Source organism: Panicum virgatum, chromosome 2K (assembly GCF_016808335.1).
Source record: "Panicum virgatum strain AP13 chromosome 2K, P.virgatum_v5, whole genome shotgun sequence".
In the NCBI taxonomy this organism is placed as follows: domain Eukaryota; kingdom Viridiplantae; phylum Streptophyta; class Magnoliopsida; order Poales; family Poaceae; genus Panicum; species Panicum virgatum.
This window is the reverse complement of record NC_053137.1, coordinates 61,926,164-62,066,139: the sequence shown is the minus strand read 5'-3', so window position 1 is coordinate 62,066,139 and position 139,976 is coordinate 61,926,164. Positions and strand designations below refer to the sequence as shown.

Sequence of the window (139,976 nt, the reverse complement as noted above, 5' to 3'; positions counted from 1 at the left end):
CTGCTCAAGCAGTCAGACACGGTTTCGTTCTCTTCCTTGCTAAGAGTATAGCTGGCAGGACTTAAGTATTGTCGTCCATTATCTCGCTGTTTGTGGATGTAAGGCATCTCGTTCTTCCATACGTTGTAATTCATGACGTGCTTCTACTGTATCTTTTGTCTTTCCGTACACTCCCAAGAATGCTATCTGGTTGACGCAAAAATTCTTCGTGAGGTGCATCACATCAATTGCATGACGAACATCTAAGACTTCCCAATATGGTAGTTCCCAAAATATAGATTTCTTCTTCCACATGGGCGCCATTCCGTTTTCGTTCGGAACAGGTTGGCTACCAGATCCCTTCCCAAAAATAACTTCTAGATCTTTTACCATGTTGAAGACGTCTTTACCACTATGGTGCATCGGTTTTGTTCGGTTGTCCGCTTGGCCTTTGAAATGCTTGCCCTTATTTCGTACCGCATGCTTGATGGGAAGAAACCGACGATGACACATGTATACAACCTTCTTACAGTGAGTCAACCATATATTATCGGTATCATCTAAATAGTGTGTGCATGCTTTGTATCCCTTGTTCGAATGTCCTGACAAGTTACTAAGAGCAGGCCAGTCATTGATCGTTACGAACGACAATGCTCGTAGGTTGAAGTTTTCCTGTTTGTATTCATCCCACATCCGTACATCTTCATTGCCCCAGAGCAATAAGAGTTCTTCGACCAATGGTCTTAGGTACACATCAATGTCATTTCCGGGCTGCTTTGGACCCGGGATAAGCACTGGCATCATGATGAACTTTCGTTTTATGCAGAGCCATGGTGGAAGATTGTACATACAAAGAGTCACAGGCCAAGTGCTATGACCACTGCTCATCTCACCAAAATGATTCATGCCATCCGTACTCAAACCGAACCTTATGTTTCTCGCATCCAAATCAAATTCAGGGTATGTTCTATCTATTTTTCTCCACTGCGACCCATCAGCGGGGTGTCTCAACATCGAGTCTTTCTTGCGTTTCTCTTTGTGCCATCGCATCAACTTAGCATTATCTTTATTTCTAAACAAACGCTTCAAACGTGGTATTATAGGCGAATACCACATGACCTTCGCAGGAACTCTCTTCCGGGGAGGCTCCCCCTCGACATCTCCAGGATCATCTTTTCTAATCTTGTAACGCAATGCACTGCATACGGGACATGCATCCAAATTCTCGTACTCGCCTCGGTAGATGATGCAATCGTTGGGGCATGCATGTATCCTTTGCACTTCCAATCCTAAAGGGCAAACAAGTTGTTTGGCTTCATACGTTGTGGTAGGCAATTCATTGTCCTTAGGAAGTATTTTTTTAACAAGTTTGAGTAATTCACCAAATCCCTTGTCGTATACACCATTTGTCGCCTTCCATTGGAGCAACTCCAAGGTGGTGCCAAGTTTCTTCAATCCATTTTGACAATCTGGGTACAACAACTTACGGTGGTCCTCTAACAACTTCTGAAACTTCAACCTCTCCGTTTCACTCTCACAGTCTACCTGCACATTGTGCAATGCCTGCCCCAGATCGTCGCTGGGATCATTTTCTCCTACATCTACTTCGGGCTCTTCCATGGGAATATCGTCATCGAATGCACCGATTCCAGCATTCCCGGAAAAGTGGTCGTCAAAATCTTCTTCTTCATTGTCTTCCATGGTAACCCCCTGTTCTCCGTGCTTCGTCCAACAAACATACTTCTCCATGAAACCATTTGCGAAAATGTGGCTGCGTAGGATTCTTGAAGATGAGTAATCCTTATTATTATTGCAATGAACACACGGGCAGCACATAAAACATTCTGCTTGTTTGCCTCAGCCACAGACAAAAAATAATGCAGGCGATCAATGAATTCTTTCGAACGTCGGTCAGCATTGTACATCCATTGCCGGTCCATCTGTATTTTAAAGAAATCGATTTGAATTCTTTACACGTATCGAATAAATAAAATATATCAAACCAAAATTAAACTAAATGTAACATAACATGAATAATTAAAAGATCTGCAATATTCATCATACATCTTGATTAATTAAAAGGAGTACTTAATCCATTACAGAACTTAACAAAGGAGTACTCAACAGGAAACTTAAAAATTCGGACAACAATATATATGTTTTCAACCGTCTTTGCGTTGGAACGCAGAATGCTCTAACGGATTTCTTGCTGGTGCAGAAGAAGATGGCGGAGCTGAAACCTCCGAGTTTGGTGGTGACGAACCGTAACGCCGCAATAAATCCTCAAGATCAAACGGAGTTTCCTCGCCCCTTGCCATGCATTCTCTATATTCTTTTTCCAAATAATGGAGCGCTGCCCTATGAAAAGCACTAGGTTTTTTGGACCGCCGACCTACTCGAGTTGTGCCCTTCTCTCCAGAAGGACAACGATCACCCCCACTGGCGCCACTCCCTACAGCTGCTGAAGCCATATTTTACTGAAAAATACCTTTATTTTTCACAAAATTATAAATTCTTACCATTACAATGCAAATATTATTTACTATTATAATTACAATGATCAGATTAATAACTCTTGCAAATAACAATGAAATCATATAAAAAATATACAAATAATCCATCACTAGAGTGTGAGCATGAACCAATGCAACACTAGAGTGTCAAAATAATCCATTCATAATACAAAAAATTCTAATATACTCATTTCATTAATTCATTCATGAATACAAAAATCAACTATCTACAATATGGTCATATATACAAGTACATCGCATGAAGTGTCTACACTCATTCTAAAAATTTCTACTATCCACATACTCATCTAAATCTAAAAGAAAATCACACCTACATATGCAATCTAAATGTCCAAGAAATGAGCTAGCTACACATTTTCTCTATTTCTAAAGTATAAAATGAGCTATACAAGCCAAGGAAGAAGAGAAAAACAAGCCACAAACCTTTAGCGCCGATGGATGGACGGGAGAATCAAAGATCTTCACAAATGTGGTGAAGAAATGAGCAAGAACTCCCCTCTCCCGAGCCAAGAACAGCAAGAACAAGTGAGCTGAATGGCTCGGGCGGTGGGAGAGGGAAGGGGATAAGGGGGCCAAGGAGTTTTGTCCCGGTTGGAGACACCAACCGGGACAAAAAGGGGGGCCTTTTATCCCGATTGGTGGCTCCAACCGGGACAAAATGCCCATGTCCCCCGCTGGCCCGGCTAGCCGTTGGATCTGGGACAAAAGCCACCTATTGTCCCGGGCCCAAAGGCTGCCGGGACAAATGGCCTGAAACAAAGGCCTGTTTTGTAGTAGTGATAATCATGTTCTTTACACACACATCTAGGCTGTTTCCAATCGAGATTAGCTAGGGGATCAGCACTAAGCTTGCACAGTTGTCTGCCTCAGATTGGGAGGAATCGGTCAGGAGAGGTAGGCAATAATACTAATCCCCATCATCATGTGCTCGATTCCCTCACATGCTCCATGATCTCCACTTGCTTTGTTAATGCTCCAGAGACGAGTAATCTAATGCAGGCGCCCTTACTCCCGGACAAGCCACGCCCCTGCTTCCCAACCTCCAACTTATCTCCTTGGATCGGCACAAAACTTGCATCACTCGTCTTAAATTGGCGGCGTCACCGAGACCTGAAGGTCAATGGATCTTAGGATAAATTTGCCAAGACAAATGGTTTTTTTTTAGTTTTGTTTCTCTAGAAGAGTTCCATGATGTTCTAGTTGTAGACTTGTGGGAATGGCAAATGCAGCAGCGTTGAACACATGGAGAAGGAAGCTTCAATCCTACTGCATGCAACAGAAAAACATGATGTATATATTGTGGCTCATTTCGTTTACCCACCACGAAGTTCTTGTGTTTCGTTTGAAAACACAAATTACTGTACGAGGTACATGAAAAACCATGTCCTAGAGACTGCTAGGCAGTACTACACAAGTTTAGAAATTGCAAATTAGCAGCCCTAATCAAGAGACCTTTGAACGGCGTCAACACTCTAGGATTTTATCTTTACTCGTACGGAACATAGGTTTGCACGCACCGTTTCAGAACTTTTACCCTTGTGCGGCACTCAACTTTACCCTAAAAATCTTTCACCTTTCCTTGAATTACGCCACTAACCATGTGATGTGACCTTTCGCCGCACTAAATTAGTCGTAGCTCCACATATTTCCAAGCCTAAGCTGAGATAGCCAGATAGGATGCGCGAGATTAGCCAGTAACCAGGTCGTACGTTGCCGATGGCACGGCGAAACGTGGCGCAGCGATGCACGCTTGCGGCTTCTCTCGCCCGTCAGCAGTGAGGTGATCGGCGACGAAGGGACCATTTGTTTTTTCATCGCCGTACATGGATGATGGTGAGTGATGTTGTGGTGGCGATTAAGCAAACGATCGAATCAGCAGCGTGATTAAGTAAATGGTCCATGCTAATCTGGTACGGTGCCAATGATAATAGGAAACGCTGCAAACAAAGCTGTGGTGGTGTACTTGCAGAATCTTTCCAAGGTATTATGTGTGTGTGAAAGCAGTATTTATTTGCAGGTGTCCAACCGGAATATAATGCACACTGCCTGAGATGCATTTGTAATGATTGAGTAATCTAATTGCAGCGGCATGAACTGGAATCTGTTTTCAGTGTCTGGGAGTAGTAACTACTCGTGAGAATCAATCAGAGAATAAATCAACAACTTTAGTAATTATTTTTTTTCTGAAAACGAGCCGTCCCAAATGCGCTTTGTATCTCTATACTGGTCCAATGGTATTGTTTTGAGAATATTTGTCACAAATTTACTCTCTCTGAGCAGAAAAAAGGAGGATCTTTTTTGAAAAGCTAAAAAAAAGAAAAGGAGGATCTTTTCATCAGACTTTTAGGTTGAATGCTACTCAATAACCCTCGATCACTGCTTGACACTCACCTGACAGCTCTGCGAAACCAGTGTCTTCACTGTTGCCTCATCACACTGCCACTGCACCAACATCCATCAGTCTATTGCATCCACCTCCCGGTTTCACCTCTCTAGATCCGCCGGGCATTACCTCAATCCTCCGTCCCAAAACCTAACATCCATCCAGGCTTCGTACCGGCCATGAGAATCATGAATTTTAGCCGCCTGATCAGCAGGAAAGTTTAGGGGCCGGGGTTAGGCATCTCCATTCTGCAGGACCACATCAAGTTGCTAGCTAATTCGTACAACCGAGCAGACGGATCAAACAACATGCAAAACTTGTGGCCATCCCGACCCGGAGCACAAAAGGCGGGCGAAAAAGATCAGCAAATCTTCCCATAAAAAAAAGGATTAGGAAATCACAAGAGCCGAGGATAACATTGATTAGCGAGGAACCTCGCTGCGGCGGCCACGAGAGCGATTCTCTTCCCACGGCCTTGCGTGGGACACCAGCCCAGCGAATCTTTCCAAATCTCACAAAGAATTACCTGAAACAGCTGCGATCTAATACAGGTGAGGTGTGTTAGTTGAGGGCTTGCGGCGTCCAGCTGATTGAATTGTGCAGCCGTTGCCTGAGCTCCGTGTTCTCTTGCAGGAAGATGACACTCTTGGCCCCTCGCCGCTCTCGGCGCTCGGCGGACGGCGGCGGCGCCCAAGGCCATGGCGGCATGCGAGCGCAGCGATCTCCCATTGTTACCGCCACTTGGAGGAGCAAGAGGATTTCTAAAAAAAATAGAAATGGAACGCACCAAGAGGAAGAGCCGTCAGAGAACCTGCATATGGTTTGGGCCGCCATTTGATGGCCGTGCGCAGCGCGCATATGGGCTGCGCGGGCCTATCCGTCAATTACTACTACCGTTTGATGACGTCCGGGCTAAAATTAGTTGGGCTATTTCATTTCCGCAAGGCCGAAATCGTCCAAAGTTGGGCCAGATTGGCAGATCTTACTGACGGCCCACGAATCCACTGCCACCTGTGGGCCTTTTGCTCAAGTTCCGCCGCCGCAGAAACAGGCCGGAGCGGCTCCCTACACTCGAACAGCGAGGCAGGGTGGTTCATGCCCAATTCTCAAAAAAAAAAAAAACCTGGTTCATGCCCGGACAGCTCGCCGCTCGGCGTTTCAAAGCTCTTGGCCCGTGTGGCCGGCGTGCGTTGCAGTTTGTCAAACGGCACGTTCCCAACGCTGCCGATCTAGCCCGCCGGCGTACCGTCACTGCTCCACTATTCCTCCCAGATCCACTGTTCCATCCATGAATGTCGTGCCTGGCCCCGGCCATTCCTCTCAGCAGAGGCCTGAGAATTTCTCCAAGCTCTTTACTCGCCCCCCTCTGTCAGGACGGGGACGGGGACGGGAAAGCTTGGCCTCGCACGCATCCGGAACCACGCACACGACGACGACGAAGTCCAGGCTGTTGCTTGAATCTCCTGAGCTCCGTAGGGCCGGCGGTGTTCGCTAGTCGTCTCTGGTACGGGCTCGAGCTGTACTCCATGCCCACTGACCACTTGCAGGACGGCCGGAGAGAACGGGGTAGATCATGATCATGGATGGCGCATGCAGCACCAGGTATTCAGCTGGATTGGAGCATCATATTGCTTTGGATGAGGCCTGTCCTCTGTCACAGCTAGCTGATCCGGCGGATTAATTGGCATAGCCAGATGTAGTATGGATTCGAGGTTGTGAGACACCCAACGGCTCTGCTAGTTCCTTTTTTTGCTCAAATTCTTGTAGCGGATCTGTGGCCTCCGGCAAGACCTACTTTGGGCAGGTAGTACAGCTGGGTTTAACCAATGCATTTTGGATGGAGCTGTGGAGTGTAACGGCAAGGCTAACCTTTCCAGATTCGTGCCACAGCTCTCACAGCTGGGCTGCTTGTCTAACTGTGTGTCTGGCACGGACCACGTGTCTTGTTCTCTAGCTGAATGGCAGTCTGGATCACCAGGACACTTGATCCTTTTTTTTTTCAAAAAAAGTTGCAGAAAACACCCCATATGCTGCTTGCCATCTGAAATTTAAGTTTCTTCCGTGCAAGTCATTATGTTGCAAAAAGGTAATTAAGTTGGGATAGATAATACCAATCATAATATAGTTGTAATTGCATTTGCAGCAGGGCAATCAACAATATTTTTTTGAAAAAGTCAATCAAAATTATTGCAACTCTTTTATAAGACTAGTCGTATCTTTTTCTATGACGATATATATATTGAAAAAGTATGGGCGTCATTGTCAGTTTGTCACTATGTGTGTCTGAAGCTGCATCTTTTTTTTTTGAAGTGTGGGCACCTACCAAATATCCTCTCTTAGTTCCGAATTAAATCCTCCAGCGAAGATAGGTCACTTCATCAATCAATAGCATAATGATGCTTATCTACTCAATTCCAGATCCAGATGTGGCTATCTCCTGCCGTACTGCTGTGTGGAGTTTAGGCTGCATACAAGTAGTACGTAGGTTACCTGCTTGGTAAAAATAAAGCAGGTTATCCTTATTAAAGTAGAGAGGTACAATTTCAGGCTCTTTTAACATAACAATTTCTAGTTTTTTATGGGTTTGTAATCACTCTGTTCTGCTAGAACCAGCCAGTAGTGTTTTTTTCTCATACCAAATCAGCAACAGCCACTAGCACCAGCCAGCCAGTAATGCTTTTCTCTCACAATAAATCAACACCAGCCACCGCTACAGCCAGCCAAACAAAATAATATTTTTAGCATGATCTCCAACGGGGTCCAGCTTGGTTGGGTGGATTGGCAAGGCTACAGCCTTTCCGGATCCACGCCGCAGCTGGGGCTTCCTGTCCAAGCATGCATGCATCTGACACGGACCACGTGTTCTCTCCATGGCGCCCGCCACACGAACTCAACTTTGAACTGAACTGACCGTCGTCTACTCGTCTGGATCACGGTGATGGCGCCCGTGAAGCCTGTAGTAGCAGCAGGCAATCAGGAATGAGTTCTCGAAAGAAGGTCATGGCGGCTCGTTGCGTACTTCGTTCCGGTCTTGGAAATACGTAGCACAAACGCATTCTAAGATTGAACAAAACGCAACAGATCGGTTCAGATTTTTTTTTTTCTTTTTGTAAGCTATTGACTGACTATGCCCATGTCCCAACTCACTGGCAAAACGATTGAGGCTTGTTCACGTTACTTCATTCGAGGGGTATTTTGGTAAAGGAGAATCTTTTGCTTTTGCTTTTGTATTGTCAGACACATTTGCAAACTCAGACATGCAAAGCAATGCAGCATGAAGCTAAAAATTGGGGTTGCTAAAATTTCGTCTAGGATGGATGCACGTAACGTACGCTCCGACTCGATCGGCAAGATAAACTCCAGCCCGCACGGCCTCAACTCGGGGGCACACGCGTCTAGGCTCCTCGAAAGCGGAGGCCGCCATCGACCGGGAAACGATTGGCACAAACCCGTCCCCATTCAGAGCCCGAGCGCACGCATCTGATCAAGTTCAGACAAGTCGAGCGACCGAGCGTGCCGCCTTTCGCGTGTGCGCCGTCGAAACGGGAAGGCGCCCGTGAACGTGACGAGCGGATCCAACATGGTGCCCGCGCCGCCATGGATCTGTGCCCAGCTGCTCCGTGACGCCCGCCCCGGGTGTGGAATGAAACGGCAGCCGGCAACAGAATGGCTTTCTGGTTTGGTTCAAGGGACTTCAGTCCCTGGAACTTTTTAATATTTAGAAGTATTAAATAAAATTTAATTATAAAACTAACTGTAGAATCCTGGGGCTAAATTGCGAGACGAATCTAATGATGTATATTAATCTATGATTAGCGGATGGTTACTGTAGCATCACTGTATCAAATTATGAATTAATTAGGCTCATTAGATTCATCTCGCGAAAAAGCACTCAGCTGTCAAAAAACATTTACAAACAGATTTTATTTAATACTATAAAATAGTAAAATTCTTTTTGATGTGATAGGGACTTCTGAAAAAAATTTGGTTCCAAACAGGGCCAGCCTGGTAGCGTTTGGTTTTCTTTTGTACCAGTGAGGCAGTGGCTAGATATTTTGCTGCACTTCCTGTGGTCAGGAATTGTTGGATCTTTTGAGGATCTGAGACGATGGTACTTTGGATGATAGATTCTTAGTACCAATATACCCAAATATATTTTCAGACAGCGATACAACGTTGCAATTTTCTGTGAGACTTTCTTGTACTCACCTTTTTCGATGAAAAAAAAGGGGGAAGAGAATCTTCCGCCACTCCATCCCTATCCTGGCACGTGTGGGCACCTACCAACGAACCCCCCCCCTCGGTTCCAATTAAAGCCTCCAGCCAACATTTAGTGGCTTCGTCAGTAACGATGCCTTTGGCGATCTCTTCATCTCTGATCCTCTAACCCTGAGTGGTTCAGTGTTTGCCACACAGATTAGGCCACGATCGTCACGTCGGACCAACAAGACACTGTAGCCCGGTACGACCGGGCCAGGGCCTCGACACGTTCACCCCATCCTTTCCCGTTTCCGAAAGGAACCTGACACGTTCAAGCTGCAATGTGCAAACCCCATCCTGTGCTGCTGGGTCCCGGCTCCACAGCGACCACAACCTGTGGCGTGAAGAACTCATGGCATACGGATATGGTACGGTATCGCCGCCACCTGCTGCAGATTCTTTTTTTTGTTTGAAAATTACCTGCTTCGAATTCTCCGAGCACATGCTGAAGGGATCGAGGAAAATGACCTCTGAATTCCGATGAACACATGGTTAGCAGTTTATTTGTCGCCGACGGGGAGATACAGACGTCTGATGAAAAGAATACCACTGCTGGAGTGCTGGGCGTTGGCCTCGGCATACTGCTGAGCAGCAGGGTCTCCCCAGCTCGTTACTGTTGCGTGACAAAGCCCCAGCTGATAACAACAGCAGTGAAAGAGATTACAGGGGCACACGGAGAGAGAGAGGATCCCCACAAGCTTTTGACTGCGGCAGGCAGAACAGGTTACAGGTACACGAGGCAAAGTAATCAAGCAGGGATTTTTTTTTTGGACACCAAGTACACGATAAATTTTCCAAAAGTACCAAGGCTGCTGAACAAGTTGCTGGCCGGCAGGTTAGGTAATTAGGAAACCATGCCGACTTAGCAGCAGCAGCAGCAGCAAACAGTAAAAACACCTTTCACATGTCAGCGTCGCTGTCCTAATCTCGGATCTTTCCAAAAACAGTACTGGATTAGTAGCACCGAAGATCTCGGTAATAAAGGCCACTACTTACCCTGTTACCTGGTCACATCTTGAAAGCAACGGGCACCGCATCAAATGTCAGGTTCCATCTTGCCGGGATCGAATTTTGGCTATAATAACAGCTTCAATTCGAGTTTTCTTTTTCAGACAGAATTGCAGGATTGGGAGAAGCATCGAGCTATGTACAGAGTTTCTAGCTCTACCACCAACACAGCTGCGACTGAAACTGAAAGAATGAGCGAGCCAAGGCACGAAACCCCCAAGGTTACATGAAAACGAAAACCTCACAGGATCGTGCGGCCGTTGGTCTTCCTGTTGGCGTCCTCCCATGGCGCCGGCACCTGTGCCGAAGACCCCATGTCCAGCTCTCCTCCAACCATCAATGCCGGGAGGCCACCGTTGGCCGTGGAGCCGCCCATGGTCCCTCCGATGCCCAGCCCAAGGAAGTCCAGCGTAGCAGGCTTGGGACCGAACAGTGGTGATGGCCCCATCATCAGGTCCGGCAACCCTGAATTTCCACTTTCGTATGCGAGACCAAGGCCTAGACCCCCAGATAGCATTGCCCTGGACTCCCTCTCCATTTGCTGACTACTCCATTGGTGCCGCTCCATCAACTCCATTTGCTGACTGCTCCTGTGGTGCGGCCACCGTTGCGTGCTGGACTCCATCTGCATTTGCTGATTACTCAGCTCCATTTGCTGATTGCTCCTGTGGTTCGGCCACCGTTGCGTGCTGTACTCCATCTGCATTTGCTGATTACTCCGGTGGCGCTCCATGTCCATTTGTTGATCACTCCGGTGGTGGTGCCACCGTCGCGAACGCGACTCCATCTCCCTTTGTTGATTGTTCCGGTGTCGCTCCATCTCCATTTGCTGAGTACTCCGGTGGTGCCAAGGTTGCGAACTAGACTCCATCTCCCTCTGCTGATGATTCCGATGGCGCTCCATCTCCATATGCTGATTACTACGGTGGTGCCACGGTAGCGTGCTGTTTTCAGTAAACCTTCCTTGAGGTGGCTGCTTCGATGGAGGCGATGATGTGGAGGAAGAGGCAAGCCCAAATTCCTTCAGGAAGGATGAGCTTGATTGCGAAGCTCCAACTTCGGCTGCCTTCTGCAGGAGCGCAGTCGCGGACATGTGAGGGGCCGGAGGTGCAGCAAAAGTGCCTGGATTGCTTGCGCTTGTCTGTGGGAACAGAGAGGAGGGCGCACCGATCGCAAGGCAAAGGAAGGTGGGATCAACACCGATGAGATCACGCAGAGATCTGCTCTGGGAAGTGGTGCTTGTTGTGGCTGAGGTAAACAGACCGGCAAAAGTGTTGGTTGCTGTAGATGGCACGATAGAATTGGAAACACTGCCACCGGCACCACAGGTGGTGCTGCTCCCATCGGTACCAATGGCCTCTGAGGGTGATGGGAGGAAGCAAGGAAGCATTGGAGTGTCCTTGTCCAGCAGATTGGAGACCTCAAGTTCAGCTTCCTTGAATTGATCAGCTTCCTGGAAGCATGTGTCTTCATCTTGATCAGCTTCATCCTCCAATTTGGCAGCCACAGTTGTCTCAGGAACCACCTCTGGCTCTATAACATGATAAACCAAACAAGGAAGAGCAAGTCAGTTATCGCTATTGAGCTAATTGACCAAATGGCCAACCAAATTGGGGAAAAAGCCAAGACGCATGCATTGCTTTCTTATTACGGCCATGAGATCCACTTAAAGAGCAAGAACTTGCCATAAATTTCATCAAGTCTATGTATGGGCAATAAGACAAGCACACGAACAAGATGCAGAAGGAGCATACCATCCACATTTGGCACCACTGCCACAACTGGTCGCTGCTCCAGTGGAAATGGAAGTGGCGAGGGAAAGAGCTGTGGCTCCTTTGGCAATGGAGGTGGGGACGGACGGTGTGGCGGCTCCTTTGGCAATGGAGGTGGGGACGGACGGCGCAGCGGCTCCTTTGGCAATGGAGGTGGAGACGGACGGCGCGGTGGCTCCTGTGGCAATGGAGGTGGTGACGGAATGCGCTGCGGCGCTTCCGGCACCGGTGCCTCCACACGCTGAGGCTGCTCCGCCTCGGCCACTGCAGAGTCCTCGTTCTCCTCTTCCTCCTGCCCCTTCTCCTTGTCCTTGTCCACATTCTCCTCAGCCTCCAAATCAGGCGGCCGAGGCGATGGCGGCGCCGGTGGCGCCAGCGCCCTGCCGGCCTCCTCCACGAGGGCGCCGCAGAAGGCGCGGTGCGTCACGAAACTGTCCCGTCTGAACCAAGCAATCACGCCATCCGATGAATGAAACAAGAAAAAAAACGCAAGCTTTTCCCAAATCGGGCTGCGGGAGAGGAGGAAGAAGCAGCAAGCAATCACGCACCTGGTGAAGAGCGTGCCGCAGTCGCAGCGGTACTCGCGGGTGCCGCAGGTCTTGGCGTGCGCCTTGAGGTCTGCCTGGACGGCGTAGCGCTTGCCGCAGCGCGGGCAGGCCCAGCGCTTTTCCCCGTGCTTGCGGCAGAAGTGCTTCTTGATCCCGGTGAGGTCGCCGAGCGCGCGGGCCGGGGAGTGGTGCACGCAGCCGGGCTCGGGGCACACGTAGACCCGGCGGCGCGGCGGCGCGGCGCCGGGCCCGCGCTGGCGCAGGCGCCAGGGCAGGTTGTGCCCCCTCCGGTGCAGCTGCAGGTTCTGGTCCCGCTGGAAGCCCTTCCCGCACACCTCGCAGACGAAGCGGTTCGTCGCCAGCAGCGTCCCCGGCGAGAGCGCGATCACCTCGGCGTCCGGATCTGCGGCGGCGGGCAGGGCGCAGGGCGAGCGAGCGAGCGAGCAAACAAACCGTTGAGAGCACAGCACGCGGTGGGGGGCCGGAAACGGAGGCAGCAGTAGTACTAGTACGCACACCAACCCCGAAGCAACCCGCGAGGGGGAGGGGTGCGCTCGCTCACCTGGCGTCCCGGGGAGGTTCCGCTTCTTCTTGACCGGCGCCGGCGCGGCCTCAGCCAGGGGGAGCGCCGCCTCCGGCGCCGGCGCCGCCTGCTCGGGCCCCGGCTCCGGCGCCGTCGGGTGCGGCGTCATCGCTGCCGCTCGTCGATCCGTGGCCCCGGCTCCCGCCCGGCCCCTCACTGAATCCCAGCACTCGCGCCGGCTCCGGCCCGGGAAGCGCGCGGTGGACGGGGATTTTCTTTTCTCGCTCTTCTTTTTCCCCCCTCTTCTTCCACCCCCGGCCCTCGCGTTCGCGTCTCTCCTTTCTCACTCTCTATCTCTTTTGGCGATTATTTTTGCGGCTTGCTTTTCTATTGGGGAGGGAGAGGGGAGAGAGGGCGTGGGAGTCAGAAGCGAGGGGGCGGGGGGTGCATCGGGATGGGACGAGACGACAGCCCCAGCGGGGGCGTGTGGGGCGGGCGCTGGAGCTTGTACGCGCACTCGCAGAGCCGCCGCAGCCAGCCAACCCAGCAGCCTCTCATCCCGTCGCGTCGCACGCCACCGAGCCGAGCCAGGCCAAACCAGGCCGAGGCCAGCGCCGATCCGGCACGTTGGCCTCCGCCTCTCCCTCCCATCCACCGCGCGCCCCCCACCACCCTCACGGCGGCCGTCCTCCCGCGACGCGAGGCGTGGCGCACGTGGTCGCCACCGCCTGCGTTTCTGCTGGCTGCCCTTGGCCTGGGCCGCTTGCCTGCGGTCAGGAGCGGGACTCGCCGCACGCGGCCGCCACGCCCCCTCCGCCGACGCCGTTTGGCTCCGGCGCCGGTAGCGGCGGCTCCGGCCGGCCACACCCCTCCCCGACCAGCGATCGGCCCCCGCGGCGATCAGCGAAGAAAGGAAGGAACGCGAGATGGGATCGTCAGCCGCGGCATCAGTGCTCGGCAAGCGAACCAACCAGGCTGGGGCTGGCCTGGCTGACTTGTCGTGCGGGCCTGCCGCGCCCGCGCGGGGTGGTTGACCGACGGGCGGGGGGCGCAGGCGCGGAGCAGCAGCAGCCAGCAGATCGTCTCGTGAACCGACCGCCAGCGCTCGCCGCGTCGGGTTGCGTTGCGATCGCGTGGCATTGCTTGTGGGGCGATCCATGCGTTGTCGTCGCCGCAATGGGAAGGATCCCTGTTCCGTTATATCCTCTTCTCCTACGTGCGCTTTTTATTATATATAGTATATTTGTGTATATGTATCTATGTATGTATTTATGTATATATTATATATAGTATAAGTAAAGTAGTGTGCCGTATTTGGGTGGTTATTTTACCGTGGTGGTGCCGTGAGAATCTCTCCGTTTTTAGCCGCCGTCGCAAGGCAGAGCGGAGACTTGGTTGCCTACCTCTTGCATTACATTGCATCTTGGGATCTGGCACCGTCACCGTGCACGGAAGGGGAAGCCCGGAAGGGGAGTGAGTGATGGTAAAGCAAAACCTGGGATGAGGAGATGGTGTGGGGGTTTTCTGGCCGCTTCTTTTGCCACTTTTTTACTACTTTTTGAAGACGGCAAATGCAGGGTGGTTCCGACATGGTTAGGGCCGGGAATTTGATGTGCTTCTTCCTGGAGTAGCTAGGGTACACTACACAAGGGCTTTTGGTCTGCGTTTTTTTTTTCTAATAAAACTATTGCATGTCGATTTTATTTGCCAATCTTCGGTGCTTCTAGAACTGAATTGCGCTTCTTTTTGCTGATCTAATCATTCGAGACTTTGGAAATTTACCGTGAAACCATAGACCCGCAGTAACTTGAATTGGACAACCGCAGCCAACAAACAGAGAGTTTTTTATAGAAAAAAAATCAACTTCCGTTAAAAAGGTAACATGGCGCCTACATTGGGCAGAGCGTTGCACCCTGTCTTGTTGTCTTGTAGAAGAAGCTGTTGACGCGCAGTATAAATCTAGACATTTCCTACATTTAAAACCGTACCCTACTTTTTGCTGCCTTTTGCTCCTTTCGCAAATGGCTAGTATGCTAGCAGTTCAAAACTAGTATAAGCTTCTCCCGTCTCCTTTTCACCACGCTTAATTTCTTTCCTATACCACTCTAGCTAGCCGGTGGACGACAAGTGGTGCATTGTGACAAAACAAAGTGCATAAACGCCCACACGCCCACGCACCATTCACACTCCTTTACCATTTCAAATCGCAACCAACCTTGAAGTGAAGGCTTCCATTTTTTGCCATTTCTTTATTGGGATATCATTCATGGACGCAGTACCGGCGCCGCGAATTACATCCAGCAAAGAAAACAAAAGCGAACCAGCTGTAAAAGGTCGCTGGCTGGTAGCTCCTCCTCCGTCCATCCGGTCCATGCAGACGCAGTGGCATGGCAGAGTCTCCAGTCTAGTGCGTGGTTGGATGGTCGGTCTCCGTTTCGCCCCCGTTCCAGCTCTCACACTCACGCACACTGTCTGAATTCTGATGATGGGGAGCCGTCACAGGTTAGCCATTCTGCTCGTGGTCCACTCCACGGAAAAGGTTTCCCTGTTCCTTGTGTCGCGTGCTGCATTGGGCGTTGCCATTTGCGATGGATAGAAAGTGGCCTGGCCGGGGACGGGGATAATTGCCGGGTGAAAAGGTTCCAACCTGAATGTCTGGACTGTAAAGAAAGCTCGTGGAGAAGTCTCATCAGCCATCAGCGACCAATCACCACCACCAACACAGTGCCCTCATCAACGGCTGCATTATCGCAAGCAGAGAGTTGAGGATAGGGGCGATCCATCTGGCTGCGGTAATCTGATGATTTAACAGATGGATTTTCGATCCTGTTCCCTCATGGACAGAGATGGGAGAGAGTTTTCAGCCCCGGAACAAAAGGAGGGGATAAATGCTACGTCCAAGCAGGACGAGACAAATGGAGCATATGCGCCACCCCAATGATTCAGCGGAATCGATCGCCGTGCCCCGTCGACGAGCACAGCCATGATTCAGGCTGCTACGTGCTGGCCTGCCGCACCGGGCTGAGCTCTCCCCTGTTTAATGAAGATGATAACTGGACTGGATCGTTTTCACCGTTAAGAAAAACTGCATCCGGATCCATGAACCTCGCGCCCTTTAGGCCCCGTTTAGTTCCCAAATTTTTTTCTAAAGTACCCGTCACATCGAATCTTTCGACACATACATGGAGTATTAAATGTAGTTGAAAAAATGACTAATTACACAGTCTAACTGATTAGCACGAGATGAATCTTTTAAATCTAATTAGTTTATGATTAGATATTATTTATCAAGTAGCAACGAAATATGTTACACTAACTTTTTGCAAACTAAACGGGGCCTTACTCCCTTTCCGGAACCGGCAGGCAGGCGAAGGCCAGCAAGGAGCCTGGAAGTTCAGATCGGCTCTCCACGTCAGTCTGGCCGGACGGCGGCAACCGATTTGACCAGAACGCCGGCCCACCGCTGCACAGTAACCGCAGATGAGACCATCAGAGCAACGGCAGCGAGCTCGCCCACGCATGAACACGGGGCTACACCTTGTGATGGCCTGCTGCTGCTGGTCAGAGCCCCGGGTACTACCGCTGAGCGAGATCAGGCGATCAGGGAAAGGCCCATCGCCTGCGCAAACGGAGCGGGTAAAAATAAAGTTTGGAAATAAAATCCGTGCTGATAAATAAATGTCGCACGAACAGCCCGCCGACTGTTCCAACAGCATCCCCCTTTAAGAGCGCAACAGTTTTGTCAGTCAGACATGCCGGTGGCAACTTGCCGGGTAGCACGCCCATCATCTCGATGAAGTTTTTGGCGACATGGAAAAGAAAAAGATCCTCTCTGTTTTTTTTTGGACCCCAAGTGCAGACAGAAGGATTGGTCTGTCAACCTTTTATCTCCCTGGAGCACAAGGGGCGTGGCCGGACAACGAGAGGCCGGAGCTAGTAACAAATGAGTAACGACACTCGCTCCCGGCCCTCCAGGTCCAGGGAGCCAAGGCTTCTGTGGAACCCGTGACAAGGACCTCGACGCAAGTGTGCCCCCCTCTCTCACTGGTTTTACATGGAAATAAATCAGGCGGACATGTTTGGGGGGAAATCGTCGTGGGTGGATGGGCGAGAGCGACCGCGCGCCTGTGCTGAAAGCTAGAAAACCACCCTGTTTTGGAAGCTTATTACTACCTGTGACGACCGAGGATAACGTAGATTATTAAACCAAACGGAGCCTGGGTCCGGAACTCGCCGCGTCGGGGGCATGGCGGTACCGACCTCGAAAGGGACGGGGCACCGCGGCCGCAGGCGTCAGCGTCCGTCGCGAGACGGGAATCGTCACGGCGGGGACACCGATCGGATGCGCGCGCCTTTTACTGAAGGTAACCTGCGCTGCAAATTGAGAGAGAGAGAAGAAGAATATTTCAATTTTCAAGTCCTGGTCCTTGCTCTTTCTTTGCATGGGTGGGTAGGGCGGAGCGTCGACGCGACTGGCCGACACGCGGGGACGGAGGAGGTGCCGCGTCACTCGGATGGAGCGGCTGGGAATCGCACGAATCTCGTGTCAATCCTGTTGCAGAAGATATTCTGGCCCACTCTTCCGGTGGCTGCTTGGGCCTTCTGTCAGGGCCTACCTGGGCTTTTCTAACCCTGGACCACAGACACCATCTTTTGTTTTTTTTCCTTTTCTCCTGACTTCTTCACGCAACTCGATGAAAAACCAAGCCACATTCATCAGGCCTGAACTGGTAGGATAAGATGATGCCACCAGGCAACTAATTATACTGTACATCTTTAATGAGTTGGTTCGTTAATTCAGGTCCATACACCAAGTTTTACATCGCTAAATACAGAGTATAGATAAGATAACACATAGCACAGTAAGACCACCATATATACAACAAAAAAGGAACTACGCTGAACGAACGTGATGAACATCTGGCAGGCCCATGCTCTTAAGACCTGCAGCTGCGGTGTACCTCGGCCCTAGGGATGCAAGTCCCATTTTTTTTTGGGTCATTGGGTCGACCCAAAATTTAATAAAATAAACTAGAATGACATACTACGTAATTATTTTGAGAGAAAAAATAAACTAAAATGAGAAATCCAAAAACACCAATAGATACCCACTTGCATCTCTACTCGCCCCGCATCACGTCTACCGGTCCATGATCGAGCATATACCGATCCGGGCCAAGATACATGCCGGTCTTCTCGAGTAGGGCCAGGCCTTCCTCCCCCCCATACCGTGAAGAATAAAGCTTCTGGTATTCGATGTCTTGCGTTGAAAAGGCAAATAATAGACAGCCGTGAGCACAGGGAAACAGCGAGCAATCGCATTGGTTACAGAGGTACACTGTGGTCTAATTTGCAGTATGCACTGCTTACAGATGCGCAATGGGAATCAATTTAACAAGTCGGATTAGTTCCTAGCGTGCTGCTAAGAGAAGAACCCTTGAGAAATGCCAAGCAAAATTACAAAGACCCAGCAGGGCATGTGAGTGCTCACTGACTACTTTTGATATGGATATTTCTAAGTTGAGGGCTCATTATCAACAAAATCATCAACTGCATGCCACTGAGAATGCGCTCTAGTCGGGTTGATGCAACTGGTTCATGTGAAGACGAGAACACTTCACCAGGGTAGAAGAGGACTCCATCACCAGGAGGAAGGCCACGCCGGAAACAGATCTGTGGCAGCACCAAGTTTTGAGAATCAGAAACAAAGAATTGGTTGGATGCTTGAAAATAAAAAGCTGGAACTTTGAACAATAATGTGCAGTTCCTAGTTTAATACTACAATGGTATATGCTAACATTAACTGCAGAAATCGTAAACTAAAATATCCGTACAAAACAAAACTAGAATAAAACTTTTAAACTAAGTTGTATCTGCAGAATGCAAATATTATAAGCAGGAATCACTTGTCGCTTGCATATTTGCTAGAGTTTTTGTCACAGTGTTGAAGTAAAAAAGAAGTGTCATTAGAATATAACTTGATATTTATTACCTAGCGTCAGTGTCCGTCTCGCGAGACGGGAATCGTCACGGCGGAGACGCCGATCGGATGCGCCTTTCTCTGAAGGGTAACCTGCGCTGCAAATTGCAAGAGAGAGGTGCAACAAGTAACAAGAGAATATTGCGAGAGAGAGAGAGAGAGAGAGAGAGAGAGAGAGAGAGAGAGAGAGAGAGAGAGAGAGAGAGAGAGAGGCAAGACCGCCGCTTGCCTGCGGTCTCGCTCGGCTTGCTTCGGGAGCGGGGCTCGCCACACGCGGCCGCCACGCCCTCCGTCGACGCCGTTTGGCCCCGGCGCGGGGAACGGCTCCGTCAGGCCGGCCGGACGCCGCCGGCCGCGGCCGGCCACCCCTCCCCGACCAGCGAACGCCCGCCGATCATGTGTCCGCGAACGCGCGCGCGCGTGTCCTAGGCGATCAGCGAAGAAAGGAAAGAACGAGAGATGGGATCGAGAGTCAGCTGCAGCATCAGTGCTCGGCAAGCGAACCAGGCTAAGCTGGGGCTGGTCCAGTCATCTCCCTTCTTGTTTTGTACAAACCAGAGAAGCTTAGGTTTAATGGTATTGTACCACATTTCGTTGTTACTACAAATAATGTTCAAATCATAAATTAATTAAACTTAAAAAATTCATTTCGTGATAATCAGTTAGACTGTGTAGTTAATTATTTTTTTAACTACATTTAATGCTCCCCGTGTCCGAAGATTCGATATGTCGGATACCGTAGGATTTTTTTGGGAACTAACAGGGCCTCACGCTTGCTAGATTTCTACCCTTTGCAGACCCATATCTTGAAGTATACGATGGTACTGTTTGTTCCCATCATTGGTATTCACTTGAACGAAGAGCATGAGTCACTCCTTCCAATGCATCAACAAACGGGCAAGCAAAATCTTTTTTTAACACATAAGGCAAGCTTTTATTGATCATATAGGACAGTTACATCACATGCAACAGCACTCAAAATAAAATATGGGGTTTCATCAAACCAAGTACAAGATAATTTAGAAATAAAAGCTTGCCTAGCTAAACCTTGAGAGACAATATTCGCTTCACGGTCACCATGTTTGATGGAAGTTTCCTAAAGTCTTGCCACATTCTCATGCATTCATTATAGATTGCCGCAGTCAGGGTAGCCGAGTGTCGGTGCCCTGACCCGGCGGTCCGGACCTAACTAGTGATGATGCTGCGTGTTCCTCGTCCCAGATTTTGATGCAAGAGGCAATACAGTAACACACAGGTTTATCCTGGTTCCGGCCATGGGACTGTACGTCCAACAAAGGGGTGTGCGAGAGCACTGTACTATCTTGCACCGGAGGTGCTTGTAGTAGGGGGTACAGGCGAGGCGAGAGAGGGACGGAAGCTCCCAAGTCTCTGCTAGAGGATGAGTTGATTGAGGCGAGTGTCAATATCGGGGTTCAGAGGAGCGTATGTGCTCTGCTAGTAGTGCGAAGCGTTGTGTTCTACCGAATGGTCCGACCCCCCTCAGGAAACGCCCGCCTCCTCCTTTTATAAACACAAGGAGGGACGGTGTACATGCACAGGGGGTCATGAAAGTCGTCGTCTTTTCCCCGAATCGCGGGGGTGCAGTGGTCGAGCACTGTGGGAAGTACACTGTGGGGTATGGCGCCGGGCGTGGCTGTCATCCTGGGCATCGTCCTTGGTCTTGCGAAGATCACGCCGGCGTCCTGGCGGCTCCAGCGTGGCGGTATTCCGAGGGTCCTGCAGGCCAGGGTCTTGTCCTGGTCAAGGCCGGAGTCGCTTCCGAGAGTCGTGCCCATGCCATTCGGGGGTTCCACGGAAGGAGAAGTACGAAGGAGGTACGGGGAGTTGGCAGCATAGTAGCTGGAGCAGTGCCGAGCACGTCTTGCACTGCGTCGCAGGTTCCCATAGTGCCGCCACAGCGCCGGGGAGCAGTGACCGGAGTTGGCGGACGGGACTCCGGTCACTACCACTATGGGGAGTGGCGGCCTGACGTCGTCTGACCCGGGCGCTGTGGAGGAGTGGTTGGCATTTAATGCCTTCGTACGGCGGGAGGGTGAGCGGAAGGTCCGTTTGTCCTTTCTGCCGAGGGGTGGCCTTGCCCAGCAGCAAAAGAGCATGCCTCAACCACTCGCTCTTAGTATGGGTAGGTGAGGGAACTTCCAGTGGAAGGCTTGTTCCCGCGCCCGCGTCCGCGTGACACGTGACGGCTACGGACCCCTCCCGAGCAGCTAGCTGAGCTGAGAGCTCACGAGGGTCCGGATAGGTACGTGGAGGTCCCGGACCCATATGCGGGGGTCCGGGTCCTCGGCCACAGGTGCCGAATCTTTCCATCTCTGGGGCACGTGGTGACACCGGACCCGTCCCCGAGCGGAAAGCGGGTCCAGGGCTGTTGGTCCGGTGAGATGGAGTCGGACCCCAGGGGTCCGGCTACTCAGCTCCTTAGGGCGTAGACGATCCGCCTTCTCGAGGGTAGGCTCGCTACCCTCGAGCGAGGTGGAGGCGCGGGGCGCGGTCGAGGGCTTTGGCGGGGAGCCCTCGAGCGAGGCGGAGATCACCCCGCTAGTCCGAGGGGGTGCAGACAGGCCGTACTGCGTACGTGGGCCGCGTGCTGGGCTTCTTCGAGTCCTTTACTTTCTTCCAGATTAGAAGGGAGCTATGGGCCTTCGTGGGCCCGGTTGCCTAGCATGCGTTTGTTTTTAGGTCGATTTTAGTCCTCTGATTAGGGTGCCCCTAATCATGGTACCCGACAGTAGCCACCGAGCCTTTGGTCGAGTCAGAGGATTCGGCCAAAGGGTATTTCGGCGAATTTACCCTTTGATGTGATCGATCGGTGCTACGCTTCCGCCAGATGCATCCGGATGCTGGCCTGGTAGATTTGACAACTCGTCGGTCGGGGTAGTGCGCCTGGAAGAAGCGCTCCGAGGTGCGCGCCTTCTTGTCTTATTCGAGTGGTGAGTCGTGTCAGCGCGCTGAGCAGGCCAGGGACATGATGGCGCCTGCTGCCCTGCAGCTGGTGCTATTGCCGCGCTGTCCTGTGTTCAGGGCCTTAGCCCTGCTTTCCCTGGTCGCCTTACGATGCGCCGTTCGAGAGCGGTCGGCCAGCGCCGATGCTGGGCTGCTCAGCGTCCAGGGGCTCGGCTTTGTGTTGTTTGGTCACGTCTCGGTACGGTAACCGAGGGCATCTTTTGCTCGTGGGGTGTCGCACCGTCATGGGCGGTCCAAGCCTTCTCCTTGCGACATTCTTAAAGCTTGGCGCCTGATGCGGCTATAAATAGGGATCGTGGGACTCCCTTTCCTTTCCAACTTCCCTGCTCTTACTTCTAGCATCGCCTAAGTCAAGTAATGTTTCCCTTTGCCTTTCACGGTCGTCCCCCGGACGGGGTGGCCTGGCTTCTTTAGGCTTTGGTGCTAGAAGAATGCTTGCGAGCGGTGGGGGAAAGCTGGAGAGGGCGTGCTCACCATCCCTCGGCTTCAGTGGGATTAGCAGAAGAGCACTGGGCCCGAGGGGTCCTGTCCCTGCGATGTCCCTCAGCCTGAAGGGGCGTTGAGACGCCTGACCATGGCGTCGGCGCCAGGTTTGGTGGCCGTTCTTCGCATCGTCCCTCTTGGCGACAACGTCGCTCCCGGGGAGATGGTGCAGAGGGTGTTGTCCGCCAGCTTGACCCCTCGCAAGGTCTTTGGTGGAGACGCTAGAAGAAAACTTGTGAGGAGGGCATCCCACCAGACCTATGCAGTCTGGGGGCTGCTCCTCGCAAGCCCGAGCAGCCTAGTTGCGTTGTCCGCCAACGACTCGGTGCTCTTCATCGGCGCTCGCTCCTCCTCAAGACAGGGAAAATTGCCACGTAGGTGGCAACGCGTTTGTACTTTTCGACGGCTTCGAGCCGGTAGCCCTTTGTAATCTTTGTTTGTAAAGAGCAATGAAGTCTCCTTCTCCTTCGCGGAGAGGATGACCGAAAGTGTATGGGTGGGCACCACCCCTGTAGGGGATTTTGGTCCTCGAATGTGTGAAGTTTCCTCTGTGGGGGCGCGTCAGCGCACCCGCGGGTGTAGCCCCCGAGGCCTTGGAGGAGTGTTTGCACTCGTCCAAGAGCTATAAACGTCGTGCTGCTTGGTTGCTTCAATGGTTTGGCCGTCCCGCGTCTTTTTCAGCCGGCATCGGCACTCCTTTCAGCCGGCCTCGGTGTTTTTCGTGCTGGCACAGCGACCCAGTGTCCAGCTGAACCATCTGGCAGGCGCGCGTCAAGAGTGGGAGTTTTGGTTAAACACATGGAACTTCATAATCGACGGTCGTCGATCCATTCGAGGGTGTGGACTGAGCCGCGGTGTGCGAGGAGCCCCCGAGCCCCGGCCTGCGTAAAGGCGTTCGGGGAACCCTCGACTTTTATTACGGCCCTCGTCGCGCTTCCGCAGGGAGGAGGGGTGAAGCGCACCATGCTACCCATGCCCGGGCCGCGAGCTATGGCTGGTTCAGTGAGCTGTTATCGGGTAGTTCAAGTGGACGTCTGTGCCCCGTTCGATAAGGGTCGGCTCGTGGTCCGTGGACACGTCGCATAAAGCGCTCACAAAGGTTCGCTAGGCGGGGCTCGGACCCATTCGATAGGGTCCGAGGGCTCGATGCTCTCCCTCGATGGGATCCCCCTGCTAGCAACCCTCGACTGGCCTTGAACACTGCATAGGATGTCTTGAACTCCGTGTTCGAGGGTAGCTTGTACGGCACATCCATGCAGTCCTTGACTCTGGTGATCTGGGGCGCCTGTCGAACCCTCGACGGGCCCGGCTTCGAACCCCTGATCAGTAAGGCCTCGGAATGAGGTTCCTTCGAGGGTGAAGAGCCCCCTAAAGGAACATTCCGTCATGGTTCGAAAACAGCACGGAGTCGCAGGTCGTGCGCACAGGTCTTTCGCTGGTCATGGACGACATGGCCCAGTACGTGCGGTGCAGTACGGGCGCGCCTATTCAGGCGTCTGCCTTAGGTGGGCGAAGAGGCGTGGGCGGCGGCTGGCGGATAGTACAGTGCTACAGTTGCACCACGCCTGTCGGTTACCACGCCGTAATTATTGCCAAGTGTGCGCGTGGGAGACTCTGCGGTCGTGGGGCCCAGCCGTCAGCGACAGCAAAATCTACCGCATTGAATGCGGCGGATTCGGGCCACGGCGGCGAATCCGCCCGTTTTGATGAATAAAAACGAGGAAGGGGGATTGTTTGGGCTCACTAGCCCTTTTGCCTTCGTCTCCCCTGCCTTTTCTGCCTCCCCTGCATCCTGAGCCCAGAGCCGAGAGAGAGAGGAGGAAGAAGAAAAGAGCGAAAGTGCACCTTAACCGTCGTAAAGCTTGCCTTCCCGCACCCCCAGTGGTTCGAAGCGATGTCGGATGTCCAGGAGCCGTTGTCGTGGGGGATGTCCACCGCCACCGAGGCGGTTTTGGAACAGCTGGTCGACGACAGGTTGCTGCCGGTGAACGTCAACTCGGAGCGGCCGGCGTGGATCCCCCCGCGTCCAGAGGAGACCGAACCGAATCCCCCCGAGGGCTACGTCGTGAGTCTCGTGCGACTCCACAAGCGGGGATTCAGCGTCCCCGTCGGCAGATTCATGCGGGCGTTGTGCGAGTACTACGGGGTGGAGCTGCACAACTTCGGCCCCAACTCCATCTCACAGACGGCGGTCTTCGTGGCTGTCTACGAGGGGTATCTGGGGATCGAGGCGCACTGGGATCTGTGGATCCATTTGTTCCGTGGGGAGCTTTTCATCGAGAACGTGCGGGGCCAGCCGAAGAGGTTCGCCCGTGCCGGCGGTCTGATGCTCCACTTGCGCCCAACCCGGAGGAGTTTGTACATCCCCAACAGGATGACGACGAACAACGCCGGGTGGACTCCAGGGTGGTTTTACTTGCGCAACTTCGGCAACCGGCTCCCGGCGTTCACCAATAAGGTGCTCCAGGAGAGGCCGGAGAAGTGGGATTGGGGGGTATCGCCCCCAGCGCATCAGGCTAGGCTCGAAGTGCTCCCCAAGGCGTTGCGGCACCTGGCGAGGAAGGGGTTGATGGTGGCAGCCGTCATCGCGAACTTTCACCGGTAGAGGGTGATTCCTCTCATGGAGAGGAGCCTACCGATTTTTGATCTCACCCCCGAGGCCCGTGCCTCGGGCTTGAGGACGTCGCTCGTGCTGCTCCCCCGTGACTTTGCTGCCCGGAGGGCGAGGAACGCGGTGGCGAAGTTTCCCGACAACCCTGAGGATCTTTGGAAGATCAAGATGCGCCCCGAGGCGGGGTACCTTTCTGTGGTGAGTTCCAGTTTCAATTCGTTGCCGATTTGTTGTCCTCTCCCCACTCCCTGATTCTGACTTGGTTGCATTTCGCAGGGGTTGAGGCGCAGGGGCTACACCTCGAGGCCTCTGGTCCCGGAGGAACACGAAGTCAACCGCCTGCATGCCGAGGCGGTGAAGAAGCAGAAGGACGCGGCGGAGGCGGCCGCCGCCAGGAAGAGGAAGAGGAAGGAAAAACACGATAAGGCGTGCAAAATTGCGCATGCGGAGGGGAAGCCACGGCCCAGTACGCCCGAGTCCACCGAGGAGGAGGGCTCCACGGATGCCGAGATCAACTTCTCGGACGACGATGAAGCAGCAATGGGCGCGGGATCCCTGCCGGTCTATCGAGGGGCTAGTGACGAGGATGTGCTCGTGACGCTGGGTGAGGCGAGGCTCACTCCAGGGTCGTTGGTGAATCCGCCCCTCGCAGGGGCGGAGCGGAGATCGCCCACGCCAGCGACAGGACGAAGGTCGCCCACACCGGCAGTGGGCGGGAGGTCGTCTGCACCCGTGACAGGACAGAGGTCGTCTCCACCGGCGATGGGTAGGGGGACTCCCACGCCCACGGTGTCGATGAGTGGCGGCGGGTCCGCAGCAAGTGCGGAGACGCCCGCGCAGACGGCTTCGAGGCTCTAGGCCGATCCGAGGATGATGCCCTCGGGTCAGTCGTCGAGAGGTGTCAGTGTGTTGCGGGCCCGATGGAGCGGCTCGGGCAAGTGCAGCATGAGTGCCCGATCAGGGTGAGTGATTTTGATTTTATCCTTCGCATTCGTTTAATTGGCCTCCCAATCCTACTGTCTTCAGCGCTTCTTCCCCGATTACTAGCTCCGGGGCCATCGCTAGGGATGCAGCCCCGCTTGCGCCGACCAAGGCCCTCAAGACCGGGGTGCGTGCCACACCGCACACAGCACCGCAGCCCCTGCCGTCGTGGACATTGTGGCGGAGGCCGCGAAGCTCCAGGAGGCGATGGCTCGAGGGGCCCAGAAGGCCCAACAGGCTCTAAAGCCGGAGAGCAGGGGCGACACTGGCCAGGGTGGCGTTGTAACAGCCGCTCAGGCTGACGCCGAGGGGGAGGTCGACCGGGGCGGCACAAATTGCGCCACCCGGCCGGACGTCGAAGTCGGGGCCGGTCGGGATGACGCAGATAGCGCCGCCCGGCTGGTCGCGGGAGAAGAGGAAACTGGTGGGGGGGCGCAGGAATGCCCCGCCAGCCAAATATGGGTGGAGACCCTCGTCCTCGAGCCCCCGAGGGCTGGGGTTGATGGTGTCGCGGAGGAGGATTCGGCGCTAGGGGCGTCGGCAAAGGGAGAAACCCGCGTCCCGGAGCCTGCAGGGGCCCGGGACGACGGGGTTGTTACGGCGGTGACAGCGCAAGCGGCGCCGGAGAACGTGGCACCGGTGGTGCAACTGCCAGAGAGCAGCGAGGAGTACGGGGACTCGAGGGACATTGACCCTGCTGCTGTTGCCAGCGCCGCCGACCGGGTTGCCGAGTTCACGTCGATCTCCGAGGAGGTACTCAATGCGGGGACGTTCGAGGGCCCCCGTCCCGGGCAATTGTCCAGTCCGGGGTCCCTCTAGAGTTTCTCCACAGCGAGCAGGAGGAGGAAGCCGTCTGGAAGGCGCAGATTGAGGCCGGCTCCTAGATTCTGGGCCACCTCGACCGCGCCTTGGAGCTCTATAGAACGATGGATTTCCAGATCAGCCAGGTAGGTGGCTCTCTCTCCGGAATCGTTAGTATTTGGACTTGATTTTGTTCATTTCGTTCACGCTCTTCCACTTGCAGCGGCTGAGGGACATCTCGCGCAAAAAGAGCGACGAGCTGAACCGTCTATACTCCCAAATGCGCTAGCCGGGGCAGCACAATGCCGACTTGGTGCTGAAGAACATCGACGGCAACACCAAGATGATAGATCTGGGGGCGCGTCAGCAGGTGCTAGAGGAAGAGTTGGTGCGAACCACCGGTGAGCGCGACGTCCAGAGGGCCGCGGCGGAGCAGAAGGCTCAAGAGGCTGAGGCGTGGACTGCCGAGCTGCAGCGTGTGAGGGCAGCGCTCGAGCAGAAGGAGGTTGAGCTCCAGCACAAGGAGGCCGAGCTCCAAGGCAAGGAAGTCTAGCTCCAACACGAGAAGGCGACCGTCGCCATGCTCTCCGGGACCCTTGAGGAAAAGGGCAAAGCCCTCGAGGAAAAGGAGGTGGCCATCCGGAACGCGGAGGCCGCCCTCAAGGAGAAGGAGAACTCCTTGTCCTCGCTCGAAGAGGCCGCTCGAGTCCAGCAGGAGGAAGCGCAAAAGAATATCACGGGTGAGTGCTCGAGATTTCGCTTTTGTCGGATCCTAATTCATCGCAGCTTATCTTGGTTCTTTTGACCAGAACTGAGGCAGAGAGTGGCGGACGAGACTGTGGCGAAGGAGGCAGTCAACACTGTGCTCATGGCGGCGCAGGCTGAATATACGGACCTGGAGCGGACCCCTATGAGTGTGTGCCAGGAGCTCGAGGGGGAGGGCGCCTTGTTTGGTAGCTCAGTGATCAGCTGCCTGCGAGCGCTAGGTGGTCAGATCGCCGAGCATGCCAAGGGCACCTTCCTCCTTGGTGTCCTGCGAGCCCTCGCCGTGGCCTCGACGCACTACATCATGGACCTCCAGAGGGTGTCACCGGGGTACGTTGTCCTAACCGATGCCGATGTGAATGCTGCGTCGATCATCATGGATGACGCCGACGCAGCCGCCGAGGAGTTCGCCACCGTCCTGGCCGCGAAGCTGGAAGCCGACATCCCCCCATAGCCGAATTCAATGCCGCTGAAGACCCGCAAAGGGGGGATAACCTGTGTAGGTAGTCTGGGCCTCGGAGCCCATGTAACGAGTTAGTACTTTATTGTAATAGTACTTTTAGGTTAAGTAATTCGTACTTATGAATTGACAGTGTGGCCCATCGAGGCCTTGTGCGTTCGAGCCCTCGTTTTCTCAACTCTATTTCCGTGTTCTCGCATGCGACTTCGGTAAACTTCTGCGAGGAATTTCGCGTTCATAGGCGACTTAGGCGTGAGGTGGTGAGGGGGGTGCCGTATCCCGGAGGCATAGGCGGCCCCACGACTCGGCCGGCCTTGTACCGTAGTTGCTTATGCCTCGCGTCCGTTTTTCCCAAGTATGTGAGAAACTTAGATACGGAAATTTTTCGAAAAAACATTACCGATTTTTTGGGGACGTTCGGGGGTTCCCCCCATAGTAGCCCCCGAGGGAGGCTTGCCTTTGCCGAGGGTAAAGCCAGGCGTACCTCAGTGTTCGTGCGCTTCCGAGCCCTCGAGGGTCCGGAAAGTTCCCAAAAAATAAACAAGTAAAGCATACTCCTTTATTGTTTCGGAAAATCGTAAATGCGAGTACAAATGATGTACAAATAGCTCGGAACTCTAAGGATAGAAGTGACGTAGCTGTTGTATGTTCCAAGCATTGGTGAGGACTTCACCATTTTCGTTCGCCAGCTTGTACGTGCCGGGCTTAATCACTTCGGCGATGATGTATGGGTCTTCCCACGGTGGTGAGAGCTTATGGCGGCCCCTGTTGTCTTGTCGAAGCCTCAGCACCAAGTCCCCTTTGTTGAGGTCTCGGCGCCAAACTCTCTGCGCTTGATATCTTCGCAGGGACTGCTGATAGCGCGCAGAGTGTAGGAGCGCCATGTCTCGAGCCTCGTCCACTTGATCCAGCGAGTCCTCGCGGGCTTGCTGGTTCTGCTGCTCTTGATAGGCCTTGAGCCTCGGTGACCCATACTCCAGGTCCGTGGGGAGCATGGCCTCGGCGCCATAGATGAGGAAGAATGGGGTAAAGCCCGTGGCTCTGCTTGGTGTCGTCCTCAGGCTCCAAATAACCGAGGGTAGCTCTGTGAGCCACCTCCGGCCAAATTTGTTCAGCTTGTTGAAGATCCTTGGCTTCAGCCCTTGGAGGATCATGCCATTGGCATGCTCCACTTGCCCATTCGTCTGTGGGTGCGCCACAGCCGACCAGTCCACGCGTATGTGGTAGTTGTCGCAGAATGCCAAGAATTTTTTGCCTCTGAGCTGGGTGCCTTTGTCGGCGATGATCGAGTTCGGGACCCCGAACCTGAAGACAATGTCAGTAAAGAACAGAACGGTTCGCTCAGATTTAATCTTACCGATGGGTTGAGCCTCGATCCACTTGGAGAATTTGTCGATTGCTACCAACAAGTGGGTGAAGCCCCTGGGCGCCTTCTGCAGCGGGCCGACGAGGTCCAGCCCCCACACGGCAAACGACCACGTGATGGGGATGGTCTGCAAAGCGTGGGCCGGGAGGTGCATCTTTCGAGCGTAGAACTGGCAACCCTCGCAGGTCCGCACAACGTCGGTGGCGTCGGCAACCGCTAATGGCCAGTAAAAGCCTTGTCAAAACGCGTTACCCATGAGGGTGTGCGGCGCAGCGTGATGACCGCAGGTGCTAGCATGGATGTCACGGATCAGCTACTTGCCCTCGGGGATGGGGATGCATCGCTGCAAGACGCCCGAGGGACTGCGCTTGTATAGCTCATCGTCGAAAATGGCACCAACTGCCTCCTCACCGGCGGCGTAGTTGGTGGCAGCATCAAACAACTCATTATTGTTGGCGGGACGGCTTCGTGCAAGCTCGTGCACCAGGTTCCTGCACATCGTGCCCACGAGGAAGGTGTTGATGACCACGACGTGGGTGACGCTGGGGAGCTTGGTGCATTGCTTGGAGAAGCGCCGCACGTAGTCGCGCAGGGACTCATTGGGCTTCTGCGGACACCCTTTCATGTCCTAGGAGTTCCCAGGGCGCACGTATGTGCCCTGGAAGTTGCCCACGGAGATTTGGACTAAGTCGGCCCAGTTGTGGATCTAGTCCGCGGGCAAGTGCTCGAGCCACGTTCGTGTGGCGTCAGCAAGGTGAAGGGGAAGGTTGCGGATGATGACCGCATCTTCCGTCGCACCGTCCAGCTGGCATGGTAGGCGGTAGTCGTTGAGCCAGACTACGGGATCAGTCTCGCCCGAGTACTTGACGAGGGTGGTGGGCTATCGAAAGCGTGGGGGAAAAAGAGCGGTTCGAATCTCCCGACTGAACACACGGGTGACCGGAGGCTCCGGTGACTCGCCCCTGTCGTGCTTGGGGTCGAAGCGTCCACCCCGTCGAGGGGTGTACTTCCCGCCGTTGACGATGTAGCGGGTGTCGCAGTCGCCGGCATGCCCGCGCGTGTCGTGGAGTTGTTCCCTTGCGGGAGCCTTTCCGATGCAGTCGTGCACCGAGGGTGCCTTCGCATCATGCGCTGCGGCTGCCTTTTCCTTCCCTCCTGGTGGAGTGTGCACCGAAACCTCGTGGTCCTGCCGTGCAGTCACACCGGGCTGCTTCGGGACTATCGAGCGCACGCGAGACGCAGAGCTCTCGGCCTGCTGCACAGCAGCTTGCTCGATGAGCGCCTGTGCCTCGCGATGCAGGTTGCGACCCGAAGTCGTCGACGGCTCGGGCATCGCTTGGAGTAGGTAGGCCGCAGCGACGAGTTTTTCACCGGCTGTTTTCAGTTCCGGAGGTTTGTCGACATTGTCATCGGCTAGGATCCGCTCCCGGGCAACGCGTGCCGCCGCCTGGGCATGTGCGCCACGCGTGGTGCGATGTTGCTCGAGTGCGGTGCGCAGCTCCTGAGTTTGCCGACGCTGCTCGTCGAGCTTGGCTTGAAGCTCCTTGAGCTGCGCCAGCTATGCCTGTCGTGCCGCCGAGCTTGACGAAGAAGAAGGGGTTGCAGCCGGCACCACCGGTTGGTTTGCCTGCGCATCTGCCCCGCCGCTCCCGTCATCACCCAGAGCGTTGTCCTCTTGCCCGTCCGCGAGCTGGACCATGAAGCACTCCCGGGTGGGATCGTAATTCCCCTCGCTGGAGTCCTCGGAGCAGGTGAGGCAGTAAGCCGCCGTGAGCTGGAACGAGCGGAAAGCGTCGGGGTCGCGGACCCCGGAGTAGTCCTCGGCGTGGCTGTCATCCTGGGCATCGTCCTTGGTCTTGCGGAGATCACGCCGGCGTCCTGGCGGCTCCAGCGGGCGGTGTGGCGGTGTTCCGAGGGTCCTGCAGGCCAGGGTCTTGTCCTGGTCAAGGCCGGAGTCGCTTCCGAGAGTCGTGCCCATGCCGTTCGGGGGTTCCATGGAAGGGAAAGTACGAAGGAGGTACGGGGAGTTGGCAGCATAGTAGCTGGAGCAGTGCCGAGCACGTCTTGCACTGCATCGCAGGTTCCCATAGTGCCGCCACAGCGCCGGGGAGCAGTGACCGGAGTTGGCGGACGGGACTCCAGACACTACCACTCTGGGGAGTGGCGTCCTGATGTCGTCTGACCCGGGCGCTGTGGAGGAGTGGTTGGCATTTAATGCCTTCGTACGGCGTGCGGGTGAGAAAAAGGGCCGTTTGTCCTTTCTGCCGAGGGGTGGCCTTGCCCAGCAGTAGAAGAGCACGCCTCAACCACTCGCTCTTAGTACGGGTAGGTGAGGGAACTTCTAGCGGAAGGCTTGTGCCCGCGCCCGCGCCCGCGTGACACGTGGCGGTTCCGGACCCCTCCCGAGCAGCTAGCTGAGCCGAGAGCTCACGGGGGTCCAGATTGGTATGTGGAGGTCCCGGACCCATCTGCGGGGGTCCGGGTCGTCGGCCACATGTGCCGAACATATCCATCTCTGGGACACGTGGTGACACCGGACCCGTCCCCGAGCGGGAAGCGGGTCCGGGACTGTTGGTCCGGTGGGATGGAGTCGGACCCCAGGGGTCCGGCTGCTCAGCTCCTTAGGGCGTAGACGATCCGCCTTCTCGAGGGTAGGCTCGCTACCCTTGAGCGAGGTGGAGGCGCAGGGCGCGGTCGAGGGATTTGGCGGGGAGCCCTCGAGCGAGGCGGAGATCACCCCGCGGGTCCGAGGGGGGTGCAGACAGGCCGTACTGCGTACGTGGGCCGCGTGCTGGGCTTCTTCGAGTCCTTTCCTTTCTTCCAGATTAGAAGGGGGGGTGCGGGCCTTCGTGGGCCCGGTTGCCCAGCATGCGTTTGTTTTTAAGGCGATTTTAGTCCCCTGATTAGGGTGCCCCTAATCATGGTACCCGACACCGAGAAACCCCCATCTTGTATCGTTGTCAACACTTCAAGGCAATCAGTTTGACATACAATTTTGTTTGCACCAATGCTTTGAGCCAAGCACATACAATCATGCAAAGCCCAAGCCTCCGCCATATGAGCATCAGTTATGTTGAACCAACACGATGATGAGGATCAGTGTTGCACGGGTAGTAAACAGGATCCCGAAGTGTCTTGTTAGGATCCTGCATGTCAAGCTTACCTCGTACATATATAGCACTGCATACCAATTTCAGTTCCGTTAACCATCTCTCTCCACAATGACTGATTTTCCTCAACAGTATTGTTTCTACATTTTGATTCTGTGCCGGTCGTCGCCCTCTCGTCTTTCATTTGCTGCTTTGGTGTGTCATCAACATATGCCTTTACCCTACTTAATCAGACTTTTGGCGATTTCCATTAGCTTTGGAAAATAATCCGATGTGTATGTAACTGTATCATACTTGAGATTCCCATTGTATCAATATCTTCCAGGATGTTCTCCACAAACTCATTGCTTTCTTTGGAAGGATTTGTGTCATCAAAGCGAACTATTATATTACGGGCCTTTATATCTCTCTGCAAAGTACTTGTTCAACATCCCCAGCCTTTGCATGACCTATGTGAAGATACCCACTAGGCTCTGGAGCAAAACGAACACAAACCTCCACAACTTTTGCAACTGGCATATCTATTTCAGGACAACTTTTGCAACTGGCATATCTATTTCAGCTTTTCTGTCGGAACTCGTCCGTACGTGTCAACAGAATCCGTTGCCCACCTTAATCGGGGGAGATTTTAACATCATGAGGCATAGTAAGGAAAAGAATAAAAATAATTTTAACCCTCGCTGGCCGTTCCTGTTCAACGCTGTCATTGATAGCTTTGATCTTCGGGAGATAGATTTGACAGGGAGACAATACACCTTTGCAAACTCTCTTCCGGATCCGACCTATGAGAAGCTCGATAGAGCTCTAATGACAACTGAATGGGAGTTCAAATACCCGATGGTAACAATGCGAGCACTAGATAGAGGCATCTCAGATCATACCCCATTACTTTTGGAAACGGGTGACCCATCCTTTACGGGACATGCAAAGCAGTTCAAAATGGAACTCAGTTGGCTATCTCATGAGGATTTTCAAGAGCGAGTCACAAAAATTTGGAATCAACCGGTTGATGGACAAAATTCAGTGCAACGCTGGAATAGAAAACTGGGGGCACTCAGAAAGCACTTGCGGGGGTGGGCTCGTCACCACCATGGGGTGTATAAAGCACAAAAGGAAAACCTCCAATCGATAGTAACGGACCTAGACACCCAAGCTGAATTTAGAACACTCACGAACGTTGAGAGGAATCAACTGGAATCCGCCCGGGATGACTTGATAAAACTCCTGCGTGAGGAGGAACTCAAGTATTATCAACGGGCCAAAGTGACTGACGTTCTTTTGGGGGATAATAACACTCGATACTTTCATATGGTTGCTAATGGCAAACATCGTAAGAAACGTATCTTCTCCCTAGAACACGAGGGTGGAAAAATTGAGGGTCAATATAACCTAAAAGGTTATATCACCCAATTTTACAAAGAATTATTCGGTCCTCCTGAAGAGAATAATTTTACTTTAGGCGATAGGACGGATGATATCCCTCAAGTCAGTTCACTAGAAAATGCATTCCTCGTAGCTCCTTTCACTGAAAAGGAGATTCGGGATGCAATCTTTGATATGGATCATAACAAAGCGCCAGGACCAGACGGTTTCCCAGCTGAATTCTATCAGTAGTTTTGGGATGTCATCAAAGGGGACCTCATGCAAATGTTTCATGACCTGCATAATGGTGATCTTCCCCTTTTCAGTCTAAATTTTGGTGTCATAACGTTATTGCCAAAAACACAAGAAGCCAGTAAAATCCAGCAATACAGGCCGATATGCCTCCTGAATGTGAGTTTTAAAATCTTCACGAAAGTGGCGACAATCCGTGTCAATTCGGTTGCAGATAACATAGTTAGCCCTTCACAGACGGCATTTATGCGTGGCCGAAATATTTTAGAAGGTGTTGTGATCTTGCATGAAACGGTTCACGAATTACATCGCAAGAACCAGAGTGGGGTAATTTTCAAAATAGATTTTGAAAAAGCCTATGATAAAGTGAGGTGGAACTTCCTGATTCAGACGCTTCGGCTGAAAGTCTTTTCAAACAAGTGGATTGATTGGATTAAGTCTTTCATCTCAGGTGGAAGTGTTGCAATAAATGTCAACGATGAGGTGGGTCCATATTTTCAAACAAAGAAAGGACTTAGGCAAGGAGACCCACTCTCACCCATCCTTTTTAATTTAGTAGCCGACATGCTCACACTTTTCATTAAGAGAGCAAAAGCAGAGGGTTTGCTGAGTGGTGTGGTTCCCCATTTGGTAGATGACGGGCTATCAATACTACAATATGCTGATGATTCTTTCTACAATTCTCTTTATGGACCATAACCTGGAGCAGGCTCATAACATGAGGACTATTCTTTGTGCTTTTGAGCAGCTATCGGGCCTCAAAATTAATTTCCATAAGAGTGAAATCTTCTGCTTTGGAGAAGCGAAGAATTGCGAAAGTTAGTACATGGAGCTGTTTGGTTGCAATCCAGTATCTTTCCCAATCCGATACTTAGGCATTCCGATTCATTATAGAAAATTGTCTAATAGCGATTGGCTGAAGATCCAAGAACGGTTTGAAAAACGTCTCAGTAGTTGGAAAGGTAAACACCTTTCAACTGGAGGTCGTTTAACACTCATTAATTCTATTCTTAGCAGCTTGCCTATGTACATGATGTCCTTCTTTGAAATCCCAAAAGGGGTTCGTAAGAAGTTGGACTATTTTCGATCTAGATTTTTTTGGCAAAGTGACGAGCATAAAAAAAAGTATCGGCTAGCAAAGTGGGACATCTTGTGTCAACCCAAGGATCAAGGGGGACTAGGGATTCATAATTTGGAATTAAAAAATATAGCTTTGCTCAGTAAGTGGCTGTACCGCCTGTTAACAACAGATGGTACATGGCAGCAGATCTTACGCAATAAATACCTAGGGTCTAAACCGTTGGTACAGGCCCAATGGAAGAGCGGAGATTCACATTTTTGGGCAAGCCTGATGAAGGTAACACGAGATTTTTTAAGATTCGGAACATTCGTGATAAAGGATGGGTCTCAAGTAAGATTCTGGGAAGACACTTGGTTAGAAAACAGTACTTTACGCGATCAATACCCACAACTTTATAATATAGTCAGGAAGAAACAGGATACGGTGGCTGATGTACTAAGTACACAGATCCCGAACCTCTCCTGGCGTAGAGATCTAATTGGCAATAAGTTGGTGATGTGGAATAATCTTGTCTCACGTCTATCAACTATAGTTCTCAGCCAAGAAAGGGATGAATTTAAATGGAACCTAGACCAGATAGGTGTTTTTTCGGTAAAGTCACATTATTTGGGTTTAATCAATCAGAACACTCCTAATCTAAATAAGAGAATATGGAAATTAAAAGCCCCACTCAAGATAAAGATATTCCTCTGGTATCTTAGACGAGGCGTCATTCTTACAAAGGATAATCTTGCAAAATGGAATTGGCAGGGGAACCAACAGTGCTGTTTCTGTCATGAGAATGAAACGATACAACATCTGTTTTTTGACTGCCGATTCGCGAGAATGGTATGGGCTTCGGTCTATGCGGCCTGGGGCATACCAAAACCTCATAATATGCCTAGTATGTGTGGGAGTTGGCTCAATGGAATTTCTAAAGAATATAAGCCACTAGTACTTCTGGGCGCGACAGCCTTGTGTTGGTCTATTTGGCTATGCAGAAATGCGGTGGTGTTCGATAACAAAAAATCTTCCTTTTTGCAGGTTATCTACTCAACTACGCACTGGCTCCGTACATGGGCTATCCTTCAGAAGTATACTTTGCAGGACAAGCTTGTAGCGGCCTCTCATTTCTTGGCACAGGTGGCCAAGGATTTTTTTGCCCGGGCACATGGGTGGCGGTCTAGTCTTCGGATTGACAGTCATTAGTGTGGAAGAATCTTTATCAAACTCTTTTTAGGCTGTGTGTCGTTTAGGCAGAGGTCGGGAAAATTTCAAGACGATGTATCACCTTGATGTATTGTGCTTGAAATCAATAAAATTTCCCTTTTCAAAAAAAAATTCAGGACCTGAGGCGTTCATTTTCAAATCTTGCAACTTTTCTTGCCGACTTGGTGCATGCAGGAGATTTTCCTATTCCTCTTTTCCCAAATAAGCTGCTACTACTTCATGTAGCGTATCCGCATATCTATTTCAGGATCGAAACAAACGAATGTCCCAGCGCTCATATGTTTAACTTGCTGCTTCAATCTTTGGTATGCTACTTATTGTTGGCAGCGTAAATGTTCAGACTGTTATTATGCTGAGGAACCGATGCTGCATCTTAAGCCTTAATAATATTTTCTGAAACTGACTTAGATGATCAAATACAGATGATAATATCTTATGAAAAAAAACAAGTTTCTGTTGCTTTGTCGTTCGGTCTTGTCTTTTGTATGGAATAGCTTACATACATATCTTATTTGTAAGAACTGTCCAATTTGATACTGTTTTAAGAAAATCGCCAATCATCATTCTTAATATGAGAGCTAACAAATACTCGCCTAAAAGCGTGCCACGTGCTAACTCACATCTAGAGACTCCGACAACCGACACATCATTCGCTTAAAATGATATCAAATCCGGTAGTCCCAATATATGCTCCACAACATGCCCAAGATCAAACACACATACCGTTTACAAATAGACACCCAATAAACCATAAAGAGCAATTTTAGTCATTGCAAGGGTTTCACATTAAAAGTACAAGTTCACAGCATAGGAGGTTCAAATCTGAAATTTAAAAGATGTTCAAGCTTCCATTAAAAGTTTTGGGCTCATGAAAGACATAAATGAGACATGAAATTAAAATTTAGTATTTTTGTCATGCTCTCACGCAGCGGATAAATTGACCATTGAGGGTACGCCTAGCTTGCCGGAGAGTCACCTAGGTCTGCCAAAGACACTCATAAGCCTCTCTACATAACCCCTTAGCCACGCATCTAGGACCGGTCCTCGATGACCAAGTCAAATTAAGGAGGTAATTGGCTCATCATTTCCACTATTTCGGAAATGTGGTAGCACGATAAAGTGCTCAAAACCGATGGCATCCACGGACAGTCCTTAAACGATCCAAGCGGACAGACTCCTTTCTCTAGGCTCTGCCATTCCGTCCGAACCACAAAACTACCTTTCCAACAAAACTATTACCGACCTTTCCAACACAACCTAAACCGAACATGTGCGATCAAGGGTAACCATGTGAGTGTAGTGTGATCCTAATCCAAGAATTCTTTACAAGTGATAGATCAACTCTAAGCATGGCTAAGCATCTAGTCAAGTTGAGTAATTAATTGACTAACATGTGACAAGGACAAGGATAACAAATCAAAGAAAGGTAATGCATGAAAGTAGGTAAAAAAATGCAATACATAAATATAATACATAGACATAAATACCAAGATAACTAAATTAAACTAAATTAAATGAGTACAAGGAATCATGCTTAGCTGTTTGCCTTGATTTTCTTCGGGTTCAACCATGAACTCAACAACGGGCTCGGGCTCAACGGACTCGGTGGGCTCAACAGGCTCGCTCTCCGACGCTTAGGTCACTATAATGCATGAATGGATATGCATTAGAAGATACCATGATTTGTTCATGAGATGATATGACATAATGAATGAATAGCAGAATATGTGATAAGACAAGCATAAGCATAAACAACCCAAACAAGCATTTCTACTAGCCTAGTCACGAAAAGCGCTAAGCAAGTATTAACAACAAGAAAATTATACAGCACGTATCAATTATGAAATAAATTGAGCATGCAGAGAACACCAAAACAAACTCAGGGGATTTGAATTTAAAGCAGAATCATTTGTATAGAACAGGTTCGTGCACGTACATTGCAACGGGGAACAAAAATTTTATTAATTCATATATGAGAATAATTCATAAGTCAACTTTATAAAACTTCTACAAAATTCAACTGCAGTGATAAAGGTTTACTCAAAGTAATATACAGGGTTAAGTCCAGTTTACACCCTCCAACTATCGCAAAAGTCCGATTTTCAACCTTCAACTACGAAACCGGACAACATAGGCCATCCAACTGTCAAAACCGGGCAAAAATTTGGCCCATGGGGTGGTTTTGAAGGTGGTTTTCCATTTTGTGAGAATTAAAAATATTCAATTTACACTAAAAAATTTATAAGTAATTCATTTTAATTCAAAAAATTATGATATGGGTATCAAAAGTTTTCTAAAAATGTAACCTATCTATTGTCACATGACTTGTGAACTATTCAGATCTAATTTTTTTATGTTCACAATATTTAGTTGCTTGCAGTTATGTCTATTATTTTTATTAACTAAGATTCAAATGGAGCAATAATAGATAGGTTACATTTTTAGGAAAATTTTGGTACTAGTTTCATATTTTTCTTATTTAAAGTGAATTAGTTTTGATTTTTTAGATCTAATTAGATTTATTTAATTTTTTTAGAAAATGCAAAACCACCTTCAAAACAACCCAAGGGCCAAATTTGTCCGGTTTTGACAATTGGATGACCTATGTTGTCCGGTTTCGTAGTTGAAGGTTGAAAATTAGACTTTTGCGATAGTTCGAGAGTGAAAATTGGACTTTTCCCTAATATATAGCATGGGTAGCACGACGTTGGTCTTAGCAACATGATATTTTAAGACTAATTTAGACTTGAAAGAACCATTCCAGTGCTATGAGTGAACAAAAGTATACCCAAAACAATATTATGCAGGTTTTGAAAAATGTTGCATTCGATGAAATCAAAATGTCCATAATGGATTAAGAATTCATCTAGACAAAATCACAATATCCATAATCTCAGAAGCATAGTTTAAATAATTTATCTCATATATCTACAAATGTTTTTTCCTGTGATGCGGCTGAGACACTTCTTAGTACAATCAGGAAGTATTTTCCAATATGAGTTTCCATCGAACGCCAGCACGTCAATCACAAAATTCCTCAGTGCTTGTCCATCATGTAGTTAAGATTGTGTATATATACATAAGCATCAAGTTGTGCTGGACTGAACCATGAACTAGACATGCAAACTACATTAAACAACTCATAAAATTACCACATAAACTAGACATGCAAATAAAGCTAACACAAGTGGTTTACTATTTTATCATTTTTAAGTAAAAAATTATACAATAAACAAGTTTACAGCCAGCAAGCATGAAATCACACTAAAACCCTATCTAACAGTTGAGATACATTAGGACAAGCTGAACCACTTGATTGCACACTTCACATTGATTCTAACAAAATTTAGTTTGTCATTTTTTAGCAGCAGAGAATTAACTAAGCATTTAACTTACTTTATTAAAAACAAGGCATAATAAAATCTATACAACAGTAACATGCAAAACACTATTTTACTGAGTAGATCTAAACTAGTGGAATCCAACAAAACAAGTTTCATACATTTCAGATATCTACAAAAATTTCTATGAATTTTAGAAAATATTTCAGATCTAAACACTAAATTTTAGATTACACACAACACGAAAACGGCTGCTAGATCTACAAGGTTCAACATCCCCATACGCCGACAGGTGGGTCCAAGGGGGGTCAACCCAGCCTGACCGAGTCAAGGCAGAGCCAGGGGCGCGGCCAGCGCACAAGCGCGCGCACACAAAGCGCATGGCGCGACGTCGCCGCAGCATGGCGCGGCGCCGACGAGGGGAGCGGACTGGGAGGGCGGGCAGAGCCAGGACGGCACGTGCAGGGCGCGGTCCAGGCCGAGGCAAAGCTTACCCGAGGCGCGAACGGGCGGACGACGCATCAGAGAGGCGTCACGGCAAGCAGAGGCGGCGCCGGCGGAAGAGCTCCGCCGGAATGGGTCGAGGAGGGATAGGGGAGGCCGGTGCTGCGAGGAATTGAAGAAACGCTCACAGGAGAGGACGAGTTTGGCGATGGCCGGTGACGAGGAAGAAGCTCGTGGCTGCAGCAATGGAGGAAGGAGGCGGCTAGGGTTTGGGGGCAGGTTTAAGCCTTCTTGGTAAGTACTGATTTGTAGTTCAAGATGTTGGTCTCCAGTAAAGAATGTAGAGTCAACACAGCCCGATTACGACAGCTATCAGGTTAACAAAAGTAACTCTGTCTTTTCATTTCATTCCAGGGTTATAATCCTTATGGATTTGTTCAAATCGATGCAGGTTATAGTTTCACCTTCACATGGTTAGAGAAACCTGGTGAATGGGCCTATAAGCATGATCTTCATTTAGAGCTATAGTTACCTCAGCTTGCCTCTGGATGTGTAAAAATGACCTCTGGATGTAAAAAAAATATTGGAATGCTATCCTGTGGCTGAACTGTTTTGCAGTCTGTCTTCTCTAATCGAGCTTACAAATGGTTCATAGGTGACTTGTTGCCATGGCATAGTCCTTCATTGGGTCACCTAATGTGACTGTCAGTTCATGGTTCAAGATGTTAAATCACTTAATGCACAGACTTGGCAGGAAACTTCACTTTGGGATCTCCATATATTTTAGCTGTTCCTTTTTGCCCTGGAAGGCTGGAACTGTCCCATAAATATAGCTGTCGCGGTCAATTTGAACATCTCCAGTTCAAATGACACCGAGGCGATTGCAAAATATTTCCATGTCGTGATGTGGAAATGAAATTGTAGAATGATGTGAAATGACAGTACAGGTTATATAAGAGCAGAAAATGATAGATGTGTGTGAGCGTAAATCTTGGTGTTTTTCTTTACAAATGTTTGCAAAATCTGCTAGTCTACCTTTTAGGAAATTTAATAACCTGTTACATCTGTTAAGGTTAGGGAGAAACAATATCCCCATACTCATCTTCATCACCGCTACTACAGAAGAATTGACTTTGGTTGCCATCGTGTTGGTGGACAGAGTCCATTTGCCACCCCCTCGATCAGAAATTCAGAGCCCCATCAGCCCAGTAAAACACTACAAAAGAAGGGAAAATGACTTCTGACCGCTCCTACCGATATTTGTTTTCGCGAACGTGCCTGAGTACGTGTTTCATTAGGAGAAAAGCAATTCGACTATTACATACCTTAATAGGCAGAGGCTATTAAGGCGGAAATGAAGCACCACCAAGCAAGTGGCACTCGTGTGGCAGTCCCGCCTAAATTAATCCGGCTTAAGTGCGCTAACCATCACCGAAACGGCAACCAGAGTTAACGCGCACTTAAAACGGAGTAACCCGGCAGTGCTGTCGGGTAAAATCCCGATTAAATCACTTGAAACAGAATCGACAAAGCAGTTCAGAGAATACAACATTCCGCAAATTTTACTATGCAGAGTATGAAACTGAATTATTATTACAAACCGAGTTTGAATTTAGAAAAGTACAACAGAGTTCAAGTGCAGCAGAAAATACACGATAGACTAGCGACTGTAGGAATATGGGGTAGCAAAAACAAAAAATTTCTACCACATAAACCAGGATTACTGCAGTTATAGATCACGGGATTACCACTGGACGCGCGGTTGCGGAACTTCTGTAGCGCGTCGGTGTAGAGCAGATGGAAGCTGGCAGTGTAGTTGCGTGAACCTCCTCTTGAACGGCACTTCCTTGTGCAGCATATGCGGCACCTCCAAGGTATCCACACGAACAGGAAGAAGCGTTGCAATCCGGACTGCTAGATCCACGAATGCGACCTAGGGCTTGGCGCACAGTAGGGGCGGCACTATTCACGGTGGTACTGTAGTGTGCACTGTTCACACGTGTGGTACTGTTTACGCGCGAGCACTGTAGCACAGTTAGGGTTTTTTAGGCGCCCCCTTTCTGTTTATATAGCCCCTTAGGTGGGCTGCCTTGGGCCCCATATTGGGCGCCCCCTTTTGGGGCTAAAAGGCCCATTAGTGCACATAAGCCCAGTCTAATTCGGATCTCATCCTTATCAGGCTTCTTTCCCTTAAGTGTGTGACACTATAGGCTCATATGCGAATAGACATGGCCCGAGTACTCTTACTCGGCTCAATAGTAGACAGTAGCCTCTAGCAAGACATGTCAACTCCTATACGCACACAAATATCATATCAGACGAGCCGCCACAATATCATATATATGCTGTTCCCTTTGCCTCACGATATTTGGTCTAGTTTAAAGCCGACCAATCTTTCTCGATCCTATGATTCAGAATCCTTGGTTAACTCTTAACCCTAGCATGGCCATGTATTTCCTGATCCGAATCACTAGAGGGGCCCAGAGATATCTCTCTCATGTAGAGAGGGGCAAATCCCATCTTGACCGACTATGTCTCACAGCATGCTTCTTGACAGACCCGAAAGCCACCTTTATGACTACCCTGTTACGGTTCAGCGTTTGATGGCTCCTAAGTAAGTCGGTTCACATCTTGAGTACATACGACGATCTCATGTTTTAGGACACAGCGTACATATTGTGTAATGAGAAGTCATCATCTCGTGTTGGGTCAGTTCAGTCTCATGTCTCACATGAGCCCACATTATTAGTTTGACATCCCCATGTCTATGACTTGTGAAACATAGTCAATCAACTAATACATGTGCTAGTCTAATATTCATGTGTGTCCTCACATGAACTCCGACTAGGAACACTTTAGAATATTCATTCAAGTAAAGAGTTTCACAAATACTTTACATAAGCATTAATCAATACAAGTTATCATCCATGAATACTCAAGGAACACTTTATTAATCATGAATACAAGGAAATATGATTGCCTCTATGGCATATTTCCAACAGTCTCCTATTTGCACTAGAGTCAATCCAGAATGTATCTAATACCCATTGCTCTTGTGTGCCTCTCATGCTTGGGCTATGGAAGGGGTTTTGTCAACGGATCTGAAATGTTAAGGTCCGTGTGTATTTTGCATATCTTGATCTCACCCCGATCGATGAACTCTCGAATGAGATGAAATCGCCGCATAACGTGTTTGCTCTTCTGGTGATTCCTTGGCTCAGTCGCTTGCGCAATGGCTCCACTGTTGTCACAGTAGAGATCCAGCGGGCTAGAGGCATTAGGGAACACACCAAGCTCAATAAGGAACTTCCTTATCCAAACACCTTCCTTCGCAGCTTCGGAAGCTGCGATGTACTCAGCCTCTGTCGTAGAATCGGCCACCGTCTCCTGCTTGGAACTCTTCCAGCTAACAGCACCACCATTTATTGTGAACACGTAACCTGATTGGGACTTTGAATCATCTTTGTCAGTTTGGAAGCTAGCGTCGGTGTAACCCGTTCTTCTTAAGTACTTAAGAATGTTCTTCACAGCTGTCCAGTGACTCTCACCCGGATCAGACTGGTATCTGCTCGTAACACTTAGAGCATAAGAAACATCTGGGCGTGTACTTATATCGCTCGGCGAGTATCTTCCTTCAGTCGTGCACATCTGGATCCATCCGTCCATCTTCTAGACGTGTCCACCATTCATCGTCTTCTGGCTCGTCTTCAACATCATGTCATTCACGAGGTTCATCTATCGTACCTAATGAAATGCAACACTGCATATGTATGAATGCAAAGTTCCGAGTTGTTTAGCGATTTAGGTTTTATTATTTTTCCTTCACAATAAGGTTGTAGTCTACATAAAGTGAGTTGGATGTGAAGCTTCTTAATTAACATTTCCTGGGCAGTCATTTATAGAGTAGTAATTTAACATGATTTAGTTCGTGAAAGGAATAAGGTGGTTTTCAAAATTTCGCTAAGTCATGTACCACAGGTATTTCAACAAACAATAGGCAAACAAGAATAAATTGTACAGGTCGAATCATGCAAGCACTAGTAATAAAATTTTAACTGAGTGTTGATGACCCGATGATGAGCCTACTGTACACTTTTCAAATTTAAAGGAGCACTACACAGGGCATGAAAAAAAATAAAGCAAGTTATAGTGACATAGGCCAAGGTTAATTTATACAGACCATTCTACTAAGATTCTGTTAAGTAATAAACCCTAAACTTTTGTAGAGCATCTACACAACTAGGATATGATTCTGTGCAACTTTTATCTACAAACATGCAGTATACTGACCAGTGCAAAAATAACCAATTAGATAAAGGAACAACATGAACTAAAAAAAATATCTCTGTTTCTACTAGATATTTGACCTTCAAACTTTTCCTTCCTGTTTCTGATATGGTGTAAAGCATTTTGTGAATTTTTCATATTTTTCTGAGTACTAGAACTATTTATCATGAAATAGAACTATTAACCATGGATTAAAACAAAACCAAAGCTAGAGAGTTGTGATGGCTCCTAAACTTTTACCATATTGTTCATTTAGTATCTAAAGCATACTGGAAAAGTTTTACTTGAAAATACAAAGTAGAGCATCAAGAGCAAAATACAGCATTTATTCCTAGCCTAGAACAAGATCTAATAAAAACCCATAGCTACACTTATCTTCTGGGCCTACAAATTTTACACAGGGTTCAACTTTCAGGTACATAGCTGCTGTACAAAAATCATATGCAGGTCATGTATACAACTCCTAGAATAATTATGAGCTATTATTTCTAATCTTTATCCTAGATTAAAAACTAAGCAAAATCTGAGTATGTGCATGTAATGAAAGTTGTATATTTTGTCACAAGGATTACAGAACAGTTAGATTTGCATTTTGATGATTTTTCTACGAATTGTTATGTATTTTGAAAGTTCACAGCATGAGTTCATGTTAATTTGCAAACTAGCCCCTGGAATCTTTTACTTCCTTGCATCCAGGCCCTTGGCCGGACTTCACAGAACAGAGGAGCGGCGGCGGCCGTGTTTCCGGGGAGGAGGCTCGCCGGCGGTGAGGGGATTGCGGGGGAAAAGGTAGAGGAGACCGAGGTGGACCTCTGGGTGCTTGCGGTTGGGGCTGGGGTGGACGGAGGCGGGCTATCCACGAGCGCCGATGGCCGGCGGCGGCGGCGGTGCTCCGGCGGCGCTGGGCGGCGGTGGTCAAGCCGGTGAGCACCAGTGGGAGTGTGGGAAGCTCGCTGGGGGGTCGAGTTGGGCGGAGGGAGGCCGGAGAGGGGACCTCCACGGCGAGGTCGAGCTTCGGCGGCGACAATGGTGGGCAACAATGCTCCTGGGGCTCGCCGGCGGGGATGGCTCTGGGAGGCGGGGTTTGGAGGCTTCAGTGGGAGGTGAGGAAGGGGTCTGTGGCCTCGATTTTGGCTGAGGAGGGGCGGAGATGGTGGTTCCACGGCGAGGTAGGGGCGGCGGCGGTGGCCATGGCGTGCGGCGGCGCTCGGGGTGCAGGGGCGAGCTCAATTTTCTGCTCGGAGATGGGAAGGAAGTGGAGAGGGAGGTCGGGAACGCGTGCTGCGTGAGCCAAAGGGGAAGGAGAGGAGCGAGGGCGCAAGTGAGATAGAGAAGGGGCCCACGGCACGACGCGTTGTCGCCGTGGCGCTTCGAGCGGCCGTCCTCGGCATGCGCGCAGGGAAACGGCGCCGCGTGGCGAGGTCGAGAAGCGTCGAGAGGAACTGGGGATGGGGAGGCGGGTTTGGCCGGGGAGCTCGGTGCATGGCCGGCGACGCCGGCATCATCACGGCGCCTCCATGGCGTGAGAGGAAAAACAGAGGAGGGAGAGGGACGGAGTGAGGGCAATTCTGTAAATAGAGCAAAGTTTAAAATTTCCTTTTGTAAACTCAATTTTTCTCCACTTTCATGGCCTCAAATGAAAAACTTTTGAATATCAAACTTGCTTAAAATTTCGAGATCTACAACTTTCGTTTTAGTCACTTTTTCATTTGAAGCTTACTTTAAAAGTTAATTTTAAACTCTTGCAAATTCGAAAAACTACAACATTGGTTTTGGACAAAAGTTTCTCAAGTTTTTGCGGGGCAACTTGAAAAATCATGAACATGAAAGTTGTTCATCTTTCGAAAAACTACAACATTGGTTTTGGACAAAAGTTAATTTGAGCAATGGTTTAAATTTTATTTTTAAAATCTGTTCGTTACACTTTGAAAGATAAATTAAACATTTCGAAACTGTAATTTGAAGAACTCGTCATTTCATATACAAAATTTTACTTTCTCACTTTGACTTCAACTAGACTTTGGTTTATCGTGACATTAGTGACATGCCAACTCAATTTCTTATGCACATAAACACACATACACATAGACATTCATGCTTGCACATACATTCATTCTGATGCTTCTTGGTTAATGATGCATGATGACAGATTTAATTTCTCCTGCTTAACATTTTAAAAACCTGGGCCGTCACAGCTCGACCCGTACACAAGTAAGAACAACAAGAAAAACAGGGAGGACACAGGCAACCCACAAACCTAGATACGACCACCACCGAACCTGCGAAAAGATACTACAAGCCATATAGGGTGCAAAGGTCGACAATGTGACAAAAGGTGGCAAAGCATCCACTCGACCCACCGAGGCGGCAAAGCATCCGCCATTGTAGAACGACGACAAAGTATCCGCCAACGAACAGAAGGCGGCAAAGTATCCGACAGACGATGACCTTTGCAACCCAGACAATGTAGATGAAATGAGCGAAGGCAGGCAGACAACCACCACCACTGCCACCGGTAGAGCTTCCGAAACGATGCCTCCAATGAGGGAACGACGCCACACGCCATCATCGTCCGATCAAAGGTCAAGGTTTTCACCCGGAAAGCACATCGGAGCAGAGGGAAAAGCGGTGAAGAATGACGCCTTAAACAAGGTAAACGGCGCCCGAGGGCGTCGCCGTCATTGGTCCGCAAGCAGACCTAGGCTTTCGCCTCCACCCGATCCCTCCCCGAAGCCGAAGACCGTGGACCGGCATAGCGCAGAAAAGCCCGCCAGAGGACCGGCCGCAGACCCCAAGGCCCAGACATCCAGGACGGTAGCCCGCCCCGGGACGAGCGGCGGAGGCGCGGCAACGGCCGCCAGAGCTGCCACAGGCGTGGCAAACCATTGCCCAGGGCGAGCGACGGCGACGACACGGCCACCGGAGGCGCAACCCTGCCCCAGGCCGAGCGGCGGAGGCGCGGCAATGGCCGCCAGAGCTGCCACAGGCGTGGCAAACCACAGTCCAGGCCGAACGACGGCGACGACGTGGCCACCGGAGGCGCAACCCTGCCCCAGGCCGAGTGGCGGAGGCGCGGCAACGGCCGCCAGAGCTGCCATAGGCGTGGCAAACCACAGCCCAGGGCGAGCGACAGCGACGACACGGCCACCAGAGGCGCAAGCCTGCCCCGGGCCGAGCGGCGGCTGTGGCCATCAAGCAACAGGCCGCCCTAGGGCGAGCGGGCGGCGGCGCCCCACGCCCCACCGGAGCCGAGGCCCCAGCGGAGAGGGCGGCCTACCAGCGGGCCAGGCAGGCGCGAGCGGCAGCGCCCCGGACCGGCAGCCGGCGAAGCCAAAGGAGGGGCGCCCCAATCAGATCCACCCCAAGTGGACCCGGATCATGCGAAAGGACGCACAACAGGCCACTCACGGCGGCGACCGGAGGCCAGCGGCGACACCCCCCGGCGACCGGAGGCCAGCGGCCGGCGAAGTCGAAGGAGCGGCGCCCCGGCCAGATCCGCCCCGGGGACCCGGATCCGTCGAAGGGACACCCTGCAGGCCCCCACGGCAGCGACCGAAAGTCGGCGGCGACACAAGACAACAGTAGCGTTGAGGTTTGCAAGCTGAGGGAGAAGGGGAGGGGAGAGGTGAAAGAGAAGGGAAGGAAGGAGGTGAGCGAGGCCGACTTCGGCTGAGCCGCTAGCCGCCGCCGGTGGCGGCCGGAGGTGACCTGGCGGAGGGGCTCGGGAGGTGCAGCAAAATCGCCCCCGAGTCACTTGGGGGACGACGTGGGGGGGGGGGGGCAATCCACAGGGATGACCCCCTTATCTGCTCCTACTGGTATAAATTTTCGTATGGAAAACAAAGGTTATTTGAAACTGTATGGTGCAGTTTCTGAACATTTTCGAGATCACGCTTATGCAGTTTCTGAACATTCTCGAGATCTCGCTAATGCGGTTTCTGAGCATTTTTTGAGATGGAATTGGTCGGCCTTAAATCAAGGTGTCATTCCCATCTCAGACTGAAACAAGAACAGACGATAACTACTGTGAAAGTGAAACGAATCGCTGCCACTGAACATCCAGAACTAAGAAAACAATTACAGATTCACCTGCGCCTCGCCTCCCTCACTCCCGACTACACCCTCACGACTCACGAGTATCAAAAGAAGAAAAAAAATACTACACCCTCATGCGTCCAATGCCGCCCCGATCCCGTGCAATCTTGGCCGCCCAAACCTTTCTCGTCGGCCAAGAAATCTCCGGATGCCGTCCGTATGGTCGCCTGCTGCTCGTCAGGAGACGTCTGACAATAGGCGCGCGCACACCACGCCAGTACTCCACGCTTCGCCAGGCGAGTACGCCTTCATAAAACCTCGCCGCCTACGCCAGCAGGGAGCAGGGTTTAACTTCCCGTCGGGAAGTTATTTCCCGGTGAAGTCCGGGAACGGGAAACCGGACGGTTTCCGGCGTTTCCGTGCGGTTTCCGGCGTTTTCCGACTGGGTTTTCGTTTTTGAATCGGAACGAGAAACGGGAACCGCGGAAACCGCGTCGGTTCCCGTCCGGTTTTGTGAACCATGGCAGGGAGAGGGAGGAAGTGCCGCCGCCGTAGAGCCGAGCAGAGAGGCACGACGGCCGACGAGTCTCCCCCGACTACCGCGTCGCCCGTTCCAAAAGGTGAGCGCCATTGCCTCGCCGCCCCCCCCCCCCCCCCCCCTCTTCTCCTTCCTCCCTCGTTTCTCTACTCTGCTTGCGTCTCCTCCGGTCGTGTTGCAGGAACGCCCGGCCAAGCACTGACGCACGGCTCCGGCCAAAAGCCACCAAGCCGTAGCGGCGCTCACCGTGCGCGCGCAAACACATGCAGCCACATTGGGGTTCTCTTCTGATTTGGGGATGGGTTTTGTTTGTGTGCGTGATTATATTGCAGAACGTGCTTCTGGAGTTCGTGCGCGTGGTGGAGGCTGAGCAGGTGGTCGCCGGCACGCTGCACCACCTCACGCTTGAGGCCATCGAGGCCGGGAGGAAGAAGGTCTGCGAGGCCAAGGTCTGGGTCAAGCCGTGGCTCGACTTCAAGGAGCTCCAGGAGTTCGACCAACGACCTTCACCAACGCCGACCTCGGCGCCAGCAAAGGTTCACGCTCCCGCTCATGTGACCTTGCTATTGCTGGCAATATTTGTCTGCTTCCTGCTCTCTCTGACTGCATCTCGAGTTCAAGGGCTAGGGCCTGGGTGTTACAAATGCCTGTGTCTTACTTGGGATAGATGGACATGTTTTCCTTTGAAATCCAAATATGAAGGGATGCCAAATAGCCAATATGCCAGCAGTGGCTGGTCGGATCTTTTCCAGTTGAATTCAAAATTATTACTATTTTGAAGGAAATGGGGTTATGATTGTGAAACAGGAAGGTATCTGGCATTAGCACTCAATGGATTTGTTCATAATTTAGGCCTACAGTGCACCTTGGTCGTCCTAATGGAATGGGGAAATAAGTACACGCTGAGTTTTGGTCTTATCCAAGGGGTTCCAAGCATCACCTTCGGGGAGGCATGATGTACAGTCATATTTGTGAGTGGGTGTTCAGCTTGACATTAGTACTGATAAAAGGGATTTCGGGCTGAGCTTTGCTGTTTGTAGCCTCAAGTGCAACAGGGTTTTAGTCAAATTGTGCAACATCAGTCGTAACTTGAAAAAATGGGATTTCCGATTCTGAGTCGCTTTAAGTTGTCAGCCTTGCACAAGTGCTCTTGAGAGCCAAGAAGAATAATAGCCTAGAGATCAACTTGATAGGCTGATAGATGGGGTGGCATTTTTTACCCCCAAGGTTCTTGAAAAATGAAGGTCAGTCTTTTTTCTTTTAATTTAATAGTCTGTTTGCTAGATGGTGAGCATTGTTGCACGCTCTCTGGTTTGCTCAGTTGCATTACGTTGATAAATTTGATTACTCATGTAGTTTTTTCATGTTCTGTTTGGGGTTAAATCTGGGATATCTTTTTGACACTGGACGCATGTTCAGTTGATTGCTAGATGGTGAGCATTGTTGCACGCTCTCTGGTTTGCTCAGTTGCATTACGTTGATAAATTTGATTACTCATGTAGTTTTTTCATGTTCTGTTTGGGGTTAAATCTGGGATATCTTTTTGACACTGGACGCATGTTCAGTTGATCACTTGTTACAATTGGCTGATAATCGCAAATGTGCCCCTCCCTAACTTGGCCCTAGTCAGTGGCTTATGTCTTCCACCTTTATGTTGATGTTCTGATGATCAGAGCATGTAAATTTCAATTGTGAACTAGTCAGTTCAGCACTTCAGCTAACTGTGCAGTCTATGCCAAGCCTCGGTTCTTGGTGGGGCGCCTTAGCGCCTAATAGCCTGTCACTATATCATGCTCCCAGCAAACTGGCGTTTCACCTATCTGCAGCATAAGTTGACTGCTACCATGAACACATCACACATTTAGTAAATTTTCACACTAGGAAAAGTGTCTCTCATTAAGTTTCTGCAATTTGTCTAATTTCCATCTTCAACAATATGATTTCAGATGCAAAATCCTGTAAACTTTGCCATGGATCTCCACCAACCCTTCATCGACCCTCACGAACTGGTACGTCTTCTACTTTGCTTTGTTGTGCTTTGTTATTCCGTCTAGATCTTTACTGACTTTTTTGAACTGAAGATCTCTACTGACTTGCTTTGTTTTTTTATATGATAGCTTGTTGGTGCTTAGCTTCACCGCTTCCAAACGATGGAAGAGTTGGTGGACTCGGCTACAGAAGCTTATGATGGCAAGCGATGGATAGAAGGAGAAGAAGCATCCGCAATGATACTCAACCCGGCTCCCTTCATGTGGCATGGCCCATTGGACGATCGCCTCATCTACCGGGACTGCTTCTTCATCCTGACGTATAGGAATCGTCTCGGTGAAATAGGCCAGGAGTCTGGTGCTGAGGAAGACAGATGGCTGATGTATGCTCCAGAGCCTGAGCTGAGGGAGGACAAGATCTGTGGTATCATTAAGAACAAAAGGAGGAACAGAAAGCCAAACGACTCCGACAACATACCATTGATCCGATATGTTCGCCCGTGTTTAGATGCAGCCCAAATTCCAAAAGTTTTTGAAAACGGGCCACTTTTTGGAATTTTGCAACTAAACGGGCCTGTGTAAAGTTTTGGAATCTTGGCCCGTAAAGTTTTGGAATTTTGGGCCGTCTACTGTTGCGTCCAGTCCTGGACGCATATACCCCCCCTCACGGGTCACCGATCCCCTTCTCCTCCATTCGCACTCCCGAGCCGGAACCCTAGCCGCCGCGCTCTAGCTCCCCCACGCGGTAGACCACCGCCATTCTCTCCTACCCAGATCCACCGCAGTTTCGGCAAAATCCGGCCACTCGTCCTCCAGATCCGGCGTCCTTGCACCTGCCTTGGCGATGGACGAGTACGACAACGATGGATCCGGTGACGCGGCCGCGTTCGGCAACGACGACGGCTACGGCGCCGCCGGCACGTTCGGCAGCGACTCTGACTCATCAACGTGATGGCGCTGGAGGATCCACCGGCGGATCCAGGGGCCGCGGTGGACGTCGTCGCGGGCCGGCCGCAGCAGCTTCCGACGACAACGAAGCCGCAATGGAAGACGACGCACCCCCGCAAGTCCCGGTACAGTTCTAATGTCTTGATTTAATTTTGTTTGTGGCGTTTGTTCGTAGATGCAGTCTAGATCTATGATATTATGGTATGGCATCACTTGATTCGATCTATTGCTTAGCTATATCCCTGGTACTTGCTTTCACTGGTACTTGCTTACTAAACATGTGAGAGTATGCATGGTTTTAGAATCGAATTGGCAGGGCACAGTGGAGTCCACAGAATACTCTAAAGTTTTGCCAGATTTATTGTGACCAGGGCACAGTGGAGTCCACAGAATACTCTAAAGTTTTGCCAGATTTATTGTGACCAAATTGACATGGGCAACTGTGTGAGGGGTAGCATGAGCAAATGGGGTTGGAGAGAAGTGACAGAAAGGTTCTATGTGGCCACTGATTTGGTCCATGACAATGAGCAGTTTGGCAATAGGGTACGGCAGCTCAAGGCACTATGGGGATTCATCCAGAACCTCCGTAACAAGTTCACAGGCCTGGGGCGTAGAGAAGATGGATCTGTTGTTGCAAGTGATGCTTGGTGGGCAGAGAACACAAAGGTAAACAACGCTCACATATATCACTATTACATGCACAGGTACACAAAGGTAGACTTCTACAATTACTTACATACGTTAGCTGTTGTGCAGGGCCATCCTGAATGGAAGAAGCTGAAGGATGGCTGGCCTGAGTACCTGCCAGAATTGGATCGCATGTTCTTAGGAGTTGCAGTAGATGGGTCCAGCGCATATTGTGCTGGACAGAACAACCCAACTCAAATCATTAGCAGTGAAGAAGAAGAAGACAATGATGATGCCAACCTTACTCCAGCCAGCTGTGGGAGCAAGAGGAGCAACAGCACCTGCAGCACTGCAACTAGTCCCAGCAAGAAGACGAGGAGCCCAACGCTTCGTCTCATGGACAGGAACATGAGCAACTTCTGCATAATCCTGGAGAATAAGAATCATGTGATGCGAGACATTTGGAATGATAAGAAGAAAGTGATCAAGGACAAGCAAGCCGCCTTGGATATCAAGATATCCAAGGTGCTAGCAATGGCTAGGCAACTGGGGGCAACCGAGGCCACTCCTGACATGTGGATTGGTGTGATGAAGATCATCCAATCTGAACGGGTTATGTCTTTCTTCATCCAATCGACGGAAGAAGGACGCCTTGCTGTTATTAAGCACCATGCCGGGGTCGGCAACTAGAACCTCTTATCATGCATTTGAAGTTAATGTATTAATGTGGCGTGTAGGTGTGGAACTATGGGTGTGATGTGTCGTATTTGAACTATGTGTGTTGTGTATGTTATTTGTGGCTGCTGTTATGTATGTTGTGTATGGTATTTGTGATTGTTGTTATGTTGTTATTTGTGTGATGTGTGAATGTGACATGTTGTGTACCAGGTGTGCTAGGGCTGCATGATCTTATTTCCTGCATGCAACTATTACTGACTTGTGGTTTTTGCTGTTGATGTGTGCAGGATGTTGAGGCACCAGTTGATGAAGAAGAAGACTCTGAAGATGAGGACAAGTGGGATGATGAATTCTTTGAGATGTTCATGGATGATGAGATTGAACTTGCGTACCTCTACGGTATGTACGACTATGCTGCCCATATAGACAAGTACTACAATAAGGCTCCTTATAGGCAACCAAAGTTGAGTGGGTTGGAGTGGGTGCAGTTAAAACTAGGTAGTGTTTATTCCTGCTACAACATGTTTAGAGTGACCCCAGAACTTTTCTATTGATTGCATGACCTATTGGTAGATACATATGGACTGAAATCTACACAAAAATCAACATCTCTTGAGGCATTAGGATTGTTCCTCTGGGTTCTAGGTGCGCCTCAATCTGTTAGGCAAGCTGAGGACAGATTTGAGAGACCTCTAGGAACTGTTCACATCCTTTTGCATAGAGTGTTGAAGGTTGTGCTTAAGCTTGGTGCGGACATCATTAAACCTCGTGACCCACAATTTAGTACTAGGCATCCTAGAGTGAGAAACCCTAGGTTCTATCCCGAATTCAAGAATTGCATATGGGCTATAGATGGCACTCACATACCTTTGATGGTGCCATCTGACAACTTAGTTCAGCACATGTGTCGCAAGGGCATGACAACACAGAATGTGATGGCTGCTTGTGACTTCGATATGGTGTTCACATTTGTCCTTGCTGGATGGCCGGGTTCCGTTCATGACATGAGAGTGTTCGATGATGCAATGACAACATACATCAATGTCTTTCCTCGTGCACTTACAGGTACAGAGCTTGGATGGTAGTTCAATTGGCATGTCTAATTGCAAAAATTGGCACTTACAGGTATGTGCTGCTGTAGGGAAGTATTATCTGATGGACTCCGGGTACGTGAACCGGCCTGGTTTCCTTTCTCCTTACAGGGGAACAAAGTACCACATTCAAGACTTTCAAAACGCCGCAGAACCACGAGGTAAAAAGGAAATGTTCAATTATGCACATTCATCTCTGGGAAATGTGATCGAAAGAGCCTTTGGTGTACTAAAGATGAAGTGGCGCATATTATCTAAGGTTCCATCGTATCCACCCAACACACAGACACATACAATTGTTGCTTGTTTTGCTTTGCACAACTTCATAAGGCTGAGTGCGCGAATACGATACAGAATTTAAGTACCTAGACAATAATGTCAATTTTGTGCTGCCTGAGGCTTACTTGGATCAGCCAGAATGTGTTCCTCCTCCAACGCCTGATGACTGTGCAGAGATGAATGCATTTCGTGACTCAATTGCGCCGCGGTTGTTTAATAGGGCTTGAAATTTGTGTGTTCGAAGACTTATATGTTTCCTGTACGTTTTTTGGACTTGTAATTTTCCTACATTCGTGGTCAGTACTGTAATAATTTTTTTGATGGTTTTCAGACATTATTTTTCTGTACCATTTGCACTTCAATAAATTATTTGCATCTATGCCACCGAGTTACATGAAGTTTGCATGGCGGACATGCAAACTTGCATGCATCATGCAACCAGTCCTTTGGCTTTGAGGAGAGAGTGGGACCGGACATCGCGCGGCCCGACCCCGACCTGATGTTGCTCCAGTACCAGCTCGTGCCCCAGGCCAAAAAGAACGATCGGGTGGCCGAGGCCGCAAATCGCGAGCAAGAAATACAGCAAGAAATTCTGCAAGGCCATCGCGCGCCGCAGCCCGGCCCGGTGAGGCCTTACGGCATCTGGCCCAATTTCAACGGCGGCGGCGCAGGCGGTGGCGGTGGCGGAGGGGGAGGGGGAGGCGGCGGCGGCGACGGAGCTGGCCGTGGGCGCGGCGGCAGTGCCGACGATCCCATCATCGACGCCGTGCCACTGGCGTGGGCCCCTCCAGTGGCGGAGCTTCACAAGGGCCAAGGGGGCCCATGGCCCCCCTGGCTTTGCAAACTTTGCACTATATGAACAGTAATATTGACACTATTCATCACTGTAGTATAAGGATGACCCCTTGTTCTTCCGATTTCTTCAATCAAGCTCCGCCAGTGGGCCCCTCCACCGCCCGGCCGTGGGCACGGCGGCAGCGCCGACGATCCCATCATCGACGCTGTGCCACTGGCGTGGGCCCCTCCACCGCCCGGCCACGTGCGCGGCGGCCGGCGGCCGCGCCGGAGCTGGCCGCAGCGGCCGCAACGACGGCGCCGACGACGATGACCCACTTATGGACATCGGCAGCGAAGGCGTTCCGCATCCTCGTGTACACGGCAGGGGCCATGGCCGCACGGGTGCTGATGCTGGCCCCGTGGCGCCGCCCGTGGGCCGGGGTCCTGGTGCCCGTGGAGCGGCGCCGGTACTGCCAGCGGGCAGGGGAGCCGGCGGCCGCGGGCGAGCTGCGGCGCGCGGTCAACGCTGAAGGACCGGACTACACTTTTACTGTATATGAGTCTTCTGCTAATAATTACTGCGCGGTCATCGCTGAAGGACCTATTGGTGCCCGTGACGCGGATAACATAGTCTTTGTTAGGTCTATAGAGTTTTAGTCTTATGCTTTTTTACTGTATATAAATCTATGCTATAGTCTTGTGCTACTGTAGTAATTACTATTACTAAATATACCATGTTAGGCTAACTGTAAGCAAATGTTATTAGCATATTTTTTTGTTAACGGCGAAGTATGGCTTTTTTTTCATCTCCATCTACTTATAATGAAAAACGTCTGCGATTTTGGTGTCGGCCCCACTTCTAAATATCATGTATTTCTTTGTTAACCCCGGCGCCTCTTGTTAATTCCAAGCCATGTGGTGCCACTGTAGAAGTTGCATAGGTTGTTTAAACTCTGGAGGGTGTAGTCACCATTTTAGAATTAATGCATGAAACTGTCGATACGAATATAAAGTGACATTTTAGAGAGAATGCATCTCTGTCTTGGAGTGATCCAATGTTCCTTTCATATTGTTGAATTGATTACAAGTACATTTTAAAAAAACTGTACAATGTTGATAGTTTCCAATACACCTTTTTCTCATGGTAAACGCCAAGCAGCTTGTAGGGCGTCCACGGTCCACCGCCAGCGGGCGGCGGCCTCCAGCGTATCAGCTTCAGCTTTTTTTTAATTATTTTTATCAAGTATCAGCTTCAGCTTGATTAAAAGGGAATCAGATCCCCTGAGAGCATCTCCGAGAGTTTGCCAAACTAAGTTGCCATCCTTGTTTTTTTGGAAAAACACACAAAATCTGTCTCCAACAGTTTGCCATATCACTTGGTAAATTTTAACAAGTTGGTAAAAAGAGCTCCTCAGCGCGCAAATATACGCGCGCGTATCCGACTCCGCATCAGCGCACGGCAAGCGCTCCTTCTCCCGGGCGCGTCTCCTGTCGTCTTCTCCCGCGCCTCCCCGTCGTCTTCTCCTGCCCGATGTGGGACGGCGCCAGCGGCCGCGGCGGGGCTGGGCGGCGAGTGGGCTGGGTTGGGCTGTGCCCTCGTCGCGGCGTCGGCGGGGATCAGGCCGATTCGGCCGGAGGAAGCAGGGTAGCTTCTGCCCGCGAGCGGCAGCGGCCGGTTGGGGCGCGGCCATGGCGACGGCGAACTGGCAGCAGCGCTGTAGGGCGCAGCAGCCGGCGACGGCGGACTGCGGCGGGGCTAGGCGGCGGGTGGGGAGTGCGGCGGGGCTGGGCGGTGTCCTGGTCGCGGCGTTGGTGGAGATCAGGCCGATTCGGCCGGAGGAAGCAGGGTGGCTCCTGCCCGTGAGCGGCGGCGGCCGGTTGGGGTGCGGCCATGGCGACGGCGAACTAGCAGTGGCTCTGTAGGGCGCAGCAACCAACGACGGCGGACTGCGGCGGGGCGGGGCGGCGGGGCTGGGCGGTGTCCTCGTCGCGGCGTCCTCATCGCTCGCGCACCGGTGGTGATTCTTGCCTGCGAGCGGCGGCGGCCCTGTTGGGGCGCGGCCATGGCGATGGCGGACTGCAGCGGTTCGTCCGTCGCCTAGGAAGAGGAAGGGCAAAAGTCCAAGACTGGAACTTTTTGCTGGGTCTTGATGTAAAAAGCCTAGAGATAAAGGATTTACATATATGGGCTTGGTTAATTTGCTAAAAGTTTTGTATTCACTTTGCAAAAGTGTTTTTCTTTTATCCTTTCCGTCAATTGCATTTAAATAGCTAAAACTTTAATTTTGGGGAGTGAATTATGCCAAACTGTTGGAGATGATACCTTTTTTACTTGGTATATATTTTAGGGAGTTGGCAAATCACAAGATTTGCCAAGTAAAAATTGCCAAACTCTTGGAGATGCTCTGAGGTCGGCAAAATCGACTTGTCTCTGCAGTCACACATCTGAGCCCTTGAATTCCTATCCAACCGTTGGCGTGAGCTGCCCCGCTTGGCTTGCTGGGCCGGCCCAACATCAGCCACAACGCACGTATAGCTAGCTGTTGCGGTAATTTTCTGGGGCGAATCATCGCTGCGTTGGCGCCGGGCTCCTATTTTTGGCGCAAGCAGTGGAGGTCATGCACCGGCGATCGCGGCTCAGGTTCCTGCTTGTGCTCTCCAAACTGGTGCCAAAATCTAACTTGTGTCATCTGTTTCTCTCCATCGGCAAACTGCTTGTTTCTATTTCTCTGAACTATTTACAGAACTCATAGGTATGCAAGCATGTTGCAATCGAGATCCCTATTGCTCAAATCAGACTCCATCTGTCCACAACCGAGGTCCCTGCCAACGAAATCGAGCTCCTAGCTGCCGGAATCGAGGTCCCCATCAACCGAATCAACTCCCAGCTGCCAGAGTCGAGGTCCCCATCAACCAAATCAAGTTCCCTGCCACCATAATCGAGCTTCCCACCTCTGAGCTTGAGCTCGCTGCGGGCCAGATCGAACTTCCAGCCGGAGCGTCGCGATGGTACATATGTCATATGTGAGCTCCGGGGAGGTGAGGAACCCCGCGCCACAACTAACCACGGGCCGGCAACGCTGCGGCGACAAAGTTCGACGGCTTGACCGCGATGGCCGGGGACGGGGAAGAGGAACGCTACCGAGGTGGAAGCCGTGCTAACGTGCCACGCCGCCGGATCATGGAGGGGAGGGGAGCGCCGGCGAGGTACTTCGAGCGTCGCGGCGGCGGCCGATTGGGAAGGGGAACGGCGGTTATCGGCGACGGCGACGGCGACGAGTTTGCACGAGTCGCGGCCAGAAGAGTCGCTAGCCACTGGGCTGATATGGGCCGGTAATAAGCCCGTGAGATTGAAGTTTGTCTAAGTCACGGTTGGATACGAATTCAAGAGCTCAGATGCGTGACTGCAGAGACAAGTTGTTTTCGCCGATTTCAGACTTCAGAGGATCTGATTCCGGATTAAAAGGCCTCTCGTTTGGCCTCGTCCCCGCAATCCATCCACGGGAAAAATGGAACACGAGTCCATCACCCACGAGCTCCGGCTGTTTTGCAACAACACCCTCTATTTTGTTAATAATAACAACTAATCCAGCATGTCCATAACAAATAGTAACCGCGTTCTTATATTTTTTTTATATATGCCCTCGTGTTAAAATTTAATTCAACTTAGAAGGGAAAATTCGATTGTGCTGTTATTTATAAAAAAACCCTCGAGGCACTTTTTTGAAAGATTTTTTTTAAAGACTAGTGAATGTCCGTGCATTGCTACGGGTGAAATTAGACCATGCTAATACAATAAAGCGTGATGACATATAATAAAATACATAAGCTACTGAAAAGGAGGGAGCATATTATTGAATCCAAAAGACGTTGCTTAAAGCCCAAACATGGAAGAGGCACCTAAGTACATATCTGCTCTGTCCGACACATCATATATGATGCGTGTTTCTATATTTAGAAAAACCACAAGTCCTTAACTTTGTCCACTCAAGGAAAACCCTAAAAGAGAATCCTAGTTAAATTTATTTCTCAACATATTTAAGCTCCACAAAATTTGATCCTCTGTTATTTGCATGCTGATAAAGACCCATGTTCCTGAAGAGTGAAAATTCTCAACTTCTTAGCCTAGATTTCAAGGTAATAGCATGATCAGAAACAATAATACAGCTCCTCCAGTCCTTCTGGCCTAATGTGCTAAACTTGAAAGACATGGGAAAGCATCGGCTATAATTCATCAGATGTATATAAACATTATACAATTTTCATCCATTAGAATTTAATTAGGTGTCATATTAGAATTAAGTCATCATGTATCAATTAACAGGATCACAAACATAATCAAGCCATCATCGATCAAACTGTAGAGGGCAAAAGATATTTAATTGGGCAACGAAATTACCTGGAAGCTTCCATCACCAACGGAGGCAGTCACACGAAATCACCAGGCAATGCACCCAATGACCACCAATTTGAGTATTGTATTTGGAATTCATACCTGCAGCATCAAGCAATTCTTGTCAGAACAAGTCACAAAAAATTCTTGTCATGCTCCTTTAGCCTACCATCGTCGATATTGGCCTAACCAGTCATGAGCTGACAAGTTCAACAAGTTTTCTTAGAGCTTTTCTTTCATCCTATTTGAGCTCACTTTCATCTATGATTATTTTTTCACACTTCTTTGCTTCTTTTGTTTCTGTAATATTATAGCTATGCCATCTAAGAGTTGTTCATGATGCATCATCAGCTCTTAAAATTATCTGTAGTAAGGATGATCCATGAACTTTTGATGCTACGTTAGCTTTGATCAGAGGTCTCCAAAACCTTATTATCCCAAAAACACAATTCATCAGAAGAAAGAAGCGGAAGTGAGGATGCATAGATGACAGAAATTGCAGATTCAAAATTTTTGATCAAACAAAGATGAAAGACTTACGTTTTGGGATATCTCTTTCTCGATGTTGTTCTTGCTTAAGTTCTCACATATATTCTCCACACTTAAACTAACATATATCAAACATTTGATGGATAGTAAAAATAAGAAGGGCAACATTGAGGCTCTATAGAATGACCATACCTGATCGATTCTTGCTCACATTCTGATTCTTGCAACACACGGCAGGGTTCGTGCTCAAATTCTGATTGATTCTTTCAATGTAATTTCATTATCCTTTTGAAACCTAATGGCTTTTCTATGTGGCATTGCCATCTTGAAATAATTGTTTGGAGGATTATGCAGAGAAATAAGATCACCTGAATATAGTTTTCAACTATTATGGAAGCTATGATACTGAACTACGTAAGTGCTAATCTAACTGTATGTTCTTTTACTATGATATTCCTACTGACTAAATGCTACAAAGATACTATGAGCAGGATTTGCAATTCGAATAGTCTAACAAAACAAATGAAAATGCTCAATTGAATTCCAATATGACGAAACTCAGTTTGAGGTTAGTTTCCAATGCTCAAATGAACTCGAATAGCCTGACATACCAAAGCTTTGCAGAAGATAAGGCACGATGCAATTATGTTCCTGCTATTTTTTACTGAACACCTGAATTATCATATTAGTACACACAAACATGAAATGCTGCATAAGAATTAATATATGAAGGATTAAACAAACCTGAGTATCAACTGCTTTATACTGTTCGGGCTTTTTCCTACCATTTTCTCTATGACAAGGTTTCTGCTTGCAGCCAGCAAAATACAAGAAATGAAATAAAAGTTAAGACACACTATGTAGGCACACTATTGTTTGTTTAGTATGATTTAACTACATACACACATCCTCCTCATGCTGGAATATTGAACTAAAACCTGCAGGATGCATGGACCTTGACAGACACAGATATAACTTTCAGTCATGAGGAAATACACAGATGTGCTGTGCTAATGATACGATAAACAGGTGTAGCGTTATTGTAATGGTCCTTACTTCCCATGGTTCAAATCCTACTACTAATACTAATATTTCGAGCTGAACCAAGCCTCACTAATACTCGGTTCCATTAATTCACTCCCTAATAGGCAAGTAAATGAGAATCTGAATTTGCTAGCTTAGTACTGCTATCCAAAACTTCGCCACACAATGAAAAAAAGTGGTGCAGCACAGAAGCTAAAAGTATATAGCAATCATAAGTGGTTGCCACATCCATTGTATCAAGGATACCATGATTTCATTTGTGAGAGTGAACTCTGTTGTGGTCAGCATTGAGTTGATGACCTTTGTTACCACCGAAGCAGCACCAGCTGGAGAGATTCCCTGTGTTCCTATCGAAATCGAATTGCAGCCCAATCCAATCTCTAGCAGTAGCAACTCTCAAATCTTCTCAGCTCCTCATGCCGCTTCTCTTTCCCCACCGCGCAGGTTCAATATCAGCAGAGCAAGCCCGCAGCTTCTCTCCTCCATCTCCCTCAAGTCAACAGCAACACCCTTTTTTCTTCCACTGCAAGTGCCTTTGCACCACATCCAGCCACCTCCAATGCACTAGCATTCTCCCGTGTGCTCCCCATTGTGGGCATAAACTCTTACATGGACGATACCCTGAATGTGTTCGATGAAATGGGCAGAAGGTATACATTTTTACCCTTCAATTTTGCTTGCTGATTTTGCACAGCTACCATGTATATCAGTTATGCTTGGCATATGTAGTTCAGAGTTCAATGTAGAGATGTGCTAGTCCTACACATACACTTGATGAGCTCAGTGCAACTGATTGCAATTGATGATCACGGTATCCTTGTCCTAGACATACGTTTTTCTTACGAATTGATGTGGTGGTTCTTTACCATTGGTTATCATCAGGCTAATTCTTTTTTTTTTGAAAGAATCATCAGGCTAATTCTTTGTCACCTTGCTGTCAGTATGTCATATTTGCAAGTTACAAGTTCTTAATACACTCAAATTCAGTTTTGCCATATGTGTTGATGCATATTTATTTAGCTACTCATAAAAAATCCCCACTACAATCAGATTGTGTTTACCTTATTGCTAAAATTATTCTTTTCTAACCTCGCCTTCTAGGTTTCCAATTCGAAGAGATACAGAAAAATAATGATTGTGTACGATTTTTTCCCTGTCAGCTACAGAAAAAATAGAGAAGCAAGGATGGTTGCAGGTTTGCAACATGGTGGAAATGGGTGCTTCAGGGCAAAGAGCAACATGGTGGAATTGTTGTGGGCTTTTTGATGAATTTTCTAGTTCAGATAGATAGATAAAGGTGAGATGGTTTTGTATCTCATTTCTCATGGTAATTTAGTCACTAATGCTTTAGTGAGCCAGTGTCATCGAAGTATGATGCCTGTATCATGTCCTCATTGTGCAACAGAAGGCCTCTGGTTTTATTATTCTTCCTGCTCTCCAATGTTTACTTCTAATTTTGTGTGGTTTCTTAACAGGATGGTAAATTTCCAATAGAAGTTGCTCCATCCAGAGGATGGGCGGTATGCGTTGAGATTCTTTTGCCTGTAACAAAACCTTTGGAGAAATTTGCAAACCTGAGCATTCCTCAAATGCTTAAACAAGAAGCAAACGTAAGTTCAGAGACACAGTTTGGAAATATTTCTCATTTTTCTACTGAATATAATGGCTGAATTGATGTTGGTAACTGTTATGAAGACTTCAATATATATTTTTATAGATACTGATATTGTGATATGATTTTAATTTGCCTTTTGGCTGTATATGAGCTGTAGGCAAGCCAACACAAAGCACCTATGGCTGTTGCTGATGGCGATGTTGCATACTAGGAGAAGAAATATGCTCATGCACTGAGGTGCTATTGTTCCTTAATTTGGCTAAATTGACATTGATTTACTTTGCTGCCGCCTGCTGGTTGGTACTAAGGGCCCGTTTGGTGGTGCGGCTCCAGCTCCGGCTCCGCTGGCAGCTCCTGCGGGAGCCGCACCAAATTGGGTGCTCCATCGGCAGCTCCTCCTGCATCAAATTGGGAGAGCCGGAGCCCTTTTTGGGGTGCTCCGGTGCTGCTCCAGCTCCGGCAGCTCCGGCCGCTGGAGGAGCCCTCCCAAACGGGACCTAAAATGTTTATGAGATTTAAGCATTGAACACGAAATTGTTGTGTGCCTAGATGATAGGAGCAAGATCAATGAAGGAGAATATGGAGGTTCTCCAAAACCTGAAACTGGTGTCTACGGAAAATGAAAATAGCAACAAGGGCTATTCAGTCCTCTTTTGTATTGGATAGTATCTGAATCAATTGAAGCTTCAAGTGCAGGTATATTTGTAGTTTATGAAATGTAGTGTTTGGCTAGGCTCATGTGATGGATTGTTTAATTCTTAAAACATGTAACTATATGACACCGTTGATTTATTCTCTGCCCAATTGATTATGCAGTGGTACACAAAGGAGCAGATCCAAAAATGAAAAAAAATTCTCGAGCTGAACTTTATTAGACCCCAATTCACCAGGTCTCTTTGATCATCTTTTGGTAAATGATGACGTTGAAACTTGCTGTGAAAAATTTGAAGGTAATTCATGCAGATCATTGCTACCTTGCCTAACAATTTTACAATGCAAGATGCCAATTATGATCCTCATCTTTTCTGAATAATTGCTATTGTAACCCGCAGAAGTTGCTTTCTCCAGATGACTATTAGGAAGATTCAAATGATCTTTGTAAGTTTATGAACTTTGCTGCTTGCACTTTCTACTGATGCTGCTGTGTATATTGTTTGATAGCAAATCAGTTATCAAGGATGGCAAAGCAAACTGCAAGTTACTCTATCGTGTCCAAAAATGACTCAGAAATTTTGTTGCAATTGAGGGCCCATTTGGTGGAGCTCCGGCTCCGGCTTCTCCCCGCTTCTCCCCGCGCCACATCATCCTCGGAGCTGGAGCTCCACCAAACAGCTGAGGTAGTGGAGCGGCTTCTGCTGGGATGGTAGAGGAGCTGTTTTTTGCCGTGCATGCTGGAGCCACAAATACAGCTATATGGCTCCGGCTCCGCACAAGGAGCCCTCCCAAACGAGGCCTGAGAGACATGAAGCAAAAACTGGAGCTACAAGCTTGTTAGATGATGAGGTGGTCCTTACACTTGTTTTCTGTATCTGAAATTCTCCACATGCCAGAACTTTATTTGTCGGCTTTTCAAAAAAGAACTTGATTTGTCAGCTTTTCAAAAAATAACTTGATTTGTCATCTCTCTCTGGAGGTGCTCCTGGATGAACAAGGGGCCTTAAGATAAACTCAATTAACTCCTTTTGATAATAGCTTATATGGGTGATTTAGATGACCCAAAGCATTCTTCCAAGACTGCAGAACTGCTGACATGAGTTTTGGATCAATTGCATGAATGAAAGCTTCAGTAATACCATAGTTATGACAAAAAGGATATGGAATTTATTTTGATTTGTTATTCGTTTATGCTCGAATGAAGTGAAATCTTAGCGAGGGATTGTACCTTCTTTTTGAGGTTTGGTATACTTTACAGCTGTACAGTTCGTCAAATGATGATAACAATATAGGAGCCTATTTAATCATCTTATGATAGTAAAGGGAGAAAAATTTATGTTGTTTTAAATATCATTTGATTATACTGCTGGATTTTATTATTGAAATGGTATGGGCTTAAATATCATTTGATTATATTGCTGAATTTGATTATTGAAACGGTAGGGTGCGCACGCGGAATATTCTAGTCTACTAATCTACCCAACCCATATGTCAGCTGCTACTCACGGTTTGGGTTGGGTTACCTGAACCATGCACAGGCCTAACTTAATGTCAATCCTAGCGTGGGCAGCGTCGCTGCCTGCTGTCAAAATCCTTGTAGAGACGCCCGGAATACTCTGAATGGCTCACACATTTATGCAATGATCAGTTTCTTTTTAACATCAACTCAGGCAGCTCTGCGACTGCGAGTAAATTTAGCACGAAGCAGTCACTGGGCACACCTGGGTAGCTCAAGACTGCAAAAATAGATGTATATAGTAGCAACGTGCAACAAGCGTGCTTTTAATTGCAATGCTGCCGAACCATGTAATGTTAATTATCACACTCTTGTTACCGGAAGTTCAAAACCTCCCTAGACATCTAATTAATTAAAGGCACCTCCCTAGACAAATAAGTAGCTCAATGGCAAATACCAGGGATGCTACAACAGTTAATTAGCTGTTCCAACATGAAGATAGCTAGATAGCGAGCAAATTGTCACAACCACAAGAATAACATTGATGATAGATAGTGGTAAGAAAATCTGTCACAACCACTGGGAACTACTCTCCTTGTGCATGGATAACATAGCATGCCAATAATTAAGGCTGTGAAGATAACGCTGTGGAGAAGGAACACCAGGCACCACCACCAATCCACCATGTTACAGGCAGAGCCATTTACGCCTAGTAGGACACAAGTAGGAAAGCAGGCGTCAAGTCAGTGACTGGTATAATAGTAGAAAAGACACCCACAATGAAGCGAAATCTATGAATTCCAAAATATGCATAAGGCAAAAGTGTGTGGCCTAGATGTGAAACTGCATAATCATTTGGCTTGCAATGATGGACAAACTAGCATCTCCAATCAGGAAATTAACACTATCTTTGTACAACTTCTGGAAACATGCCAGAAGTGTGTGTCTCTTTGCTAACACTATCCTAGCAAAAAATACCTTTGTTTTCTCTTTGTTAATCAAGTTCAGTGCCAACAGAACAAAATCTTGCATAGCAACAACTAACAAGTCATAGGTTATTGTAAATTTGTAATATAGACAACGTTGCAATAAATGACAACCATAACATTTCAACTAGCTCTAATTGTGGTTGCGATGCTTGGGAATGTATCTAAGAAGATAGTGTTCCAACTAGATGCTCTCCATGCTCAGGTAGAATCAGATTGTGTTGCATCAAGGCCATTACTTCTAATTCTTTTGGAGCTTTGTACTAAAATCTGTGAGATCATTTTTAACCCTGCATCCACAGATGGGTGCAACTAGTAGTCCATATGTTCAGTTAAGTGCAGTTGCAAAGATGAAGCAGGAAAATCTTGTTTTCCTCTTAAGAAAATGTTTGTTGTCTAGCCAAGATGTAATAATACATCTTGTGCATTATAGCAATACTTGTAACTCATACACACATCTTTTTTTTTCAGTATTCTCTAAAAAAATAGCCAATCACCACTAGTAGCAATTCCATTGTCAAATCCCTAAGTACTTAAGTAGGCATTCAAACTCTTAATTTTCATATGGCCCACTGCCTTTTGAACAGCTTTGATGAACACAAACTTATCATTTAGCCAACTTGCTTTCAGTGTGCCTCAAGAAGGAATATTGTGGCTTAGGTAGACCAGACCCTAAGGTTATTAGGATCATGGATAAGAAGTTTATTCATTCCTGTGCTGGAAACCTCAGTTCTGGGCTGCCTAAGTTGCAAAAATGGGATGTATATCACATATAGGGAGAACATGTAAACACATAAACCTACTTTTTGGTCCTTTTGCAACGCAATTGGACCAAGGGCAGGCCCCTGGAACTCAAAAAATCATCACCGCTAGCAAATGGCATTACATCCTGGATACCATCTATCTAACTAAAAGGGAAAGCAAGAGGCACTATGTTGATTCGGGACTGTGAACAGTATCACTTTAATACTAGAAAAACACCCCAGGAATTAATCAATTGGCTGCAGCCAGCCAGCACATAAAAAAAAATGCATAGAACAGATACATTGCCTCGGAGGCCAAATTTACCCCAATTCGCCACTTTCCCTTCACCCGCCACTTTGCCGTCTTCCCCAAAAACTTTATCTGCCCCTTGTTCCTAAAGGAAGAGAGGAGGAAAAACAATAAGCTTACCTAACAGCACAAAATTTTTCAGGATAAGGAACATCAATGATGGAATGGAAAACAAAAAACAGGTAACTGACCATATTTGACGATAGCAACATGTGTTGATATGGTAGATAATGCTACGAGGACTTGATACAGCATTAGGACTTGATACAGCATTTGCTATGATAGATCTGTCTAATGCTGGCAACAATGTACCTCTGCTGAGGTGGTATTCAGCAAAACAGTGTCCCTCTCTATAGTAAAAGACAATGGTGTCACCCACAAGTATAGGGAACGCCTTAGACCTCACACACAGATTCCTCCCACCAATGAAGATGGCATTACCATCAATGCATGTCATCAGGACAGTCCTTCCCAGCATAAGGTCAGCTAGTCTGTAAACTAAAATTTTCCTATCAATGCCAGAGCTTATGGCGACCACCAGAACCTCTGAGTTGCATTCTACCAAATAGTAAAAGCTGATTTTGCCAGGTTTGTTTACTGGACATTTGGCAATCAACTTTGGTGGTGGCACCCAGGGTTCCGTCCCTTCCAGCTCGGGTGGGTCAATCTGCAGGATCCTTTCTCCAGTGGACTTTCCGATCTCACAAACCACATATATCTTGCCTTGGAATGACAATTCACTAAAAATATCCTTCAAGTACCAGCTTGAAACCTTCCATTGCTGTTCCCCAGAGGTAGCAAAGGCTACCTGCAACATACCCGGCGCCCCCAAAATCATAAGCGAGACGTCTTCATCCACGCTCACATTGAGCGAGGCAGCACGGATACTTCTGATATAGTACCACTTGCTCCCCAACAACATCGGGTGCACGTACCTCAGGAGGGTCTCCAGAGGGGGGAAGTCCAAGATGTCTCCGGTGAAGGGGTGGAGGAGGCGGATTGCCGTGTCGTGGTCCCGCTGCAGCAGGAGAATACCGTCGATAGAGTCGAGGACGCAGTGGTCCCTGAAGAGCGGGAGGTGAACGCGGACGAAGGCGCCGGTGGAGAGGTTGAAGAAGCGGACGAACCCACGCAGCTTGCTGTGGCCCGGGTGGAGGCCGTGGCCTTCCGGCAGCAGCATCCACCGCCGCGGGTGGAAGCGCCGGTCGACAATGCCGCGGCCGCGCGGGCAGGCTGTGCTGGACCGCCAGTTTGGGCACACGGCGCGGAAGCGGATGTAGTCCCGCAAGTCGCCGGCCAGCACCCGCCACGCAATCTGGCCCACCAGATCCTCGTGCAGCGACGCCCACAAGGATGAATCTCCAGTGGCGGCGGCGGCATCAGCGGTCCTGCGCCGCCGGCGCGTGCTGCTACACGAAGCAAAGGCTGCTGGGCGCTTGCTGCGGGACGTAGCCAAGGCCGCCGGGCGACTGTGATACCTCGACGATGACATGCCCGACAGATCTGGTTTACCAAACTATCGATGCGAAGTTGGTTTAATCCTCAGTAAAAAGGAATAAAAATAGAGTCTTTAGGTAATCACCACGACCTGCCGGCGGTCTTCACGTCCAACCGTCGCCGACCTGAATCGCCGCAGATCCAGACGGCACTAGGGTAGCCAAGGCCGCAGGGCGCAGGTGAAGAACGGAGGGTGGGCAGATTAGGCGAAGCCCGAAATCCGAACCCGAAAAACCCGAATCCGTATCTGAAAAAATTCGAGTCCGAAAAACCCGAACTTTCAACCCACGGTACCCGAAATTATTACGAGGAATTCGAATTTCAAATCGTGGTACTCGAAATACTCGAAAATCCGAACAACAACTAAATCCAAATATTTTCAATTTGAGGCAGCCCAACATACATACAGCCCAACCCACAAAGCCCCCATTGAGTAAAACTGTGCCACTAACCCTAGCACCCCAAGCCCCGGCCGCCTGGAGTCACGCACGCACCGAGCCCCTACTCTCCCGAGCCCTCCCTGACTTTCCCGTGAGTCCGTGACGGTGCCGCCGGCGCAGCTCGTCAGTCCAAATAATACCAATCAAGTATAATAATTAACACTTAAACTTAATCCAAAATTACAGCACTCAACCAGTACATTCAGACTGCCTGTTGTAACCAGGATCGAATACACAGGAACTCTCGCCAAAAAGACAAGCACAGATGATTACCGGCAATAAAAGCGCTCAAAGCCATTTACAACCCGAATTATAACAGAAATACCAACTTAATCTACAACAAGTGTTTACAAGCCAGCTTTACAAAGCAAACCTCAGAGTTCAAATGCAGCGGAAAGTAATTTAGAGTTTAAAACAAACTTCAAAATACAATACGATAGAGAGCAACGACGAAAAAGACGAGCTTCACATCTTGCCCACTGATGTGAGGCTCACCTACTCGAACTTCATGGACAAAACGGGACCCACTCGACCGACCAACCCGGAGGGAGTGGTTGACCGATCCACGAGGCGCAGATCTCCTCGAATTCCTCCGGAATGCATCCTGCTAAAATATATTACAACAACAAGCCTGAGTATTCTAATACTCAGCAAGGCTTACCCGACTATTGGAATATACTTAGCCGACTCCTAATATGTAGGGCTTTTTTGGCTCTGTAGTTCTTTTGCTGAAAAGCCGCTATTATTGGGTCCTTACTTTCATTCTTTTAGCACAAGTTGAGTTGACCGCTACAACTAGGTTTGCCTGAATTTCTAAAGCAAACATGGTTGATCATCCCATCTTATCAAAGAACCATAGCCACAAGTCCAACTTTCAACTTTCTGTCTTTCCAATCTTTACTACGATGCGACTCATTGACCAAGGCTCTCATATCCGCGAGTCACGGCGAATCGATCCGATTTAACCTTGCAAGGTAGACCTAACTCACATGCCAAGTGCAACCCCGTCGAGTCACACCGAGCAACTGTTCCCATAATTACCTCGAAATCTGATGCACGGCCGCAAACACTCGGATGATGAGTCCCACACGTGCGAACACCCAGTGAACCCGTGGACGACTACATCATCCTCCCTCGCACCACGCCAGTGTAGCGGATGGAGAGTCAGATTCCGTTGCAATTAGGTAATTAGCTTACCGGTTTTGACTATCTCCTACTTCCGGCATATAGTTAGTACTGTTCAATCCTCGGTCAAAGGGCCAACAACGGCACGGACCTCAATCGACACAGGCGGAGGCTCGTATTTCCTTCATTCCATAAGCATGCCCAACTTGCCTCCCCACGGTCCCCAATTTCATTCTTACAGCATTACTTTTCCCTTCTCTTACTGAAAGTCTGAAACAGCAACCCTATATCTCGTGGGTGACAGGAAATCACCCGTCTTCTACCGGGTTTACTTAGCATAGCAGTGCTAGCGATAAACTGAACTAGTAAAGGCACTGGGGTGGCTCGAGAAGGGCTCGGGCTTGAAGAACGGCGGCGAAACGGCCGGTGCGATGAGCGGCGGCGAGCGGCGGCTCTGCTTCGCCTGCCGGCTTTGCGCGGGTGCGAGAAGGGAGTAGGAGAGGTGAAACGAGGTTTCGCTTGTGACGTGGAGGAGCCGCTTAAGCGGTGAGGAGCTTCCCCGGCGCGGCGACGCGTGGCATCGCCGGCGCTGTGTGCCGCCAGCGCCATGAGCACCGGTCTAACCGATCCCAAGTCCAGCAACCCTAAAATTTCTGATTCAAGGTTTGAATGATCCAAACTAAATTTTTCCAATAACAACTTGAAATTTGGCCAAAATAAAAGTTGTAGTGAAGGATTAGTTCTACAACTTTGATGTTGGGCAAAAATTCATTTGAGCCTTAGATTTGGAAGAAAAATAGGGTAGAACCCTACTAAAGAAAATGTCTAGGATGCTCGTTTAGTGATCGCTAAGAGCAAGATTAAATCTAGGATTAGCAAGCTAAGCATAAATTAAACATCGGTGTGTTAAAATTGGCAGCGCGACTGCGCGAGTGTGCAGGCCCCCGGCGTCGCTCTCCTCTCCGCCTCTAGTCAGCCACAGCGCCGCCCGCGATGTCCTGTCTCTCCGACCCTCCGCAAGCTGCCTCGTGGAGGTCTCCGTTCATTGCTTATTTCCCAGGCGGGACCACGGACCCATGGTGATGTCGTGAGTGGGCTACTGGATGCTTAACGATGTTAGGATCTGAGAGGATTCAATGGATCTTTTGTTTCCTTTTTTGTTTCATTCCATCTGCTTCTTTTCTTTTCCAATCCAGTTAATAGGCAATCTTAATGAGGATGCAAAGCTAGGAGAAGGCGATAGATTTTTTGGAGTTTCTTTGTTCTTTCTTAATTAATCTTCTCATAATTTCCTTCCGCTGGTTTTTTATCGAGTAATTCGGGTACAATCTGAACTCGAACCCGAATTTTCGAGTACCCGAATTTTCGGGTTCTACTTTTCCCTAGCTAATTTCGGGTAGCATTTTTTGGAAACCCGAAATACTCTGCCCGAAAATTTCGGATAACCCGAATGCCCAGCCATAAACGGAGGGGGTGGGGGACTCAAATTCGGTGACATGCATATGGCATGTCAAGCTGTGACGTGAATCTTGGCCTTCAAAAATGATCCAAAGGCTCCTGTGTCGGCCGCCTGTTGGACACCATTTTGACGCTCTCTCGCGCCCAAATCGATTGGAACACTTCACGTTGCTCGCCAATTCCACCCCGCACTATCGGGCATTTTTTTTAATAAGTCTAATTTATCCTCCGAACTTGTCAAGGAGTCTGAAATATCCCCTCGAACTACAAAACCGAGCATCGTACCTCCCTCAACTCTCAAAACCGGACAAATTACCCCCTTGGCTGGTTTTCATGGTGGTTTTTGCTGACGTGGCGACAGGCCCCACATGTCAGCATGCGGATGCCACATGTCAGCCCCTTCTTTCTCTTTCTCTCTCCACCTCTCCTCCCCTACCTCCCTCTCTCTCCCCAAAATGCCGCGGCATCGGGGGTCGCGGGGAATGGTGCCGGGTTGCTGAAGACGCAACTCACGGCCGCCGGCGACGGGCAGCTCTTGGCTGGGGCTTGGCTCATCGGCGCGGCGCCGCCGCCGGCAGGTCGTGGAGGAGGAACATGGCCTAGTCGAGAATGGGGAACGGCGCGAGGAGATCGGAGCATCGCGGGTCGTCGGCGAGGGCGGAGGCGAGGCCGTGGAGGCGGGGCGGCGCCGCCTCAGGCCCCCTAGCGGCGGGAAGACGGAGGCAACCGACGATGTCGCCGAGGAGGAGGCGGAGGTGTTGGAAGCCTCCGAGAGCATGGAGGACACCGTCGCCGCGCCCGCCGCCTTGACCATCTCTAGGTCCAGCTGGATGCCGGCCGGGATGCAGGACGACGCCATCGCCCGGCCAGAAACAAATCGGGAAGGGAACCCAATCAATCAGAGGCCGCGAATGGAAGAAGGGGAGTGGAGCGAAATCGCCGCATAGCCGTGCGAGCTCAGCGTGCTCAGCTCGCCGCCGTCCGCCCCGCGCCCCCCTATCCGGCCACTCCCTCCTCCAATTTCGTCGCCGTGCCATTGGGAACGAGATCCCACCGCACTGGCCGGGGCAGCCTTCGAGGCGTGCTCGTCGCGGGCCACGGGCGCGCAGCCCTACGCCGAGCGTGCCCGCCCTGCCTCGGGAGGAGCTCTCCGGCACGAGCTCACGCTCGTCGTTGACTGCGCCTTCCTTGCCGTAGGAGGCGGCGGCGGCGGCGAGGAGCCCAAGGGGCAGCAGGATACGGTGGAGCGGGCGCCTTCCTCGCCATAGGAGGCGGCGGCGGCTAGGAGCCCAAGGCGTTGTGGGGAGTCTGCGGCGGCCCCCCGCCGGCAAGAAGAGAGGGAGGTGGCAGCGTGCAAGGAGAGGGAGGTAGGGGAGGAGAGGTGGAGAGAGAAAGAGAAAGAAGAGGCTGACATGTGGGGCCTGTCGCCACATCAGCGAAAACCACCATGAAAACCAGCCAAGGGGGGTAATTTGTTCGGTTTTGAGAGTTGAGGGGGGTACGATGCCAGGTTTTGTAGTTCGAGGGGGTATTCCAGACTCCTTGACAAGTTCAGGGGGGTAAATTGAACTTATTCCTTTTTTTTCAAGTGTAAGTTTGCTAAGCATTGCTGGCGATCCATGAATATGGAAGATGTTAGAATTGAGTTAATGAATTGCCAATCCAGGATGGAAACCATTGATAAGATATGGGAACTGGAGAAGAGCCAGCAATTGAAGGTCATTGTTTGGAGATGGTGGTCGGCAAGAAACAAAGTGAATGATGGGGGTAGATTGCAATGCGTAGCTGAAATTCAAGGTTCGGTAGCTTTTTTTTTTGCTTAAATTTGAAAAACTGGAGGTTAATGGAAAGAAAATTCAGTCACCTGCCAATCAATTATGGAGGCCCCCATCTGAAAACTTCTATAAGATCAACATTGATGGTGCATATGATCCAAATACCAGAACTGGAGAATGGGGTTTTGTTGTGAGGGACAGTAATGGCGAGGTGTTGTTGGTCGGGGCTGGTGTAGGATCAAGAACACCGACTAGAAGGGGGGTGAATAGGCGGTTTAAAATCTAAAGCCAACAACACTAGAGAAATTTAATTAGTAACAAAAGAAAGCCCTATGTCATGCTATTTTTATCTCTAGATGGGTTTGCAACCTAGGGTGACAAGAGACAAATCAAACTCTAGTAAAGTAAATTGCTCAAAGTAAAAACAAGTATTAAAGTGAGCAAGAGAAGTAACCAAGCTTGACACAAGAGATTATCCCGTGGTGTCGATGACTTGCCGGTCACCCCTAATCCACGTTGAGGTGGATTCCAAGAATCAACCGCTCCTCTATCAAGAACCTCTTGATCTTGAGCCGGCTAGAATCAAGGAACCGCTCCACACCTCGATTCCACTAGAGTTGCTCTTCACCACTCCGGTGAGGTGAGCACAAAACCTCTCACAACTGAAATCGGGGCTCCTCAACAATCTCCTTGGAGGAGCTCCACGAAATCCACTTCTCCAAGCCCTCTAGGGAGCGGCAACTCCCAAGAGTAACAAGTTGATGACGCTTGCTTGAAGTTTCCCTAATGCCACAAAGCTCAAACTCTTGATGCAATGCACTAAGAAGCTCTCACACTCTCAAGAATGCAATCTCTAAGTAAGTGTGTGTGAGAGAGGGATGCCTTAGCTCTAAGATGTCAAGTATGCTGTCCAAATGGCCAAGAGACCCACCCAATGGCCGGGCATTGGGTATATATAGACACCCCTAAAAAAACTAGCCGTTACACTCTTTTCTGCGAAGTCGCGGACCGTCCGCGTTTCAAAAACCGGACTGTCCGCCGTTATAAACCGGTGAGTCAGAGTGCAATAAATGCATGTCAGAACTAGCCGTTAAGCCCTGGCGGACTGTCCGCGCCCCAGTGGCGGACCGTCCGCAGTTAAGAGTTCCACACCACCAGAGACTAACATCGTCTCTGGAACAACTTTGAGATTAGTCTGCGGACCGTCCGCGCCTCAGCAGCGGACCGTCCGCAGTATAACTTTTGAGCCCAAACCAGAGAAACATCCTCTCTGGTACAAACCTGAGATTAGCCGGCGGACCGTCCGCGCCCCATGGGCGGACTGTCCACCGTTCAACTTTGAAGCTCACACCAGACAGACACCCTTTCTGGTACACATTTGAAAAACAGTGGCGGACCGTCCGCCCACCTGGACCGGACCGTCCGCGAGCCCACCAGAGACTCTGCAAGCTCTCTGGAACGGGCGCGGACTGTCCGCCCCTCTGGTGCGGATTGTCCGCCGTTACTCAGTCAGCTCTCAAACTTAGTCTTTTTCAAATCTTTTCAAAACGCTGTTAGCCCTCATGCATGCAACTAGACATTTTGAGCAAAATGGCACTAAAGACCCGTCAAGCAAGAGTACACAACCCCTCTTGATAGTACGGCTATCTATCCAACAAATCCGGTCACTTTTCATCCACTAAACGCCTTGTGACCGGTAAAATGCAAAAGCCCTATTTTATATCTTTGCCTTGAGCCCGAGCTTTACTCATCATCTCCAAAACTCCATACATTCACAACCAAATCTCTTTCATCCGTGGATCAACTTATACTCATTATCTCAAATGAAATCGTTAATCCACAAACCGTTGTCATTAATTACCAAAACTCGAATTAGGAGCCTAGATGCTTTCAGCTGGTAAGATTTCTCGAGCAGCTTCGGCAATACAAATTGAAGGAATTGCAGCACTCAAGGCTATTCAATGGGCTGCGCAACTTGGAATGACTCGTATCATTTTGGAGACGGATGCTTCTGTCCAAGTATCAGCTCTACGCTCCATAGATATAGATAGAAGTGCGCATGGATGCTTAGTGCGTCAGATTCAAGATCTTATGCAAATGCATTTCTCATGTTGCTCTCTGTCGCTCTGTAATAGGTCCTGTAATAAGGTAGCTAATCTGTTAGCAACCTATGGACCTAGCATGTTGGTTTCTGATCCTGAGATGTATACGAGTCAGGTCCCTGAATTTGTAAAAGAACTTGTATCTGGCAATTTGTCTGGGGTGATGCTTAATATAACTATTCCTTTCAAAAAAAATCCACCCCGCGCTTGCCCCAATCCCCGACCTCGCGCTCGCCCAATCGACCGGAGAGGCCTGCCGCTGCTACAGACGCCGGACTTGTCGCTGGGCCGCACGGCGGGGCGGCAGGCCTGCCTTCCGCGGGTGGAGGCGGGCGGCCACCCCGCACGTGGAGAAGGGAGGCCGCCAGGATGCTAGACAGAGAAGGCCCTGCTATCTGCAGTTATGGGCTCAACGATGATGTAAGTTCATGCAGGGAACATATAAGGTGCAAACTAATCTCTCTGTACAAATTATGGAAATTTCAATTTGAGCCATCAGATCAACATCCAAGGGGAGGGGTGCAGAAAGGTGAGAGGAGAGATTTGCAAAAGTGTGATTACCCAATCCAAGGGTGGGTCCAGATTATAAAATTACCTAATCCCTCATACCCCTTGGATGTTGATCCAATGACTCAGATTGAAGTTTTCATAGTTTTCACGGATATGTTAGTTTGCACCTGATACGTTCCCGATACTCATACTAACAAGTTGCAACTTTTTTTTCCGGAAGCTGATCTCCAAAGAACTCCAAGGTTAAGCATGCTTGGCCCAGAGCAATTTGGGGATGGGGATGGGTGTCCAACCGGGAAATTATTTCCGGGTGCGCACGAGTGAAGACAAAGTGTGCAGAAGAGATATGTGTTGGTCTGTGAGGATAGTCTGTGTCTTAATTAAACTGCCAGATGTAAACAGGTCCGGTCTCGTGGAGACAGGACGTTACAGTCTGATCACTACTGGATTGATAATTGTCACGAGAGAGAAAAACTGAAGGTGATCTACTCGACTTATAGCAGAGGAAGGCAGTGGCGAAGCCTGGAAAAAATTTAGGAGGGGCTAGAAAAAAATGCTACAACGACATATCTCCACCACGACACCTCACAAAAGACAAATATAATAATTTGAAGTAGTCTTATATTAAAACATCGATGGATGATGAAAATCAAAAAATACATCATAAAAAATAAAGGATGCAGTATATCCATACCGAAAAGCCAAATTATGAAATTAATAAACAACGCGTGACGCCGACACCCATTACTCATCCAACGAATCTCGTAGCTTCTTCCTCCTTGCTTATTTCAACTAATTTTCTACCCACATTTGTCCTTTAGTTTATAAAGTCTTCGCACTTTAGCCTAGCTTCTACACGAGTCTTGCAAACATTGTGCTTATTAAAAGTATCCTTAGCTTTCTTTCAATTCACATAACCTTGATGTGCAAAGACCCAACTACCAAACTTTTCAAGCTTTAACGAAGAGATAGCAATACAAGCAATAAGTTGCATCCTTGTACTCACTATACTCTAGTCAATCAAGTTCATCAAACCAAGTCTTCTTTTCGACATTCTGAAGTCTGTCATACTAATCAAATATTGAATCATTGAAAATAGAAACTGAATCATTCTAAAATTGTTAATTTGTTCATCTAATTTCTTACCTCTCCTCGCTATCTGCTGACTTGCAGCACTGGCTCACCGCACCCACTGCCGCGCCGCGCGGGTGTGCGGCGGCGCAGGCCGCAGGTGCCTGGCCGCGAGGCTCGAGCCGCCTGCCGCTCGCCGCACCTGACCGGCTGGCCGCTGGCCTCTCCCCTCCCCAGTCCTGCCCCTCGCTTCGCCCGTGCAGCCGCCTGCAGTGCCGCCTGGGTGGCTGGGTGCCTGCCTGCCTGCCGCTGCCGACTGCCGTCGCCCCCGGGCCCTGGTCGCGCCTCGCGTGAGCTCGGTGCGCCGCCGCCGGCTGCCGCCCCTGGGTGCCCCTGATGCCGATGCGCGATATGGATGGATAGTGGATTGGGATAGGGTTGACTATTTGTGCAACTGGGCCTTGGGCTTCAGAGTTTTGTGAGCCGCTACATTACATTTCTTGGCCTAGCTCGTGAATCCAATGCGGAGCAGCCCGACACCAGGTCGTCTTCCTCCTCCAGCCTCCCCTACAGCTTCTATCTTGCATCAAAACTCCATGGAGGGGCTCCAGGGGGCTCCATGGCTTCGGTGGCGGTAGGGGAGGCTCAAGCCCCCCTGACCCACCGCTAGCTCCGCCCCTGGAGGAAGGCCGAAGGCCAGAAGCCGCCGGCGGCTACGAGAGGAGACGTCGAGTCTCGCGTGCAGCAGCGGAAGGAGAAGAGACGGACCGTCTGCTCGCTTGCCTCGGGCCGGGCTGTGGCGGCGCACGCGTGGGGCAGCCAGCTATGCTTTTCTCAACTTTTCAAATTAACTAGACCAATCATTTAAGTTGAGTCAACCTTCAGTTAATATCCCGTATGGTACTAAACCATTTATTGGACCATAGAGTTTTATTAGATTTATTAAATATTAATGGGCCAAGCTCATATTATATCTAACATCTAATACCAGAGTTGAGGCAACAAAATTTTGATTGTGATACACTTGATTTCTGCATATTGTCGATTCCACAAACCCTCGATCAGTGTTGGAATTCGAAACTGGCTCTAGCTGAAGCTAACTCTGATATTAAAGGGTATACTTGGCCACTACTTCCACGTGGAAGATCCATAATTCAGGGAGCAAAATTTTGGCAAGATGGTACTGTTGCGGAGCTGCAGTTCTCTATACTTTTCTTTGGTGGCATGAAAGAGTCATTGCAATTTGTGATGACAACATTATCAGTAAGGTCAGTTGAACTTAAACCTTGGCCGCCGCCATCTGCAGGTTGGGAATATCTCTTGAGGTGTAGAAACTCATTCAGATATAGTGGTGATGAGGATCGTATAAAGGAGAAGTTCTTTTCACTGCTCATGCTACCCTTTCAAGATATCTTTCTTGGTATGGTCATATTGCGTTGGAAGACTGAGCTGTTAAGTTTGCTATACCTGGCGAATAACACTCAAAATCTGTGAAGCACAGTTTTCTATTAGTACGTAGTACAACGCAGACGCTCACAACACGCATGCACACTCACCCCTATAAACACACGTATACAAATCCTACCTCTATGGCACCTCCGAAGGATTGGACCGGCAGATCTGGAGATTCTCGAAGTCACCATTGGCGCCTCGTTGTCGACGAAAACATCGCCTACCACTTAAAGTATAATGTCAGAAAATTCTGGAATAAATCCAGGAAAGTGCGAGCACTCGTGCCAAGTTAAGGACTTGAACCCGGATGGATAGGTTCCACATAAGGGACATAACCAACTGATCTATGATCAGTTCCCTCTATTAAAGTTTCTGCACATAAGCTTTCTCAGATCGTGCCATCGGCTGGGGGGCGAGCCGATTCTTAAGGTGGGGAGAATGTTAGGATACAACCTCGGTCTGCTTTTATGGGCCGGCTGTGCTAACTGAGAATAGGCCCAATCAAGACATGGTGGGGCAATACAAAAGGGGAGAATTGCAGTGCACAAGGCATCGAAGATTATTATCAGATGACCAACTCAGGATTCCCCTCCCCTAACAACCCTGGGCACAAAATACCGAGAACCGAATACCGAACCGAAATTACCGAGAACCGAACCGAAATTACTGAGAACCGAACCAAAATTACTGAAACCGAAATATTTGGTTCCTACTTCGGTTCCGAGTTTTCAGGAACCGAATTACCGAGGTAAATACCGAAAGCGAACCGAGTTTACCAAATTTACCAAACTTACATAAAATGTGATAAGTGTGAGTGTTATTATATTATTGATTATACTATTGTAGACCACTATATTACGTATTTTTCGCACTCACACTTATAGTCATGTGGACTTTTATATGTATTTGTATTTTGCACTATTGTTATCTATGAAATGATGTTAAAATTAGTCTTTGAACCTGCTATTACATCCTCTCTGTGATAAGTTCGGTACTGTTCGGTAAATACCGAAACCAAACCGAATTTACTGATACCGAATTTTCTCGGTACCGAGTTTTTTTAGGAACCGATCGGTACCAATTTTTGAGAAACCGAATTTGCAATGGAACTAAAGAACCGAACCGATCGGTTCGGTATTTACCGAATGCCCAGGGCTATCCTCCCCTACTTTTCTTCCTCCTCCTCTACCTCTCTTTCTCATGCACCCCTGATCTTCTAGATACTTCCAGAGTTGTCCCTGTATTCTTCCTCCTATCATCGATCCCTTGCTTCGCTGCATGCCTCGTACTCTGTCTCTCTTGTATCGCATTCGCATGACAAGTACTCGTTTGTTAGTGTTCATGTTGGAGTGATTGGCTTTGTTTGGTTGGTCCTTGTGCTAGGAATAGTAACATTTTGACCGTTAATTACGGTGTCAAATAAAGCCAGTTTACAAAACCAATTTCAGAACCCCTCCGCTAGGAACCCTTAAGAATCTAATAAGGTCTTTGACCGCATGATTAGAGGATGGTTACTGTAGTATCACTGTAGCCAATCATCGATTAATTATCATCATTATATTCATCGTCAAAAGTTACACACATATCTAAAGAGATTTCGCAAATAGATTTCATTTAGTACTCCATGCATGCGAGATTTTTTTCTCGGAAAATGTGCATGCTAGGTTAATAGCAGGAACCAAACACGGCTGTGTTCCATCTTGGGGGTCGCTAACAGAGACGTCTTCATCCACTCACGTTGAGCGAGGCAGCACGGATACTTCTGATATATATAGGGCCACTTGCTCCCTAACAACATCGGGCTCACGTGCTGACGTACCTCAGGAGGGTCTCCAGAGGGGGGAAGTCCAAGATGTCACCGGTGAAGGGGTGGAGGAGGCGGATTGCCGTGTCGTGGACAGGTTAACATATCCGACCGCTAACCGGTAACCGCCGGCCTCCGGTTCCGGTTTACCGGACCGGTTTGGCCGGTTACCGCTAGAAACCGGTCAAATTCAAATTTGAATTCAAACTTCGCCGTTCAACCGGTTCCGACCGGTATACCGGCCGGTTTGGCCGGTATACCGGTCGGTTTGACTGGTAACCACTCAAATTCAAATTTTTTCCTTTTTTGGTTTAAATTTAAATGCCCGCAAAGTATACTAAATAAATGTTTGTATAACATATTTTAGTCTAAATGAACCCTCCAATCCTCTTTTGTACTACTTTTACATTGTATTTGTATACTTTTGTATGCACGTTTTTTTGTTTAACTTCAAATCCCCGCAAACTATACTAAATGAACGAATTTTTGAGAAAATTTGACACCATTAGATTCGTCGCACCTTGAAGTATTTTTAGGAATTTTTCATTTTTTTGAATTCAAATTTAAATTTTGAATTTGGACCGGTTTCATACCGGACCAAACCGGAACCGGTCCGGACCAGTTTGACCGGTAACCGGTCAAACCGGACCGGTTACCGACGGTTTGGGGAACCCTGGTCGTGGACCGTGGTCCCGCTGCAGCAGGAGAATACCATGATAGAGTCGAGGACGCAGTGGTCACTGAAGAGCCGGAGGTGAACGCGGACGAAGGCGCCGGTTGAGAGGTTGAAGAAGCGGACTAACCCACGCAGCTTGCCGTGGCCCGGGGTGGAGGCCGTGGTCTTCCGGAAGCAGCATCCACCACTGCAGGGGCGGAGCTAGGAATTTATTTTTTTATTATTAGGAGAGGCCAACCATACTAATTTAATTAAAAATTTAATTAAAATTTAAATGTTCAATATAAATTTGGGAACCATGGCGCAGACCCTCCCCCCTCTCCGCCCCTGCACCGCCGCGGGTGGAAGCGCCGGTCGACAATGCCGCCGCCGCGCGGGCAGGCCGTGCTGGACCGCCAGTATGGGCACACGGCGCGGAAGCGGATGTAGTCCCGCAAGTCGCCGGCCAGCACCCACCACGCGATCTGGCCCACCAGATCCTCGTGCAGCGACGCCCACAGGGATGAATCTCGAGTGGCGGCGGCGGCATCAGCGGTCGTGCGCCACCGGCGCGTGCTGCTACGCGCAGCCAAGGCTGCTGGGCGCTTGCTGCGGGACGTAGCCAAGGCCGCCTGGCGACTCTGATACCTCGACGATGACATGCCTGACAGACAAATCTGGTTTACCAAACTATCGATGCCAAGTTGGTTTACCTTAATCCTATTATTTCAATTTTCAAGTCCTGGTCCTCTTTCTTTCCATGAGTAGGGAAGGCTGCAATGAACAAAGGAGAGGCAGCGTATATATATATAAAAAAAAAGAGAGGCAGCGTATGGCACGCGACTACCCGACACGCGGGGATAAAAAAACGCGGCCTGTTGCAGCAGATGTTATGGCTCACTTCCAGTGGTTGCTTGGACCTTTTGTCAGGGTCTGGACCTGGGCTTTTCTAACCCTGGACCAGAGACACCATCTTTCGGTTTTTTCTGCTGCGTTCTTCACGCAGCTTGATGAAAAACAACTAAACAAACCAGATTCATCAGGCCTGAACTGGCAGGATAAGATGATGCCACCAGGCAACTAGTTACTGTCCAGCTTTAATGAGCTGGTCCGTAATTCAGGAACATGCACCAAGTTTTGCATCGCTAAATACGGAGTATAGATACTAACATAGTAAGACCACCATATATACAACAACAAACGCGCTACACTGAACGAACGTGATGAACATCTGGCAGGCCCATGCTCTGAGTCTAAGACCTGCAGCTGCGGTATACCTCACCCCGCATCACGTCTACCGGTCCATGATCGAGCGTATACCGATCCGGGCCAAGATACATGCCAGTCTTCTCGAGTAGGGCCAGGCCTTCCTCCCTCCCATACCGTGAAGAATAAAGCTTCAGATATTCGATGTCCTGCGTTGAAAAGGCAATAATAGACAGCCGTGAGCACAGGGAAACAGCGAGCAATTGCATGCAATCGCATAGGTACACTATTTCTAATTTGCCAAATGTTCTCAGTCTTGGAGCTGCGCAACGGAAATCAATTCAAGTCAGATTAGTTCCTAGCATGCTCCTAAGTACCGTTGCGAAATGCCAAGCAAAATTACAAAGACCCGGCGGGACATGAGCGCTGACTGACTACTTTTGATATGAATATTTCTAAGTCGAGGGCTCATTATCAACAAAATCATCACCTGCATGCCACTGAGAATGCGCTCTAGTCGGGTGGATGCAACTGGTTCATGTGACGATGAGAACACTTCACCAGGGTAGAATAGGACCCCATCACCAGGAGGAAGGCCACGTCGGAAACAGATCTGCGGCAGCGCCAAGTTTTGAGAATCAGAAACAAAGAAATGGGTGGATACTTGAAAATAAAGAGCTGGAACTTAGAACAATAATGTGCAGTTCCTAGTTTAGTACTACAAATGTTATGTGCTAACATTAACTGCAGAAACTCTAAACTAAAACACAATATCTGTACAAAACCAAAACTACAATAAAACTTTTAAACTAAGTTGTATCTGCAGAATGCAAATATTATAAGCAAGAATCACTAGTCGCTTGCATATTCGCTAGAGCTTTTGCCTCAGTGTTGAAGTAAAAAAGAAGTGTCATTAGAATATAACTTGACATTTATTACCTAGCATTAACAATTAATATGTTTAAACATAGAAACAACCCAAAGCATCTTTACCTGCTGTCATTCACCCGTACTAGGATATGCACGAGAGTCCAACAGTCAAGCCCATGACCCATACACATGTAAAATTGCTTTGACACATGACCACTAAAACCCAAAACTATCTGTATATACTGCAAGTCTTGCAACATGGGACGGGTAGAGAATAAGATACTAACAGGTAAATCTTACTGGGTTGTTTTTACATTAGCCAGGAAAATAATTTGATCATGAATTAATACAGGTCATTATATAAAGACGCTTTCCATGCCACAGCATACCTCAGCACTTGGAATCATTGCCTTCTCATAGCAGTTGGTACCCCAGTAAAGGAATCCTGTCCCACCTTCCTTCCACACTCTCCACATCACTGCCCGGTGCTGGGTTCCACGCATTCCAAGGTGCCAGTTTGGTTGAGGATCAGAAGGGCCCATACAAACATAGGTCCACCACTCCTAAATAGATCCAGATAAGCCCATCATTCAAGATGCAAATTTTAAAGATAACAAAGAACTCCATGCTTGAGTGACAATACATCCAATTTAGCAAGAGTAGGCTGTGGCACAATCTGGAAACAGGAAGTATGCTTCAATACAGATTGCAGCACCCAAAATAAAATGCCAGTACATAGGTAACATAAGCATTAAGTTAAGACTTAAGTCCTGCCTGCAATCAACAGATTAAGAAGTTCTCATAACATCAATGCAACAGGAGATCATAAAAAACTGAAGAATTATTTCAACTGCAAGTAAAGAAAACATGAACACTATAATCATAAAAACAAGGAAAACAGTCCAGTGCCATCAAGAAAACTTTCCTTGGTCTCCAACCACAATGAGCAACAATACATACTAAAATACTCCCTCCGGGTGTATAAAACAAGACGTTCCAACTGTGGAAAAGGAACTACGGGCAGGTTCCTCCAGTCAGGAACTTCATCTTTTCCCGACCGGAGGTAGTAAAAGATACAAAAGGGTCAGTGTTAAAGCACTAGATGAACATAGAAACAACAAAAGAAAAGGAACAGTAAAATGTCACTTAAGGAGGAATCCTTCACAAAAATATTTCATAAATGGATGAAACTGGTGCACTATCATTTAATTCCTTGATTCTATACTGTTAGAACCGATGTTAATTAGAAAACAAATAATGTAATATCATTAATCCTCTCTGAGAATGATATGAGCTTAAAAGAGCCAAGGTTACAAATTTACTATTTTAGAGGAACAGAAATCTTTTTACCTCACCAAGATCAGGTCGTAATTCAGCAACAATATCCTTCACTAGGTCCTCTCTTGTGCCAAGAACCCATTCACTGTATAAGGAGACGACAAATCAATAACCAAAGTGGTTTATTGGCCCAAGATTGAATTAGTGTAACATTATAATTAGTTTGCACCAAGCCACCCAAGCTTCCACTAGCCTCTGTGATGCATATGCAACATCCTCACAGTGACACCACATTCCCAACATGTATTGGAGCTGTAAGTTTCATCAGGTTGTCAGTGCTACATAACATAATCTTAGTGCCAATGGCCTGTGAGAAGAGAAACTTTTGTTTCCTCTGACACACAGGAGTTCGATCTATTTTGGTCTAATTTTGTAACATGCTAACATGAAGTCAAAAGACCTTGTCCATTTGATAAGTTAGGATCCTCGTCCCAAGATTTGTATGGCTAGTGCAAGATATGATAAAACAGTAACGCTCTGAACCTTATTTGTTGTGCTAGTAGAATCTTAGTACCACTATAGACAAAACAGTTTAGCAACCTAGAAGAATGTAAAAACAAGCCAGAAGCATCTCTTACCTTGTGCAAAAGATCTGCGTGTGCGGACGTAGAACATTTGGGACTTTCACAAAAGCTTCAAATGTAGAAGGAGCCAGTTCAGAGCCACTTGGGCCTACACAGATTATGAGGAAACCCAGTTATGAAAGTTTGTTTCTAAATAGAGGCAGTGTTCAGCGAGAAACAACATCGGGTTTTGTCTTATACTCACCACAATAGTAAGTAGTTAAAATTCGCACATCGGGTGAATATGACCTTAACTCATTAGAGATGTTGCATATCATGTCATATTGTTCCACATTCAATGGCTGAAAAAAGTATAAAACAATTGTAAGATTATTGTAGGGTAATTCTTCTGCACTCTCCAGTGGTTGAACTAACAAAGAAGAGACTTTAACAGCAAAGTTTCCTTCAACAAGGCAACAATTATTACACACTGGGGGCATAGAAATGTATATTTTGACAACTTCAGTTAGTTTATCAAACCTCTAAGCAATGGTTAGTTGCACCGTGGCAGTGCATATACAAGTTACCTTCACCATTACCACTTGCACCCACTGATCTTAATTTCTCTTATAGTATACTGCTTGTAGCAACAAAATCATAACTTTAAGAAAGTAATTTCAATGTGAATCCAACAATATCATTTTCATATTACAAGGTTATATCTTGTGAGGCTTATTATTGGTTGAAGATTACAAGGTTTAACTCTTCAAATGCATGCACAACTTATAAATGAAATGTAGGGAGTATTTAGCTAATACCAATATATACTATTTTAGGTAGGACTGTATGTAATTAATGGCAATAGAACACCAATAAACAATGTAGCAAATAATTCCCTTCATCGAAATTAGACAGAAAGTCCTAAACATCATATGTTTCATTTCAAAATGAAGGAAAGAAAAACACTGTTAGAGAAATGATATAGCCTCCGATAGGCTAATTGTTATTAACGATACATTCTTCTAGTTGCAAGATTCAATATCATATATTTAACAATTTAAACAAGCCCAAGTTGGACCTGAAACTTGATACGGGATCAGAAGGCACACTACAGGCTGAGTGAAAATTCAACTTTCTGCTGCCAGAGCACGTCCACTAGACGTGCATAAAACTAGAAGAACTCACAGGAGTAATTCTGTATCTTCAATTTTAAAAAGAGTGGATATTTGAACCCACAACAATAACTACAAGAAGTTCCGCTCTGCTCCATGCCTCTGCATGGGTTTTCCCAGGAATCAGGACATATCACAAAAGGTAAATAACGCACCTCATCCCATAAATAGAAGTAAGCTTTTGACCAATGAGGCTTCGATTTTAAGATTTCAACTTCTCTTCTCAAGGAATTTTTTGCAGCATCAGTGCTGTTAAGAAGGATCCAAATTAACTTAAGTAATGAACTGAATCAGCTAAGCTGATATAAATTCAGAAGGATAAAATACCATGATAGGATAGGTGCATAGGGTACAGCATATGCTGCTAATCTTGGATCAGAGTAATATTCATTAGCCTTCGGATGATCAGCTAAAATATAGAATAAGAAAGAGTAGAAATATTAGTTTTGATGAATCAACGAATTCTTTGTGAGAGAAATAAAGAAATTTAAGTATTACCAGGCCAAGGGCATGTGTATGCTAGAATGCGCATGCTATCACCCCATCTGCAGAAAAATGGACTGATTCTAAATTGGAGGAGCCATCTAAAGTGGTGATCCAGTGCATCATACCATCCTTCAGTGCCATGCTCCAAGCAGAAACGATCTTCAATGACAGTTTCAGATATCTATGTTGTAGTCAAAGGAGAACATATCCATATGATTATGAACAATTCAATGTAAATTGTCAGAAGCTGCAGCACAACAATGATATAGACATTTTTTTTTCTCGAATACGCCGGAGAGCTGCGCATCTTTGTATTTAAGGAGAAGAAATAGCCCAATTACAGAACACCCCACCCCACTTGGACTAGAATATATTCTAAAATTGTCAGAAGCTGCAACAAAACACTCTTATAGACAATTCAACCATAAATTCTAAAATGTGGTGTGGTTCTGTTTATGTGTTGCTGCCAGTGGGGCTGGTTGGTTGGTGGAGGATTGCGGAGTTGTAGCTGAACGCAGTGTGTGGGTGAAGGACGAGATGTCAACAACGATCCGTTCTCGCCAACAGGCAGGATGGAAGAGGAGCATCGGTGACTTGAGATGATTAGAATCTGTGTACCGATGATGGATTAAAATGACTATATTGGCCCTTACTATATAGGGACGCCCCCCCCCCCCCCCCCACCCCCCCCCCCCCAAAAAAAAAGAAAAAGAACTTGATGCCCAAATAAATCTAAACGATGGAATCCCTATATATTGGAGACATCATTTCCTAAACTCAACTTTTCTAATTCCAAACTGAACTCTAATTTCCAAATCCTATCTCAAACTTTCCTAAACCAAGCTTAAATTCGAATATCCTAAATAAGGTCATTGGTAGACCCTACGTCCCTACGCCAACGAAGACAGGCAGGGGCCCTGCTGCCCCTATGGCACAAGGCCCCTGCTTCTAGTTCGGCCAATGGCAGCAGCAGCCCCTGAAATGGCCTCCAGCTGCTGCCAGGCCAAGTGGGCCCATAGGTGCACCAAGGCCCATAGCAGTTGCACAGCACAGAAATGGAAATGTAAAATAGTAAAAGGGAGTATTGACAGGATACACCAAAAACAGCAGGTAATGATGGTGTCACTGGGAGAGTGAAATCCCAAACAGTAAGGCTTAACTTCAAACGAACTGAAACATTGTTCATAACATCTTCATCCATCATGTCTCCAAATCCATTGCTCTCTTGACAGTCCTGTAGTGCTGGGTTATCCAACATCCTCCTCAGTGTGGTAGAAGCTGATGTTAGCCTTTGTACCTAAATGTTATAGCACTATTAGAAAAGAGGGAATAATACAGCTAACCCTTAAGAATGTATTTTCAGAGCAGAATACCATTTCCTCTGGTGACGAGTAGTCTCTGGGTTCAGTGATGTCAAGACAACTTCTTAATTCTCTATACAGCCTGTACCTTTCAGATTTTGGAAGAGATTCTGTTCTGGAACTGCTGCCAGAAAATAGGCCAGTAAATAAGTATAACCCAAGAATCAAAACTAAATGTCACCTGGACACAAGTATTGGATTGTGACACTTATCTTCGGATTCTTGTTTAACAGCATCTTAAAATTATTTCTTTACAATAAGATGTTTGTTTAATACTCTTATGACCTAAATCCTCCAGACCTTTTGAAAGGAAGCTAAGGACTAAGGTATATAAGTAGGTCAATTAATAGGTTACTCAAGGCTCTGAATTTGACATCTCAAACAACACATTTTAAGAAAAGCATATATCACTTATAGGGTGATCCTTGCACCACATTATATTCGATATATTCCTATAGAATATGTTTAATGACAGCTCTTGCTGTAAGCCTAACATACATTTGAACACTTGGGTCGGTAACTCAGTGTTATCACTAAGAATTAACATTTGAGCCAACATGCTTAAATAAGATGGATTTATTTTGGTTATAACGTTCTTGTAAGCCTAAAGGCAACTTCTGTTTCTAAGACAACAAGATAGAAAGCAGCAAGGAAAGGCTTACTCTAATTCCGTCTTAACAGCAGTAATAAATATTTCACCCTCATATAAACCAGGTGGTTGCCCACACGGAACGTTCAATGATACCCATACTGCAGCTGTCTCCCTGTACAACAAAAGTGAAATTGCATTTATTTAAATGGGGGAAATATTTACTATAAGTTAGTTATCCAAAGCAGAGAAGCAGTACCCTGGGTATAGACTTATTTGAGGACTGAGTGGATCAATAGGCACAAGAGCATCTGGTACACCTAAGATAGGCACCACACGTCGCAAAGTTATGGACTGATCAACCACTAACCTGGTAAAGCACTGTTATAATCATCGAAATAGAACTGTGCAAATGCTAGTCTATTCTAAAATTTTAAACAAACAAACCTGTCTCCTGAGGAGGAGCAGAGATCGGTGCACTGGATCTGCACAGACCCTGCAATACCTGAAGTGGACCATGAAACCTTTGGGCGCAAAGCAATTTGAAAACTCTCTCTTTCATTTCTTGCTGCCAGAAGGTTAACCTAAAGGAAAACATAACATTTGAAAATTTTGGGGACGGACATAATCAAATAGTAATATGTCAAATCATGGCAACTGAAAGCACAATGGATCAGATTACAGTTGAAAAATGCAATATCACACTTTAAAGAACAAACAACAAAAGAACTCCATATCATGAAAAACTTATTGAACAGTAGCATCGCAATTCACAACTACAAGATTATTTATAGTCACATGCTGAAGCAAGAAACGAGTGCTGATAAAATGTAATACAACTTACTTTCTTTGCACAGTAGCATCCCGATTCACAACTACAAGATTATTTTTTAGTCGCATGCTGAAGCAAGAAACAAGTGCGGATAAAATGTAATACAACTTACTTTCTCTAGAGGTCGAGGTGCTTCTTGTTGGCTAACATTTGCTGTGCTGGGCATCGACCAGACGTGCAGAAGATCTTCTGAGTGTACTTTCGTATGATCAATTACACCGGCACCCAGACTTGTACCCCGTAAACCTCCATCCACCCATCCATAACTAGTCCCTCCTCCAGCTACACCTTCAACAGGCGGTGCTGAAGCACTTTGTGTCTTCCCTCCTGTGGTCCACAAAGGAGAAGGATTTGTAGTCAAACTTCCAAAGTGGAATTTAAGCAACAAGGTTCATATATATAGTGGATGTCAGTCAAAATTTTAAAAAATAACATAGTCCTTCACACTGTTTGTAAGAAAGCCATCACTTGTTATGAACCAGAGATTACTGTGCAGTGAAATGCAAACTGCAAGTAAAAGAGGCTTCAATACAAGCACTTGACACTGACAGAAATGAAACAATACTGCGCTCGATGGATCAAGGAATGTGCAAGCTTATCACACTTTGGTCACACTACAGGTGCTCAGGTCAACTAATACATGCAACTGAAATTCCTGAAGTTTGTTACAGAAAAAGGATCAAAAGGCTACCAGACTATCTACCCTGACTGAAGCCCAGGGTTCCCAGGCAAAGAAGTCACCAGGCACAGGGGCCTGCAAAATAAAACGACTATAGAGGTCAAGCACCTCGGCTCATAACTGATTGAAATGGACTGCCAATGCCACAGGGAATGCTAACAGGGGCTTGGCAGTCCCCATCAAATTTGTGCTCACTTTCCGTCATCAAACCCAGACCAAAACAACTATCAGGAATTTGGCGACCAATGCAAGTAGGGTCAACTGACATCCTACACAAGGATCGGTCCCGGTAACGGCACAAAACGCGAACTCAGCTGGAGAGCACAGCGATTCAGCGCCCGCAGACCAGCGCTACACGCGCAGTAATAAGTAGAGCAAACATGGGCGATCCGGGACCGGAAGCATCCAATGGGGGCCCCGATTGCGCGATCGAGCTGTCCCGGGGAGCAGCCCAGCCCAGTTCGATCAGACGACGGAGGAACGAGAGGATGGGGAGCAGGGGGGGATCAGTGCGCGTTTACCTGCGGCGGAGTTGGAATCGCCCGGCTCCATGGCGCCGGCGGAAGGACGATGGATCCGGAAGGACAGCGCCGCGTCGTAGCGGAGCGGCGGTGGCGCTGAGCGATGGGGTTGGGAGTGGCGGAGAGGGTGGGGGAGTGGGGGGAGTGGAGGAGAGCAGTTGCTGCCCGTGTTTACCCCACAAGCCAAGCCGCGAGAGACCCCCCGACCGACCTCTCGCGGAACCGGAGGCGGGGAGCTGGGGCAGGCGGGCTCGCGGTCCGCGACCGACCGACGGTGGCGTGGCGGCCTGGCGGGGATCAATGATCACGCGCTGGTGACCGGTGGTGCGGCGTGGAGGCGTGGGGAGCTGCAGCCTGCCTGGTGGCACCGTGCGTGGCACGGGCTGGTGTGGGGGAGGAGAACAAAAAACGGAGGACGGGGGGAGGAGGATTGAGGAACCGACGGCGTGTGCCTCGCTCTGGAAAGGTCCTCGGTTTGAGGCTTTTTGCCTTGCGAAATGCGAGACGCATACTTCTCCCGACTCCCGTGAGACGTGAGAGTGTGGGATGTGAGATGCAAGTGGATACCTTACGGTACTAAGTATTTTTTGAGTCAGCTAATTAATTACAATAATATGTCATTTTAATTTATTTCTTCTTCTAAATTATTTATACAGAATGTCATTCTAATTTATTTACCCAATTTTTTAAATCGATCCAATAATTCAAAATTTATCAAACTTGCATCGACGTGACGGCCTGACGGGGCAGGGCGGCTTCTCTTCTCCCTTCGGCGCGACGTGCGGCGTCGGGGGTGCCGGCCGCCAGGTGCCGTGCCGGTGCTGCCGTCGTCGGTCAGCACCGGCCTGGAGGGGACGTCTCGGAAGAGCAAGGCTCGCAGTGCACGTGCAATGCGCTAACATGGCACTTGACACATGGTCACGCCTCACAGGGACACCCAAGCCCAGCGTGATCTTTATAGCAACAGGGAAAATGCGGTTCAAATACTCGCCAAAGCGTTGCCTTTTCAGTCCAGAACAGCTAGTCGATGCCTGCATTTCGAACTGACCACCATTCCGTCGAATCCTGGACAGATAAATCTAGGCATCTAGCACATGACAAACACGCATTCATCACGAGATGGTGACACAGCTTTAAAAAAAATCACGGCACTTAGCTGGGATGAATTTGATCAGATACATTGAATTGCATAGTCACCTTCACCTACAGCAGCTAACACAGAGTCCATCGCACACACCAAGCCTTGTCAGGGTAATACCAGCAACCTAAACGAGCAACAAGCATCCGAAATACACGACGCCGGGCACAATAACCCAGCCACCTTGTAACACAAAGGTCGTCTAGGAATGCATGGCATCATCTCCATCTGATTCCCCCGACACTTCACTGAACATGTACTGGCTCTGGTACTCCATCAGGTACTGCGTCGATCGCTTCACATCCAGGAACAGCTGGTACACCCGGCTGATGTCCTCCATCTCCACCACCTTCCCCTTGCGCTTCTGGCAGGCCAGCGCGGCGGCATTGATCAGGTGAATGGCATACCTCAGGGAGGTCTCGATGCCAATCTTGGTGAGCAGGACCTTGGCGTCCGCAGACATCTCCACGTCCTCCTCGTCGCACCGGATGTCAAGGATCTTCCGGATCTCATCCTCCTTGTAGGGCTGCGTCGTGATGATCAGGAGCCGGTCGAGGAAGTCCGGCGGGATCCCATGCGGCGACCGGTAGTTTGTCCCGCGGATGGATGTGATCCCTCGGTTTGTTGCGATGACTAGGATTGGAGCCATATCATTTTCCAATGCTCGGTTGAGGAAGGAGAAGCACTCAATATCTAGCATGTGGACTTCATCGATAAACAGAACCCCAGGCACAATCTCAGCCTTTCCTTCTTCTCTCCACTCTGCAACTTTTGTGTCAATCTGCTCCCGAACCTCCGCACGAATTTCACCAGTGTCCCCAGTGAACAGTGCAAGAAAACCCTGTGTCCTGGACAGAACATACAAGAAAATAGAATTGAGACGTGCGGGACACTATCTTTATCCAATGTAGTGGAAGATCTCTTCAGGTGCTAAAAATTTGTAGGTAAAATTCTATTTCATAGTGCTTCGGTGGGATTGGGACTTCTTGTGAGAGGAAAGATAGATCCCAGTCCTCAACCTAATGGGTATAAATATAATAAAAAACAATTAAGATGCACTTGATATTAGTTGCTGGAATACGAAGCTGAAAATAGTTGTAGAACGAAATAGAACATTTGAACTGTGGCCTGTGGGAAGGAAAACCATCCTCTGTAGGGGATTCTGATGCAACACACATCATGGGAGCCTCAATAAAATAGGCAGCGAGTATTCTCAGTTTTTACTTCAATTAAACAATAATATGATGACTTCACTAAAGTGGTAGATTTATCTTGGTACTATTGTAATCTTAATACACGAGCAGTACCAAAACAGATTAGGATTTCTAAACCTTAATTAGTTATGTAACGCACTTTCCAGCCATCTATCAAGAATTGGCACAATCAAGTCAACCACAAATGATGCTTAAATATATCAGTAGTGAGATATAAGCATAAACTAGCATCTGACTTCTGTGTAAGCATATAATTTTAGTGGCCGAGGCCACTGCACCTGCACCTATGCTTAATGATCACCAAATGAACCACAACACTAGTTGCCATAGAATAACAAATACTTCTACAAATTAGTCATATTAGTTGAAGTGAACTCTAATTAAATCACCATGGTGCGGTGACTGATGTTCTTTGCTGAGCTAGAAATTGCTTGCAAACCATTAAAATGTCTCTTTGGCTATACTTTTTTGTAATCAGTTGGCAAGACTTTCCAAGACAGCAACATAACATGGGCCTCTTGCAATGAAAAACCATGTAAGCTCAGCATAGCCAAGGTAGTCCCAAGCCAATGTAAAATATCCTAGCAAGTAGAATTTCAAATTCCTGGGATATATTTTCTTTACCCATATATGTTTTGTTGCTTTGATATTTACATCGCCAAGATAAATGAGATTTTATTATATATTATTCTAGTCTGCAGAATTCCAAATTGGCCTTTTAACATCACTGTATACTACTACATTGATACATTACAAATGTTCAATGTGAATTCCCTTGTCAGAATTGTTCAGTTCATAAAAATTGCTAGCTGTCTAAGAATCTCTTCCAATCTAGGTATACAAGAATTGATGGGATCGGAGTGAGAAGATACCTGCTATTGATCACATCAATCTCATGTAAGGTGACACAGTGCACGACCTCCTTGCGCTTCTGGAGCTCACCATCAGGACACTTGACAAACTTGGTGTGGGGGCCAACAGCATCATAATCCCGCGACCTCCCAATGGAGCGGCCAAGCTTGGTGACCTTCCCCGAGGCCTTGTCAAGGGCAATCACATCCCCACTCTGCACCTTCTCCTTTCCAAGAGCCTCAATCATCTTCCCTCCGAGCTCGTACACCGTCTCCATGTCCGTGGTCTTCAGCGTGAGCCGGCCGGATTTTCCGGCCGCAGTAGCGCCCGAAGGCGCGGCGGAGCTGCTGCCAGCGCCAGAGGATGCTAAGGGGCGGTCAATGGAGATCTCGACGACCTCGCCCTCGATAATTTCCGCCTCCTCCTTGATGCGGACGCCGATGGCGCGGCGGAAGGCCTGCGTGAGCGCCTCCGTCTTGGATAGGTCAAGGGAGAAGAGCTCCGAGGCGGCGACGGAGGCGAAGGGCGTCTCCGCGCCGAGCGACTTGGCGATGCCCATGGCGAGCGCGGTCTTGCCGGTGCCGGGCTGGCCCGCGATGAGCACGGCGCGGCCGGCGATCTTCCCCTGGCGGATTAGCTGGAGGATGAGGCCCGCGGCGCGGCGGGCCGGGAGCTGCCCGACCATGCCCTCGGAGGCGTCGCGCGCCTCCATGGAGGAGTCCAACCCTAGCCCCCGGATGTGGGAGTGCGCGCCGATGCGCTCGATCCGCGTCAGGTCGCGGCTCTCCGACAGCCGCTTCAGCTCTGCCATGGCTACCACCCGCCGCCGCCGCCGGTTCGGTGGTTCGTCTTTCGGCCGGCCGGGGTTGAGGGGGGGCGGAGGCGAGGTTTAGGCGAGACGAGAGCGGGGAACGAGCCAACTAGGGTTTTGTGACTTCTTGTCAGTGGAATGTGGATGAAGCTGGAAGGATGTAGGCGAAGAGGGCCGAGAACAAAAAAGGGCCTGGTCGTAATGGGCCAAAACGATTGGGCCTATTTATGGTTTTGTCGAGTCTTACCAGCGCTGGCTTGCACGCCCAGATTCAAGTCCAGCCCAGGTAGGGCCCGCACGAGTTTAATGACCAAACCAAATATATTAGTACGAAAAAAATAACCTCGTAGAGACTTTAGTTATGAAATGTCCTCACTCATTTTTTATTCGGATGAAGTAGTAGGTATGAAACTATGAATATGTTGAACCTTTCACGGGCCGCTACTTTATGTTAAAACTCGGTCGGTGACAAGGTAGTCTATAAAGACGTCCTTGTAGTCTTCTAAGTTGGCATCTGTCACTACTTGTTACCGAGCTAATGGTCCACTTCTAGTTCTAGTGTTAGGCCGGACTAAGTGATTGACATTACTCGACAAGTTCACTATCAAACTTTCCGGTGCCGTGCTGTGTCACTTACTCACTGTTGCGCCAGTGCCTTCTCTTTAAACACCTGTCTTCCTGCGTCGAGTATCCTAGGAAACCACTTCCTAAACATTTCTGCTGCATCGCATAACAAGGGCATGTACGAGGTTCCATTTTTTTTCCTTTGAAAATGCTATGTTAGGCCACACCACAGTGATTTTGCGGCGGTAGATGATCACAATTCATTCCTGGCTCATGGCCGCGCCCGGAGCGGGGCTGCAGCAGACTGACTAGCCGCCCTCCCGTCGCTGTCCGAGTGTCCGAGTGCTGTGCACGTCCATGCCCTTCCAAGATTCGGGGCGGGGACGAGACAAATCGGCCGCTTGTTCGCACGCCGCACCCACCTTGTGTCCCCTCCACCCTGCCCCACGGGAACATGGATGCCGTCGCCGCCCGAGCCACACCCACGGGGCCGGGACGCGGTCGTGGGGGACCTGGCGCTGGCCATCACCTCCCCCGCCCAAAACCTAAACTAATCCGGCCGTGGCACCATCTCCTGTCGGTGCCCGGGACTCCTGCGCCACGCCGTCGAGCCGAGAGGGACGGCGCGGCGGCGCGGCACCGCCGATCACGGCAGCATCGGCGTCGCGCGCGGCCCGACGCCGGATCGCGTCGCGGGCATCGGCTAACGACCTCAGGTTGCCCCTGGGCTCGGGATCAGAGGCGCTGCATCTGTACGCGCCGAGCGCGATGGGTTAACGGCCGCGTAAACAAACTCACCGGTCAACATGAGAACTGGGCGTGCTTTGTTTTAATTTTTCGGTGGTATATTTGCCAGTACATCCTGCTTCAACGCCGCGAATGGCGAGCTCTGGTTATTCTAGTCTCCTGCAACAAGAGATCATCCGCCGCGAGCTGGAAGCCTGGAACGTGTAGGCCTTGACAACGGCGGCGTGTATCCGTGCAGTACATGCGCATGTGCGCTTCGCCAAGTCAAATGAACTGGCGGCGCCCGCGCCACGCGGAGGCGGAGCGGCCCCGCCAGCGGATGATCCGGTCCGACCGTCGCGCGCGGCGGCGGCGGCGAGACTGTATCCCGACCAAACCCCGGAGACCGCCAGGCCGGAGCAACGGACAGGTTCAATGGTCCGGTTGGCCTAGCCTAACGATCAATCACTGACGATGAATTGAAAGCCTGAAAGGTTAACCTGGCGTGTCCAAGCGAGACTCTGTTTGGAAGAGGACGGAGAGCTGGGGCGGCTGGGGCCTGGGATTTGTTCCGATCGTCGCCGATGGCGATTGCAGGTCGGATGCCAGAGCGCTCGCTGTCTGCCGCGGAGGTTTTCTTTTCTCGATTGGATGCTGATGACGATGTCTGAATCACCACTCCGATGCGTCTAATACTCCTATGTCCACGGTCTGATCGGGTGACGCAAGGTGTTCCCATCCCAGAAAATTGATGACTTGACGTGCACAGCCCTCACCTGCTCAACGCAAATTCAGAAATTCAGAACCGGCGTCATGGTTCGCCACCACGTTCCAACAAGTCAAAAATCTAACTTTGCCAGGTTAAGTTTCACAACAAGTCAAAAATCTAACTTTGGCAGGGTGGTTAACGGCCCTAACGGGGTACGAGAGGATCCAACCGGCCTCGACAGACTTCAGGCGTACATGACTTTACTCTTTACAAGTACGTGGTGGATCTCGAGGCACGTAAACTATTGTCAACAAATATCACAAAAAGCGTCGATCTGCCGGCCAGTTTTATACGGCCGGCGGCCGTCGTGCCAAGAAAAGCTCCCGCGGTCTCGAACCCTTGCTTGCTGCGCCAGGAAAGGTCCATCCTCCGTGATCAATCCATCCAGCCTCCAGGGTGCAGGCACACCACAGAGCCGCTCGGGCAACAGTGTTACTGTGTTAGCGTGACGCGGTTCACGCAACCGGGCAACCACACGCTGACGTCGGCTCGCCGGAGCACACGGAGAACGCCCATAACGACGACGTGGCACGAGCATTTAGGATCGCGTCGCTTCCGTGCACCGCCAGTGGAGAAGCAGCTTTCTCACAACAGTGATTGGTGGAAGCGGAACCGGTCGCGGGTGCTCCGCCTCCGGACTTTGAACGGGCACGCTCGCGGTGCCGTGCCTGCCGTTCGGGGGAAAAGAGAAAAAATCCCACGCCGCGACGCGCAAAGGAGGGGTGGGGGTGGGCGGAAGCTGCAGGGAAAAAGCGTCGCCCGCCGCGGCCCGGCCCGGGCGCCAGATCCAGCCGACCACCCCCCGCATCACCCGAGCCGCGTCCCCCTCCGCCCTGTCGTCGCCGCCCCCGTCAATTCGTCGTCGTCGTCGTCTCTCGCCTTCCCCTTCCCCCCGCGCGAGTTTTTTCACCGCGGCCCCCCGCCCGCCCGTGACGTATTTCCGGCCCCCGTCCCGTCCCAGAGCCAATTCGAAACCCTCCCTCCCCGTCCTCCCTTCCTTGCCTAGGCGGCAACGCCCCCCGTGCTTTATAACGGAGCGGCCCCTCCCGCGTGAGGCACCGAGACGCCCGAGACCGGCAGGCAGGGGGGAGCAGCAGCCCGTCCGAGCCCCTTCCTCCTCCGGGTTGGCGTGAGGCTGTGTTGCTGCCGCCGCCGCCGCCGCCGGGAGGAGGGCGAGGCGAGATGGAGGCGGAGAAGAAGCCGCCGGCGGTGTCCGACGTGGGCGCCTGGGCGATGAACGTCGTCAGCTCCGTCGGCATCATCATGGCCAACAAGCAGCTCATGTCCTCGTCCGGCTACGCCTTCGCCTTCGGTACCCCACTCCGCGCCTGCTCCACCCCTCTCCTCCCGATCTGGAACCCGGATCCGCCGGCGCTCGGGGAATCCGCGGATCTGATGGGGCGCGTCTGGTTGCTGCTGCTGCTGCTGTTTTTTTTACTCTGCTTGCGAATGCGCGCAGCCACTACGCTGACCGGGTTCCACTTCACCGTCACGGCGCTCGTCGGGTGGATCTCCAACGCCACCGGCTACTCCGTCTCCAAGCCCGTCCCGCTCTGGGAGCTCGTCTGGTTCTCGCTCGTCGCCAACACCTCCATCACCGGGATGAACCTCAGCCTCATGCTCAACTCCGTCGGCTTCTACCAGGTATACCGTGTGCTCCGACACTGGCGTCACCTGCGCCGGCCATTGGCCCGTGTTGCTTGTGAGGCTCAAGACGAGAAATTTGTGCAGATCTCCAAACTGAGCATGATTCCGGTGGTCTGCCTCATGGAATGGGTGCTGAACAGCAAGCTCTACACCACCAAGGTTATTTCTGCAGTGGTCGTTGTGGCGGCCGGCGTCGGGATTTGCACGGTCACGGACGTCGAGGTCAATGCCAAGGGATTCCTTTGCGCGTGTGTGGCTGTGTTCTGCACGTCGCTGCAGCAGATTGTGAGCTCCTTTCCTTGTTTGATACCATCTTTCATGCTAAACTTTTACATTGTGTTTTCCTTGTTTGTGATGCTAAGAATTTTAGTTTTTGGTGCCTTAATCATATTCTGCAATGTGCAATGACGTTTTAGCAAATGATTATGATGTTGAGCTGTAGACCTTATTTGAACCTGATATGGTTAATACTTAATAATAACGAGATATTCTGAAATTAGTGATATAGTCAATAATGATGAGATATGTTAAAATTGGCTAGAGGCTAGTACTACTTATTTGGTTTGTCCTAATGTCATAGTGGTGACTTACCTTTCTGCTCCCACTGTTATCCAAAACATTGATCTGCTTTGGGCATTGCTTAACTGCTGTAGGTGTAGGCTACATCATTATCAGTTATTGCCAATTGAGATAGCACCCAAACGAAGGTGTAGTTACTATAGCTAGGCAATAAGGCACAGACCCCTTGAATTCAAAACTTTGCAACACAGATCTGAATACAATAATACAGGCCACCGGGTGAGAAGGTATCAAATGTTTATTAGTTCAACCGTATGATGCATCATGAGCTGCACATTCGCATCACTCGTCATAGATGCTCCTCTGTGCTTCCTTACATTCTTGTTGTCTTCTGCTGTACAAATTTCCTTGCCTGTTATATATATCCTCCAAGTTTAATATAACTAGAATCAGCTTGAAGCAATGTTTGGCCTTTTTTAACATTATTCACCTCTAGATGATGTTTTATTAACAAAAATGTGGTCTTTGAAGTTTGTTTTTTACTAGAAAAAAAAGGTGTGGCCTTTGAGGTTTGAAGAAATCACTGAACTTTGATAGCACATCTGAGTTGTTGATGAAGATTTGAAATTTTTTAGTCTTGAATGTTGAAAAGAATTGTTGTTGGGATGTTACTTTCTGCAATAATGCTTATGCTGTTTGATAAGCTCCGTTATACCTGAGCTATGCTGACAATATGTTTCCTCTTCCCAGACCATTGGCTCCTTTCAGAAGAAGTACAACATTGGATCATTTGAGCTGCTGAGCAAAACTGCACCAATTCAAGCAATTTCACTTATTATACTGGGCCCCTTTGTGGATTACTACCTCAATGGGCGATCATTGTTGAACTACAATTTTTCTGGAGGGGCCACTGTAAGTTATAGTTTCTGTCAGACTTTTCAGTTCTTGAAAGCACACTTCCTTTATGAATGCTACCTGTCCTGAGTACTCAATCTTCTACTTTAAACTCATTACCTGTATTCTCAGCTCTTCAACCGAAGTATGCATTTCCCCCATTTTACTGGAGTGAATACCCTGGCCAGTAGCCCACATGTAGTAAAATTTTGTTGCCAATGACAACTGACTGTCATGGAACTGTCACAACTCACAAGAGTTTGTCTTTTGATTCCCCAATATTGCTTAACATTCTTCCTAAGGATCAGTGTTTTTAAGGCGTCGCCTAGGTGACAAGGCGGTGGTGGCTCGCCTCGCCTAAGGTGTCGCCTTAGTCCCCCTTAGCCTGCCTAGGCATCGCCTAGGCGATAAGGCGGTGGTGGCTCGCCTCGCCTCGACTTAACGATTTAAAAACCATGCTAAGGATTGCTTATCTCTTGATTGTTCTAATATATGGCTTTTACTCAGTTTTACTGCATTTTTTTAACGCCAACTGATGAAATAAGTTTTAGCGGTTACCTTGTAGTTGCAGCTGATAAATGCTGTTGCCCGTGCTGTTTTCTGTTGTTCAAATCGTTAATTCGTTATCCAGTTCTTTCAGTAGTGTGGAAAGTGTTATTCTGTTAACCAGTATTGCTTTCTGATCTAACAGCTCATGATACTATCATTTTGCAGTTCTTCATACTGCTTTCATGCTCCCTGGCGGTCTTCTGCAACATGAGCCAATACCTCTGCATCGGGCGGTTTTCTGCGACCTCGTTCCAGGTCCTGGGCCACATGAAGACCGTGTGCGTGCTGATCCTCGGCTGGATCCTGTTCGACTCGGCCCTCACCGTGAAGAACATCCTCGGGATGCTGCTCGCGGTGATGGGCATGGTGGTCTACAGCTGGGCCATGGAGTCCGAGAAGAAGGCGGCCACCCCGATCCCCCGGAACAAGAGCGACATGCTGGACGGCGAGGACGTGCCCCTGAAGGCCAGGGTGAGCGGCCTGCCCCCGGTCGACCTCGAGGAAGGCGAGATGAAGAGCTAGCCGGCCGTGGCGGCGGTGAAGATTCATTGATTCTTCTTGTTCTTTTTGTGATTGTACGCGCTCGCTCGATCCAAGCTGCTCCTTCGAAGCTATCGACGCTACACTTGTGTTCATTTTGGCCCTTTTTGAGGGGGCCGTCCGTCCGTAGATGACGACGAATTGGCCCCCCGGTTTCGACGGTAGATGATGATGAGAACAACGCTATGGCAGACAGTTTGTTAGGGATTTGTCAGGCGAGGGGTGGTGGTGTGGTGGTGGAGAGCCATTGTCAATCCCGTGGTGGCGTGCGTGTTGTTATAGATGGTGACAAGACTCGTATAATGGAATACAGGTGTTTCTCCGTGGTAGGATTCGAATTCGATAGGCTCCGGCCTCTGCCGGCGATGTGTTTTCTTTATTTTGTGGTCTCGCTGTCGGGCTCTGGATGCCGGAGCTGTGGGTTGTGATTCCTTGCGTCGTGGACTCGTGAGCGCACCGCGCCGGCAGCGTGGGTTTCGTCGGAGCATGCCTGCCACCACATGGGATGGGACGGAGGTTGGGCTTGGCCGCTTGGGCTTTCCGATGGATGGCACGTGGTGGGATTGGCAAACTCGGTTGGTCTGGCAAAAACAGGCGCTGGAATCACATGACGGCATTTGGCTTCCGGGTTGTAGGGGATGATCATGTGCACGCTGCTTCTGAAGTTCCATCTTTATTTTGGAGAGTTTTCGTACACCTTATTCTGCTCCAGCACCAGCCAACAGTGTTTTTCTCTCACACCATTCCAGTAGTTTTCAACCACCAGTCAGCCAGCAGTTTTTAACCACCAGTCAGCCAGCAGTATTTTTCTCTCACACCACTTCAGCAGCAGCCTTCAACACCAGCACAGCGAACATGGTGCTAGTGAGCTGCTACTGGCTACCTATGGTCAGCCAAATGCCAGTGGAGGAGTAAAAATGGAAACCCGTTGTCATGCAAATTTACTTACACTACTTTTAATAACGAACAATCCAGATATCGTTCGTAACTAGTTATCGCTGGCATGTGTTACGCCTCTAAAGACGACGTGTGCGGCCCCAACTGATTTAATTGAAGATCCTATGATGACCACAGAGGTGTTGAAGAACTTCCAAAGATACGTTCGAGGAGTTGTACAGGTTCTCCACGGTGGGTTTCTTGTCTTGTATTGTACTTGTCTGCTTCTCCCGACTGGTTTCGCTGCATCTCTGAATTTTTTCTGTTACGCAGACATTGGCCAATTGCTCCAGGGCAAAATATGGCAAACCATCGACTGGATATCGTTGCATATTTGGTACACAGAGCGACAAAAAAGGTTGGGCTTTACGCAAATCAAATACAGCGGGACTGGTGTTCGACTTCCGGACAAATGGCTCTGCTATGGACTTGATGCAACTTGGTAGCTTAGCAGCAACAGAATATCGAGTAACGGCAGGACTGAAGTTACTAGTTGGCTTAGACTGCGTACAGCCGATGATTTTAATCAAGAGAGCGACAATTCAAAAGCAAGAATAGTCAGCTTTCCAACCTCATGTATAGAAAAATATAGACGTTGCCTTGGAGGCTTGGATCATCTGAATTCGAAGCAAGGAAACATACCAGAAGTCCAATCTCATTTTTTTTGTAGTCCACAACATCATACTCTTTTTTTTTTGGTCCTCAGCAAGAGTTAAAAATGATCCGCAAAAAAGAAGAAGAAGCAAGAGTTAGAAATGAAGAGGGTTCCCATGAAGGATCCTCCAAAGAAATTTCGGAGAAATTAGTGATAAGAACCCAGCCTAATCCAGCCTCATGTTGTTCTCCTAAGGTAGGAAGTAAATTTCAACTCCTTTGTGAACTTATCATACCATTGAAATACAAAAAACTCAACAGCATTCAGTCACCCACCTTTAAATTCTTTTCAAAGACCATCCCACCTTTAAATTTGAACTGTCCCAACTCCCAAACATGGCCTGCATTGAAAAGCACTTAGTAATCAAATTAACCACTTACGATTCAACATTTGAAGATATTTTTAGGAATCCATTACACACATAAATATGCTTAATTGAAACTTGAAAGTAATAACTTTACGGGACACGATCCCCACAATGCAAATCTGGTTATCTATATTCATAGTCAAATGTTTCCAAAGAAGCCAAAGTGGTTGGTAGAGCTCTCAGAACTGATTCTGTACTAAATCTACTAGGAGTTCTGCAAAACAGTTTTTTCAGAGATAAGTGGTTCTCTATTGATTCTGTGATGTGATTCTATGAAATGAAGTAGAGGTTGGGAGCTGAAAATAGTAGCTTCTTCTGATTCTATGAGGTGATTCTCCATCCCGATCTTAAGAGATTATTCTAGAGAATCACTTTCAGCCATTGAATCGCTTCTCTCAGAGAATCAGAATCAAATGGAGCTCTAAAAAAACAGGCCCTTAGTTATACCACTTTCATGCAACCAAGTTTTACTGTACCATATAGACAGCTATGAAGTTTTAGAGGTTCTGAGGCCCAATGCAACAAAATAATTTTGAATAATAAAGATATATAATTTGTTGTTGCTAGTTATGACCTTTTATTTTAAAAAGAAAAATAGCTATTTTATAGTTATGAAGTTTTATTCGGAGTAGCAATAGACATGTTGATGAGCAACATAGGTAAAAGTCACTAACGGACTCGCCTACTCCAGTTGAGAAGAGTACTAAGAAAGTATGCACAGCCAACCAGAGACTGCTAGCTCATAAAGTTTTTTTAGCAATATAAACAACAAAACCATCCATTGGAATATAACTGATGAACCGTTGTCCAAAGCCTCATTTTCTACACCACGTGTTGTCCAAAGCCACCAACCGTTGAAACATTACACAATATAACGGTAGGAAGCAACTCCATATAGCGTAATCCAATTGGAATATAACAAATGATGCTTTAAGGGTATTTATTTGATGAAATCTAGAGAAAAATGCCACTCTGTATAGCCAAATAATTTCTACAGACATTGGTGGGGATCCTCCCCCCCCCCCCCCCCCCCGTTACCCCTCAAAAAAAAAATCTACAGGGACGAAAAGAATTATACACATTCATGTTTTGTCTAGACTACAATCTCGCACCATTCTGTTTTCCCAACTATTGTTGGGAAGGAGGATGTTACCCTAGGAATTTCCAAAATAAAATGCTTAGATTTTTCTTACAAAAATCCTGCCACGTAGTATTCCTTGCTGTTATCCCAAGGCATAAAATACTCCACCAGTTATAAATTATTGATTGTTTTATTTTTTGTAGATATATAATTTTTATTATGCACCTAGATATATTCAATATCTAGATACATACGGAAAAACTATATATATATATATATATCTAAAAATCAAAACAGCCTGTAATTTTGAACGGACGCCTTGTGAGACAATCCTGCCATTCAGTTACCACAACCATTAACAACCATCCTTGTAGGCGAGGCTCGTCCTCCATGTGTTGTGCGGCGACTGAAAAGTCCGAAACGTGGCTTGAATCGACGAACTTTCAGAATGATCTCTGACTGAATTGCCTGCACCCGTCTCTATAAATACAAAGCGAAACACAGCGTCCTTGCAGCGAGCGTGTCTAAGAAAAAGTGCCTCGCTCCACCGCACCACCACCGCCACTCCTCCACTTCCACTGACGCGGCCCCTACCCAAGCGTCCAAAGCTTCCCTTCACCTCAAGATAAGGAGATCGCAACATCTTGGGGCCACCCCCAATCTCCACTTAACCCCCATCGCCGCCCGAAGCCGTTCGCCACTCGCCGCCAATGGCCATGGCCTTCCAAACCCTTGCCGCCTCGCGCGTCCGCGTCGGCCCCCTCCTCCCCGCCGCCGCCGCCGCGGCGCCCACGCCCTCCTCCGTCGCGGCGCCCCGCCACCACCCCCGGCGCCGCTTCTCCGCCATCGTGGCCGTGGCGGGCGCCGCGGCGGCGCCCGCAGCGGCGCCCGCGGAGTTCGACTTCGACTCCTACATGACGGAACGCGCGGAGATGGTCAACCGCGCGCTGGACGCGGCAATCCCCGCGGGGGCGCCCCCCGCGGCGCTGCACGAGGCGATGCGGTACACGCTGCTGGCGGGCGGCAAGCGGGTGCGCCCCGCGCTGTGCCTCGCCGCGTGCGGCGTCGTGGGCGGGCGGGAGGAGTGGGCGCTGGCCCCCGCCGCCGCGGCCGAGATGGTGCACACCATGTCGCTCGTCCACGACGACCTTCCCTGCATGGACGACGACGACCTCCGCCGCGGCAAGCCCACCTGCCACGTCGTCTACGGCGAGGCAATCGCGGTCCTCACCGGGGACGCGCTGCTCTCGCTCGCCTTCCACCACGTCGCCAGCCCCGGCTCCTACCCTCCGGACGTCGACCCGGAGAAGCACCCCGCCCGCGTCGTCCGCGCCACTTTCGAGCTTGCGCGCTGCATCGGCTCCGAGGGCCTCGTCGCCGGCCAGGTCTCTTTCGTTCATCAGATTCTATTACTTTCCACTATTCATCATTGAACAATTCACCATCGCATAATTAAAAGGGAGTAAAAATTGGGCAATGTGCTAATTCTGACATCCTTTATATGGGCATATGGCGATCTTCCTAAGAGTCATGATGTGGATGGTCTGTTTGTCCGCATACAGTAGAATTAGGGCCTCAAAATTACTAGCACTCGCTAACTAAGAATTGCGACTTCGAGGTACTTAATTGCTCAAATTGCATCGTCTGCTCTCTCCAGGTTGTGGATCTTGCGAATACTGGTGCATCTGAAGTTGTGCCCCTTGAACGCCTGGAGTACATCCACCTCCACAAGACTGCTGCATTGCTTGAGGCCTCAGTGGTCATGGGGGCAATCATGGGCGGTGGCACGGATGAGCAAATTGAGCGGCTGCGGAAGTACGCGAGGTCAATAGGGCTTCTGTTCCAGGTGGTCGATGATATACTTGATGTGACCAAGTCGTCGGAGGAGCTAGGGAAGACAGCAGGGAAGGATTTGGCAAGCGACAAGGCTACATACCCGAAATTGTTGGGGTTAGAGAAGTCACGGGAGTTTGCAGAAAAATTGCTTTCCGATGCAAAGGAGCAGCTTGCTGGTTTTGACAAAGAGAAGGCAGCACCTCTGTTGCATTTGGCCTACTATATCGCCCATAGGCAGAACTGAGGTGATTGCTTACTCTGTTGTTGTTCTTGTTGATCTGTAACTTTGTAAGGCCATTGTACTTGGGTTTCAGAAATATCCGAATCATCATGTGATGTATACTAGCTGTAGCTTTCTACCTTGCTGTAAGAAGGCTATTCAGTTGAAAATATGAATATCAAATCAAATTAGTAAAACCTGATTGAAACCAATCTTTCTGGCTTATGGTTTTCTTTCTGGCTGAACATTTGTTGTTGCACCAAAAAATGCTCCAAGCAATCTCAGATGGTAATAATTCAGTTACAGAGCATCTGTAGATTCCTAACTGAGGTTAACCAAAATTATTGACTCTTTGATATTTGATTCAAGTACTCTCCAATGTGATGCACACTATCAGGATGAAGACAAGAACTGTTGTGTTTCAAGTTTCAACATCTCTTGCATGGATGATTCCAGCATCACATATGAAAAATCCTGTTGTTTCCTACTTATAGGGCACACCCCAGCAATGTGCCATACCAGATCCTCTGTGTTGTTCTCCTCGGTAAACCATCACTACGTTATCTGAAACTTCCAGGTCACGGTTAACCAAGTGATTGTGGATAACAACTGCAATGTTACAAAATTGATAGCATAAGCAATTACTATTCAATGGATGATTGTACTGATTGAACAAGAAAAGAAAGGGTTACATGCATATCATTTTCCTCTTATGTTTTCTGAGAATGTGGATAGCACATGCTATATCTAGTTAAACTGATGCAGCAAAATGTTTCAAACTTTATTGTTGCACTGATTGAGGTTGTATGATGTATGAGGATTCTATTTATGATATTGCGCTCTGCATAAGCTGTGCACATTATCTGGCTCCAGGTGATGACCACTCACCTGAATACCAAATACTTATGTGGTCTCATCAGCTTCTCGTGTGAACGAGTGAATGGATGCACATGTTTTTATTGGTTTTGGTTACTTCTAGCTACATATATTCTACTACTAATCATGTTTGGCAGATTTTGGTCATATGGTCATGTACGTCATTCACCTGTTCATGCCTTTTTTTTTTGCCACTATAACCTTTGTAAGCTTTCTTTGATTGAAGGAGGTGAACTGAAACTAGTCTCTGCCCCTATGTAGTCCGGATATTTTTTTTTCGAACAACTAGGAATTCCCTTTGTCACTGTAAGCTTTCTTGACTGAAGCGGCCAAACTAGTCTCCAGAGTCTGAGCATCGAACTAAGGCTTCGTTTAGTTTTTTAAATTGCTGTCACATCAAATATTCAGATGTCAATTCGAATGTTCAGATGTCAACTTAATATAAAAACTAATTGTATAAGTTGTAATTAGAGCTCTAGACGAATCTATTAAGTATAGCGGACGGTTACTGTAGCAATTAGTGGTCAAATTATGGACTAATCATACTTAATAGATTTGTCTCGTGATTAAGTCACGACTTATGAAATTAGTTTTGCAATAAGTCTATATTTAATAATTCTAATCGATGTGTAAACATGCGATGTGACGGGACTTATGACTTGAACTGAAAAAAAACCAAACGAGGCGAGTGTGCTTTCTCATGTGACCACATGGAGTATCATGTACCAATGCATATGTGATCATATCAATCAATCGCCGTAGTTCCCACTTGATTTCCACACTACCGCTACTCCTATGCGAATACTGTTGATTTTTCACATACAGTATGATCCTAATGCTCCTACACGTGGGTGTACTTTGTATATGCCTGCGTGCTTCCACTTTGGCACTCGCCATGATTAGTCATCGTCGTCGCCGCCGATCGCCGGTCGCCGGTCACGGTTCACGTGTTCAGCGGTGCGCCCTGATCTCCTTCGAACTGATCGATCTCTCCGGGCGCTTGCTTGCTCCCATCTCCTCCGTCGGTCCGCTCCCGTTGACCTGCGCAGCGGCCTAGATTTCAGCCCGTGCAGTCCTCCTGTCATGGACTTCTGTCAAATCACGTGGAAGGAAGAAGGCAAGAAGGCAAGATTCGCCCATGTTTGGTAGTGGAAAATAGTGGGGGGGGGGGGGGGGGGGGGGGACGCAGTCTAGCGAGACCAGCGGAAGAAAAGCGGTCTGTTTTCAAGCCACGTGAGGTGGAAGAACGCAACACGCGCGTCTAAAACTAGAAGTAGAAAACGATTGTAAACTTGGAGAGAAAGCGCTCGTCAATCGGAGACGTTGGCGACTTGGCAGTTCCGGCAGCGTCGGCGGCATCCCGGCGTTGTCGGGGGCCTCACGCAGGACGACTCCTCCCGGCGACATCCTATTCTATTTTTGATGAAAGCCTAATACTTTACCGGGCCTTTTGGCCGGATGGGCCCATTCTCCGCATTTCGGTCTATGCTGGAGTTGGAAGTGCTTCCAACTCCAGCAGCAGCAATGACTCCAATTCTCGGTTTCATTTTCTTGTGACAAGTGGAACCGGTGCCGTAAGTGGCCCATATTTATCCCCCTTTTTTTTTTCTTCCGTTGGTCGCCTCCACTTCGGGTCGGCGAGGAAGCTCAGCATGGCAGTTGCCAGTTGGCAGTATTGACCAGGCTCTGAGCAGAGGCGGGGGTGACAGACGGGAAGGGAACTTGGTATTATCTCGATCATTCTTGGTATTTGGTTACACTTTGATCCTGAGGACCCTTGAAGAATTTGGGGCCCCTCAGCTCTTGTTCCAAATCTGATTAAACTTTGATCTCACCTTGTATTTTATTCAGTTTTGTTGACTGAAAAATTGTTGAACATGTGGTAGATTAGATCTGGAGCAGTTCACATACATCAGCATTAGGATCTGAACAGATCATACGATGATCTCTTCTCCAAAATAATATCTCACAAAAAAAGGTGCCGTGGCCATATGCTACAGGTGATATAATCTGAAGTATATATGGAACAAAAGAGCTAGCAGTCTCTGTTTGACCTAAGGGCCCAGGAGGCAATCAGAAGTCTCCACCCATCCTTAAGCACAGTAATCAAGTTTCTCTCACATCGGCTTTGTTTACTGACGAACTGATTGACTGAAGATTGTGGAGCATGTGGTTGAGCCGATCGATCAGGGGCAGCTTGAATCTCGGCATGATGATTTGGGGTGACAGGATCATCTGAGTATCGAAAATTCTACAATACTGACCAATCATAGGTCAGTATTTAGTTTTGGATCCCGGTCACTTATCGCATACTATCTGGTGGTTCAGTTCATGGCCATCCCAGCCCAAGCAGAAACCTGGTGGACTCAGAAGTCTCTACCTAGCTAGTAAGCTAGGTCAGTAACCAGGTCATTATTTGTCCTGAAATTCTTCAGTTTTTGCCATCAATTTTCTCGCAACTGAAATTGACAGATACATAAAAGATTCGTCTCCTGCAGCAAGCCGTTATGAGCTCACATTTGCAGTCCATTGGTGTCCTACATCTGCTTTACCTGGGCGGCGCGTCACCATCCTTCGATCCGTTTCGCCCTAGTGAGCACGCACATGACATGACTACGCCCGTTTCGCCGACGTCGAGCGCCACTGCTAGCCCGTACTCTCCTCGGCGGCCAGGCTAGCTGCTGACGCCTACCGCGTCGGCGATGTGAACCGTGACCTCCTATCCTCCATGCCGCCGCCGTCTTCCACAGGTCCCTTATACTGGCTCACCATGAACCCGACGTACCAGTCCATCAACGCGGCGGTGAAGGTCCTCAGCCTAGCCGCGTTCGCTCTCACCCGTGAGCTCATCCAGAAGGTCCGGCGGTCGAGGGCGCTTGTGCTGGCCCGGTCGCCGCCGCCGGAGCCTGGGCTCGTGCCGGGCGAGGCGAAGGTGTTCGTGTACCACTCGGCGGCGCACCTGCTCCTGTTCGTGCTCGTCGTCGCCCGTTACGGGCAGACCATCACCATTCACCATGGAGCAGCACCTCGGGCTGATGCAGGACCTGTTCCTGCTGCCGCAGGTGATCGGCAACGCCGTGTGGCGCGTCCACGACGGCAAGCCTCTCGCGGCGGGCTACTACCTGTACCTGGGCGTCACCGCCGCGCGCCTGCTGCCGCGCGCGTACGACTACTACCCGCGCCCGCCGGTGGTGCTCGTTACCAACGTCATGTCCGTGAACGCCATCCGGTGCGTGTTCTCCCACGCCGGAGACGTGGTGGTGCCGGCCGCGTCCGTCTTGCTTGCGCTCGCTGTGTTCGTGCAGCAGAGGTGGAACCACATGATCGTCCGTCTCATGGGCGCGTCGGAGCACAGGAAACATGAGCACATCCTGTAGACTCTTCAGGTCTTTAGTTGTTGTGTGCATGTCCTCATGTATGCAATGTCCTAACTTTCAGATATCTGCACCAGTATTCAATGGTTTGTTCTTTACTATTGAAGGATTAGATGCTGAAAAATAAGAATGATCAAAATGAACAAGGATGATCAAGAAGTAACTGGGAAAGGTTGAAATTTTTTTACCACAACACTCAAAATATAGCTAAAAGCCTAATAAAACTATCACGTAGTAGCATTTTAAAAATCCTGGAATAATTTAATTCTACTAGCAAAACTATAGTTTTTCACAAATCGAAAAAAAAACTCCCTCCGTTCTGATTTATATAGCATTGAAGGTTTCAAAATATATAACCCCACTTTTAGGGATATAGATGAAGTCTCGCTAAGCATCCTAGGGTGTTTTGGAAACTAATTATTCCCCCATGCTGAAACCAGAAAAATGACAGCTAAACAAGAATCTAAAGCATTCTTAATCTATCATGAAAATGGTATTACAGGACAAAGGGAATAACATGGAACAATTGATGTTTCCTACTAGAACAATAAGCGGAGCTAGAGCTTTTGGGCCTATTTGGATGGCTAAAGTTGAGTATAAACTTCAGCATCTAATTAGCACTCATATTTTTGCAAAAAAATTTAAATCTTGACTAAAGTTTAGTCTACCCATTAGCACTCTTTTCTTTGGATAGGCTAGTGCTAAAGTACTTTCACCTATTAGCGTTTGGATCCAAACGAAGCCTTAGAGTGCAGTATCAGTATCGGGATGCTTTGAGTCTAGGCCTTTTCAGCACTTGCTCCAAGTTTGATTCATCTCTGATTCCATCGATCTCTTCACGTGGGGGCATATCCAAAAGGTTGATTTTTTTTTTTGTTCTTTCCATTTTATAACTTCCGTTTCTTTTGACCTCGGCGTAGGAACATGGGGCAGCGATATGGCAGCGGATTACCCGGTGAGAGCAGAGCGAAGGAGCAGTATGTTGCAGTCTTGCAGACTCGGCAAGTCCACTTCGGTCTCCTGTTTACTCCGTATCTACCAAATGCTTGTCTGAAATCTGTAGGTGTCTATAGCTTTCTGATACCAGCCACATCTCTTAGCAGCAGGGGCAGTCGATATGTTCCCAGGTTTGCAGTTCCACGGCTTGCTGCTGCTGTGCCTGTGCGCCCTGTCGTCCTGCTCGCCGTTCGAGCCATCACAAGGCCGGAACGGCGACGGGGCTCATGGCTACCGCCGCTTCACCGACGTCCAGCGCCAATGCCAGCCCGTGCTCTCCGCCGCCGTCGAGCTACGTTATCACCCGGAGCGCGAAGCCTTTTTCCGACAAGAGCTCGAGCGCAAGCTGTCCTTCGAGAAGGGTGACTGGCGGCAGCAGGACGCCGGCCACGCGCCCCTGCTGCCGTTCGACGGCAGCGACGTGGCGGCAGGCGGCCGCGTGCTGCCGGACCCTCAGCGGCTCGCGACCTTTGTGCTCACGCACGTTGACATGGAGCGCGTTGGCCCGACCGCCGTCAACGTCAGCGGCGTCCTCGTGCTTTCCATCGCCCGGGAGAGTGCCGGCGACGAGATCAGGCCCGGGGTGCGCGCACCCGCCGCGTCGCCGGAGTTGGAGATTCTGCCGGGCAGCACCAAGCTCAAGATTCCCTTCGAAGGTGTCTACACGGAAAGAATGGAGGGCGACGGCGAGAGGGTGCTGTGCATGGTCGGGAGCGCCGTTCTCCCCAGTCCCCACGCGCAGCAGCGCCGACGATGGCGCCGGCTCGTCGAATTGGGGCCGGATCTCTGGCCGGAGCAACCTTCGGCCGCCGGTCATCGCCGACAACAACATTATGCTCGTGGTAAGGTACCCAAAGTGGCTTACGCTGACAACCCGAGCCGTGCACGGCGAGATGTGGAGCACCAATGCCGTGTCGGACGCCGCCTATTTCGACACTGTCCGGCTGATGTCAAAGGTTAGCGCGTACAACATGGGGTACCGGTTCCAGTCGGACGAGCTGGTTGCCATGGCGTGCAGTCCCTGGCCGGCAAGCGACGCGGTGGCCGTGGAGAACCATTCCGGCGAGCTGCACAGGGGCATCTCGTTGTGCGAGGTCCTCAATCGCTTCGCCACCGTTGCCGCACCCTGGCAGTGCAGCTCGACGGACCAGCCGTGCCGATGGCCTGGGCCTTCCTCCGAGGCCGGCACGGCGGCGGATGGAGCTGGCGAGGCGTTGGCCGTCGCACTGCAGGACGTCCGGTGCCACCCGTCGAGCGACGCGGATGGCAGCAAGTACTCCGCGAGGGTGTCGGCCGTGTTCCGGGCGCTGTCTCCACGGGAGCACCGGCTCACGGCGGTCAAGCGCACCAGCCTGGACAGCAGGACGCTCGCCGTCGAGGGCGTGTGGAAGGCCACGGCGGGCCAGGCCTGCATAGTGGGATGCCTCGGCGGCGGCGGCGGCGGCGGCAGGAACGCGTGCCGCTACCGTGTGTGCCTCTACATCCCAACCACGTTCTCGATCACCCGCCGCAGCATAATGCTCGGACGCATCACCACCATCAACGCCGGCGGCGGCGAGGAGCAGACCCGCCCCCCGCTGATGCTCGAGCAACGGGTGCCCTCAGTGCGGCTCTGGGGCCTGTCCGACGTGTTCCCCTTCCGCATGGCGTACAACTACACAAAAGTCGAGCAGGCCGGCGAGTTTCTTCGGAGGAGCGGCTCGGCGTTCAACGCCCGCGACATCGTCGCCAAGTCGCTGTCCTTATCCTATCCGAACAAGGACACCACCGGCGGCGACGAAGTGACGAGCCTGTTCCGTCTCGGCGACGAGCTTATGCTCCGGTTCACCGCCCTGCCGGATATGTTTCCATCGGAATGGATCGAGCGGCCCGTGCTTTTCCTGGAGATGCTTTCCGTCGAGCAGGCGGTCGGGCCGATCACGCCGCCGTCATTTTGGCACGGCTCGTCCATGGCGCCGCCGGGCGTGTCAGGCCAACCCGACGAGGAACCTGCTGCTGGCTCGGGACAGCCACAGCTGCTGAACGTGTCTGCCGAGCTCAGGATCGTCGGGAAGCCTTTCGGTTTCGGCTGGACGACTGCTTTGTCGCTGGAGGGCGTGTACAACCCAGAGGACGGCCGCATGTTCCTCATCGGCTGCCGGGATGTCCGGTTCCCGGGGCGCAATGTGTCGACGAGCAGGGACCTCGAGGAAGGGATGGACTGCTCCGTCGAGGTGAAGGTCGAGTACCCGCCGACGACCACTTACCGGCTCATCGGCTCGACGGCGAAGGTTCACATAACCAGCACAAGAAGCGCCGGCGACCCGCTGCATTTCGCCGCGGTGAAGCTCGAGGCGCTGCCGGTCATGTACCAGAAGCAGTGGAGGGGCGCGGGTTCCGGCAGAGTCATCAACGGCGCCCTGTGCATCGCGGTGCTGTCGGTCGCCGTCGCCGCCTCGCTCAGCCAGCTGCGCTACCTCAAGTTCCACACCGACGTGGCGCCGTACGTGTCCGACGCCATGCTCGCCGTCCAATTCGTGAGTTACGGCTTGCCGCTAATCACCGGCTCCGAGGCGCTGCTCGAGAAGGTGACCTTCGGCTCCCAGGCGGCCAAGCCGCCGCCGTCCTCGACCTACGCCGCCGCGGCCGGCACGGACGACGAGCTGTACCGCGCCATGGGTCAGATGTCGAGGGCCCTCCTCCTCGCCGCGCTGCTCCTCACGCTGCGCATCGGCCACAAGGTGCGGCGGAGCCGGGCGCGGATGCTGGCGCGCTCGCCGCTCGAGCCGTGGCGCGTGCCGGCCGACCGGAAGGTGCTCGTGTACAGCTCCGGAGCGCCTCTGGCCGCGTTCGCTCTCGGCGTCGCGCTGACCGGGCAGGCCATGCCCGTCGAGCAACTCGTCGCGCTGGCGCAGGACCTGTTCCTGCTCCCGCAGGTGATCGGCAACGCGCTGTGGCGCGTCAGCTGCAAGCCCCTCGCGGAGAGCTACTACCTGGGCGTCACCGCCGCGCGCGTGCTCGCGCACGCGTCCGAGTACGTGCGGCCGCCGGCGGTCTACCCATACTCCGACCAGTACTCCGACGAGTACCTGCACATGTCCAGGCCTGTCGACCTGGTGGTTCCGCTCGTCGCCGTCGTGCTCGCGCTTGTCGTGTACGCGCAGCAGAGGTGGAATTACGCAATTGTTAGCAGGATGTGTGACACGCAGCAGAAGAAATTGCAGCACACGTTGTAGGAGACAGTAGCGGGTGCGAAGCTGCCGTGTTTAGGCTCCAAGTCCCAATCCCAACCTCATAGCATCTATCTGGTTACGGCGCGACGGCGGGCCGCTCCTCCCGTCGCTCGTATCCCAATGCAACGTAAGCTCCAAGTGATGGTGCAACACAGTTGCTAACCAATCTCTAAAACACGATTCCGGTGTCATTCCCTGGCCTGTCGTCGCGCCACGTCACCCAAAAAACGAACGGCCGTCCGATCGGCGATCGAACGGCCACGGGAATCCCCTGCCTCCTCCCGCGCCCCCCTCCACCGGCGCAGCGCTCCGCCGCCGCCCGAGCCCCGCCGCCATTGCACCGCACCCACACAACGCCCGCACAGCACCGCCCGCACCGGCCTCCGGGATCGGGGCCTCTGCCTCGGAGGCGCGCCGCCGCCCTGGAACCGCCGCCGCCGCGCGAGGCCGCCGCAGGAGGACGCCGAAGAGGGGGGATCCGAGGGAGCAGGGGAGGGCCGCGCCGCCCACGGCCGCCAGGACGAGGAGGCGCGTGTGGTACCCCACTCCGCCGCCGCGGGACCCGATCCGAGAGAGTGGAGATCCGAGGGAGCAGGGGAGAGCTAGGAGGAGAAGGCGCGTGCGGGCCCCCGCTCTGCCATGAGACCCGCTCCTCCTCCGGAAGCGGTCCGCGGACGAGAATGGCGAGCGCGCCGGCCTCGAGAAGGCCGGATTCGGACCCGGTCTACCTGCGCCCCTCCGCCGACCTCCAGACGCCGGATCCCGTGCAGGGCACCGGGCCGGACGCCGCCTCCCCCTGCTGTGTATGACCACCGGCTCGTCGTCGTCGCCGGACCGCCATGCTCCGCCACGCCGAGCTGCCAGTTGAGCGCGCGCCGCGCCGAGCTCCCGAGCCCCCGCGACGCTGCCAGCGCCACGCCACCCACTCCTGTGCGGCGCCGAGCACCTACGCCGGGTGGAGCAGTCTGGAGACAGGGATCAGAGATTGAGAGACGAGAGTGGAGAAAGCGAGGGAGACGAGGGGCGGAGAGAGTTGGAGAGATATCAGGGAGTAGATATTTAAGGCTATTTTGCAATATAGTCCTTGGATAATTTATAAAATAGTCTCTATCATAGTTTTGAGGGATGTTTTATAGAATAACCTTTGTTATTTTTTTACTATGGTTTTAAACACTGCAGCAGCGCCCGTTCTAAATATTGTGGATACAATTTTGACCATTAGTTTAAAAAATTAGTGTAAATAAATAAAACTATAAGTCATGCTTAAAGTGTATTTTATGATAAAACAAGTAAATAACAAAATAAATGATACTTACATATTTTTTTAAAAAAAATGAATGGTCAAAGTTGTATAAAAAATGTCAACAGTAAACTATAGTAAACTATATTTTGTAACGGAGGGAGTTTGACACATATTTTACCTAGGTAATAACTTTTAGTGGATTTAAGGGTGCATATTTGGTAAGGAACAGACTACGCATATTTCTCCCAATTTTTCTATTGTTTAGAAAACCTATTTTCCTATTTTTGGAAAGTCATAAAATTATTTCCGGGGCACTTCAAGTGCTTGGCCTATTCTTCAGCACTATTCAATTCTGTTCGACCACCACGTCAACTTAAATTTTCACCGCAAAAATATTCAATATTTTATTATATAATTTCAAATTCAATATTAATTGTTCTTCTAATTAAATGCAATTTTTACAAAATGTGACAACAAGAATATGAAGACGCTCTTTTACAAAAGAAGCCCTCCCTTTCTCTTTTTCTGGAAACTAATCCTCCTACCATACAGAAGTAATTTCAAAATATACTCCTGCCCTTTCTAGAGTGACCCAACTATTTCCAAAAATTACAACCAAGTCCCTTCCTATATAATAGAATTTATAGAAAGGCCCTCAAGGATTTTGTGGAGCGGAGGCTCGTCGGCATCGCTCTGATGGTCCTAGAGAGATAGGACGTGCTGGGCCCACGGTAATGGATTTAAGGGTGCATATTTGGTAAGGAACAGACTACACATATTTCTCCCAATTTTTCTGTTGTTTAGAAAACCTATTTTGCTATTTTTCCGGTGCACTTCAAGTGCTTGGCCTATTCTTCGAGCACTATTCAATTCTGTTCGACCACCACATCAACTTAAATTTTTACCGCAAAAATATTCAATATTTTATTATACAATTTCAAATTCAAAATTAATTGTTCTTCTAATTAAATGCAATTTTTATAAAACGTGACAACAAGAATATTAAGACGCTCTTTTACAAAAGAAGCCATCCCTTTCTCTTTTTCTGGAAACTAATCCTCCCACCATACAGAAGTAATTTCAAAATCTACCCCTGCCCTTTCTAGAGTGACCCAACTATTTCCAAAAATTACAACCAAGTCCCTTCCTATATAACAAAATTTACAGAAAGGCCCTCAAGGATTTTGTGGAGCGGAGGCTCGTCGGCATCACTCTGATGGTCCTAGAGAGATAGGACATGCTGGGCCCGCGGCGGGTACGCGTACGAGGACGGCGGCGGCGGGCAGTTGGTGGTCACGGCGGGCGCCGTGGGCGGCGGGAGGCACAAATAGGAGGAGCAGGAGCAGCGTGGAGGAGACGAGGGCGGCGAGGAGCCTGCTGCTGCGCGCGGCCGTCGCCATGAAGGAATCGATCTGCAAGGGCTGGACGGCGCTTGCTGCGTGGCCTATATGAATTGTTGTGATTGAAATGATGAAATCTGATGAATGGAAGTATGGAACTACATGCTTTTTCTCTTTCCATGCCCAAGTGATCAGCTCTCTCACTCATGTGTCTAACTACGCTTTGACAGTGTTGTTCGTCATTTGGCTCCACACCAAATACATCCCTCCCTGTCTAATATTGATTTAAATGTTGTCATAATGGTGAGAAATTGAGCAAAATTTTGCAGCTGCTGATTTTCCACAAACTTAGAAATATTGCATGAAGTCCCGAGTGAAGATGAGAGATATATGAATTCTTGAGGTAGCATTGCTTATGATGGGAAATATTCATATCCAACCATACAACCCAGAATATATAGGAGTTTTTCACATATTTGGTGATTTTAGGGTCGACAAATTTTCCTTCCCATTAATTGCATATTTGCATGTTGATACACTGCACATCGAGAAAAGAAATAAACGAAAGAGATCATTCTGCAATACAAGACAGTCCATCTATTCTATCATCCAAGTTGTTAGCTGCATGCGAGCTCAAAGATGGCGCAGCAACGCTGCGCCCAGGTTTTCTAGTGGTACCGAATGCTTCCGCCGCGCTATGAATGAGCATCGTTTGGATCGAGGGCTTCATTCCTGATTCTTGCTCGTGGTTGCAATCGGTTAGGATTGAGCATTGAAACTACTGGCCATCGGGACCTGGATGCTTCGCTGAATGGCCATCGGTTATCAGGGGAAAAAAAATGCGATGCGCCGGGTAGAAGCCTGTGCAGGATTTGCCAGTACAACTAAACTCTCGACGTGCTGTGTATGCGGTTTTGAGATGGCAAGTTTTTTTTTTTGAAAGTAGATGGCAAGGTCAATCGACCTGTCAATGCAGTTGGTCACAGACGGCGAACGAACAATGAAGTTGCAGTAGAAATCAGGAATGACGCTGCCGATCGACCTCCGGGGAACTTCCAGTGAGCAGGCCAGGCCTTTTCTTGCCACTCTGGCCACCACCGGTTTCACATTATTCGTCACTTCCTGTTGGGGACTATGTATTTTCATCTTTCAACTTTCCTACAAATTTTATCTGTTGACTTATTTCTCGTAAAAGAAAATGCAGATCCCTAATGTCGGCATATCGCAGCCTGATGAAAACAAATATTCCAGCACTGAATAAAAGGGGTGACATGTTTCTAGCAAAAATCTGTCGTATATATTTGCAATGTTCCGGTCTAGTTTAGTGGTCGAACAGCTGAAAACATTGTTATGTTAGACCCAGATTTGGATGGTGTATTGGTGGCAGAAAGAAGAACGATGGCAGGATAAATGACATATTTATAACAAGGATATGAGGATACTTGGATTCTAGATAATCCAGACAATTGCATCAGTCAACCCGCGGCTCTGCTATGTCTGTACTATAAAAAAGAATCAGAAAGTTTGCAGAAAAAATAAATTTGATTTACATGTAAATATTTCTTTCTTAAAGTTTCCATGGTCCTTAAAGAGGTGCTAAAATGTGGTATTTCTTCAGGATGGCAAAAAATAAATCTTCAATAATTTTTTTATAGAAAAAAATATTGATGTAAAGCTGCTCTTCTTTAATTATTTGATGAAAAAACATTTTGTGAACAATAAAAGCTCTTATTTCTTATATATAGTTGAAACCGTGAGGTTCTTCAGATCTGTATTAGTTTGGAGCGTTTATGTGTAAAGTAGCGCCTCGGTCCTTCGCTGAAGCTCAGTTTCGAGTTCTTGACTTGCAGGCGCAGGAGGCTCAAGACAAACCAAAATAGCACATCGACCCTGACGAACCAAAATTAAGATTCCTGGTTCCATGCATCATCCGAGGTGCAACTAATCTGCGATGCTGAAGACAATTAAGGCACTAGATCTATGACGTATGACCTGGCAGCTACAAAACCTGGTAATTCTGGAGACTTGAGAAGAGCTAGTCACATGAATACATGATCCAGTCTCATATTTGATAAGTATTCCTTAAATTTCTTCAAAAAAAAAAGATAAGAGTATTCCTTAAGCAGGCACCTGAAAAAGGTGACCAGAAGAAGATCGCATGGCCTGATGTGCCCATGCTCGAGAATCTGAAGCTGGGCTCAAATTCATGTTGGACCAGCCTACTTGGCCCAGGTTTATGGTTCGGGCTGTTGCTGCAAACATGTCTCCCGCACAATGACGCACCGCGGACGCCAACATTTATAGGTGGGCCGGCATAGAATCTGCAGTTCGCGAACTACACAGGCCGGCATCTCAGCTACGGCCTGCAGAATCCACGGTCAAACCTCCCGAACGGGGGGTCCCGGCAGACGGTCCACGCCCTTCACGGCGGCGAGCACATGACCGGCAGCCACGGACGGCGTGGCACGGATCAGGAGGTGGGGCCCTCCCGTCAGCAGCGTATGTCCTGTAAAACTCACGAGTCTTGGGTACGGACCGGTCAAAGCCGCAGAGCTTTGAAGGCGCTGTCACTCGCTGCCCCACTGACAGCCCTGTCTCTCTCCCCCGGCAGATTATCCTAATCCCGGCCTCAGATGCTCGGAAGACCCCGTTCCCGTGACTTGCTAATCACACACGAGTACACGACATCCGGACCAGGGGTTTGTGTGTTAAGGTGTAGTTGACTCGTGCCAACACCGCCGCGCGCCGTCTCGATGAGAAAATGGATTTTTTTTTTGAAAAGATGATGACTGATGAGAAACTGGAAGTACTAGTATGCCCTCGTTAGCCTCGTCAGCGAGGAGCTCATCAAATCTTCCTGCGAGTACATCGCACCCCTCCCCCCGGGCATAAGGGGGTGTTTAGGAACAGGGACTTCAAAAAAGTCCTAGAGACTTTTTAGTATTTAGAAGTATTAAATAAATATTAATTATAAAACTAACTGCAGAACCCTGGGGCTAAACTGCGAGACGAATCTAATGATGTATCTTAATCTATGATTAGCGAATGGTTACTGTAGCATCACTGTAGCCAATCATCGATTAATTAGGCTCATTAGATTCGTCTCGCGAAAAAGCACTCAGCTGTCAAAAAACATTTATAAACAGATTTTATTTAATAATATAAAATAGTAAGATTCCTTTTGATGTGATAGGGACTTTTGGAAAAAGTCCTGGAGCCAAACAGACCCTAAACGCCTACGGAACTGTGCCGACGAAACGTACGTACGCACTGCTCCGACGGCGGCGGCAACGGCATCCATCCGCCCACGCCGCCGTGAAATTCGCCGTCGCAGATCCCGAGGCGCGCCCACCCACACCACACACATGCCCGGCACCGCACCGGCCCTACTACCACATACCTCGCTCACGCGCAGCGCACACACTCCAACTCGCCAAAAGCCGAGCGCCCCCCCCCCCAGCCTCCAGAGGAGAGAGGACTGGGTAGGCCACACCCACCCACCATGAGGGTTTTTTTTACCGACCGATCAGACCAAATCACCGTCCACCGGTTTCGGTAAACCGAACCGTTTTGATCGGAAATCAGTTAAAATCGGACAATTTCAAATTTCAAATTCAAACGCCAGTTCAAACGATTTCAACCGGTAAGCCGACCGGTTTGCTCGGCTAACCGGTCCAGTTTGACCGGTAACTGGTCTGTTGAAAAAAAACCGACTTTAGTTCAAAATTTGAATATTTGTATAACATGTTTTAGCTTAAATGAACCCTCCAACCATCTTTTGTATTACTTTTACATTAATACAATGTATAACATAGTTTACATTGTATTTATATATTTTTGTATGCACATTTTTTTAGTTTAATTTCAAATGCCCGCAAAATATACTAAATAAATGAATATTTGAAAAAAATTTAACACCATTAGATTCGTCGCAACTTGAAGTATTTTTAGAATTGTTTTGAGATTTTTTCGTTTTTTTAAAATTTAAATTTGAATTTTAAATTTAAACCGGTTTGTGATCGTCCGGTTTGACCCGTTACCGCGGTAACCGGACCAGTTCCGGTCGGTTAGAAAAACCCTGCCCACCATGCACAGTAGTAGAATCTAGCCAATCCAGTTGCAATAAAGTAAAGTTACCGTACCACCCTCGTGAGCTCGCCCGGGCCCGCCGCCCAGTCCTCGCCCGGGCCCACGAGGGCGAAAGCTCAAATCTAGCGGCTCCAGCTCGCACGCCATGCCATGCCACAACACACACACAGACACACTCTACTCTGCTACGGGCTTCCAGCAGGCAGCCGCAGCCCGCAGCCAGCTCCCCCTCCCCCCTTGCTTCCCTCTGGCCCTCTCCCACTAGTCAATACTCAATACTCACGGCGCAGTACGCCACCCACCTCCTCGCCATTAAAGAAAGAGGAGGCAACAAGGCAAGTCGCAGGGGGCCGGGAGAGGGAGAGAGGAGGCCAGGAGGGGGCGCAGCAGCGGCAGTGGCCGGCATGACGTCGGGGGCGGCGGTGGCCGCCACGGGCGGGCTGGGACGCACGCCGACGTGGAAGGAGCGGGAGAACAACAAGCGGCGCGAGCGCCGGCGCCGGGCCATCGCCGCCAAGATCTTCACGGGGCTCCGCGCGCTCGGCAACTACAAGCTCCCCAAGCACTGCGACAACAACGAGGTGCTCAAGGCGCTCTGCCGCGAGGCAGGCTGGGTCGTCGAGGACGACGGCACCACCTACCGGAAGGTCGGAGCTTTCCGTTCTTTTTTTTCTCTCTTGGTCCCTGATCTCTCTCTCTCTCCCCGTTCTTCAGGGATCTTTGATGCGCGCTTCGTCCGCGCAGATCTGATAGATAGAAAGCTCACCGTGCGTTTTCGTGGTTCTTGGCAGGGATGCAAGCCGCCGCCGGGGATGATGAGCCCGTGCTCGTCGTCGCAGCTGCTCAGCGCAACGTCCTCGAGCTACCCGAGCCCGGTCCCGTCCTACCACGCCAGCCCGGCGTCGTCGAGCTTCCCGAGCCCCACGCGCCTGGACCCCAGCAGCGGCAGCAACACCCACAACCCGGGCGCCGCCGCCGCGGCCTCCTCGCTCCTACCGTTCCTCCGGGGCCTCCCCAACCTCCCGCCGCTCCGCGTCTCCAGCAGCGCCCCCGTCACGCCGCCGCTCTCCTCGCCCACGGCGGCGTCGCGCCCGCCCACCAAGGTCCGCAAGCCCGACTGGGACGCCGTCGCCGTCGACCCATTCCGGCACCCCTTCTTCGCGGTCTCGGCCCCCGCCAGCCCCACCCGCGCGCGCCGGCGCGAGCACCCGGACACCATCCCCGAGTGCGACGAGTCCGACGTCTGCTCCACCGTGGACTCCGGCCGGTGGATCAGCTTCCAGATGTCCGCGGCCACGACCGCGCCCGCCTCGCCCACGTACAACCTCGTCAACCCCAGCAGCGGCGCCTCCGCCTCCACCTCCATGGAGCTCGACGGGATGGCAGCCGCGGAGTTCGAGTTCGACAAGGGCCGCGTCACGCCGTGGGAAGGCGAGCGGATCCACGAGGTCGCCGCCGAGGAGCTCGAGCTCACGCTCACGCTCAGCGTCGGCGCCAAGTGAAGCGGCGGCCAATCTCGCGAAAGCACGGATCTTTGAGCTACTGTACTGCAAGTCTGCAATGCCATGCATGAGCATCGAGTTCGAGTGCCAGCTGATCGCGGTTCTTGTGAGATCAGCGACGGCAAATCCACGTACTCCTAGCAGCGTGACGAAATTGACGACGCATTTCGTGTGCTGCGGCCGGTTCGATCGGGCGCTTCGATGTAGGTGTAGGTGATGCTGTTGTTTCATTTCATTCATGGACTGATGAGAAAATTGAGGAATCAGAACAATTGTTCGTTCGTTCGTCTGAAAATTGGATCGGATCACCCGATTGTATCGTCGTCACGCATTTCATCATTCGGATGCTCTCCTGCATCCTGTGCCACTTTTCACTGTTTGTGCTGTGTAACTCCTCGAGATGCGTGACCTCGTGGGTGAAAAGAGACGGAGGAATGGTCCGCTCCTGCAGTCTTTAGTGTAATAGTATTTTTTTCTCACACTGTGCTTCAGCATCGGTCACACTGCTTCAGCATCAATTTCCAATTAGTCAGTTAACACGTTAACAATCATCAGTCAGTTAACAAGTTAACAGCCTTTAGTCTAACAGTATTTTTTTCTCACACTGTTTCAGCATCAGTCAGTTAATAAATTAACAGTATTTTTCTCTCACAAACCACCGGAAAACAGCATTTGTGACTCGATCTTGTCTCTCTCGGACGAGACTACTGCATTTTTACTCCCACCACTTTATCACGAGTATTCGCTTGGCCTTTTTAACAGTTTTACTGTGGGAGGAGTATCTTCCCTGGGAACGTGAGCTACTCCTACGATAGGCTACCGCCTACCGACTGTCCACCGTCATCAAGCAGCTCCCCGACCCCGAGGCCTGCGACGCATGTTTGCGAACACACGCATGACATTGACATGCTCAACCGCAGACCAATAGCAGACCAATGTTCTATGCGCATCATGTCGTAGTAGCAGTCTAACAGATTACTGTAGATGCCAAATCGCTGGTTGGCACACTGATGCCCGGATACGCGGCGGCGCCACCCGTGTACGCGCTGGCATTATTGGCCGACGTGCGTGCCCCGCGGCGGCGTTCGAGGGGCCGGCCTTGGCGTGTCACCAACAGTGACATCGCACAGCCCCGGGATGGACACGCACGTCCACTACCGCTACCAACAGTGATGGCATGTCCCTCCTGGCCCCCGGGTGCCGCCGCGGCGCCGCGATCCGCCTCCATCCGGGTCCGCCGCGTCCTGCGGCGCCGGCGCGCGCGCGCGGCCCGGGCACGCTGCGTGGTCGCTATGCGCGCGTCCTGGCCGCTGCCGGGCACCTGCCGCGCCGCGCGCCGCTGCCAAGGTTCCCTGAAGATCCGGTGCGGATCGTGCCAGATGACGACGTTGCCGGGGGGGGGGGGGGGGGGGGGGGGCGTGCGCATGTGCGGCTGTCCAATCAGTGGCGCGGGCACCGAACGCCGGACGGCGACGCGTTCGCGGATTGACGGGTGGGCCTTTTTCTAGTCCCGCTCGTGCGCCGCGACGGGTGTGTTGGTTGGATCGTGGACGCCCGGGGGGGGGGGGGGCGGTGGGGTGGCTGTCGCTGGCGACGACTGACCAGCCGCGGTGGCCGGAAGCGACGTATGTAGCGTGACTGTGCGTCGTGTGCGAGAGAGCGACGCCGGCCTTGCACTGCAGCAGCCAGTAGTCCTGCAGCCTGTGGGTTTCCTAACAATTATCTTTTTTTTTGAAACGAACCGGCAATATCTGCCAATTATATTAAAAAGAAGGAAATCCCAGAAGGGAGAACTGTACAAACTCCACAGGCAAAGCCTGAGAAAGAAAAAAGGAAATCACACAACCGCGCAGCACAGGGCGAATTATGTCCGGCCGGCAAGAGTGGCGAGATCTTTAGCCCCCGCCAGAACCCAGCTACCTAAATCATCTCTGACTTTGAAGAAGACGTTGTTGCTTGTGGCTTCTTTTCGATCAAAAATCCTCGCGTTTCTTTCCTTCCAAATTTCCCAGGAAATTAACATGATTAAGGAGCACACGCCTTTACGCGAATTGCAAGCTGCTCTTGCCATTGCCGTCCACCACTCATGAAGGTCACCGTCTTGCTGTGTCCACTCTCTCGGATGCACTGTTGGGATTGCTAACCATTTCGATATGGATGACCAAATTTTCCTAGTGAATCTGCAGCCAGCAAGGAGATGCATCGCTGTTTCAGGCTGGCATCTGCAGAGGGGGCATGCTGATTGGTTCGGCCAGCCCCTTGCTTGTAGTCTGTCCGCTGTCCACAGCCTGTTTTGAACTGCCAACCACGAGAAAATCTTGCAGCTTGCAGGCGCCCATGACTGCCAAATCAGTGTGTCGAAATTTGTGATCGTGGATCCAATGAACTGGGCATTGTAAGCCGACCTGGCCGAGTAATTCCCATCCACCAAGAATTTCCATGTGATTTCGTCTTGGGTCTCTGAGTTTAGGGAGATGGTTTGTGTTGCCTTCCATAGGTCGACAAACTCTCGTAGGTGAAGCAGTGAAAACCCCGGGTGATGAAAATTGAGGTCTTTGATCCAGTTATTGTTCCTTAGTGCGTCTCCTAGCATTCTACTTTTCTTCCTGGAGATCATGAACAGATTTGGCGCGAAGTCAATCGGCCTTTGACCACGAAACCACCCGCAGTGCCAGAAGGACGTTCTACTACCATTTCCAACCGTTATTGTTGTTGCTGCCGCGAAAAGTTTCTTGTCCGTTTCGTTGCATGGGATCTCCGATCCTATCCATGGCTTGTCAAATTCTTTCCATTCTTGCCATAACCACCGCAGCCTGAGGCTTCTAGCAAAGCGCTTGAGATTGAGGATACCCAGGCCACCCAACTGAGTTGGCCGAGCAGAACGGACCCAGTTTACTTTACATTTCCCTCCCGTAAATGCCGCCGCGCCGGCCCAAAAAAATCTTTTCCTTATGATGTCAATTTCTTCCAGAATAGCTTTAGGAGCATCCAGAGCTGTTAGTAGGTAGACCGACTGGGAAGTGAGCACTGCTTTGACTAGAGTGAGGCGGCCCGCCGGCGCTATGTTCCTTGCATTCCAAGCAGTTAGCTTGCCGATGGCTTTGTCTATAATAGGTTGGAAATGGACGCGCTTAAGTCTCCCCGTGGTCAGAGGGAGGCCTAGGTACTTTATCGGAAAATTTGTCTTGATGATTGGCAGCCCACCTAGGACATAATCAAGGTCGATGCCCTCGCACCGGATTGGCACCACACTCGATTTCTTGAAGTTTGTCTTTAGGCCGGAAACTTCCCCGAACTTATTTAGAAGCTCTGTGAGGGCGCCAATGTCCTCTTTTATTGGATTTACGAAGATTGCCGTGTCATCCGCGTACATGGAGACTCTGATGTTTAAGCTTCTTCCTCTCAGTTTGCTAATTAGGCCTTTCTCCGTTGCCAAATGCAGCAGCGCTCTAAGGGGTTCAATGGCGATGACAAACAGCAGTGGGGAGAGTGGGTCTCCTTGGCGGAGGCCTCTTCCGTGAGATATCGGCCTATTTGGGATTCCGTTTAACATGATCCGTGATGAGGAGGTGAAGAGAAGAGCAGCTATTCAATCTCTCCATCTAGTTGGGAAGCCCATTTTCTCCAGTAAAATTAACAAGTAATCCCATCTCACCGAGTCGAAAGCTTTCGTGATGTCAAGCTTTAGGAAGAGCGCCGGGATTTTGTTACGATGGAAGCGTCTGGCCATGTTGCGGACTGATAGAAAGTTGTCGTGTATACTCCTTTTTTTGATGAAAGCGCTCTGAGTTGGGGAGATTATTGTACCGATGTGTGGGGCAAGCCTTAGGGCGAGAGTTTTGGTGATGATCTTGATGAAAAAGTGGATGAGGCTGATTGGTCTAAAGTCCTCCACTGACTCAGCTCCGTCTTTTTTTGGTAGTAGAACAATGTTGGCCGTGTTGATCAGAGATAGACTCCCTGTGCGGAGGTTGTGGAATGCATTTGCCGCCTCTATGATGTCGACCTTTATGATTTCCCATGAGCCCTTGAAGAAAGCCCCTGTGAATCCATCCGGTCCGGGGGCCTTGTCGCTCGGCATTTCGAAAATGGCCCTCTTGAGCTCAGCCTCAGTGAAAGGCTCATCCAGATTTTGAATGTTTAGTGTTGGTAGCTGCAGTTGACCCCAGTCAATATCCACCTCTCGTCGATCTGGCCGACCCATCATTTTTTCATAGTGATCCTGCACCACCTGTGCCTTTTCTTCATGTTTGATTGCCCACCCGGCTCCATTCTTTAGCCTCTGAACATGATTTTTGCGTCGCCGGCTGTTTATCTTGCGGTGGAAATATTTTGTGTTTGCGTCTCCTAGCTTTAGGTTTGTTATGCGTGACGCTTGTCTTTTCCGAGCACGCTCAATGACTGCAAGACCAAGAACTCTGCGTTTGAGTTTTTGGCGTAGTGTTGTCTCGCTGTCAGTTAGTGGTCGGAGCTCTTGTGCCTTGTCTAACTGGAGGATGACGTCTGCGGCCATCAGGAGTTGCATTCTGGCGTCAGGAAAAAAAATTTTGTTCCATTCGCGGAGTTCTTTAGCTACGGCACCAAGTTTATGATAAAGACGGTGGAAGGGCTCATGATGCTCGGATGGAGCATTCCAGGCTTTCTGGACAACTTCAGTGAACCGCGGCAACTTTAGCCAATGATTTTCAAACTTGAAAGTTCGAGGTCGTCGCGGGCCGCTTTGATTTGTTAGTAGTAAAGGACAATGATCCGAGTGCGACGTAGATAGAGCGTGAAGAACATGAGTATGGAATAGAGCGTCCCATTCTGCATTGCAGAAGATTCTGTCTAGCTTGACAAGGGTTGGGTTCTGTTGCTCGTTGCTCCAGGTGAATTTTCGGTTTTGTAGGTGTAGTTCTTTGAGCTCACACTCGCTTAGCGCATCCCGAAAGAGCGACAGAAGTCGGCGATTTAGGTTTGAGTTATTTTTGTCAGTCGCTTTGTAGATCAGATTGAAATCTCCCATGATGACCCATTTTGTTCCCTGAGCCGGCACTATCGATCTCATCTCGTCGAGGAAGGCGACTTTGTGGTTGTGTCGTGATGGGCCGTAGACGTTTGAGAGGCGAAAAAGAGTGCCACATTCCCGCAGCTGTATCGTTGCCGATATGTGATAGTCTCCAATGACAATTTCTGAGACATCAACCTGGTCATCGTTCCAAAGGAGTAGTAGTCCTGCTCTGGTTCCTGACGGCCCGTCAGAAGGCTTGCAAATATACTTCGTGAGCTTGAATCCTCCCAGGTAACATGCAGTTTGAGCATCAACCGATTGGAGCTTAGTTTCCTGGAGGGCAGCTATGTGGCAGGGTGTGGTTGAAATTATCTGATGAACAACGTCCTTGCGAGCCTGCTGATTTAGCCCTCGGACGTTCCAACACAACATGTCAATGTCAGGGCCTATCATAATTTGGAGAGAGCCGACTCTGATGACAAACTGACCACGTCCAACCACGAGACAGATTGCAGTGACGAGAAGTGTTGATGTAGATAGTACAGCCAACTCGAAGCTTACAGCCCAATCGAAAGGCATTTGAAGGAGCAAAGCAGCGCCGCCGCCGCCAAAAGCAGTCCTGTGGCATCCCGGCGCAGGACAGAGGATACAAACACGTCTTGATGTCGTGATACATGATGAAAAGGTAGAAGCCGCATGGGGTTGGCAGCCGCAGCAGCATCTCTATGCTGCGGCCAGGACAGCAGCAGCGTCCTCCACGTCGCCGATGCCGTCGCCCACCAAGGCTGCCAGGTCAAAGTCCATCTGCTCCACATCTTCATCATCAAGATTGAACGCGGCTGTGAGCGCAGCAAGGATCTCCGACGGCAGCGGCCCGCTGAACATCGCCAGGTACTCCTGCAGAACATTCTCAATCGGTTCAAGCTCATCCTGAAGCATCCCTAGCTTTCGGCAGAGATTGCGTTGCGCGCGGCGAACAGCACCCATCCGCGGTGCATTGGCCAGGCGGGCACTGCGACGAACGGTGGACATGTCGAAGGTGCGTTTCTGGCGGCGTCGCGGCGGCGTCTGATTGTCTCTTGCCTTGCATGGTGATGGTGGTGGCGGCGGCTGGCGCAGCGCCGGCTGTGGAGGCGTGACGAAAAGGTTGGCGATGTTGGGGAAGTCATCCTCCTCGGCCGTCCTCTGGGGTGTGGCTGGCAGCCCGGACTGCCCAGTCACGACCCTGATTGGCGATTCCGGTAGGGGGCCATAGAAAGGCGTCCCCTCACGGCCTTGGATTTCCATCTGCTGCAGGGCTGCTTCAACATCGTTGCAGGATGGGCCTGGAACAAGCTGCAAGGCCGACTTGATACGAGCGAAGATGCCGCACACCGGCACCTCCGGTGGGGCGGACACCACTCGACTAGCAGGGCGAGCCACCAGCGCAGCCAGTCCGCCGTCAGCCGGCGCCACAGGAGATCCCCTTGCCTCTGGCGTGAGCGGGGGCCAGGCAGCGTTCCCAGCCACGCCACACAGCATGGTGTTGCCAAAGCCAAGCTGCGCAGCCAGTGCCACCGCCTTGAGATAGTAGTCCTCAAGCAGGTGCGCAGCAGCGCGTGTGCCACCCCCCGTCCCGTTGCCGTAAGCCGCCAGGAGGGTGCGCGTGGTGTCCTGGAGCGCCGAAGCTTGCCGCGCGAAGATGTCCTGTAGCTCCACAATGCCTCGAGAGCGAAGGGCATGTTCATCAGGAACCGGAGGCAGCTGGGAGCCGAATACCTCCGTGTGACCTCGTCCCCCACCGTGCTTGCCGCTGCTGCTCCAGACACGCCTACGTGGTGAACGTTCCCGTTTGTGCCCCCCCTTGAGCGGCGGGGGAGGAGAAGGGGTCTCGGAGAGGCGCCTGGGCACTTCGGCGCCATCAGCCACCCCCAGTTGCCACGGTGGCAGTCGGCGCTTCGCCGGCGTTATGGCGCCAATGTGGTCCTGACTAGACGCAGCCGCATGCAGACATGCAGTGCTGCGGTGTGAGTGGATCGTGCTCGCGCCGCTGTGACTGACCACGATTCGCAGCACGTCTCGAAGCTCTGTTTGCGTTGAGGAACCGGGGGATCATGCTAATTAGTAGCTCACCAACCAACAGAAAAACAACGGCAGAAGCTGGCAGCCAGGAGGTCGTTGCGCGCTCGCCACTTTTCACCTGATCGGCGTGCTCGATCTACCCTCCCATTCGTCGTCACCGAGCGACGGCACGCGGACGACGATGCTTCGCAAATCGCTGGCGCCATTTAGCACGGAACGAATGGGCTGGCTCTTTCACGCCTCTCAGGCCTTTGGCCCACGAATGCCGTCGTCTTACCGGGCCCAACAGATGGGCCGCGATCTAGACGGGACATCCGCGGGAAGTCCGAAACCGAACGGGGCGGGCCGAATCCACTTTCCCATCTGGTTCCGCGCCTAATCGGAATCGGAACTGTACGCAATTCTTGTCGGAACTGGAGACACAGCGAGAGAACCGCCACGCTCGCACGCCTTTTTTAACCGGACCGGTGGCCTCCACTTCATCAACCGTCGAGTTCATCACCCTTCATCAGAAAAGGGGATCAGACAATCGTTCCATCAACCGTGCAAACACGATCGCGGAGAGAGACGACGCTCGTGCACGCCCCGAACCTGTACGCGAGTACGTGACGAGCCCTAGAGCAAGCCCGGCCGCAGGCACGTACGGGGACCATGGCGGCAGCGGTGGCTCCTTCTCACCCCGTCACCCCGGCGCCGGTCTGCGGCGCGTCCCGCGTGCGCGTCATCAACCCCGCGTGCGTGGCGGGCCGAGAGGACAAGCTCGCGGGAAAGCAGGTGCAGGACGCGAGCGGCTGCCGCCGGCGCCCCCGCGACGAGGAGCCGCGGAGGACGCCGCCCTCGGTGACGATGAGGCGCCGGCGACGTGATGGCGACCGCGAGGCGTCTCCGGGCAGGAAGAGGAGGAGGGGAAGTGAGAGCGCTGGTCGCGCTGTCTACTCCCGGAACGAGAAGAACGACGACGACGACGTCGCTCACCGCCGCGAACGCGACGACGACCACCGCGCGGCAAAGCGGAAGGAGGGTCGGCGAGGAGAGCGTGGCCGCGCGCGCGGGGACACCAGGAGGAGGAGAACGTCGCGGTCCGGGGAGCGTAGGGCGCCGCGGGAGTATCCCTCCGCCGCCGACAGGAAGCGGTCGCCGGAGGAGGAGACCGAGAAGGCCGGCGACGCCGCCGAAGACGAAGAAGCCAGGCGCAGACAGGACGAGCTGCAGCGGCAGAGGGAGGAGTTTCGGCGGGAGCTGGACAAGGTGGTGAGGACGGTATGGTTCAACGACCCCTACACCTCCCCACTGTGCGTGCTCAACACCATGCCAAGGTGGTCGTTGCGTACAAGCAGTGAAGTTGAGGAAGGAGAGGTCGTCCAGGGATCTTGAGATTTTGTTGTAGTAATAATCCACTAATCCTCACTAGAATTCCGTTGCCCGATACGAAATTTAGCCAAACAGTTCCAGAAGAAGGGTGTTGCAACCATTGGTTTATTTTTGGACTGCTCGATCATGGTCATTGAGATCGAAGCTTAGCGACAGCTCAGTACAATCTGTAATAATCCTTTGTACGGTTTCGCTGCTGAAACAATTGATCAGCGCCGTTGTTCTTCTTCTGGTAAAAATGGTTAAATTCAAATTTGCATTTTCCTATCGCGAACTTTATTTTAAGAGTTTTGCGCTATATTGTTTAAGACTTCAGATCATGGTTGCTGAACATTCCTGAACATGGACACTTTGCAGAACAGAAATTTTAGTCCATTCAAATCAGTTTTTTTCCTGCTTTTGAAATCGACTTACGTCACTAGGATCATCGTCTGTACATGTACTGGAGTCGTTTATTTCTTTGGGAAAAATATTTATTGAATTTGGTGAACTCCTAATATGCAACTTTGGTTGCACCGAATTCCTACCAAAACCATAAAGGAAACTGCTGGAGGAGCCCATGACCATGAGGCTTAAAGTTAAGGCGGCCCAACTGCCTTGGGCCAAATCTCAGGCAATTCATTGATAATGAGCGCACGAAGTTTGCAACCGTTACAAAATTGTCTCCTTTCTCTACAGAAGAAAGTCGAAAATCTAGTTAAAAATAGTCGAAAATCTAGTAAAAAATAGTCGAAAAACTTCATTTCCCTTTTTGTTGGCGATTGGCTAGTTCTCAAGATTTTTAAAAACATGACAACACAACTCCGAATACCATGTCAACTAACTACATGTTCAAAAGGAGAATTTACATTAATCAGCTCAAATAACGAATAGACATAAGTGTCCTACATTATTGTAAAATGATACAGCAGAAAGCCGCAAGAAAAAGGACAGATCCCCTTGTCCGCTGAATTATCAGTATCATTAGGGCAACCAGGGAACATAAAATACTGAAAGAGGGCATGTTGTCAAAGCATAACAAGAAACCGATCAGCTTCATTGCATCCTCTCCAGCGCTGCAGGGCTTATTGGAATAACACCAGAGGATGAGACCAGAGCATCAATAGGAACATCAGTTGAGTTGACTGGGATGAGACCTTCCTCCATAATTTGCACCGAGTATGAAAGAGCAACTTCAAAATAGCCAAGCAAGCATTACAATAGGTAATGTAGCAATCAAAATGGCATGCATGTATTAATCATCATCAAATGGAACCACGAAAGAGAGAATGACAAATAAATGGTGTTTCCATTTCGATTAAAATATCTCATAGTCATGTAATAGTAAATGGAACTGTAATGCTCTGTTCTGGAAATTAATGCTTGCAATGCAATTAGAAGCACAATGAACTTCCATGTGACTCGTTTTGATTCACCATTTGGTACAACAAAAAAGGGTGATTCAAAATGTGTAGCTAGGCTTACTGTCATTCCCTTTAAAACAAACTATATTATTTTGTTCTGGAACAGCATCCATACTTTGCTGTCAAATCTTGCTCAAATTCTGATCCATTAGGATATTTGGCTTGACAGTAACGATAGGTATTGGTAGACAAAACCCAAAAATATCAGGACATCCACTGCTGACAGGTTTGCTTGGGTAGCATCGAAGTTCACGTCAACCAACCCATGATTTAGTATCAGAAGAAAAAGATCCTTAATTCCAAAGACAGAGGTCTAAGAAAAACATTAACAAAATCCTGCATAAAAATGTGTGCCATACCTAAGAGGGGCTGATTCCACCCTTTCTCTTTTGCAAGTTCTTGGTATTTCAGCAAGAATGTGTCATAGTACCTTTTAAATTTGAAAAGAAGACAGAAACAATAAGACAGCAGGGGAAACAAAATCTTTCAATTAAAAGCATAAGCGTGCACTTTAGCATAAATTGAACTACCCATTACCATGCAACACTGTATATCTTTTGAGGTTCAGGTACTGATTAGGCATTTTACACAAAACTGACTTGCATGATAGTACTTCCGCACTGAAGAAACAAACATATATCACAGAACCTTACCTACATAATCTAGAAAGAAACGGGGAAGGTGACAGGCTTATTGTAACACCAACATGACCTTGTTTTTTCAAACTTTTACTAAGATGTCCTTGTACAGATTTTATGTTCATACATCTCTCCTTGGTTCTAAGTACACGGGGTGAGGTTACAAGCTTCAGATTGCAAGTTAGTTGGTCCAGATATTACCACACAGCGCACACATTTGATTCCTTTGGCAGCCCACGAGTTTGCATTGTCACGATTGAGGAGAGGAAGAGAGAGTGAACTGTATGTATATATTGATAGAGCCCAAAGAGGCAACATATATAGAGTACAAGAGAGATGAGAGACCCCAAACCCTAGACTAGAGTACAATGACTATAATACCCTTAACTGACTATAATACCCTTAACACCCCCTCTCAAATGCAATGTGAATGCAATGTCGTTGCATTTGGAGAGTTGACACTAAACACTAGACTCAAACATAAACATGAAATTGATACATCCAAAGTCCGAAATTAAAGATGTCATCAAAGCGTGCAACTCTTGAACTTGTCAATGTAGAAAATGCTCCTCCACAAGAGGGTATTGCATTCACAACCGTACTTCAGCAAATACCACAAGTTTTCACAAACCAGTACGTCGACTCTTCAAACATGAATCTTGCTTTGGAGACTTTGAACTTAACAAGAATAGCAAGATGTGTCAAACCAGCCAAAGATAGAAAGCACCACTGCAAAACGGCAAGTGGTGAGACAAGAAGGTGGTGACGACAAATAGACGGCCATTGATCATGACGTGGAGCAAAACGGCTCCGAAAGGGACCAAGAGGGCAAATGTCGCATCAACAACGATGATGTGATTAGCTAAATCGATGGGACTCAGCTAACCATAAAATAAAAAGAAGAAATTGGCTGACTGACAATATGAATTTTGTGGACACGCACGACTTTGACGAACTGGAGTTGCAATTGGACTTGGATTGATACTGACTTGGATGAATATAGCAGCAACAGATAAGATACTAAGCAAAAGATGAATTACAGCAGCATGGGAGGGATAAAACTGCAGATAAATCACCAATTTGAACCAATGCTGCTACTGAAATTAGAGGCCACATGACAGCAATAGCAAATGATAATGGGAACCAAGAACAAGCACCAGTTGACATATAATCACTTCCTCTGTTCTCTCCCAAAAGAGATTTGCAGCAGCATGAACTGCAGCTGAGAATGTGTACCGAATGGAGAAGAAAGAGAGATGAGCAGAGGAATAAATCACCACTGGGAAGATGCTTATGGCTCCAGCAGATTGAGGGCCGACAGCTGCTGCTCCACCCGTGTGTGGGAAGCCCCGCGAGAGGCACGGAGGGATGGCCAGGAGGATCAGCAGGCTGAGCAGCGGGGACAGCTGGTGGATTGCCGGACTGACGGCCGGCCACAACGGGCGGCGAAGAGGGTCTCGACGGGGCGGATCCGCAACAGGCGAACGAGCCCGCGGTGAAACTTCAACGGGCTGCGAGGTGTACGGATCTTGCTGCTGCGGCTGCTGTGACAGGCGACGGAGACGGTGATGAAGAGGAAGCAGAGCCGCGGATGAATCGGTGCGGAAGCAGGGCCGCGACGGCAGCAGGGACGGGGCCATGACAGGCGGCTCCACGACGGTCGAGCAGGCGCGCGTGCGGACGGCGCGCAGACGCGCGGGTGGCCGTGGACAAAGGCGCACAGACGCGCGCGGACGGCCGCGACGGGCGGAGACGAAGACGGACGGCGGAGGAGGTGCAGACGGCCGGATCTGCGACGGGCAAGTCTTGCTGCTCCCCTCCCGCGAGCAGATCGACGACGGGACGGAGACGACGACGAGTTGAGCTGCGACGGCATCCGACCGGGGGCAAAAAAAAAATGGGCAAGTGCTGCTGCTGCTGTCAATACCGAAGAAAAATTGGGTTTGGGGCTGGAGGATGCCGTCCCGGGAGGGAAGAATCGATCCTCCCGAGGACGGCGCAGTGAGGACGAGGGTGGCGGACCGGATCTACTGGAGCTCTGATACCATGTCACGATTAGAGAGTGAACTAACCGTATGTATTGAGAGAGGCCCTTTGGGCAATATATAGAATACATATGAGACACCCCAAACCCTAGAATAGAGGAAAAGACTATACTACCCTTGACTATTATACTCTAACACCCCCTCTCAAATGCAACGTGAATGCAATGTCATTGCATTTGGAGAGTTGATACTAAGCACTAGACTAAACATAAACATGAAAATGATAAATCCAAAGTCCGAAACGAAAGATGTCATCGAAGCGTGCAACTCTTGAACATGTCGTGTAGATGAGCTCCTCCACAAGAGGGTATTGACTTCACAAACCAGTACTTGACCAAGTACCTCGAGTCTTCACAAACCAGTACGTCGACTCCTCAAACACGAGCCTTGCTTTGGAGTCTTGAACTTGACAATAACTTGAGATGTGTCAAACCAGCCAAACGGAGAGGAGAATGAGAGATCACTGCTGCAAGATGGCAAGCAGGAGGATAACAAGGTGATGACGACAAATAAACAGCCATTGATCATGACATGGAGCAAGACGGCTCCAAAAGGGACCAAGAGGGCATTGTCGCACCACAATGATGATAATGATGAGATTAGCTAAATCGACGGGACTCAGCTAACCATAAAACAAAGAAGAAATTGGCTGACTGACAACTTGAATATGTAGACACGCACGGCATCGACGAACTGAAAATGCGTAATGGACTTGGATGGACACTAACTTGGATGATATACTGGCACAACATGTCAAACTGAACATATGGATGGACTTGGATAAACGAACAGTGGAAATATATGACAATATACTATGGATATGCAGCAGCAAGCAGCAAGGAGCACAAGCAAAAGATGGAATGAGGAGCTCAAGATGCAGGCCAACACAAAGGCATAATACAGGCCCAAATGAAGCGAAGTATTTGGCCTAGAAGCAGCCAAGCCAGTCAGCTTGCCATTGGGAAGACAGGAGCCAGACATAGCCATGGTGACCTGCAGTCCAAGGCTCCAAACTGCAGAAACCAGCTCCCCTATTCCTCCCCACGGGAACCACGGATCCATGAGAGAGAGTGAGGGGAGCACTCGAGCTGGCAAGATACGCACCAAGCAGTGGGTGGACGGATGCCCAAGCAGCTCTAGGCGGAGCAGAACAACAGGAGGATGGGATGACGAGCCGCTGCGAGGACGGACGGAAGGGCAGCGACGAATCGACGGCGGCAGCGACGGGCCGCGCCATCTGGAGCTGAGCAGCCTCCTCCTCTTCCCCAACTTCCCCGCCCCTGCTCCAGAGGCGGCCGCGACTACGACCGGACACCCCGGCGTGACGGCAGCGGGAGAGCTACGGGCGGGCGGGCGGGAATGGACTTGCAGATGCCGGCGCTGCTCCTCCCCAATGGGCGTCGATGACGAGCCGCAATGGGCGACTGGATGGCCGCGACGGCGCAAGATGAGGCGGACGGCGGCCAGGCGCGGACGAAACGGACGGTGGCCGCGCGTCGGGCGCGGCGGACGGGCTCCGCGCGACAGACGCGCGGGCGGCCGCGGATGGACGCGCGCGGGCGGAGCGGACGGCGGCCGCGCGACGGGCGCAGCGACGGGCGAATTTGAGGCGGCCGGCGGACGGACGACGACGGGCGGCGCAAGATCGGGCCGAGATGGACGGCCAACGAGCAGCGGCAAAGGAGGCCGCGACCCAGCACAAGAGAAGGCGGACGGCGGCCAGGCGGCGCCCGATCTGCAGCCCAGGGAAGATGATTGGGCCGGCGGCGGCGCGGATCCGCGACGGGGAAAAACGGACGGAGACGACGCCGACGAGGAAGGCCACGATGGGCAGCGACGGATGAGATGATGCTGCTGCTGCTACTATGACGCTAACGGAAAAAAATGGGTTTGGGGCTGGATGATTGCTACCCCCAGGAGCAAGATCAACACTCCCAGGGGCAGCGCAGCGGAAATTGATCGGGTGGTGGCCTTAAATCGAGACCTGCTCTGATTCCATGTCACGATTGAGGAGAGGAAGAGAGAGTGAACTGTATGTATATATTGATAGAGCCCAAAGAGGCAACATATATAGAGTACAAGAGAGATGAGAGACCCCAAACCCTAGACTAGAGTACAATGACTATAATACTCTTAACATGCATGACTGATATGGACCACCCTTTCCAGGAGTTTTTGCATCTTTAAAATATACTTACTGCTTAGATGGTAACTATTGTTATTATTACAACTGGTTGCTCTGGTAGCAGAATCAAACGAATTAAAAATAACTATTGTTATTATTATAGCTGGCTCCTCTGGTATCAGAATCAACGGTATTAAAACTTTGATTCAATTATTATCAGTATATTGAAATTTACATTAATACTATTATAAATGTGGAGTTCATGCACTTTGGGATCCTATTTCTTAGGTTAGGGATTATTTTTTTAATTATCCCTGAAAAATAGCAACCTCAATACAGGCAAATAGAATAATATATGCAATCCTACCCTCCACCACGTCCCAGTCTTCGACCAGTTCTGTCAAACGCTTGTCCTGCATGAATAAGAAGTATTACCAAATAATTGAGTCTATGTGGTGGTCTGGCGGAGCATGTATAAAGGAAATGACAGAGAACCTACCAGGCAATAGAAAAAGGTCAACAGGGGAAGAGGCTGACAATACTGCAAGGATTAATTGAGGATCAAGTTAGCCACCCCATTGATGCAGTAACTTATAAGTACAACTAGATGGGGGGGAAAGCTTTCCCGGTAACATGAAAATAGATTTTACCATCTTCACGATCATTGCCACTAGCATCCACAGGTGATGGTTCCAGAATGTTCATTGAATTTTTGACCAAGTCATCCATGGTGGTGATTTTGAGCATCCGCATATTGCGATTCTTATCCTCCACTCGAGGAACATAAAGATCCTTTGCCAGTTCCTCTTGTCCTTAAGAACAAAATTGTTAGCGACATAATCAGTAATGAGCATAACTATAGATGAACTCACCAGGATTTGATGGTAGACACTCTGCTAGTATTTTTGATGTATCGACTTCTCGCAACTGATAGCAACTTATATAAGCACACAACCGTTTGCTTGCTTTGAACCAAAAGGAGTTCAAAATTGTAGTTTGAATGGCCAGATCTGGAAAACCAAACAAAAATTTCACCTCCAAATACTCAACACAATGAGATCTACTTTGTACCAACAATGGAAGAACAATAGTGTGGTACAGCACTCCCGCATCCCCATTCTAGTTAAGATCTCTAATTACCAAATAAAAATAAGGATAGTCCCCTTTGTCGCACTAATGTAAAAGCAAAGTTGGTGCAGACTAATCCTTGTTTCTCCTAGTGTCTTCTCTGACGCTTATTCTGGTGCACTTATCTGCACATAAACCATTATCAGGAAATAACACTTCTCATATGGTTGGGGCACGCTCCAATGCTAAATAGTCTCATGATCTTAAAATATAAAGCAGAATCCACCGAGAAATTGCACAAAATTTTCGCCACTCTTTTATTCCTCGCTCCAATTACTAAATGTCCAGACTCCAGTATGTCAGCGAAAGAGCTAGCCAAAAGAAGCACAGGCCGAGCTCAGTCCCTAGTGGGCAAATCGACGAACAGGTGGCGGCCGACGGCCCTGCAATCGCGCGCAACAAGGCCCCGAAGCAAACGAAGCAAGCTCGGCGCAGGTCACCTTCGCTGGCGCGCTGGTCGGGGGAGAGTGCCTTCAGCGCCCTGCGCACCTCGATGCGCAGCGCGCGCTTCTGGTCGGCGACCGCCTGCTCCGCCGTCGTCGACATGGAGGCGGCGGCGGGGCGCACCAAGGCCGATGCGGGCCGCGGGAGGCGGAGCGCGTGGTGGTGGCGGCGGCGGTAGGTGGAGGCGGGCGCGGCGCGGGGCGGCGGCAGGAGGTGGAAGCGCACCATCAGGTAGGCCACGGCATTTTTAATCATCTCCCCCCTCGTGCGCCACTGGCACGGCCGCCGTGTCTCATCGCGGACGCGCGGCCAGCGGTGCGTGTGCCGCCGCCGCCGCCGCCGCCGCATTCCTCTCTGCGGTGAACCTCGGCCTGTGGATTCCGCGGCCAGCGGACGGAGAGGGGCCGGAGCAATTGGGCCGAGATGAGGAGGGGGGGGGGGATGAGGCCCATATATTCATTTGTTAAGAAAGTTTTACCTCGGCGGCCCGATCCACTGTGCGCTCCGTATGCCCCAAGCCCGGAAGGCCCGCGGTTGACCGGATGATTGATTCCTCCCCCCAAAAAAATAGGGCAGATTTTCCTTTCCTCGTGAAGTACCTTGAAGACTAATCTCGTATGATCCTAACATCATACGTACCGATTCAAATCATAATTCGATTCATTGGTATATGATTAATGGACTGATATACATCTGTGTTTGATTTTTTGAAATTTGTGTCCCATTTCTGGTTTCCTTGTTCTATGTATGTGTGGAAGTTAAATTGCCCATCCTTTTCATTTGAATTTCTTTGGGCCTCTTTCAAATTCTATGTTGCCCTGTAGGCCTGTACACATACTGCAATCTGTAAATCCATCCGTGGTAAAAGAAAATTCCGGTGTCATCAGGACTTCTATTCTTTGCGAGTTCAAAGCTGAGAGCCATTCAGATAGATTTGTCTGGGTTCACAAAACCTTCCAACTCGATCCATAACTGCTGGCACGCAGCGATTCTGGTCCGTCAGCAGTTAGTCCACGGTCACCTCAGGCTCGAGTGGACGGCCCAGCACAGGCAGCAATCAAGCTTCCAGCTGCTGCACTGGGGCACTCTCTTGACCAGACGACCAGCAGAACCTTTCAATTTGCGCCAGTGAAGCACAAGCTATGACGAGTTAAATATGAGAGGACATATGGATTAATGGATAGGTCCTTTTAGTTTGA

General features: G+C 49.6%; 9 protein-coding genes and 3 long non-coding RNA genes across 22 annotated transcripts; 6 read left to right on the top strand and 6 right to left on the bottom strand.

Annotated features, from left to right (window-relative positions):
* Positions 1–9,901: 9,901 nt before the first annotated feature.
* LOC120692835 (bromodomain-containing protein 4-like) lies at positions 9,902–13,435 on the bottom strand. Its single transcript, XM_039976235.1, has 4 exons — positions 13,047–13,435; positions 12,485–12,887; positions 11,919–12,376; positions 9,902–11,697 (listed from the first exon to the last, which is right to left on the bottom strand). The coding sequence occupies exons 1-4, from the start codon at positions 13,174–13,176 to the stop codon at positions 10,406–10,408; spliced, it is 2,283 nt and encodes a 760-aa protein (XP_039832169.1). The 5' UTR covers positions 13,177–13,435; the 3' UTR covers positions 9,902–10,405.
* Positions 13,436–18,304: 4,869 nt separating this feature from the next.
* On the bottom strand, positions 18,305–19,517 carry LOC120696209. The gene is made up of 2 exons (XR_005684038.1): positions 19,000–19,517; positions 18,305–18,680 (listed from the first exon to the last, which is right to left on the bottom strand). It is a non-coding gene; the product is annotated as an uncharacterized LOC120696209 (long non-coding RNA).
* Positions 19,518–49,885: 30,368 nt separating this feature from the next.
* LOC120696208 lies at positions 49,886–51,677 on the top strand. Its single transcript, XR_005684037.1, has 3 exons — positions 49,886–50,342; positions 51,045–51,107; positions 51,216–51,677. It is a non-coding gene; the product is annotated as an uncharacterized LOC120696208 (long non-coding RNA).
* A 6,343-nt stretch (positions 51,678–58,020) lies between these two features.
* On the top strand, positions 58,021–65,809 carry LOC120692824. Of its 2 annotated transcripts, none has more exons than XR_005682747.1 (7): positions 58,021–58,152; positions 58,240–62,062; positions 62,573–62,709; positions 62,888–63,022; positions 63,185–63,723; positions 63,844–63,977; positions 64,080–65,809. It is a non-coding gene; the product is annotated as an uncharacterized LOC120692824 (long non-coding RNA). The 2 variants fall into 2 exon arrangements; XR_005682745.1 differs by having other exon boundaries at positions 58,041–58,152; positions 58,231–62,062.
* Positions 65,462–68,925, bottom strand: LOC120692794. Of its 5 annotated transcripts, none has more exons than XM_039976183.1 (4): positions 68,765–68,925; positions 67,368–68,692; positions 67,169–67,261; positions 65,462–65,846 (listed from the first exon to the last, which is right to left on the bottom strand). In XM_039976183.1, the coding sequence occupies exons 2-4, from the start codon at positions 68,666–68,668 to the stop codon at positions 65,825–65,827; spliced, it is 1,416 nt and encodes a 471-aa protein (XP_039832117.1). In that variant the 5' UTR covers positions 68,669–68,692; positions 68,765–68,925; the 3' UTR covers positions 65,462–65,824. The 5 variants fall into 5 exon arrangements, with proteins under 5 accessions (XP_039832117.1, XP_039832148.1, XP_039832140.1 ...); XM_039976214.1 differs by having other exon boundaries at positions 67,192–67,261; positions 68,765–68,924; XM_039976206.1 differs by having other exon boundaries at positions 65,489–65,846; positions 67,174–67,261.
* A 13,162-nt stretch (positions 68,926–82,087) lies between these two features.
* On the bottom strand, positions 82,088–91,048 carry LOC120692750. Of its 4 annotated transcripts, none has more exons than XM_039976136.1 (16): positions 90,623–91,048; positions 89,535–89,749; positions 89,038–89,174; positions 88,850–88,960; positions 88,664–88,765; positions 88,014–88,125; positions 87,737–87,937; positions 86,653–86,821; positions 86,482–86,563; positions 86,310–86,403; positions 85,248–85,344; positions 85,058–85,151; positions 84,492–84,564; positions 83,531–83,704; positions 82,762–82,884; positions 82,088–82,480 (listed from the first exon to the last, which is right to left on the bottom strand). In XM_039976136.1, the coding sequence occupies exons 1-16, from the start codon at positions 90,651–90,653 to the stop codon at positions 82,319–82,321; spliced, it is 1,977 nt and encodes a 658-aa protein (XP_039832070.1). In that variant the 5' UTR covers positions 90,654–91,048; the 3' UTR covers positions 82,088–82,318. The 4 variants fall into 4 exon arrangements, with proteins under 4 accessions (XP_039832070.1, XP_039832073.1, XP_039832078.1 ...); XM_039976139.1 differs by having other exon boundaries at positions 88,014–88,122; XM_039976144.1 differs by lacking the exon at positions 90,623–91,048 and having other exon boundaries at positions 88,850–88,910.
* Positions 91,049–91,754: 706 nt separating this feature from the next.
* On the bottom strand, positions 91,755–94,777 carry LOC120692775 (ruvB-like 2). The gene is made up of 2 exons (XM_039976162.1): positions 93,847–94,777; positions 91,755–92,608 (listed from the first exon to the last, which is right to left on the bottom strand). The coding sequence occupies exons 1-2, from the start codon at positions 94,635–94,637 to the stop codon at positions 91,963–91,965; spliced, it is 1,437 nt and encodes a 478-aa protein (XP_039832096.1). The 5' UTR covers positions 94,638–94,777; the 3' UTR covers positions 91,755–91,962.
* A 2,758-nt stretch (positions 94,778–97,535) lies between these two features.
* Positions 97,536–101,186, top strand: LOC120692785 (UDP-rhamnose/UDP-galactose transporter 2-like). The gene is made up of 5 exons (XM_039976172.1): positions 97,536–98,008; positions 98,156–98,340; positions 98,428–98,628; positions 99,613–99,774; positions 100,471–101,186. The coding sequence occupies exons 1-5, from the start codon at positions 97,879–97,881 to the stop codon at positions 100,825–100,827; spliced, it is 1,035 nt and encodes a 344-aa protein (XP_039832106.1). The 5' UTR covers positions 97,536–97,878; the 3' UTR covers positions 100,828–101,186.
* A 3,214-nt stretch (positions 101,187–104,400) lies between these two features.
* On the top strand, positions 104,401–106,139 carry LOC120692740 (geranylgeranyl pyrophosphate synthase, chloroplastic-like). Its single transcript, XM_039976126.1, has 2 exons — positions 104,401–105,269; positions 105,542–106,139. The coding sequence occupies exons 1-2, from the start codon at positions 104,595–104,597 to the stop codon at positions 105,962–105,964; spliced, it is 1,098 nt and encodes a 365-aa protein (XP_039832060.1). The 5' UTR covers positions 104,401–104,594; the 3' UTR covers positions 105,965–106,139.
* A 5,168-nt stretch (positions 106,140–111,307) lies between these two features.
* On the top strand, positions 111,308–114,401 carry LOC120695565. The gene is made up of 2 exons (XM_039978783.1): positions 111,308–111,842; positions 111,916–114,401. The coding sequence occupies exons 1-2, from the start codon at positions 111,308–111,310 to the stop codon at positions 114,399–114,401; spliced, it is 3,021 nt and encodes a 1,006-aa protein (XP_039834717.1).
* Positions 114,402–121,222: 6,821 nt separating this feature from the next.
* LOC120692729 (protein BZR1 homolog 1-like) lies at positions 121,223–122,895 on the top strand. The gene is made up of 2 exons (XM_039976115.1): positions 121,223–121,717; positions 121,862–122,895. The coding sequence occupies exons 1-2, from the start codon at positions 121,475–121,477 to the stop codon at positions 122,570–122,572; spliced, it is 954 nt and encodes a 317-aa protein (XP_039832049.1). The 5' UTR covers positions 121,223–121,474; the 3' UTR covers positions 122,573–122,895.
* An 8,877-nt stretch (positions 122,896–131,772) lies between these two features.
* LOC120692710 (5-formyltetrahydrofolate cyclo-ligase, mitochondrial-like) lies at positions 131,773–139,196 on the bottom strand. 3 transcript variants are annotated; one of them, XM_039976089.1, is made up of 7 exons: positions 138,774–139,196; positions 138,078–138,215; positions 137,856–138,017; positions 137,705–137,746; positions 137,573–137,618; positions 132,757–132,827; positions 131,773–132,166 (listed from the first exon to the last, which is right to left on the bottom strand). In XM_039976089.1, exons 1-7 carry the CDS (start codon positions 139,123–139,125, stop codon positions 132,030–132,032), a joined length of 948 nt encoding a protein of 315 aa, XP_039832023.1. In that variant the 5' UTR covers positions 139,126–139,196; the 3' UTR covers positions 131,773–132,029. The 3 variants fall into 3 exon arrangements, with proteins under 3 accessions (XP_039832023.1, XP_039832031.1, XP_039832039.1); XM_039976097.1 differs by having other exon boundaries at positions 137,856–138,011; positions 138,774–139,172; XM_039976105.1 differs by lacking the exon at positions 131,773–132,166 and adding an exon at positions 132,264–132,628 and having other exon boundaries at positions 138,774–139,178.
* Positions 139,197–139,976: the final 780 nt, after the last annotated feature.

Excerpts from the sequence above, each read along its gene's own strand:
- LOC120692835 (XM_039976235.1), bottom strand. The coding sequence starts at position 13,176 with ATGACGCCGCACCCGACGGCGCCGGAGCCGGGGCCCGAGCAGGCGGCG. Across the intron at positions 12,377-12,484 it reads TGCGGCACGCTCTTCACCAG|ACGGGACAGTTTCGTGACGC; the intron begins GTGCGTGATTGC and ends TGCTTGGTTCAG. Across the intron at positions 11,698-11,918 it reads AGTGGTGCCAAATGTGGATG|AGCCAGAGGTGGTTCCTGAG; the intron begins GTATGCTCCTTC and ends ATCATGTTATAG.
- LOC120692794 (XM_039976183.1), bottom strand. The coding sequence starts at position 68,668 with ATGTCATCGTCGAGGTATCACAGTCGCCCGGCGGCCTTGGCTACGTCC. Across the intron at positions 67,262-67,367 it reads TGTTGCTATCGTCAAATATG|GAACAAGGGGCAGATAAAGT; the intron begins GTCAGTTACCTG and ends CTCTTCCTTTAG. Across the intron at positions 65,847-67,168 it reads AATTTGGCCTCCGAGGCAAT|GCGTAAATGGCTCTGCCTGT; the intron begins GTATCTGTTCTA and ends GTGTCCTACTAG.
- LOC120692750 (XM_039976136.1), bottom strand. The coding sequence starts at position 90,653 with ATGGAGCCGGGCGATTCCAACTCCGCCGCAG. Across the intron at positions 86,822-87,736 it reads CATTACCTGCTGTTTTTGGT|ATATCTGAAACTGTCATTGA; the intron begins GTATCCTGTCAA and ends ACTACAACATAG. Across the intron at positions 84,565-85,057 it reads ACGCAGATCTTTTGCACAAG|TGAATGGGTTCTTGGCACAA; the intron begins GTAAGAGATGCT and ends CTCCTTATACAG.
- LOC120692775 (XM_039976162.1), bottom strand. The coding sequence starts at position 94,637 with ATGGCAGAGCTGAAGCGGCTGTCGGAGAGCCGCGACCTGACGCGGATC. Across the intron at positions 92,609-93,846 it reads ATTGATGTGATCAATAGCAG|GACACAGGGTTTTCTTGCAC; the intron begins GTATCTTCTCAC and ends TGTTCTGTCCAG.
- LOC120692785 (XM_039976172.1), top strand. The coding sequence starts at position 97,879 with ATGGAGGCGGAGAAGAAGCCGCCGGCGGTGTCCGACGTGGGCGCCTGG. Across the intron at positions 98,341-98,427 it reads ACTCCGTCGGCTTCTACCAG|ATCTCCAAACTGAGCATGAT; the intron begins GTATACCGTGTG and ends AAATTTGTGCAG. Across the intron at positions 99,775-100,470 it reads ATTTTTCTGGAGGGGCCACT|TTCTTCATACTGCTTTCATG; the intron begins GTAAGTTATAGT and ends ATCATTTTGCAG.
- LOC120692740 (XM_039976126.1), top strand. The coding sequence starts at position 104,595 with ATGGCCATGGCCTTCCAAACCCTTGCCGCCTCGCGCGTCCGCGTCGGC. Across the intron at positions 105,270-105,541 it reads AGGGCCTCGTCGCCGGCCAG|GTTGTGGATCTTGCGAATAC; the intron begins GTCTCTTTCGTT and ends TGCTCTCTCCAG.
- LOC120695565 (XM_039978783.1), top strand. The coding sequence starts at position 111,308 with ATGTTCCCAGGTTTGCAGTTCCACGGCTTGCTGCTGCTGTGCCTGTGC. Across the intron at positions 111,843-111,915 it reads GCTCAAGATTCCCTTCGAAG|TCCCCACGCGCAGCAGCGCC; the intron begins GTGTCTACACGG and ends CGTTCTCCCCAG.
- LOC120692729 (XM_039976115.1), top strand. The coding sequence starts at position 121,475 with ATGACGTCGGGGGCGGCGGTGGCCGCCACGGGCGGGCTGGGACGCACG. Across the intron at positions 121,718-121,861 it reads ACGGCACCACCTACCGGAAG|GGATGCAAGCCGCCGCCGGG; the intron begins GTCGGAGCTTTC and ends GGTTCTTGGCAG.
- LOC120692710 (XM_039976089.1), bottom strand. The coding sequence starts at position 139,125 with ATGCGGCGGCGGCGGCGGCGGCGGCACACGCACCGCTGGCCGCGCGTC. Across the intron at positions 137,747-137,855 it reads TGGCAATGATCGTGAAGATG|TATTGTCAGCCTCTTCCCCT; the intron begins GTAAAATCTATT and ends TAATCCTTGCAG. Across the intron at positions 132,167-132,756 it reads GTGGAATCAGCCCCTCTTAG|TTGCTCTTTCATACTCGGTG; the intron begins GTATGGCACACA and ends GCTATTTTGAAG.